The sequence below is a fragment of the Panicum virgatum genome, chromosome 2K, assembly GCF_016808335.1.
Source record: "Panicum virgatum strain AP13 chromosome 2K, P.virgatum_v5, whole genome shotgun sequence".
In the NCBI taxonomy this organism is placed as follows: domain Eukaryota; kingdom Viridiplantae; phylum Streptophyta; class Magnoliopsida; order Poales; family Poaceae; genus Panicum; species Panicum virgatum.
This window is the reverse complement of record NC_053137.1, coordinates 1,018,686-1,131,007: the sequence shown is the minus strand read 5'-3', so window position 1 is coordinate 1,131,007 and position 112,322 is coordinate 1,018,686. Positions and strand designations below refer to the sequence as shown.

At 45.8% G+C, this 112,322-nt stretch overlaps 14 protein-coding genes across 16 annotated transcripts; 6 read left to right on the top strand and 8 right to left on the bottom strand.

The window, feature by feature from the left end:
* Nucleotides 1-2,256: 2,256 nt before the first annotated feature.
* Nucleotides 2,257-9,964, bottom strand: LOC120660401 (putative F-box/FBD/LRR-repeat protein At4g00315). Of its 2 annotated transcripts, XM_039938934.1 has the most exons (5): nt 9,305-9,964; nt 7,768-8,186; nt 6,760-6,939; nt 5,765-6,083; nt 2,257-2,485 (listed from the first exon to the last, which is right to left on the bottom strand). In XM_039938934.1, exons 1-2 carry the CDS (start codon nt 9,893-9,895, stop codon nt 7,827-7,829), a joined length of 951 nt encoding a protein of 316 aa, XP_039794868.1. In that variant the 5' UTR covers nt 9,896-9,964; the 3' UTR covers nt 2,257-2,485; nt 5,765-6,083; nt 6,760-6,939; nt 7,768-7,826. The 2 variants fall into 2 exon arrangements, with proteins under 2 accessions (XP_039794868.1, XP_039794860.1); XM_039938926.1 differs by lacking the exon at nt 2,257-2,485 and having other exon boundaries at nt 5,541-6,083.
* An 8,030-nt stretch (nt 9,965-17,994) lies between these two features.
* On the top strand, nt 17,995-32,485 carry LOC120660395 (U3 small nucleolar RNA-associated protein 25-like). Its single transcript, XM_039938914.1, has 28 exons — nt 17,995-18,165; nt 18,875-18,948; nt 19,032-19,286; nt 19,394-19,451; nt 19,553-20,465; nt 20,596-21,927; nt 22,047-22,136; nt 22,230-22,422; nt 22,870-23,011; nt 23,631-23,736; nt 25,705-25,805; nt 25,892-26,014; nt 27,048-27,128; nt 27,359-27,504; nt 28,318-28,390; nt 28,895-28,954; nt 29,252-29,290; nt 29,371-29,459; nt 29,623-29,687; nt 29,908-29,954; nt 30,065-30,124; nt 30,349-30,420; nt 30,859-30,888; nt 31,080-31,174; nt 31,283-31,388; nt 31,486-31,548; nt 31,642-31,713; nt 32,143-32,485. Exons 6-28 carry the CDS (start codon nt 21,888-21,890, stop codon nt 32,215-32,217), a joined length of 1,968 nt encoding a protein of 655 aa, XP_039794848.1. The 5' UTR covers nt 17,995-18,165; nt 18,875-18,948; nt 19,032-19,286; nt 19,394-19,451; nt 19,553-20,465; nt 20,596-21,887; the 3' UTR covers nt 32,218-32,485.
* A 641-nt stretch (nt 32,486-33,126) lies between these two features.
* On the bottom strand, nt 33,127-37,644 carry LOC120660389 (disease resistance protein RGA4-like). Its single transcript, XM_039938906.1, has 2 exons — nt 36,808-37,644; nt 33,127-35,890 (listed from the first exon to the last, which is right to left on the bottom strand). The coding sequence occupies exons 1-2, from the start codon at nt 37,632-37,634 to the stop codon at nt 33,397-33,399; spliced, it is 3,321 nt and encodes a 1,106-aa protein (XP_039794840.1). The 5' UTR covers nt 37,635-37,644; the 3' UTR covers nt 33,127-33,396.
* Nucleotides 37,645-40,654: 3,010 nt separating this feature from the next.
* Nucleotides 40,655-43,958, top strand: LOC120659241 (disease resistance protein RGA5-like). Its single transcript, XM_039937318.1, has 3 exons — nt 40,655-41,443; nt 42,016-43,722; nt 43,946-43,958. The coding sequence occupies exons 1-3, from the start codon at nt 40,686-40,688 to the stop codon at nt 43,956-43,958; spliced, it is 2,478 nt and encodes an 825-aa protein (XP_039793252.1). The 5' UTR covers nt 40,655-40,685.
* Nucleotides 43,959-44,669: 711 nt separating this feature from the next.
* Nucleotides 44,670-45,003, top strand: LOC120695824 (putative glutaredoxin-C14). Its single transcript, XM_039979057.1, has one exon. The coding sequence runs from the start codon at nt 44,680-44,682 to the stop codon at nt 45,001-45,003; it is 324 nt and encodes a 107-aa protein (XP_039834991.1). The 5' UTR covers nt 44,670-44,679.
* Nucleotides 45,004-47,254: 2,251 nt separating this feature from the next.
* LOC120660380 lies at nt 47,255-51,616 on the bottom strand. Its single transcript, XM_039938895.1, has 7 exons — nt 51,308-51,616; nt 51,083-51,178; nt 50,300-50,340; nt 49,119-49,230; nt 48,627-48,707; nt 47,794-47,998; nt 47,255-47,583 (listed from the first exon to the last, which is right to left on the bottom strand). Exons 1-6 carry the CDS (start codon nt 51,521-51,523, stop codon nt 47,933-47,935), a joined length of 612 nt encoding a protein of 203 aa, XP_039794829.1. The 5' UTR covers nt 51,524-51,616; the 3' UTR covers nt 47,255-47,583; nt 47,794-47,932.
* A 688-nt stretch (nt 51,617-52,304) lies between these two features.
* LOC120660372 lies at nt 52,305-54,381 on the bottom strand. Its single transcript, XM_039938886.1, has 2 exons — nt 53,265-54,381; nt 52,305-52,668 (listed from the first exon to the last, which is right to left on the bottom strand). Exons 1-2 carry the CDS (start codon nt 53,965-53,967, stop codon nt 52,640-52,642), a joined length of 732 nt encoding a protein of 243 aa, XP_039794820.1. The 5' UTR covers nt 53,968-54,381; the 3' UTR covers nt 52,305-52,639.
* Nucleotides 54,382-57,199: 2,818 nt separating this feature from the next.
* On the top strand, nt 57,200-61,705 carry LOC120660366 (T-complex protein 1 subunit epsilon). The gene is made up of 10 exons (XM_039938875.1): nt 57,200-57,491; nt 57,983-58,301; nt 58,733-59,081; nt 59,381-59,513; nt 59,601-59,653; nt 60,070-60,172; nt 60,648-60,814; nt 60,893-61,006; nt 61,253-61,426; nt 61,458-61,705. The coding sequence occupies exons 1-9, from the start codon at nt 57,293-57,295 to the stop codon at nt 61,421-61,423; spliced, it is 1,608 nt and encodes a 535-aa protein (XP_039794809.1). The 5' UTR covers nt 57,200-57,292; the 3' UTR covers nt 61,424-61,426; nt 61,458-61,705.
* A 2,196-nt stretch (nt 61,706-63,901) lies between these two features.
* Nucleotides 63,902-65,137, top strand: LOC120659237. Its single transcript, XM_039937307.1, has 2 exons — nt 63,902-64,307; nt 64,424-65,137. Exons 1-2 carry the CDS (start codon nt 63,939-63,941, stop codon nt 65,135-65,137), a joined length of 1,083 nt encoding a protein of 360 aa, XP_039793241.1. The 5' UTR covers nt 63,902-63,938.
* Nucleotides 65,138-67,894: 2,757 nt separating this feature from the next.
* Nucleotides 67,895-70,466, top strand: LOC120660359 (pentatricopeptide repeat-containing protein At3g06430, chloroplastic-like). The gene is made up of 2 exons (XM_039938862.1): nt 67,895-68,754; nt 68,904-70,466. Exons 1-2 carry the CDS (start codon nt 68,188-68,190, stop codon nt 70,011-70,013), a joined length of 1,677 nt encoding a protein of 558 aa, XP_039794796.1. The 5' UTR covers nt 67,895-68,187; the 3' UTR covers nt 70,014-70,466.
* A 755-nt stretch (nt 70,467-71,221) lies between these two features.
* Nucleotides 71,222-71,962, bottom strand: LOC120659231 (polyubiquitin-like). The gene is made up of 2 exons (XM_039937293.1): nt 71,582-71,962; nt 71,222-71,275 (listed from the first exon to the last, which is right to left on the bottom strand). The coding sequence occupies exons 1-2, from the start codon at nt 71,960-71,962 to the stop codon at nt 71,222-71,224; spliced, it is 435 nt and encodes a 144-aa protein (XP_039793227.1).
* Nucleotides 71,963-77,362: 5,400 nt separating this feature from the next.
* Nucleotides 77,363-91,627, bottom strand: LOC120660346 (putative disease resistance protein RGA3). 2 transcript variants are annotated; one of them, XM_039938859.1, is made up of 2 exons: nt 90,040-91,627; nt 77,363-77,478 (listed from the first exon to the last, which is right to left on the bottom strand). In XM_039938859.1, exons 1-2 carry the CDS (start codon nt 91,472-91,474, stop codon nt 77,471-77,473), a joined length of 1,443 nt encoding a protein of 480 aa, XP_039794793.1. In that variant the 5' UTR covers nt 91,475-91,627; the 3' UTR covers nt 77,363-77,470. The 2 variants fall into 2 exon arrangements, 1 of the variants encoding a protein (XP_039794793.1); XR_005669545.1 differs by having other exon boundaries at nt 77,445-77,571; nt 89,946-91,626.
* An 827-nt stretch (nt 91,628-92,454) lies between these two features.
* Nucleotides 92,455-96,365, bottom strand: LOC120659223. The gene is made up of 3 exons (XM_039937284.1): nt 96,125-96,365; nt 92,710-93,549; nt 92,455-92,510 (listed from the first exon to the last, which is right to left on the bottom strand). Exons 1-3 carry the CDS (start codon nt 96,363-96,365, stop codon nt 92,455-92,457), a joined length of 1,137 nt encoding a protein of 378 aa, XP_039793218.1.
* An 8,317-nt stretch (nt 96,366-104,682) lies between these two features.
* On the bottom strand, nt 104,683-106,540 carry LOC120660339 (putative disease resistance protein RGA3). The gene has a single exon (XM_039938847.1). The coding sequence runs from the start codon at nt 106,472-106,474 to the stop codon at nt 104,987-104,989; it is 1,488 nt and encodes a 495-aa protein (XP_039794781.1). The 5' UTR covers nt 106,475-106,540; the 3' UTR covers nt 104,683-104,986.
* Nucleotides 106,541-112,322: the final 5,782 nt, after the last annotated feature.

Here is a 112,322-nt window from a genome sequence, read left to right as displayed (position 1 = left end):
GCGGCGGCTCCCCACCCCGGCGGCGCCCGCAGCCCGCGGCGGCGGCGGGGACGGCGGTAGATCCGCGGCCGGCATGGCCGGATCTGGGGCCGGCGGGCCGGATCCGGCGAACAGCGGCACGGCGGTGGCGGACGGCAGATGCGGTAGCAGCAGACGGCGGTGAGCTCGTGATGGGCTCGGCAGGCCCAGATGGGCTTGGCTGGCTTTTATTTTTTTTACTCGATTAACCGAGGCGGGCGGTTAATGCCCCATTAACCGTAACTGTACCTTCAAGGCGTTTGCAAAAACCGCCTCGGTTAATGCATTTGCCCGCCTTGGAAAATATTTTTTGTAGTAGTGACTGTAGCCAATCATTAATTAATTACCGTCATTAGATTCATCGCAAAAAGTTATACCCATCTTTTAAAAAAAATTCACAAATAGACTTCATTTAGTACTCCATGTATACGAGCTTTTTTTTTTGAAAATGTGCGTGCTAATTTTTAGTAGGAACCAAACAGGGCCATTACCCCTGCTCGAAGAGAGAGAGTGGAGCTAGTAGACATGGCGCCAGTCACGCGCCGGCTGAGCATGAGTACCAACAACTAATCTCTCTTCTTTTTTATTTTTCATCTGTACGTATCCGAAGGAGTCACGTTCAACACTTTGGAGGTAGCAACACACTAGCTAGTTTAAGTTAATCGTCACATGATTCCCAAAACATAATGCTAATAATATATTTGCCGGTTTATTTGAAGGTATGACATGCCTCCATCCTATTCTATGTTTCTCGACCACCACCGAATTAACTAAACCCATCTCCTGCTTTGCAATGTAGCACCATCATACTATTACTAATTGGAGCCTCCTTTGAATATGGAGCCACCTAGATTCTGGGCGGGCAATCTAAAAAATAGAGAAATACTAGAAATTATCATAAAAAATGAAAACATCTGATCATTAGTCCAGCAACTCTAACCATAATAGCCATTTTATCTGTTATCTTTCCTAATAAATATCTACCTCTATCATTATAAAAATAAACTAAAGTAACCCCCTAAATATGTATCTAACTTACCCACCTCTATCATTATAAAAATAAACTAAAGTAACCCCTTAAATCTAAATCTAAATTACCCCCTCACCTCTGGCATTATAAAAAAACCAAAGTAACACCTTAACCTTCGTATAAATTACCCATCTATATCATTATAAAAATAATGCAAATAACCATCTGAATTTGCATATAAATTATCCAATTATAACATTAAAATTAAAGTATTATCTAAATCTGAATATAAATTATATAGGTATAACAAATATTAAAATGCACCGATATAAAATTAATTGTTATTTCTATAATTATTAATATATTAGTTATATTATTGTTTATATAAAAATACTACTCGTGATACGTGTCACCATGTATTCATGTATGGTGAAAGAGATAAGAATATTGATTCACAAATAAAATTTTCAATTAAATATATATAAAATACACACGGACATGTGATGCAAAATAAAATCTATTGTTGTAACTAGATAATGAGAAATATATATTTTAGAGTGTATTATAATATTTAATAGATGAAAGATGATGTGAGATAGATAATTATAATTATTAGCTATAAATTTTATTTTTATATTAATTCTAATTAGTTCATGCTTGAAGCACGAGTTAATAGACTAGTGGCTACCTAATCCGACCTCCGTAATAAAATCACCGCCTGTAGACTCCCATGCCGATGGGATGTTTTTTTTTTTGTTCTTTGTTGGTGGCAACCTTTTCTCTCCCACTCCAAGCTGGTTGCTCAAGGGACTCCTATAGTCCACTGGTCGTTGGTTTGTGTTCACGCGAAGAGGGAGGCGATGCCGACATCTTTTGACAGCCAATCTTTCAAAAAAAAAAAGACCATTTGCAAAACTGCTCTTATTTTGAAGTCTAACTACAGGTTTGCCCCTGTTTTTTGTCTTTCAGTTGTATAATTGACCCTGTTTTATTGCAAAACAGGCCCCATTTTACCCTGTTTTATTGCAAAACAGGCCCCATTTTGAGGTCGAATTGTACATTTTAGGGGCAACCATGCAACTGGAAGACTAAAAGTAGGGGCAAACATTCAAAGTTAAAAATAAACTGGGGCTAACATGTAGTTGGGTTTCGAAACAAGGGCAATCAAGAAAGTAAAATGACAGTATTTGCCTATATTTATTGCTCATATTTGGCACTAATTGATTTTTAAATGCAATTGCACTTTCTAAATAGGGTAAGACAATTTATTTTTTGGAACAAATTTTGAATCTAAAATGACTTGTTTTTTGGAACGGGAGTACTTCAATAGTACTCCATTGTCTTTACATTCAGTACAAAGAATTTGGCAAAGTTAACATGGGACTTGTTCCCTCGATAGTTTGACAACACAGCTTTCTTCATGATGCGAATGTCAAGGGTCCTGACAAGATCCTGGTATTCACGGCTCCACCCATTTTTGCAACCCACCAATGTTGTCTGGAGAAAAGGAAAATTAACATAAAAATGGTTAGAAGCTAGCTTTAGCACAAAGTATAGATCCAATAGCTACCAAAGTGGCATAAGAATTAACACCCAACTAGAACATTCGGCACGCGTTGAGCGCCCTATCAAGAATAACATAAATATGACTGCCGATAGAATTACACTGGGAATCTCAAACTTGAAGCCAACTTATATTCGTTCAGATAAGATCTCTAACAAACCCAAATACTACACATAAGTATGTTGTAGCTTATCAATATGATCAACATGTATGACATGATACTTTGAAGCAGAAATTTCTGAGTATATGATGCTGATATCCAGTATTCAATGGAATATGTACAAATAGAAACACACCAATATGAGTTTCTTTCCACTGGGCAATTTCTTGGATCAAGCATGAAGGTATCTGTAAAAGAGATGAGCGTGCAAGTTCATTAGTCCCTTCTTTGTAGATTGGTCTCCCCTCTGAATGAGGGCATATTTGTTTCGTACATAGAAAACAGTGAAATAGAGTGAAATAGTGAAACAACGGCATGACGGGAATACCAGAAACTCTGCAATAAGAAGAATTGTGCATACCAATGAAGTAGCTGTGTGTGCATCGGGAGTAGTGGAGTTGATAACAGTGGTTATCTCATATGTTCACGCAACTTTTAACTGATGGAAAAGTTATATTAATATTCTTGTAAACGACTGCAGTAGAAACCAAATATGAAATAACCCATCCACTACATGCCATCACGCAGATAAATTTTTTGAACCCAACTGGCAATCATATATCTGTATCTATAGATTTTTAGTCATGGCATATATCTTCGTTGACATGTATAGATTTCTGAAGAGACAACTATTTCATAACCATGAATGCCATGAAATAGCCCTGGCGTGTTTCAACTTAAGCAATAGAGTAGATTAAAATTTTTTGGCCCTCGTTGTCTTCCGAATATATTACCCATGCTCTTTATAAAATGCTGGATGAACTAAAATGTTGGATGCTCTTTATAAAATGTTGGATTAACTAAAGGCAGAACAATATGACAATAACAATGCATATGTTTGGAACCAATTTGATCATAGGTATGAATGGCAAAACTGCTGGAGGCAAAACACGAACTGTATGCAACCCATGTGGTTCATCAACAATTAGGCACCAACTGGATGTAGGAACTCTAATAAAGAACAGAAATAATAAAATAAGCACTCAGCTTGAGCTTGCCGAGGTGCCAACTGCTAAAATGGTTGCAAGAATGGTTTACTTAAATTTAGAAAAAAATTAGATCAGCAATAACCTAAACCAAATAGGAAATGCTGTATATGGTAGCTAAACATTTCATCAAACATTTAAGAGGCACCAAAGTAAATAGAGAAGAACATTACGTACCAATTAGCTTGCTTTGGTTGTTTCATCGTCAGCCAGCACAGCAGCCATCAGTGGAACACTCGTGGGAGCAGCAAGCTGCGCCTCGCGCTGCCCCTCGATTGGCGAGAGGGAAAAGAGATTGGAGGAGGTCAATTAGTTTGCCACTCTGGTAAATGTGCATGAGCTTGAAGCCACGCTGGTGCTTGAGCTCACGGCTGCTTGCGCCGCCAAGCTAGAGCTCGCAGTAGCAACGTCGCTGGCTTGCCCAAGCCGCCGAGCTCGTGTTGCTTACCGTTCTTCAGCAATGACGGAGCCTATGCCATCATCAAGGTGGTGAGCCGGGTAGCGCGTGCGGTCAAGTTGGGACAGGGAGGGTGGCGGCGGGGAGAAGAGATGGAATGAGGGGGAGGGGGAGCTAGACGACGGGGATCTAGTGCCGAGGCTGCTCGCTGCTTGCTGAGGAGGTGAGAGGGAGGGTCGACGGAGAGATGGTGGCGGTGGCCACGACGACGGCGAGCGAGCGGCAGCAGCATGAGGAGGAGCAGCATCCGCGTAGCGAAGACCACGGGCCCCGCGCCATCCCCGGCGGCTGCAGATGAACCACTCGACGCCCCCTGGCGGCGGTGGCAGAGGAGCCGCACGGTAGCCAGCCATGGTTAGAAACTTAGAATGGGAGGCCGGCCAGTCGGTCCGTGGAGGCGAGGGGTCGCCGGCTGTACCGGCACCGGCGGCGCCATCACTTTCTTTCGCGGATCTGAGAGCAAGCGGAGAGAGACGGAGGGGTTGGAGAGAGAGAGAGCGACGGAAGGTGGGAAGATAAGGTCAGGCGGGTCCCACACATGTGGAGGGCTCTCGCCGCTCGCCGCTCGGTGCTCCGCTGTCCGACACGCGTCCAGATTCGCCGACGAAACACGGAGAGAAGAGCAAACGGGGGCAGGTTTTAATCAACCTGATTGCGAGGTAGGTTTAATCAGCTAGTCACCTTAATGTACAACTTCTCCAAGCAGAGAAAGCATTTCAGAAAGTTAATAACCACATACAAACTAATTATTTAGTAACCACATACAAGCATTTAAGTATCTGGTGGACCCCACCAGCAAATAAGTACAATAAGCACATCCTCATGGTGCTTATGGGGTGCTTAAAATAAACCCTGGTGTTTGGAAGCCAAAATGCTGATTTGGAGCTTGGGGGTGTGGGTGTGGGTGTGGTTGTGGTTGTGGTTGTGAGTGGGTGGGTGGGGGGGGGCTTATTATAAGCACCCTTTGGACCAAACATGGTCTTATAGTTTTCGGAGACAAACTAGAAATAAGTTCTTACTCTTTTCCTAGAATCAACCATCTTCAAAGGCTCCCAGCTGGTGGCCATCCAAGCAATGACACTGATGGAAAAGCTTCAACACAGCTTAAATACACTAGGGTTTGTAGCTAGCTATCATGTTCAGCCACAGGTTGCAGCCATCATCTATTCATCTTTACTACTAGCAATTTGCAAAAAACTCCCTAACACCTCAGTATGAATTTGCGTGGCTACAGAACTCAATTTCGCTGAATGAGGTAGTTTCATGAAAGCAGGTGTGTATCTGCCTTTTACTGGAATATTTTGTTGCCCTTCAACATATCTTGTAAATGTACAAGTTCCAAGTAAACATATGGAGTGGCAAACATACATGGTGGATAAGCTATTAAAAAATGAATTTCCCTCCATTGGGATCATGTAAACTTCCAGCTTCGGGAAATATTCCATAATTAAGCTGTAATAAATCAAACGTACAGCAATTGAAAACATAAGATGATGGAACATAACATTTTTGAAGGACCCACTTGCATTCTGATGTTCTCATGAGTTGCATTGTGTACCAACAAGAAAACAAAAAAGACTCTGCAGTGACTAAAGTTACAACCAGGTACCTTATCCTTGGGGTGCATACAGCACCTTAACGAAGTCCCAGTACATGTGGAATTCGAAGCATATTTCTGGACGAGAGTAGCCTTGAAACATCTGGCTCAATTCCTTCACCATGCTTTCAGTGACAAAAATATCAAATGTTACTGTCATCTTTTTCAGCACTGTAGCCCAGTTGAGTAGCCGCTTCACAAAAGATACTTCATGCTCAGATCCTCTAAATTCAAGAATTTCTACTGCTTCGAGGTGATTCAACAAGAGTTCTTCGGTTTTCCAGTTTGATGGTTGATCACAAATACAACCTGTTGAGCATGCAGTTTGCGCCTGAAATGAGGAGCATGTCTTAGTAAATTTGTGACTGATATTACACCATAACATAAAAAGAGAGGAACCTCCAAATTAATCAGATAAAATTGTGACTGATATTACACCATAACAAAAAAAGAGAGGAACCTCCAAATTAATCAGATTGCCTGAATACTTCAAGATATGCCATCAAAATCTAACAAATGGAGAGCTATGATTGTTCTGTGTAACATGATTTTCTTAGAAAAATAAAGTAAAATTACAGAGTTCTCAAGGTCTGCCTGTGTTGTTTCAAGTTTCAACATAGGGGCTCCGAAGCCTAGGTAGGGGATGGTAAATCTTAGCTGCTCTTATGGAGATGAAAAGAATTATCATGCATTTACGAAGATTTTTCAATTGACTTTAAAGAGCCAAACTTATTACAATCAGGACTCATCAAGATCGAGCCTTCCATGCAACTACTCAACTAGTCAATATGCTGTCCATTGACATCAATTTTAGAAGGTAAGAAAATACAATATTTACAACCCAAGTAGTATACCACTCAATCTAAACTATAGACCAAAGTCTTGAAATTAGAGATACCAGAAGCCATATGTTTACCCCAGATGAACTAGATCAATAGCAGATCAGGCGTTGGTGTGCCAGGATATGTAAAATGTTAACTTATGTCAGATAAGAAAGATAGCTTTACCTCCGAGCCAGTATGTCCAGGTAATTGCAGCAGTAACCTTCTTATACCAGTACACAATCTAAGAACATTGAACGAGCTGCCCCCAAAGTCATGTCCTTCTGCCATTACAACCAAGTGCAGATTCATAATGTCAGGGAGCATTGTCAAGTCTTCCATCAAGTATTGATATCCATCAATGTCCTGCATGTTCGTGAGAAGTAACCATTAAAACAGATCATATATGACAGTATGGAAAGAGACAGAAACACCTCAGTTTTAAGTGTTGATTACAAGCTAACAAGCCTAACTTGGATTTCCTATACAAAAACCAGTCAGTTGCAATATCCAAAAAAGATGTTCTAGAGTTCTCTATGAAATACTTTGGATCTCATGTCTTGCAAGGATATATTAGAAAAGAGTGAACATTGAGTGCTCACTGCTCAAAATGTTGCAGAGACATGAGTAAAATCAGAGTAAGTGAGAATTTTCAGACATTACAATCATCTAGAGAATTAGTTATGCACATCGCCTCATAATGCATTTGACAAACAATACAAATTGTTGGCCCAAATGAAATTCTATTTCTCTCAACCCACTAAGCCCAAAGGGCAGTTTACATATATATAGACTCCAACTGCATATTCTAGGGAATATGCTACTATAAGGCCATAGGAGGCCAGTAAAACCGTGTGATCCCATTAGCTCTTGAGATCACCCCGAGGAGGCTATACCTAGCCTTATCTGGTAATATAGATAGATACATAGACGCACATACTTGAGACTTATCTAACACAAACGGCACATTAATCCTTTACTGACTATGGCACTTGTTTCAATATTAAAGCAAAGCTGTTTTGTTCTAAACAAATCTTATATCATTATGCCTGTAGTAGTTTCATGTCAGTTATTTAATTTCCTTAGCTCTGTCAAATGTCAAATATCAGGACAATGTTTGTGCCCAATTCTCAAATATGTTCCCAGTTGACTTAATATGATGGCGAAATTTCAAATAAGAGGAGGTGAACTTACCTGCAGATAGGCCAGTCTGAGACAGAGAGTTTGGATGACCTTAAAGTGGCGCAAGAGCCTTAGGCAAGCACGATTGTACGTAAAGCGGAATTCATCGTCACCATAGTACCATACACGAATACAAAGAATGTGTCAAGCGATTGGAGATGTTCCAACTTGCCAAGCTGGACGGTGTTTGCATCGAATGCATCCAACCATTTCAGAGACACAAGCTGAGAGGCCGAGATGTTGGCAACCGGTTGGTTCTGATCAATATGGAAGCAGTACACCACAAAGAACTCCTTGAGTGCCGGCGCCACCACGGTGAGCTGCAGCAGGCCACTCAGTTGCTTAAGCACCACTTTAAGGAGAGACTCAGAACGGATGGTGAGATTGTCCAGGCCCCGGGCGTCGTGGACGGCGAGACTCAGCAAGCACGGTGTCGTGGGATTTCTGGGGTACCCACAGCCGGGTGGCGGAACGCACCCGCCTATTCCCAGAGAGGGAGAACTCAGGGAAGTACTAGGCAGTTAGGCTAATCTAACACTGAAGTAGGCACGCAAGAACACGCGATCTAGAGTGGTTCGGGCCGCCGGAGCGTAATACCCTACGTCCACTGGGAGAAGTATTGTTCTTGATTGTGTATGAATCTATCCTCTGCCGGGTCTTAGGTTTCACCCAGCCTGAGTTTCCTTCTAGCGGACGCCCCCCTTTTATAGACCAAGGGGGGCGGATACATAGGACGTTGATGCCCCGACAGGTGGGCCCAACGTGACTGTGCAGCTCACTGCTCAGAGTAATTAAAAGGCTACAGTGGTTGCGAATCCTTGCTCCGATATGCTTCCATGCCCTGCTCACTCTCTGACGAAGGGAGGTCTTCTCTGGTTGCGTCAGCAAGGTGCCCGTTGGGGGAACGTAGCTTGCGGCGTGACCTGTGGAGGCTATTATGTAGGCGTCATAATGGGTGAAGTCGAGCCGTCGTATCCATCTGTTATGGCAGACTGCCAGGCGCGGCGTGGGCGGCGCCAGCAGCTCCACTATCTCGGTAACACGCGATCAATAGTGCCCCCTGGTCAAAGAATCACCTCGGCTTCTGCTACATCAATGCGGGCGTCCACCTACCATAATGAATGCAATGGTGGGTGAGGCTTAGTATGGAGACCAGACGGTCTTGTACTCGTGTCCGTGTTTGTAGACACGTGTCGGCTCCGGACCACCCCGAGGCAGGGCGTCGACTTCTTCCCTTAGCGAGGGGTCCGGTTACCATACAAGGGGTCCCGGACCCCATGGGGGGTCCGGGATCCGGGATTCCTTAGGGGTCCGGACCTCTATGGGAGGCCCGGAGCTTCCGGCCGTTCGGGGTGAGCGCCAGCTTTTCCCGGAACACGTGGTGCTCCCGGACCTTTCCCAGCCAGGGGACGGGTCCGGGACCGCTGCCGGGTGAGCAGGGCTCCGGACTGCAGGGGTCCGGTTGCTGGTTGTAGTTATGGATAACTACAAGGCTCTTGCCTAGTCACAGCAAGAGGGGGTACCCCAGTCCTGGGGTACCGACACACGGGCACCTCGGCGAGGACACGGCGTCGCCGAGGCCGCATGGCCCGCGGAACCGGACGCGAGCCAGGGTCAGCTCGGTGAGCCGGGCGAAGACGCCGGCAAGCGGCATGGCGGCGCCGAGAAGGCCTAGGTCGAGGTAGACCGTGGCGGCGCGCTCGAAGCACGGCAGCTCGAGAACGTTCCGTCGCGCGGCCGCCTCCTCCCAATCTTCGTCCCTCCCCGCGAGGTTCAGGAAGACGAAGCGGCCGCAGAGGCGGCGCGCGGCGGCGGGGAGCCAGGCCGCCACGGACTCGGGGGTGGCGTCCATGACCCCCACGTGGAGGTAGCGGAGGTCCGCCTGGTGGGCGGCGATGGCGGGGCCGACGCTGCAGGGCATGGGGCCGGCGAAGGCGACGCGGAACTCTGGGAGGAGGGCCCAGACGCGGCGCCAGCGGAGGGAGAGGACGGCCGTCTGGGCGGCCTCGGCGGTGTGGAGGCGGAGGAGGATGAGGACGAGGACGTCGTCGGGCAGCGCGCTGAGGCGGTCCTCGCCGGCGCCGGGGGAAAGCTTGGCGCGCTTGACGGCGCCCCCGCCATCGCTCTGCTCCATCTCCATGGGCGGCGGAGGTGGGTGGGGATCGGAGCGGACTGAATTGGAAACATTTGCTTGGAGGCTTATGGAGAAAACCACTGCAAACAAAGGGTGTGTTTAGTTCCCTTGAAATTCACTGTAGCGCCCGGGAAAAAACACTGCAGCGCTATGTAGCACTTTTTGTTTGTTTGTGATAGATATTATCCTACCATGACCTAACTAGGCTCAAAAGATTCGTCTCGCAACGTACATCAAAACTATGCAATTATTTTTTTTATTTACCTACATTTAGTACTCCATGCATGAGTCATTTGCTACATTTAATGTTTCGATGTGATAGAGATGTGATGGAGATGTGATGGAAAGTGATGTTTTTGTGGGGGTTTTTGGTGTATCTAAACACAGCCAAAGGGTTTTTAGGCTATCCGTATAACCACCGCAAACAAAGGGTTTTTAGGCTATCCGTATGGTAGACCTGGGCATCCTCCGGGCCGGGTCGGGTTCGGGTCGGGCCAAAAAAAGCCCGGTGTTTTTTCTAACGGCCCGTGCCCGACCCGACCCGGTGACCGGGCCGTAAAATTGAGCCCGCACCCGACCCGACAGCCAGTTGGGTCGGGTCGGGTCGGGCCGGGCCTATGTAAAATGTCGGATTCCTTCGGGTTTTTCGGGTTTCGGGTCAAAATTTTTAGCCCGTGCCCGGCCCGTCAGTCATACCGGGTCAAAAATTTTGACCCGAGCCTGCCCATCAAACTCTTCGGGTCGGGTCGGGTCGGGTATTTTTGGGCGGGTTGGGTCGGGTCCGTCGGGTCGGGCAGCCCATGCCCAGGTCTACCGTATGGTACTCCAAATCGACTTTCTAAATAGAATATTTTTATCTAGTCATTAAAATTCTCTTCTTTATATTCAGTTTCGCTGCATCTGTTCATCCTCTGTATCCCCACTCTATACCAACTACCACCGAGTGGGGCCCATCTGTCAATTTTTTCTCTTCTCTTTCCCCCTTACCGTCATTCACACATGGCACCACCCCCACACCTCCCCCCTCCATCGGCCTCGCCGCCGGCAAGCCTGCTCGAGCTCCGTCGCTGGCTAGCATGCTCGAGCTTCGCTGCCACTGGCGGGCCTCCCCTGGATCTGGGCGGCGTAGGTCCGGACCTCCCTACTCGCCGGCCCTCCTCCGGCCACGGCGCACACCGGTGAACACGAGGCAGGGCGGCGGCGGCGGCTCCCTGGCGCGGGGCGGGCGGAGCTCAGCCGCGGCCCCCTGTGGCGCTGCGGGCAGAGCTCGGCGCGGCCCCCGCTGGCCGCCGCGTCCCCGGCCGCCGGCGCCGGCCTCGGGGCGGGACGGCGTGAGGTCAGCCATGGCGGCGCGAGCGGGCTGCCTCACCGCCGATACGGGGGTCCGCCCCGGACACGTCGCGCTGGCCGCCGCTCCCAAGCTCGGCCTCCTCCTTCCCCGCTCCTCCCAAATCCCGGCGGCGGAGCTCTCCTTCCCCACTTCTGGAGGTCGAGCTCGGACGGCGCCCTCCTATGGCAGCGGCGGAGCTCTCCTTCCCAGCTCCCTCCGCCGGCGAGGGAGGTCGTGGCGAGGCGGCTGGTCCTCCCTCCCTCGTCCTCGAGCTCCGCCGCCCCCTGCTCAAGCTCCACGTGCCCCTGCTCCGAGCCCCGGGGCGGCGAGCGCGCGCGGCCTGGTGGAGGGCGCGCGGCGGCCATCCCCACGCGTCGGCCTCCTCCCTCGCCGGTGGCGGCGCCGTCCACGTTGTGTCCCAGCTTCGGCCCTCCTATGGCGGCCGGAAGGGAAGGGAGACAAGGGCGGCGCGCACAAGAGGCCGCTGCGCGACGTCGTGGGGCTGGGGAACACCTCGAGGCTAGCCGCAGCGGGATGGCGTGCACGCTCCCTACGGCGGGCGGCGGGCGGCGGGCGGGCGTGCTCCGGCGGAGCGCCCTCGGGTCGCCGGCGGCGGGCGGGCGGGCTCCGGCGGAGCGCCCTCGGGTCGCCGGCGGCGCGCGGAGGTGGCGACGGTGGCGGCGGCGGCCGGATCCGCGCGGCCTCCTTCGCTCCCCGGCCGGCCCCTCCTTTTGCCGGCGTGCGCGCGGATCTGGGAGGACGAGGTCGCGGCTGTGGCGGCTCGAGGTCGGGCCATGGAGGTTCGGCGACTCGAGCACAGGGCCATGGAGGTCGGCGGCGGCTCTCTCTCTCCCCCGCTCGCCGGTCGGGGGTTAGGATGGCGCGCGGGTGCGCAGGCCCCGCGCCACTTCGAGTGTTTCGTTCCTCCTTTGCCCGCGCTGTATTTGGCGTCTGCATGTCAAAACTGAAAGATACAGATGGTTTTACCGTCCCCCGCTATAGCAAAAAAAAATCTCTATCCGATGCGCTATTTCGTTTAGCGGTGGTTTTACCGGTATCACTGCGGACAGCCTTATATCTTTACCATTATATCGAGTGGCACTCGTCCATTTAGCACCTTTAAAATAACGCCTATATATTTACCACTCTTGTCTTGCGGTTTCTTTAGTTTTACCATATTTGTCTACGTGGCATGCCACTAAGACACGACACGCTGACGCACAGTCAGGAGGGACACACCAAATGTCCTCTCTATCCTTGGCCATTGGACAGCTCCTCTCTTCACCCTCTCCGACAGCTGGTCCCACATATCCTCTCATTGCTGGGTGGGGCCCACTAATCAGATTCATCATCTACCTCCAGCACAGCACAGCATTTGCCATTCGATGCTATCCCCGGACGCATCGGGGGCAGGAGCTGCGTGCCTCGCGGGTTGGAGCGGCGGCGCTTGTTCCCGGACGCCCCCGCGCTGGACGCTAAGGGCGAGGTGGCGGCGTTGGAGAGGGAGCTCCCGGCGCGGCGGGTGGCCGTGCTCTGCTGCTGCCGCACCACCTGCCATGCGTCGATGCCGGAGAGGAGGGCGCGGACCTGGCCGAGCTCGCCGGCGAGGCCTTCCCGGAGCGCACGGGCCTCGCGGTGGCCTAGGGACCTCCGGACCTGTGCTGGAGGCTGGAGCTCGGGCTCCTGTTTGCCGCTGGCTTTATGTTTCCTTCCTCTTGGATCGTGGGCGGGTCCGAGCCCAAAAGCCTGCCCCGTTGATTGATCCGCACCCACAATTGCATACGTGCTTTTCTCATCTTTTTTTTTTCTTCGAGAGCACGCCCGCGCTTCCCTTTCCTTCATTCCCTGCGATCCAAGCATTAATCCTCCAGTGCTCCGCTCCGCTCCCGATGCCTCCGCTGCCCCTGCTCAGCCGCGCCGCAACTCCCTGCCTTGCCAGCGGCGCGGGTCCTGCAGCAGCGACGTAGGCGGGGGGCCAGGGCCCAGCGGCGCGCGGAGCGGAGAGGAGAGGGAGGGGAGGAGATCGGCGACCGGCCGGTGCCGGAGATAGAAGATGAATCTGATTAGTGGGCCCCACCTGGCAATGGGAGGATATGTGGGACTTAGCTGTCAGAGAGGGAGAAGAGAGGAGCTGGCAAGGGCAGGGAGGATATTTCGCGTGTCTCTGCTGACTGTGTGCTAAATGGACTACCGCCATTCGTTATAATGGTAAAAATATAAAAATCTTTTGAAAACAATTGGAAACAATGTTAACTATATCCAACTATGATTTTTTTCCAAAAGATAAATAAAAATAAAAACACTCATATACCGGGAACCGATTTCACACAAATGTATAAGATCTTGGTAATCATATGGACTCAGTTCTCAAGAAGTCGGAGGCGCGGACAGAGCATGGCGAGGAAGATGAAAGGCCGCGGGAGAGCGAGGTAGGGAAGATGGGGACACGTCATATTGGATTTGTTCTAACCTATAAACTTGACAAATTTTAACAAATATATAGAAAAAATAAAATATTTATAATATCTAATTTATTTTATTGAATTCACCATAAAGTATATATTGATAGTGTACATGTTGGTTGGTTGCTATAGCTGTTGCTATATTTTTTTATAGATTTAATCAAAGTTAGTTGAATTTAACTTAGAACAAATCTAATATCACATTTAAATAAAAATGGATGGAATAGTTCATCAGTTTTCCAATTTGGTGGCTTGTCACAAACACAACCTGATGAGCATGCAGTATGTGTCCGGACAAGGACCGTGTTTTTTTTAAAAAAAAGATATTGCTCCAACACATGAAGAGTTAGGGCACTCTAAACATTATCAGATTGCTTGAATACTTCAAGATATGACATTGAAATCTGTCAAATTGCAGGATTATGGCGGTTTTGTTCTAACAGGATCCTTTTTAAGAAAAAAGAAATTAGTAAAGTAAAATCACAGAATCCGCTTCCTACCTAAGGATGGCAACGGGTCGGGTTCGATTCGGATGGAGTGCCTGGGCACCCAAAACCGAAACCCGAACTTGAAACCCGAACCCGCCCCGAACTCCAATTCGGGTCAGAATTCATCTCAAAACTAAAACTCGCGGATAACCCAAAACCTGTTTTTTTTTACAAACAAATTCTAGCAACAAGCCAACAAGGATAACAGGGCGGGGAGCGCGCTGTCTCTGGGCTCGGGCCCTCCGCCATGCAGGGCAAGTGGCACCCGACGCCTGCCAGCCCGCGCGCGGGGGCGAGCGGGTAGAGCCCGCGCGAGCTGGCGGCAAGCCGGCGACGCGCGCTAGCCAGCGAGCGGGCGCCGGGCAAGTCGGTGTGGGGCGGGCGCCGGGCAGGCTGCGAGGGGGTGGCGGCAGGCTGCGAGGGGGGTGGCGGCTGAGAGTCAACGGGTGAGAGAGAGGCAAGAGGATTAAGGGTGGGTGAAGGGGATTTTTAGATTATATACCTAGGGTTTCTAGTGGGTTTTTATTGGGCTGATTGTTTTAGAGGCCCGATGGAGCTCCGCGTGTTAGATTTTGAATCCGCCCTAGACCCAAAAATTTTCGGGTATCCGAACCCGCAAATCCGCGGGCGAACATCAGAACCCAAACCCGAAACCCGCAAACCCGCAAACTGCGGATATGCGCCCCAAACCCGATCCGCGGCCATCCATATTCCTACCCTAGGTGAAGGATGAGGGTAAATCTTAGCCATACTTATCGATATGAAAATTAAAGTATTATCAGGTACAATTCTACCAACAAACCATATTCAAGATGTTTCAGTTGACCTTAGAGACTTGGTCATTATATCCTGACTCATCAAGATTGAGCCTGCCATGCAACAGCTTATTCAACTTGCACTCCATTGACATAATAAATTTTAAAAGGACTAGTGAATTCAGAAAAGACACCTAATTGCAACCCCAATAACATACCATTCAGTCATGACTACAGATAGACTACAGAACAAGACACCGCTATGAATTAAAACACCTAAAAGCACCAACCAGATCAGGCTCTGGTGTGCCAAGAAATACAAATGTATATTGCTTTCCATTACTCCCTGGTAAATTAAGATTGTACATAAAAGGTAATTGAAGCAGTAGATTTCTTAGAGCATCTCTAAGAGTTCCCAATCTCACTTCTCCATCCTTATTTTTTTAGGAAAAAATGAAAAAAAGACTTCTCCAATAATTTCATATCCTAATTCTCTATCTCCTAACAATTGGCATATTGCACATCTTCATACGTAAAGATACTTACGATTCGGTGACTCCCGAATTCCCGATCTACCCTCCGCGCGGCCGATTTTTCGTCGCGCCGTTGGCCATGGGCAGCCAGCTGCGGCACGAGGCATGGGTGGCCTGCTGCGATCTACTTGCAGCGTTGGTCATTGGGCGGCTTGCTGCGTGGCTGGCTGTGACTACGCTAGGGATCAAGCGTTGGAGCTAGGCATCAAGCCGAGTCTGACCACGGCGTGTGGAGCTAGGGAGTTACGCCTGCCGTCACTTTTTCCCGCTAGGATTCGAGCTGCTACAGTGATCACCGATGCAAATAAAACAGAATCCTCCCATCGTCCTCTTTCTTTTCCCCCAATTTTCAAGCCCTCTCGTGCCCTAAATCATCAGCAATCTGACTTGCAAGAAGCTACTGTCCACCAGCCATGTCCGCCCGCCATGGAAGTTTTCCGTGTTGTGTGGCCACAAATTCTCATTTTTAGAAGTAAAAATAGTAAATTATTGGAGATAAACTCTTTTTTGCCTCCTCATACCTATTTGGGGAGTTGTCAAATAACAAATTTTGGGGAGAAAATATTAGGAACTCTTGGAGATGCACTTATACCATTACACATTCTAAGGGATTACTGCCATATCCGAAGGATGTTCCTGTACAAGAAAAAAAAATAGAGAGAACCATGGAATAAGACTCAAATATCTATTTAATCTCATGTATGGCCAAGATGTATTAGAAAATACTGGAGATTAAATGTGCTTACTGATCACTGCTCACAGTGTTGCAGAGACACAGACAAGGTCAAAATAAATGAGAATTTTTCATGCTATTCTCAGATAGCAGCATCACCCAGAAAATTATGTTGCTAACAATTAATGTTACCTTCTAACTAATAATTGTGTTAGCAAGATCTGGCCTGACAATAATACAAAAATATCACATATTTGCAGCCCAAATACTAATATACTCAGTCAAAACTCAAAACAATTGAGCAAAGTGTTGCTGTTACGAAATACATATATCATATACTGAATATCAGTAGATAAACGTTGCAACCAATGACTACGACCACAAGCGGATCAGACTTCAGGCCTCGCTGTGACAAGAAATGCACAATAGATAAGAATGTACTCCCTCCATACTCAAAAAAGGAAGTCATTTTAGACAAAGTTTGAGTCAAACATCGAAAATATAAATCATAAATAATTTTTAAGTTGTTGAGTTTCAAAATACAAAAAAACTATATGAATAAATTTGTCTTAAAAAATACTTTCATAAAAATATAAATATATCAATTTGTGATAAATAATTTTATAAAAATAAGAAGCCAAAGTTAAACTTTGGAGATCGTATCGCTATCCAAAATGATTTTTTTTCCAATGTTAAAATTTATGATATATTAATTAGGCTCGTTAGATTCATCTCGCGACTTACAATCCATCCATACAAAAAGTTTTGTAAATAAATTTTATTTAATACTCTAAAATAGCAAAATTCTCTTGCAATTTTTTGTTGCCAAATCATCTAAACACGGCTTGATGATCAGTACTCAAGGGAAACACTTATCCAGTTTCTCCCTCCGCCAATACTATTTTTACAGAAATATTGACTAGGCCCTGGAGTTTTCAAAGATAAATCCAAACCTAAGGCAAGCACCAAGCAGGCAGGGTTCGGATATAATCGTGTTTGCTTAGATTAGATTATGGCCTGATGATCACTCAGATAAGTCCTATCAGGGAAACTAAATTCGTGTTCTCCATAAGGTAGGGATATGATGGAGCACCTGAACTGAACCTCATTGTTAAAAGCCATCGAGCCTCGATGGATTATGGCGTAATAATAATCTTGTCTTGCTTTTTGAAACTCGATCGAGGCCTCGTTTGGTTCCTTTGCGCTACTCGCGCTACAAAAAGAATCTTGCATGCATGAAATACTAAAAGAAATTTATTTGCAAATTTTTTTCACAAACGGGTGCAATTTTGTGCGACGAATCTAACAACGATAATTAATCTATAATCAGCTACGGTAATGCTACAGTAAACATCCTCTAATCGTAAGGTCAAAGACCTCATTAAATTCGTCTCGCGAGGTAGCACAAAATTTGTGTAGTTAGTTTTGCAAACTGTCTTTATTTAATACCTCTAATTAATAGTCAAAATTACTACAGTTCCTAGTATAACACAAATCAAATAGGTCTGAATCTGAATTGGAAGTTAATTTTCAAACTTATTGTAACGCTTTTGAACCTTGGAGCAATCAAAGACGTGGGCATCCATCCAAGCAGTAGCAGGCACAGGCACTGATTGGAGGGGGAGCTTGAAGACTTCAAGTGCAGTTACTGCAATTACGATGTCAGCCATTCCATATTGGGCCTTGTATCCATATCGTGGGCTATGGCCCATGGGTTGTACGCAACAGCCCATGGCCCATGCTCGCCGCTCGCCGCTCGCCGCTCGCCGCCGTGTCTCCTCTCTCAGCGACCACACAAAATCAGAGAGGAGAGGAGATAGAGATAGTTCTTGCCTGCTCCCCTTGCCTTTTCAGTTGTGCTGATGAAAAGATGGGGTGGTAAAACTGAAATCTTCGCCGCTCCATTATACTCTTCTTCCCCAGCAATCCACAGCTCGGAGCCCCGGTTCTCTGCACAGCTTCCTGCCCGTGTCCGTCCAGCCGCTGTGGATGACGCTCGCAGTCGCAGCGACCGCACTCCCACTCCCCTCCAAAGGTGCGTTTTGTCATCCATCTTCCCGTGTACTTGGTCCCACTAATTTTCTACCTACATCCGATAGCTTAGGTCGTGCGAGATTTCATTCTCCACGGCCTATGGCCTTGGTGTGAAAATACCTAGATTTTTCCTTTGCCATTTTGGAGATTGGATTATATCCGTTGGTGATGTCAGCCCATTCATTTTGTTGCCCTCTAACGAAATGTTAGATGATGCTTTGAATTCATCAGTCACCCACTTGTTCTTGGGACGATGTTTCCATTTCTTCAACCACAGCAGTTGTTGGTTTCGCTACAAAAAGAAACACACACACACACATACACACACACACAACAGTTATTGCCTTATTGTTGGAAAGGGAGACCCACCAATGAAAAAGAACATGTTAATTGAAACCTAAGGGACTAAAATCTTAAAAAGTTACTGCAGAAACTGGAGGAATCATTACTGCAAGGGCCTTACTTTAAAATTGATCTCGATGGAATCAAAATGACATCTTTGGTACAACTGCAATAGTACAGACAATTTATATTCATGTCTGAGTTAAGGACGATGAACGTAGTCACATAGAGTCTTTACTTTTTTCTGTGTCTATAGATATTCTTGGCATGTGTTTTACTGTATGTCTTGGCATGTGCAAATGTCTTTACACATCATTCTTTTTTTAGAAACTATTGCTTATATCATTCTGGTATCCTTACATGGCCAGATGATACTTGATTAGGTTGGAAATGGCAAAGCCCGGTTTCCACATGGAAACATAAGTGTTCTGGCCGACACAATGTAAGTACTGTTCTGCAACGTGACTGACTCTTAGTACCTCTCGATGTATGCATATGACATACAGACGTTATTTCATATTGAAGGCGGTCATAACATTTGCGACAAAGAGTATTAAGAGGGAAAGGAGAAAGTTTCAGAAGAAGTCAAAAGATTCACTGTTGACAAGTGAGGAAGCTTCTTCAGGCGGTGGTGGAAGCGCCAGCACAAGCCTCGAGGTCAATAGCGAGGATGTTGCTGCTACTGATGATCAAATTTCAGGTGCCCCAAGGAGTGCTGTTCTTCAGGCATGCACTCTCACATCAGGCTTGCTGCTTGCTGGAGGGCTTCTGCTTCGCCAGGTAAACACTGTAGTTTTGCAGTATCCTGAACTCTTTAGGAATCCAGATTCCTTACTTTTTTTTTGCCTGAATTTCATATGATAAAAATGACCGATTGTCTACTGCAGGCATCACACCTTGCATCTTTAAATGGATGGCCAATTTCTGATCCTACAGATGTTTCATGTGAGTTTTTTTTTTCATCTTTGCGAATAAAGGAGATTAATGTAATATTGCTGACTTGGCGAAATGCCTTGTAGTGTAGTAACTAACTTGCTTTTCTGCAGTCAAGTTTGAAACATGGCATCTCGAGTTGGTAGCAGGGCTTGTAATTGTAATCTCCTCTAGCAGATACATTCTGCTACAAACATGGTCAGATTTCAGAGATTCCAGTGAAGCCGCAAATACACAAGTATGTAACTGTGTACATCCTTTGAAGTTTGAAGATAGTTGTCTCATTTGTTGGAGTTAATGGTTTCACATTTTGACTTGCTGAATGCCAATAAGGAACATAGTTCTAATATCTCATAGAGGTTCATCATAATGAGAAGCATTCTGTTAAACACTGAAAGATGTAGTTGTTTCACAAATTCTATGTTCTAATCTGTTATCCTAATGAAACAAAGAATGTTTTTGACTGCCTGCACCAGAAGAACCCATTATATATATTTGTCCGACGAAAAGAACTCAGCATAGCATGCAGTCTTTCATCAACTTATTCTTCACTCCCATCAATTTTGCATATTTGCAGCTACCAATCCAGACATGCAGGTGTAGGATTCTAGGTTCTCTTTTCATTCTACAACAATTAGAGTGCGATGTCTTCTACTGATGTCATTTTTGGACTGCAACCCTGCCAAGCTTACTCTACATCTTTTAGATACTGCAAATATCTTTATTGAAATACACACAATTATTTTCTTTTCTCCCATTAGATCCTTACTTTGCTAGAGCCTTTGGACTACATTGTTGTTGCTTGTCTCCCTGGGATAAGTGAGGTGAGCACATCGATTCAAAAATATTTCTTAAGAACACTGGTTTGATGAATAAAAAACTTTACATATACTTATAACAGGAGTTGCTCTTTCGAGGGGCACTGATGCCTATCTTGGGATCGAACTGGATTAGTGCCCTTATAATCGGAACCATTTTTGGTGTTCTTCACTTGGGAAATGGCAGGAAATATTCATTTGCAATCTGGTATGTACTTTTCTGCAGTATTTTCACATATGTGTGATGGGAAAATTTAATTTATCATTTCCTGCTATCCACATAAATAACATGGTGACAAGCTTCAGATATGTTCTTACACATATTTTTATGTTTCCAGGGCAACATTTGTTGGCTTCGCCTATGGTATAGGAACCATAGCTTCGTCGAGCATTATAGTTCCAATGGCTTCTCACTCCATAAACAATATTATCGGAGGTTTACTTTGGCGCTTTACCAAGAACTCACAAAAATAAATAAATATATAATACCCTTAATAGTCATCCCTGTAAGATTACTTACATGTGAAAAGCTGTTGTGTGCTCGTTTGTGTAATGAAGGAGATGACGAGAAAGCAAGATATGAAGAATGCTTATATGTATATATAGGCCTGGTAGGATTAGTTTATTGCATTGCATTACAGCACGGTGCTAGCTAACTGTGTGAGTTGTCTTGAAACAACACTGTAGCTTATGGCCAGTGTATGATCCAATTTTCAACTATCCAAGCACCCAGCTTATAAAAGGATATGAGAGGGCTTCCCCAGCAACTACAGCTTACAATGAGCTGGGAGGGTCCAAACTGGGCTTAAGTTGTTCAAAATTATGTGTATTATAGGCTTATAGCATGCTACTAGCTAGCTGAGTGTTGTCCTAAGCTGTATGTAGGTTGCACTTACACCTGCAATTAAAATTCATAATTTGTTGTTACATTTTGAGCTTTCCTCTACCTATCCCTGGGATGTTGGTGAAATCTGAAGAAGCTTGTAGAATGCAATAGTCCCAAAGTAGCTGTACTTCTAATTTGGGTGTGAGATTAATAAAAGCAGATAATGCCTCCTTTCCCAAAAAAAAAAATGTTCTTATAAAAATACTAAAGTTTCATTCCAAAATAGTAAATTCCAATAGTTTAGAAATTTAAAATATAGTCTCCAAAGTTTTGACCCTTATACGACTTACTATTATTACGAAGTTTTGCAGAAAAAGGATAATTCTTATGCTACTTTCAGATTTTTTTTTTTGAGGGGGTTCAAGATAGTTTTCAGAACAAGCAGGCTGGCCCAAAAGCAGAAAGCACTTAGACCACCAACCTAAAAGGCCCAAATCCCCTATCGGCCTAAGGGCTTCGCAATGGGCCCATAACTTGAAGACAACAGCCCACGGCCCACCCCTCCTTCACGCTCCTCTACCCTGTCCCCTCTCCCTCCATTATCATTCATCAGCGCTCGCCGCCGCCGCCGCCGCCGCTCGCCTCGCCTGCTCCAATCCAAGGCACCCCATCCCGAACACGAACCCTTCCGCCTCTGCCGTGTGCCGCCCGCCCCCCGGCCTCGAAAGCTCGAACCTTGGAGGAGCCAGGGAGGCTGCAACCCTCTCCTCCACCCTTTGCCGCCGCCGCCATACTCACGGCAGGATGGGGAAGCGCAAGCCCATGCCTTCCGCCGCCGCTCGAGGTACGGAAACCCTGCCCCCAACCAATGCGGCGCCAGCTGCTTCTATCTATCTATCCGAGTTGTCTTAACGTGCTCTCCGTCCTCCTTGTTTGCTGCTGCTGCTGCTGCTGCAATCGCAGGAGCCAAGAGCCGGCCAAAGAGGCCAAGGTCCGCGAAGCAGGGAGCCGAGTTACGGGAGGGGAATCCCCAACTGCCGGAGCACGATGACGGTCTGTTCTTCTCGAATTGGATTCTTTTCCTTTGCTTCCTGCTACAAAGTAGTGCTTGCGCTCGTTCCTACTGAAAACGGGCACCGTGTGCAGCTGAAACTGTAGATACTGAACCCAGAGCGGCGGAGACTGTTCAGCATGAGAAAAAATCCAATGGAGGCTTTCAAGGCCTAGCGCAGAGTGATGAAGATGACACAGAAGATGAGCTAGGCGCTCCTAGTGGTGACGATCCAGGTGATACGGTAAACAAGGGAAACGATTGTTTCGATGAAACAGAGACTTCATGGTTAGTGATGCACATATAAGGCTTTTTGCATTTAATTTGTTCAGTATCTATCACCTTTATGGAGTATTATGGTTCCATGTTTGCATTCAGAATGTTAACTTAATAATGTCACCTGTTTACTTCATTTCTCTTTTTTCGTAGTATACAATCTGTATAGTTTTTTTGTATTGTCCTTATATCAGTAGTAACAAGATGATCAGCAGCACTTCATTTTATAGCCATTTTGATCTGAGGACTTATCTTTTTAGACTGATCAGAGGAGGTTACCCCTCGTAATTTTTATTGTCAGGATACAGCTACATTGCAATTTTCCTTTGCAATTCCATATATGATTATCAGTATGGAGATGTGACAGAAGTTTCATATCCTTTCTGTTTGTTGGCGATTTCCTGTTCTTGCATCCATTGTCACTTCATTCACCATTGTCCCCCTTTATCTATTTTGCAGTTCATTTCATCGTCATGTAAGCCGTGTCATAACAGATGAAGAAGTCAAGGCATTGACAAAGCAGAACTCTAAATTTAAATGGGAAATGCCTGCTGTGGACATTCCAAGATCCAAATGGGTTGGAACAGGTGAAAAAATGCAGGTAGATTTTTGGTTGGTCCTTATCCTTATGTCTTGTATTTTGGATTTCATATGCTAGTCATCTGAATATTTTTAGATGATGGTGTATTTTCCAGTCTTGAGGTATGCTATAGTATGTTCCAAGGACCAATACTATATCTCCCTGGAGTAATAGCTATGCCTAATGCTGTATGAGAAAAACAACTATGCCTAATGGCAGTGCCTGTTATAAAGCCTATAGGGCCACCTACTAATGTTTTTTCAGAAGGGAGTTACTTTGATAATGCCTTTACATTTTGTGCACTTTTTATACACTTCCTCTACTATCTATCACTCATCTTACAAGCTGGAGCTGAGGAACTGGAAATAAATGTTTTGGGGAGGAAACATCGATCATTGTTTGTGTATCAAGCTACACTGATTTCTGTGATTCCTTAATATTTTTATGGTACATGTATTGTGAAGTCATGCAAATTTTGTTAAGCACGAGACCAGCTAAAATATTGCTCTTGTTCATTTTGGTTTGTCTAATAAATGCTAAATCATTCGAATAGCTTTGTGATTGGTTATCTTACCTATTGTATACGACAAGTTCTGGGATGATTAATTTTACGGGCAACCTCGATGCTTTGTTCTTTTAGGAAGGTTGTGATGATCATCTTCATGATGTCAAAGGAAAGTTGAGAGACTATTGGCAACATACGCTTTCCAATCATCTAAATTCTCGAATGAGCTTCTTCTCTCTTTGTAAGTTATTTTTATTGCAGTAAACAGCGTCTCTTTCTTGTCTGCCTTGATCACAGCTGCGAAGTTCATGGTTCTTTCTTATTTTTCATACTTATTAGGGCCTGTTTGGGAGAGCACCAACTCCTATAATATCCCAGAATACAGAGTTGTAGGTTAAAATGAAGTGTTTTAAGCTTCTGCGCTTAGTCTTAAATGAGAACAATATAGCTCACTGAAACACCAACCCTCAGTCTACCCTCAGCTCCTGCTCCAAGAATTGGTTGAGCTGGAGTTCTCCCAAACAGCCAACACTCTCACGGTGCAACTGGTCAGCCGAACACGCCAAAGAAGCGGTTTGCTGAGCCAGCCCAGGTTCGAGTCACGCAAAGCTTCTTAAGATGAAAATCAGGGGGACGTCTCGCCCCCCCCCCCCCTTTTTTTTTTTTGAGTTCTCCCAAACAGGCCTTAATGACTGCTGAGTTTGGCATTGGTAGCAGTTTGCCCTATCCATTTCTGGACAATATATTATTAATAACACTATAACAGTTATCTTAGCCTAGCGAATAAAGGTTTCAATTATCAGATTTTGTGATAGGGCACAGCAATATTAGAATAATAAATGTGTGCCTCAGTTCCCTTTATTGCAATAAACAGCAACTCTGCCTGATTGTAGCTGTGAAGGTCCTCGTTCTTTTCTAGAATGATACTTATGGTCTGTTTGGGAGAGCAGAGAGCTCCGACTCACATAGCCTACGTAGTAGTCTAAAATGAGACAATGCGGATCACTGGGACACCCACCCTCAGTCCATCCCACTGACCCAGCTCCACAAATTCTTGGAGCTGGACCTCTCCCAAACAAACCCTTATGGCTGCTTCAGATTGGTGGCTTTAAAGCACTTTACCTTCATAATTTCTGCATTGTATGTTATTTAATAACAGATAATATTGACTAGATCGAATGAAGGTTCCTATTATAAGATTTTTTGGTAGGTCCTGGCAATACTAATTGTACATGTAGTTGCATCATAACTTCATATATCCAGTGCACACGGTTAAAAATTTTCTTTTACATGATTAATATGTCTCATCAACTAATCCATTGAACATTAGAACATAAAATATGTGTGCCTATGTAGAAACATAGATATCACATAAAAGGTTTCAAAACAAGTGGTATTAAGAATATCTCTTGTTTTAGGGGATAAATGATCAGATTTCACAAGACCACGAAGGACCTCAGGCCCTGCCAAAATACCATCATTTTAACAATCGACCTAGGCTGAAATTTTACAATATCTTTCTTTGGTTTTCGTCCTCCCTTCACAGCAAATGATTGATTCAGATATGCTGTGTTTGAGATAGCAGTCACCATATGCTACTGTAGTCACCCAAAAATCCCTATGTGGAACAAACCACAAGTTATATGCTTGGCCACATGGCGAATTCAATTCTGCTAATTTATTAGTTAGATGTGTTGAGCTTAAGTCGCCTGAGTCCAGTCTTAATTGGTCATACATCCTTGTCAACCTTACTGATTCAATGCAGCTATTCGCCGATCTCAGCAACCATACAAATTATCTCTTTGATATAACGCCTCTGGTTGGTTTGTCTAGAACCTAGCATGAATCAGCTGTTGCTTGGTGACTTCTTTATACTGTTATTCAAATATTCTTCTTACCCTGGGGCATTTGTGTTAATTTTTGTATATGGAACAATAAAGCACTTCTAGTTATTCTAAATCCTAAAGAGTGAAGTTTATTCATAGTGTATGCCTATTCAATCCTTATCCTAATCATATTCAATGAAAATAAGGGTTATTGATACAGTTTTAGGATTTTCAGTTAATTCACAACCTAACATTCTCGTAGACAGTAATGAAACAGCCAAGTAAGGGCTGTATCTTGCCAAATTTTCACTCCAGTATGATGTATGGTATACTTTCCATTTTCGCTGTGTTAGATATAATTTGTTCTTAATGAATTACTGCAGGTAATAGTTATCGTGACATAATGCATTGTAATAAGAAGCCATTTTATCTGAAACGTAATGGTGTGGATTCCAGTACTATGGATGCATATATTATGCATGCTGTAAGTTTTACTCTCTTTTTTATCACGTTATTATTCTTGAATCTCTTATGGTGCTGGCTAATCTGCAAAGCTTACTACTTCTGCAGTTGAATCATGTTCATAGGACACGAGATGTTGTCATTAGAAATGACGCTAAGCTTAGGAATGATGCCAACAGAGACATTTCGGATGATAATACATACCTTGATCAGGGTTTTACGCGCCCAAAGGTATATCACATCAAGAATGTTGAAATATTGAGCATCTGCTAGGTTGAGACATCAACTGAGACTCCATTACTAGATTCTTTTAGTTGTTTTTTAGTGTGCTATGCTGCAGTTATTTTACAACATTTTCTTTGTGATTTGTGTTGGCACATCTAAGTGAATAGTATTAATCGGGCACTGCACGTTATAGAAATTTATTGTCCATAAATAATTGTGGGGGTGCAATTGCACTCCATATAAAATAACAATCGTTTTGGATATGCAGATTTTGATTACTAATTACATTTTCTGTTTTGAGTCCAGTATTTGAAAATTGATACAGGTATATTTGTGTCAAATGTTTGACAGCAACAAACGTTTGCTATGCTCATAAATATATTTGCAAATATTAGTAGTCAAATTTGTGTTTTGGAGGTCATGTCTTTGCCAAAAATGGCACTTATTAATTTATTATGACTCGATGTATGTACACCTAGCTGGCATGCTATCCGATGGGGGTCATATAGTGTTGGAATATAAGTGAATTGCCCACCAATTCAACCCAAAAGCTTAAGTTGATGGGGAGAGGTGGGCAATTCACTTATATTCCAACACTCCCCCTCACGTGGAGGCTCCCTCAAGCCTCAGACGTGGAATAGGAGCGAGCAACAATTATTTTATTTAAATTGCGCTAACCAGGATTCGAACTCGAGACCTCTGGCTTTGATACCATATTGAAGCTGATGGGGAGAGGTGGGCAATTCACTTATATCTCATATGGTATCAAAGCTAGAGGTCTCGAGTTCGAATCCTGGTTAGCGCAATTTAAATAAAATAATTGTTGCTCGCTCCTATTCCACGTCTGAGGCCTGAGGGAGCCTCCACGTGAGGGGGAGTGTTGGAATATAAGTGAATTGCCCACCTCTCCCCATCAGCTTAAGCTTTTGGGTTGAATTGGTCGGTGCATGCAACTCAATATATAGCATTCATTCCTGTACCATAAATCCAGTCTTAAGCTACCCTCATATTTATTCTCATTTCTTTTGTCTAAATATAGGTTCTTTTCTTGTTACCGTTCAAAAAATTTGCACGACGCATTGTGAAGAGATTGATCCAGCTTTCCCCGTTGCAACAAAAGGTAGAATTTCATTATTCTTATATTTATATATGCAATGATTTGGGTTCTGTTTTCTTTGAGATACGAAACAAATTTGTAAAATGAATTCTAAACTGCCCTTTACAGACATTTGATCCTGCATAATATTGTATACTATATTGCTATCTGCTGATACTGTTATATACATCTATAGCCTGCTCTTATATGTTTTTGTTTCTGGAACTAAGTGAATATCTTTCTCTCTTCTGCAGAATGCCATGGGACCATTTAAAAAGGAGTTTGGTGAATCAGATGATGAAATGGATGTGCCTGAACATAGCACAAAACCTGCAGACTTTGACCTTCTTTTTTCTGGAGATATTGATGATCACTTTCTTTTTGGCATAAAATTAACGAAGTAAGTATGGTATATAATAATTAAGATTAATTAATTTTCTTATAATAAAATTGCAGATTCAGAATTCAGTTTGTCTCACCACTTTCCACATATAGTTAAACTGGTTTTTCGTCCTTTTACTATCACATGACTGCAAGTGAAAGTTTGGATTTCAATGGATATTGAGTTGTGTATATATAACTCTATATTTCACTATGTTCCCACTTAAAGTTTCAATCAGCAGAAGCTTTTATCTTAGTCCTCTGTTGGAAATCTGCTCATTTCATAATCTTATTTTCATCATTACAATGTTCGATAGTCATTCATTTGCCTGGACTTCGCTGAATCTATACCTTCTACGAAACAAGCATACTTTTTCTCTTGCAATGTTATGATAATTTGATCTCTATTTTGAGAACTTTGCATGTAAACAGATTAATACTCTGTTTCTTGGTACACGGCTACACACACATTTTGAGATCAAAATTTGTGAACTTTGATCAACAAATTAATGTAACGTTATGTAGGTATTATTTATTTAAAAAATCATCATATTTGTAGTGTGTCCTTATGAACATGAAATTATCACTATCAGTAAATATATTATAAGAGAAATTTATGCTCAAAATTTAGTTTGTTGGCTGCCATGTGTCATACCATGCTTTATATTTTGAAATAGAGAGAATATAACTAGATGCCATTTTAAATAACCAAAATGTTGTTTCAGAAACAGATAAAGTAGTGTTCCTGAGAACATAAGATCAAATTAATTGTTCCTAGCACATTGATTAAGAAGAACGTCTTAATAGTTAATGTCGAATTATTCTTTTGCAGGAAATCTATCAAGCTGTACAGTAACTTCTATTCTTCTGATATCATTGTTGCATCTCCTTTAGCACTTAAACGTGTAAGTATTTTTTTTAAACGACAGTTCTTCATAAGACTTTGTTTCCTGTACTTATGTCCAGCAGCTGTACATTACTCTTATTCTGGGATGACCTATTACCCTTGTGGTCAAGAACTTTATGTACTCTTGAAAAGTATAAGGAAATTGCTAGGATACTGAGGTTATGACCCTGCAAATGAGATGATCCAGCAAAAAAAAAAATGATGTCAGCTTATTAGGAAACTTCCTCTCAATGGACCATCTTCCTTATTTGCCAAATTGCTCACGCTAGTCGAAGGAAACAAAAAGGAAAGGCCTAATTGATAGGTCAGAAAATTTGTTTGGGATTCAAATAGCCAGAGAAGTCCATCTGAAATCTTCCGTATACCACAACATATAATTTAGCTGTATAGCAGTCAAAAATTGATCAGTGCTGTCTTTTGTTTTGTTGTTAAATGCCAATTTTACATGTAGGACATGTAGTTATAGTTCTATTATTTATACTTTATGCTTTTCTGTTGTCAGAAAATTGATGGAGGAGAACATGGCAAGGAGAAGGATTTTGATTTCCTATCATCAATTGAAGTAAGTTCCTTTGAACATATGATCTATTCGACACTCATTACTAGATACTAGTATTTTTGTTGAACCATAAATATATGTCCACAATCAGATTCACGTGAAAAAAAAAACAATATCGCATCCTTCATCAGAAGTACTCAGAGTATTGTACCTTGCAGGTTGCTAATGTATTAGATCAGAACTATTGCAAAAAATAGTATTTCAACATAGACTTATATATAGGAACGGAATACTGTATTTTGTCCTGGTATTTCTCCTTTATCCTTGTTTATTTATTTCTAAACAATTGTTTGTATGCAGATAGTGGTTGTTGATCATGCAGATGTGATATCTATGCAGGTAAACTTCAAGGTTTATATATTTTTCTACTTATTTGGTGATAACTTTTGGTACAAATGACAGTTTATGCATGAATGTAGAACTGGGCGCATCTGGAGGCTGTCTTTGAGCAACTTAATCATTTGCCATCAAAAGAACATGGAACCAATGTGATGCGAATTAGGCCATGGTAGCTCTGTTTCCTTGAATACTTTTATGTTCAGTTGTTCACGATATGATAACATCAACTCTGTATTATGGACAGTCAGTTGTCATGGCAATTTATTATTTATTATCTGTATATGCTCTCAAACTATGTCCATATTAGTTAAGCTTGTACATTGATGTTCAAGGTACTTGGATCAGCATGCACAGTACTATCGGCAGACAATACTGTTAAGCTCATATCTTACACCAGGTATGGATTGAGCTCCCCCCTCTTTTTTTTCAGTAATGTAGAGAGAACAGAGATGCTCAAAGCGACTAATTATGCATGGGAATTGCATTGATTAGTTAATAGGTTAATAATTTAATGGTGCTATGCAGACGTTCCCTTTACATCTGTTGCATAGTTGTCCACTTGTTTATTAATAGACCTATGTACATTTCAAATTTCAATTGTTTGCCATGTTATGCAGAGATTAATGCTTTATTTAATGGATTATGCTTCAATTATGAAGGAAAGGTATATGCCATTCTTGAATCACTGAGTCAAACTGTTTCCTTTGTTTTTCCCTCTAGGGTGTATAGGTGACTCCTATATTGTTGAGCTCATAGTTTTACAATTTTTCCCAGATTAAAATGGTGACCGAATATGCAGGTGTTCTTCCCAAAATACAACTTGAAGCGCGGCAGGTGAGCTGAATGCTCTTATCTGTCTTGATTATGTCATGATGTTGCATATGTAGTGAATGAAACATTTTACACAGATATTTTTATATAAACAAGGTTTTAACGCCATGGATTCAGAATCCTCCCAAGTTGTAGTATACTAAAGTTCATGCATAATTTCGTATCTTATTTACCAAATTATTCTGCTTTACTAATCAAGTCTTTTTCCATGCGCAAATTCTAAACAGGTGTATGAACGGTTCGATGCATCTTCTATTGCCGAAGCTGATGATGCCCGCTTTGATTATTTCTGCAACAAGGTCTGTTCTTTATGCTTGTATAGGATATCTGCCATTGTACTGGCATTAGTTCAAATAGTACATTTCTTATAATGAAAGGATTTACTAGTTACAGAATAATCTGAGCAACTTTGTGCAGTTCGAAGCGAACTGAGGTTTGTTCAAATTCTACAAACATCCTATCAAATCGATCTATCTTGATAATTAAGCCAGCTAACTTATCAACTTGACTGACTTAATTTCTAAGTAGCAAGCAGTTAGACTAGCATACTCAGCTGGGCTAGCTGAGCTATGCTTCTTGGTGTGCTGGCTGTAGGTGTGGCCCGCCTTGAAAGTCTTTGGGTTACTGTAGAAAATTATAATTTTCATTTCACCACTTTTTGTAGTCTATTTCATATAATGTGATTTATATATTGTTAATATGTATGTTCTTTATATATATTGTATTATGTGCTACAGGTATATCCAAAGATTCAGGACTTGGATGAGGTATTGCTTCGGTATTTGCAAAGTTGCCACAGTTAGTTGTGTTTGATACTTCTGAAAAATGTTGTAGGAGACTTGGAGCATTACTTCTTTTAATGCTCCGCATGCACCATTCTCCTGTAAAATTTGATAATGTCCATGCTCCTATAATGACTATCTCTTCCAAAGTTCGCTGATTGTCTAGTGTAATGCAGGGAGGATTGCTGCTCTTCGTTAGTTCGTACTTTGAATATATTCGAATAAGCAATTTCTTAAAATCTAAGGAAGCGTCTTTTTGTCGAATTGGAGAGTGAGTAGATCTTCCTTCTTTTTATAGATTATTTTATTAGTTCAATTTAAAATACCTGCTCTTATTCTTAAGACAAGTGGTAACTGTCTCAATCTACACCCAAATCAGGGCTACATCACAACAAGACATATCTCGGTCAAGACTCTGGTTTTTTGAGGGCAAGAAAAAGATCTTGCTTTATAGTGAGAGATCTCACTTCTACCACCGATATAAGGTAAAAAATGCCTGGAGCATTACTTGTTATCCTGCACAGTTCCTGTTATTTTTGTGTTAATTTTCTAGGATATTCATCATTATTTCTTAACATGCAGATCAGGGGTACAAATCATTTGCTAATTTATTCATTGCCAGGGAGAAAAGAATTTTATCCAGAGGTATTGATTAATTGCCATTCGATATGCGTCGTCTCAAGTTTTATGGTGAAGGTTTGAAATTTAATGCCTTTCGGGTTTGTACCTTCCTTTCAGCTTGTAAATATGCTAGGCGAATCAGAAAACCGGAAGTGCAATGTCCTTTTTTCTCGTCTGGACCTTCTTAAGGTGAGTTGCAGTTTCACATAGTTTGGTTCCATCACGGAAACTGTAATCTTGTTGCTATTAATTTCATACTCTGCAGAAACATTCATCTCATGCACTTTGTGTTCCATCGCACCATGCAGTTCAGTTATTCAATTAGCAGAATGAACAAATTTAATTTAATGCTGTACTCACAGTATCTCAGTCTGAATTCAAGAGGAAAATCATCACAAGGTTTTGGTTTTTGAGCCAATGTTTGAAAATCTGTCTTACCTAATTTTAGTTAGTACTCAACGGCGTTCTACTTGTTCTGCGTGCAGTTCTCTCATAATAGATTGGTAGCTCTTGTATATATCCAATTTCTTAAGTTTTACATTTTGGAAGTCCATATGCAAGAGTTCCACGAGCATGGTAGTTATCCTTGGAGTGAACTGATTTGTTGCTAACTTGCAGTTAGAGCGGATTGTCGGGACATCTTCTGCACGAAGGTTGATTTCCTCTGACAAGAGCATGTTTGTCTTCTGCTGATGTAGACATGTAGTTGCCTAATAGGTTTGTGGCCATCAGAGCAATTAAGTTTTGTTAGCACTACATGCTCTTATGGCTATTTTTCCTAGCTCGCCGCAGTGGCAATTCATCTGCGAAGTTGCTGTAAACTCACCACTCCAGAAATATTCGCTTGCTAGTAACAGTAATTCATCATGCCTTGGAATTGATTGTTGATTCGATATTGTCTACTCTACATATTTATACATGAGAAAGGAAGGGCTACAGCAGATGGCTGTTGACACTTTGAGGATCGCCATGAGTTTTAAGGTTGTGGATGAGATTGTCACTCTGTTCCTTCGATCAAATTCATGTTTCAGATCAAAAGATTGAATCAATTCTTCAGAAACCCATTCAGATGCACTGTTGGGTCATGCCTTGCCTTGAATCATGATCAATTATTGCTACCTCAAACTTGTCATGTCACTGCTTGGTTGGATACCAAATTATGGGCATGCCAAAAAAAATTTTACCAAAATCTTAGCAAGTTTAGAATAGCATTTGGCTAGATTGGCTACTTTTTTGGCCTTCAACCAAATGAGTGCCAAAATTTGTGACATTGTCCATATTTTGGCATGCCAACATTTTGGAAGCAAACCAATTAGGCCTTATAATTTATCTCCAAACAATTGGCAAAGGGATAGGCAGGCACTCCTTGCTTTTCTACATCGAATCTGACAAGAACACGGATTCAGTAGGAAAGCTGTTGGCAACACAGTAATCCCTCCCTAAATTACCGTAGTGAGATTGAACTGGACTAGGGTATGTTTGCATACTTTGCAGAGATAAAGTGTAGAAAAAGGAAGATCAACTAGGGTCCTACAGTAGTGTAAGAAAGTAAAGATTAGTAGATAGATTAATAAGAAAGAAGGTAATGTTTCAACATTCAACTTAAACGACGAACAGTAGAAGCGTGGACTTGTATTGCCTTGAAGTCACAATGATAAAAGATAAACATAAGTAGAGTAATTTAATAATAATCAAGATGACTTCTCTTGAATGCCATTTAGTTAGGTGGATAGATGTCAATGTATTTGAACAATTGGATTTGGATCTTCACTCCAAGCTTCATCCCAGCCCCCGATGATCGACGGAGACCCCATCAGCGATGGCTGACGGCTCATCGCCTCACCCCGCCGGGCATGCCGCCGCCACCGTTATTCATTCCGGGGCTCCTGGCACTGAGCTTGGTGGTGAAGCGATAGTGTTGGCTAACGGGCCTAACTTCAAAGCCAATTCTCTCTCTTGCCACTCATATGCATTCTCAGGAATCTCATCCACCTTACGCTTCCCCATCTGACGACAGTTATCTACAGCTCTAATCGCAGTGTTTGTCACAGTATTCTTAGAGATGTCTAGAGCTGTTTCCTTGATCACAACCCCTGCCTTCTGATATCCTGAAAATCTTTTATGTCTCTGATGAAAGTTTTTGTCTTCCCCATCATCTTTGTCGCCAATCTGATGATTGGGTTCTTTAATCTTCCCATGAACACCAGCACTTTGCAATCGCTTTCCATGTTTCAGACCACAAACATTAGAGTTTTTAGAATTCGGACAGACCTCAACTCTGTTCTCTTGGGCAGCAGGTAACTCCTGATCATTCATCATCTCCTGCATGACGGAACATTCTGTCTCATGTTCAGGTTCCCTGGCAGCAACATATTTCACCATGGAACCCATTCCCTGCGGATCAACCCTTTTGAGGTACAAAACCCTTGGCCTCCTTGGGTGCTTCTTAGCTGCATCTTCCCAAACCCTTTTTGCTTCCTTGTTCATCTTAGAATCAAGAGCAACTTCCTGGAGGTGTTCATGCCTTCCGGTTTCGATGCCACATACGTCACCTAGATCTTCACTGAGAAGCTGAAGTGAGATGAGATTCCGTAAGGATCCTTCTTCAGTTGTAGGGAGGGCTGGACTCTGCACGAGGCATAGGCGTAGCAGTCTTGGGAAATCCTGTCTTCTGATGATAAAGCCTCCAAGGCTGACTCTCACCAGTTTCAGGTACTCCAAGTGGATCAACTTGCGCAGGTTTAGTATCTCAGTGCTCATCAGACTATTAGTCGATGAAAGGCACAACTCGGTGAGACCACATAGCGATGTAGCAAACTGAGTCAGCCCTCTCAGTGCCCCATGTAGTTTCAGGGAGCTGAGGTAGCCAAACGAATTCTCCAGAGAATACAGGATGTTCACCGAGGAATTCCCGAGATGTAGGGATAGAAAGCGGGCACCGATACTTGTGTCCAATTCATCCTCAACAAACTTCTTGATACCTGTCGAAAGTTCAGCTAGAGCTAGACTATTACTATCATCTTCATGGCACCAGATCTTAACATTTCTCAACTTCTTCATACGAACCATTAGCATGGGAAAACCAGGGTTGTTGTCTATCACAAATCCTGCTAGAGTCTGCAAGTTGCTCTCTTTCAGCAAGAACTTGCATGATTCGCTCATTTTCCAGTCCCTCTTCCCAAGCTTGAACTTTCCCAATATGTGAGCTAGGTAGGGCAGCTTTAAGACTTCCACAGGCAATATTATTTCTACCATGGCATTCCTCATATCAAGTGTCTCCAAGCAATGCAGTTTCTCAATTTTTCTTGGAAGGCGGCTAATGGCGGCCCCGAGACTTAGATACTTCAGATGCCACAGATTGTGTATGCCGTCCAAATGATCGTCCTTCAAATCCTTGCACTCTTCCAGATCCAAGACTCGAAGCAGCTCACAACAGTTGGCAAAATCCACAACAGCTTCTCCTGCACTCCCACAGATCGTCAGAGAATGAGCGCGCAGTTTCTCATCGTCAGGCTTCCCTCTCCCTCCATGTGTAGTGCTTGTGTGACGATGATTCACGTTTGATACCCTGCCACTGGAAGTTGCAGGGCGTCCATCCATAAAGAGGTGACGGTAATTGCTTCTCTGTGGATCACCAAGAGATGTGATGAACTTTGCAGACATGGACATGTGCAGCATGAACTCGTGCATGATGCCATGAGCTCGGCACGTTTTCAGTTTTGCGTTCTTGCTTGGGTCGATTGGCTTCATGATGTTCCGGTCTACTAGTTCATCCAAGCTTCTATCTGCAACCAGAAGAGCTTTGCCTGGGTCCGCATCCTTTATGTATCCTTCGGCTAACCATCTCCTCATCAGAGTGCTCTTCCTGATGGGATGGCCATTTGGGAACACACAGACATACAGTAAACAGGTCTTGAGATCGACAGGATGGCCAGGCAAGCTTCTGTAGTTATTCAGAAGAACTTGTTGTAGATTTCTGAAGGCATACTCCTTCGCCATGTGAGAACCTAGATCACTCCAAAAGTTTTTGCAGTCGGTTTCTGTGAACTTACTTTTCTTCTGCAAATAATTGGCCACGCTAAAAAGAGCGAGTGGGTGGCCATCACATTTATTCACGATCAGTGTCGAACTCTGCTCATACCCAGGTAAATCTCTCCTCAGTACAGCTTGCAGCAGCTCCTTTGAATGCTTCTCATCAAGAGATCTCATGCTGTAGACATAGCCATTGCTACCATGGTTGCAGCAGGCTTCAGCTAGTGCTTGAATTCTTGTGGTCACTATTATTCTGCTATCTGTCCTTTCCGGGAGGGTTGATTTTATACAGTCCCACTGTTCCTCCTCAATATCATCTAATACAATGAGGTACCTAGCAGATGGATATTGATAAACTGAATTGTTAATACCATTATCATCATTCACTTGAAGGAGGAATTGGGTATGTTTGCGAGCAAGAAATAATTAAGCTAGATTGGGAATCGAAGAAATAGCAGCATTCAATCCATTGCAGTACTTTGAGTTTTGAAGCTATAAAATCTTGGTTGGATGCACATGCTTGCGCGCATTAAGGTATTGTAACTTTAATTTGTGAAATAATAACAATATATTTAAGAATTTCATCAAAAAAATATTTTTGAAATTATTAACACTGGCTACATTACTCCCCTCAACTATAGCCAAAGTCTGCATAACCCCCTAAACTATAACTTTTCAATTTACCCTCCAAACTACGCCAGTTAGTTCAATTTGTCCTTTTCATTTCTCTACACGTAGATGAAGTTTTAAGTTGAATTTTTACAAGATGATAGTACACATCATAACACATGGTAAAAAATAAATTATAATTTTTTATCATTATTTTGATAAGTTAGGATATTTAATAATAAATTAATGATTGGAGTTCAATATATATGAAAAACAATGATGAAAAATTACATAAAACTTTGTTAATATGCATTGTGATGTCCACTACTCCCCTGCAAAATTTGAAGTTCAAATTCAACTTGTGTAAGGAGAAATGAAAAAGACAAATTGTATTAAGGGGTGAAATAAACTCATTGGCATACTTTAGGGGATAAATTGAACCAAGTTTCTTCTTTCAAAAAAATTGAACCAAGCTATAGTTTAAGGGGTTATACAGACTTTGGCTATAGTTCAAGAGAGTAATTTAGACTTTTTTCTATTTTGAACTGATGAGTGATGACTTCACATTCAATTTTTTTTAAAAAAAACAGAAAGTTAAAGATGATTATCTGAAAAATAGGAAGAATGACTAATCATCGTCACCTCTTAGTATTGAGGTGGTTTGTGATGGCGTCCTGGAGCTGCTGGACATCGCCGCCACTGGCTGGGTCTCCCGGACGAAGCTTCTCCAGCAGTGCCGCGAGGAACCCCTTGCTGCTACTGCTGTGTTCAGATGCCACAACCCAGGCTCGGCAGGGGAATTGGCGGACGACGTCGGGGCATCCAAACAGTGCCGCCGCGAGCGTGGTCTTCCCGGAGCCGCTGAAGCCGACGATGGAGATCACGGTGAGTTGCTCCGGCCGCCGGCCCTCGACGCCGCGGAGCAGCAGCTCGAGGAGCTCCCTCTTGGGCTCGTCGATGCCCACGGGTCCGACGACCCGAGTAGTAATCGTGGTGGCGGCGACCAGTTGCTGGCAGCCGCCGTCGTCGTCGTCGACGTTGTAGTCGGCCTTCCGTTGATGCGCGGCCCTCAGCCGCTCCTTGAGTCGCTTGACCTCGGTCGCAAGTGCAGGGCCGCCGCCGCCGCCGGCGACCGCCCAGAGGAGCGGCGACGACGATCCTTGGGCAGCGTGGCGCAGGACCCGATCGAGGCAGTCCTCGATGTCGCGCGCCAGGTCGCGCATCTCCTCCATGGAAACGCGCTTCACGGCGCTGATCGTGGTGTCGCCGCCCTTCCCAGCGGACCGGTGGTGATCCTCCTCGGCTCCGGCGATCATGAGCATCTCCCTCCTGATGAAGTCGATGTCGCTGGGGAAACCGCGCCACAGCTCGCATCTCCTGTCGACGAGCTTGGCCACCCGCTCCGCCACGTTCTGCGTCGCGGCGCTCAGCACGGCGCCCACCGCGGCGCCCACGACGGCAGGCACCATCCCCTCCCGGCCAACTCCTCCCTAGCTAGCTTTGGCCGTGCCAATTGGTGTCAGATTCAGACGACGATTTAGCTGGCGTCTTGGGGTTAGCAAAGACTCCTCCTCGAGACCTTCGCCTGCGCCCTGATCCTTTACGACGCAGACGGTGAAAGCGCCGGCCGTCCATGCATCTTTCCTTGTCCGATCCCACGGCCGGGCTCCGATCGCCCGCGTTCTGAGCAACAAGTGGTGACTGCGTGCCGACACAGCGCTCTCCTCCATATTCCCCTTGGCAGCTTTGTCCTGCCCCGACGGAGAAATCCTGCTCCACTCCGGAGTCTGGATATCTTCTTCCATCTTAAGCCAATTTGAATGGAAGTGTTACTATTATTAATTGGAGGCTTCTTTCAAGCCTTCACGTGAAGTCATCTAAGATCACAAGTGGATACTCTACAAAAATAGAGAAATTTTCAAAAAATTCAGAAACATCCGGTCATCAATCTGACAACTCTAATTATAATAGCCATTAGATTTAGGAGGCATCTACACGGAGAGGGGTCTCCGGATAAGAATCCGTCGAGACCCCCTCCGCCTCATACAGCAACATCGCCTTCCTCCATCCCTATCGTCTCTCCGCCCGACCTTGCTACTGGCTTCCTCCGCCCCCATCCCGCCGCCGACCTCCCCCTCGCCGGCGTCGCCTCCGACGCCGGCGAGGACCGCCTCCCCTACCCTGCCCTCCTTCATGCCGCCGCCGCTGACCTCCCCTACCCCGCTGCCAAGTTCCCCCGCCGCTGGCCCCGCCCAACCGCCGTCCTCCACCGCCCGGCCGGCGGCCATTCCTCTATACCCGCCGGCAATGGAACCTCACCCCCAACCCGGAAACCCAAATCCCTAACCCCGCCGGCCTCCACCGCCGCCCATGGCCGGCGGTGACCCGCCGCCGACCGCTCCGCCCACCTCCCGCCCGCCATTGCCGGAGTTCAAGAGGTCTTCGGATTTGGTTGATTTGTTACTTTCTTCTTCCTCTTTGTTACCTCTCCCTTCCCCTTTGTTGTTTCGTGCTGTAATGGGGAGGGGCTCTCGATTTAGCTTGAATCGAGAGGCCTCTCGATGTAGGATACAGATTGGATTTATTATCTTTTCTAATAAATTATCCACATCTGCTATTATAAATAAAATCTAAAGTAACCCCCTAATCTTCGTATAAATTACCCTCCTATGCCATTACAAAATAATGCAAATAGCCCCCAAAATTTGCATATAAATTATCCAATTATGTCATTATTAAAGTTAAAGTAACCTCAAAATCTGGATCTAAAATATATAGTTATAATAAAATATTAAGTACACCAGTATAAAATTCTAAATTACTATTTCTATCATTATTAATATATTATTTATATTATTATTTATACAAAATACTACCCACGATACGTATCATCATATATTCATATATGATAGAAGAGATAATAAGAATATTAGTTCACAAATAAATGGTTCAATTAAATATATATCAAACATACATGGAGGTGTGATGTAAAATAAAATCTTTTGCAATTAGATAATGATAAATGAGAAATGTCACAATGATTGAAAAAAATGAGAGCCATCCATTTGATAGAATCATACGGTGGTCAAGATAGAAAGTACCTAGACTAAAGCACCTGGTAGTACAAAAATGTGGGACTAAGTACCAAAAAGAGTGGGACCGAATATTGATTTAATTTATTTTTTCATATATCAACGATCAGGAAAAGTTCTAAAGGAAAAGTACCTGAAAGTACCCTCTAGTTGTAATAGAGCTCATGATAAATATGTATTTTAGAGCATGTGTTTGAATATTTAATAGATGGAAGAGGGCGTGAGATAGATAATCATAACACTACTACAAAATAGGCCTTTTGTCCCGGTTCCAAACTGCCTTTTGTCCCGGTTTTGGAACCGGGACAAGGCTTCCGGGACAAAAGCCTCGAGGCTTTTGTCCCGGGTGGCAGAACCGGGACAAAAGGTGCCTGCCGTTAAAAAAATTTTTGCACACCACGGGATTCGATCCCAAGACCTCTTGCCTAGCACATGGTTTCCTTACCAACTCACCTAAGTAGTACACGTGACTCAGTATAGAATAATTTCCTTTTGAACTATCACGTGGAGGGGTCTTTTGTCCGGGTTGGTAACACCAACCGGGACAAAAAGGGTCTTTTGTCCCGGGTGGCAACACCAACCGGGACAAAAGGGTCACCCTTTTGTCCCGGTTGGTGTTACCACCCGGGATAAAAGGGTTGGGCCTTTTTGTCCCGGGTGGAGCCACCAACCGGGACAAAAGGGGGGCCTTTTGTCCGGGTTGGTGGCTCCACCCGGGACAAAAAGCCCCTGTCCCCCGTGTTGGCCCGGCTAGCCGTTGGACCCGGGATAAAAGCCACTTTTTGTCCCGGGCCCAAAGGTAACCGGGACAAATGGCCTAGAAGAAAAGCCTATTTTGTAGTAGTGTAATTATTAGCTATAAGTCTTATTTCTTATATTAATTCTAATTAGCCCGTGCGGAGCACGGGTTGATAGGCTAGTGCGCATTAAATTTGCTGATATGGTAGAGTTATTGTGAAGAGAGAGAAGAGAGAGTATCATGAGATGTTAGAGGACTGTTATTACCTAATTCACCTTAATTAGTAATTGTGCGATGACACTCCCCATTAAAACTGACATCAGAGGTGACCATAATATATGCACCTACTGTAAGAAACTAAGCTGCTGAACATTGTCCCCGCGGGCACGCCAGCCAGCAGGCGACATGCAAAATCATTTTCCCTTTGGCCTTTGCTCTTGTCCACAAAATTTTCTGGTGCACTTGTCCTTTGTCCATTGTTTTCTTTTTACATCATACAGAAATGTTTCTGTCCTTGTCAATAGGTTTCTGGTTTTTCAGATTCACAACAAGATTTTATCCTTATATATAGATGATAATATATGAGATGAAAAAGTTCAGTGTATATATATATGTGCCTGTGCCCTCTTCTTTCATTACAGAGAGAAGAGATAAAAATGCAAGTTCTGAATTGCGCATCGACAGGTGCCATGGGCTCCATCCTTCGGAAGCTCAACGAGCTCCTGCTGCGTGCTGATGAAGACGAGGCACAGACCATCCGGCAGCTCAGGGACGGTGTTGCCACCATAGGCACCAAGCTGGCGGAGCTATCAGAGGTACACGACCCTCCACTCACTGTGACTTACTGGATGAGAGACGCCCGAGAGTTGTCCTACGACATGGAGGACTGTGTCGACCTGTTCGTCGTCCATGCCAATTCAGACGCCAGGAAGAAGACGGCATGGGTCGACGAGGTCTCAGGATTCAGGACTCGTGTGGAGGAGGTGATGGAACGGTACCACAGGTTCAATCTTGAACACGTCCTGATCACAAGTCGTCCTCAATTAGCTGCAACAAAAACTGCTGCAAGCCACCGTCTTCGGCAGCAAATGGCCTCTGATGAGGACCATAATACTGTCGCCCCTGTCGGCATGGAAGGCCCAAGAGCTGAGATTGTCACGTGGCTGAAGCCAAAGGGTGACGATGAAAAAGAGCTGCAGCTCAAGGTTGTGTCCATTCTTGGTGTCGAAGGAGTCGGCAAGAGCACGCTTGCCCAAGAACTATGGCGTACTTTGGGGGAAGATCATCAGTTCGAATGCCGCGCGTTCGTGAAGGCATCGAAAAAGCCTAATATGAGGATGATTCTCAGAAGCATACTCCTACAAGTCCGCCCAAACCAACAACTGCCGGAAGCTTGCCGAGTGCCAGACCTCATTCACGATATCACCAAGCATCTCCAAGATAAGAGGTTTTTTTTATTATTCTCAGCTTGGCCCTATATATCACCTTACTAAATTTTGCAGTATCTGTTGTTTCATAAGTTGACGCTTCCGTACGTGACCGCAAGTTATTTTCTGTGCAAGCTCTTCCTTCATTGGTTGGATTATGGAAAATTAATAGACTCAAGTTTCATTAATTGATCTTACAAATTGACATCCATGTTTCGGTTTTGATAAACATAATGGAGTAGTTGTTCATTTTCAATTGTTGGAAATAGGATTCGTTCTTCTTACAGACTGGTTTGTAATAATATTCATGAGCTGAAAATATTTTAGACATTTCTTACTTTTATCGCTGTCAAAAGGTATTTATTGAAGATAAAAAGTCACATGTATATACATTCAATATCTTATAATTCAACAGTTCCCTGTAGCTGTTCTAATTGTGGAGACCACACAATCAACATATGACCTCTCGCCCACTTCACTCTTTATACTAGAAAAAGCCTTTTATTTATTATTGTAGAAACTCTCTGGTATTAACTGATTTTATTCTATTTCTGGTTGCAAAAACATGTTAATGTGTAAGGAAATATGTCAGGTACTTCATTATAATCGATGACTTATGGGCTGTATCGGTATGGGATACAGTTAGCCGTGCTTTTCCGGAGGGTAATTGTTGCAGCAGAATAGTCACAACAACAACACTTAAGGAAGTAGCCCTGGCATGTTGCAGTTATGACCCTGAGAATATTTTCAAGATGAAATCGCTCAGTCATGGTCACTCTACAGAGTTATTTGTTACAACAGTTTTTGGCTCTGGAAAAGAATGTCCACAAAAGTTTCATGATGTTTCAGATGAGATCACAGAAAAATGTGGTGGTTTACCCCTAGCCATTATCTGCATAGCTACACTTGTATCAAGCAAACCGGAAGCAGGACATCAATGGGAATACATACAGAACTTTCTGCTTGAAAATTTGAGAACAAATCCAACTTCAGTGGAAATTCTGAAGCAAGTACTGAATCTCTGCTACAGTAGTCTCCCTCATTGTTTGAAGACATGTCTTCTGTATCTTAGTGTATACCCTGAGAACTACTTTATTCTGAAGGAAGATTTAGTGAAGCAGTGGATAGCCGAAGATTTTATCTGTGCAAAGGAAGAGGATGACATTGTAGAAGTTGCCAGCAGCTATTTCGATGAGCTCGTAAGTTTGGGCCTGATCCAACGGATGGATATCAACCGTAACAAAAAGGGGTTGCACTATGTAGTGCACCCTACGGTATTTGAGTTTATAACATGCAAGTCCATGGAAGATAATTTCATCACTGTCATCGATTATTCTCAGTCGACAGTAGCACTCACTGAAAAGATTCGCCGGCTGTCACTCCACTTCGGCAGTGCAACATATGCAACTATACCGGAAAGTATGGCAAGATCTGAAATTCGATCACTCAGTTTTATGGGACTATTGAACTGCATGCCTTCACTTGCGAATTTTAAGCTTGTTCGTGTTATGATCTTACATGTCCTGGTTGATAATGGAGAGAAAAGTTTCCCCCTCACGGGAATAGGTGGACTGCTGTTCTTGAGATACTTGCAGGTCAGATGCAACGTCACTGTACAATTGCCGGAGGAGATCGGATGCCTGAAACACTTGGAAACACTGGAAATACAAAGGGTAGCAGCTGTTCCATCAGAAATTGTCTGTCTTGCAAGCTTCAAGATGAAAAGGTTTGATCGAGTTGATGGAGAATATGATCCTTTAAAGAAGAACTGGATCCATGAGATGAGGCTTTCAAATGAGCGAGATGATGTCGTGAAGATACTACATGCAGTCAGCAAGGAAGACTTGTCAAATGATCAACCTGCAGGAGTTGTAGGAAAAATGCTAGGGGATGATGACTTGTCAAATGATCAACGTGGAGGAGTTCTAGGAAAAATGCCATGGGAAGATGACTTGCCAAATGATCAACCTGCAGGAGCTCTAGGAAATATGCCAGGGGATGATGCCTTGTCAAATGGTCAACCTGGAGGAGTTGTAGGAAAAATGCCAGGGGATGATGACTTGTCAAATGATCAACGTGGAGGAGTTCTAGGAAAAATGCCATGTGAAGATGACTTATCAAATGATCAACCTCGAGGAGTTCTAGGAAAAATGATATCGGAAGATGACTTGCCAAATGACCAATCTGCAGGAGTTCTAGGGAAAATGCCATGGGAAGATGACATATCAAATGGTCAACCTGGAGGAGTTCTAGGAAACATGGAGGGGGAACATATGAATAAATATGATGCATATACCAGGTATGTACTCAATGGCTCTCCTCGCGCTGATCTTTGGCAAAATTTGTGCCACTTCCCATTTTCTGATACCTTCTATTCCATGCCCTTAAGTTTTTCTAAAGCCCCATGCATACCCTGCGTTAATTGTGAATTTTTATGATCACCACAAACCTTTTTCTGATATCCTCTATTATTCCATATCCCTGATTGGTTTTCAAAGCCTCATACCCCTGTTGTATTGTAGGTGTGCTTTGTGAAAGAAACAATATGGGTTAATTAATATCTGATGCATCTGAGTATTGTCAGCTTTTACTCATCACAAACCTGAGATTACGTGCCGTTAGTTCAAACTGGATTCTTGTGCAACATACTCCCTCCGCCCTAAAATATACGGCATTTTGCTTTGTCTAAGTCAAAGTAGTCTAAATCTTACTATTTCTAATTGGAGGCTCCTTTGGCTCCTTTTAAGCCTCCACGTGAAGCCACAAAAAATCATAGGTGGACACTTAAAAAAATAGAAAAATTCTAGAAATTCTAGAAAAATACTTAAAAAAGTATATCAAACACATATGGAGGTCTAATAATAAAATCTATCGCAACTAAATAATGATAAATTTGTATTTGGAGTATGTGTTAGAATATTTAATAGATGAAAGAGGACGTGAGATAGATAATTCTAATTATTATTTATAACCTTTATTTTCATATTAATTCTAATCACATGGGTTGATAGGCTAGTTTGATCACATTTATAGAGAAGAATATTATTAATATCTAACACATCAAATAAGTAAATTATGAAAATATATTTCAGGATCTAATTATTCTTATTTGATATTCAAAATATTATTACTCTTTTCTATGAATTTGATCAAATTTAGAATAATTTGACTTAGAACAAATTAAAATGGCTTATATTTCAGGATGGAGAAAATATATAGAACTCTTTATGTGTCAGTAAATTTTTCTTCTCTGCTTATGATTCTATCTAGGGTGATGAAGCTGGCGTCGAAGCGTGCGGTGGTGGTGTTCACGCTGAGTTCCTGCACCATGTCCCACACGGTGACGCAGCTGATGGCTGACCTGGGCGTGAACCCGCTGGTGCACGAACTGGACAGCGACCCCAGTGGAAAGGAGTTGGAGCGCGCGCTGCTCAAGATGCTCGGCGGGAGAAGGTTGTCCGCCGTCCCTGCCGTCTTCATCGGCGGCAAGCTCATCGGCGGCTCCGACAGGGTCATGTCGCTCCACCTCGCTGGCCAGCTCATGCCCCTGCTCAGGACAGCTGCCGCGCTCTGGGTATAGATGTGCTGGAAGAGGTAGTAGCTCAAAAATTTAAGCCCCGTTTGGCATAGTTTCTGCCAAAACGACTTCACCGGTGAAGCAAAACAAAAAAAAAAAAAACTGATTTCGTCCGGCTTCTAGTTTATTTTAGCACGGGCTTATAAAACGACTTCACGCTACGGTATCTCGGTTTGCATGAAACAACAAGTGAAGGTGAAGCTAAATAAATTATGCCAAACTTAGTTGGAGCTCAAAATTTGCCGCCGGCTCGAGGTGCGAGTACAACGGCTGCCCCCATGACGGGCGGCACCACCGACGGCGCTGCGTGAGCTCGTAGATGGGCTTCTCAAACCTGGGGATGCCGCCCGGCCTGGCGACGCAGTGGCAGAACCGTTGCCTCGCCCAAAACCTGCTCGGTGAAATGCCCTCAGCGCTAGATGCACACGTGAAGGCCAGTGCATTTTACTCGCCGTTGAGTGAAGGGATACAAAAACCTGGGAAAAAAATGCATGCCTCCCAGATATGCAGAGAGCAGTTGCAACCAAATTTCTACTCGGCGCAACTTAGCTTGGCAACGGGATGTTACTTGGTCGCGCGATCCTGAATTATTTGGTAGCGTTGGACGCCACATTAATTCACACCCGCCAATTAAGCCACACTACCATAGACAAACATTTCATGTATGTAAGACGACGTCGACTAAAGCAATGGAGCTTCCTATGGAAAAATAGAAGGCATGGAGCATTACAATTTTTTGATTGATCAGAAATGCAGCCCGAGTGGCATGTGGATTGTGCATGGAAGGAAGAGGCGAAGAGCATGATAAGATTAGTATGTATTTTCAACAACTCTTCACCATCCAATCCAATTGGCTTTTCCTATGGTAGCTAATTACAAAACATACCACTCAAAGATTTATGATACCACCCTAAGCGTCCATTGTTTGGTTATACTTCAGAATTATTGGTATGTATTGTTTGGGACAAAGCTTTTGTTATTGGCATGTATTGTTCGGGTCAATGCTTTTTCAAAAAGGTGCTTTTATTTGGCTTTTGACTATGGAGAGGGGGGGGGGGGTAGTGAGTGAGGGGGGGGGAGAGACCAAAATTATCCTTTGGTTCAAATTACCTCTAATACAATTTGTCTTTTTCATATCTCCATGCATATGTGGAGTTTTAAACTAAAATTTTACAAGATGCTAACACACATCGTAACACATCTTAGAAAAATACATCATAATTTTTATAATTATTTTAATAGGTTAGGATATTTAATAATAAATTAATCATGGGAGTTCAAAATAATATGAAAATAACGACGAAAAGATTATAACATTTTTTTTAATATGCATTGTGATGTCCACTACTACCCTGCAAAATTTGAAATTAAAATTCAACTTTTGTGTGGAGAAACAAAAAAGACAAATTGTATTATGGGGTAAAATAAACTAAATTTCATTGTGGGGGACGGGGAGGGGGGGTAAATTGAACTAAGTTATAGTCTAGAGGGTAATTAGACTTTGACTATACTTGAATACTTGAAGGGAGTGAATCAAACTTTTTTCTTTTCTAAAAAGCTACTTATGTGAAAGTTGTGGGTTTTGATAATAACTTTATTACTTTTGAATGTCGTGGCTAATGGCTTTTGAGTTGAACGCTGCAATGTCTGTAATGCCCCTAGCTATTCATAGTGAATATATCTATTTTCATAAACTAGTTTAATGCGGCTGTTGCTATTTGGAGAAAAAAAACATATTTATATATATGTATCTGGTTTTCCAAAAAAATACATAGCAGTAACAGTCTTTCACCCACATTCCACAGGCCAAAAAAACCACTGACTTGCTACATATTTACTCCCTCCATTTCAAAATGTAGTTCGTTTTAACTTTCCTAGATTCATATATTTTGCTATGTACCTATACATATATTATATCTAGATACATAGCAAACGCTATAAATATAAAAAAACCAAAACGACTTACAATTTGAAACGGAGGAAGTATTTGCTAGCAATCAAACACTTTGTCGGACTTGTAGGAATAAAGCATTGTCACCACGGTGAGGGAATTGGGTCCAGAGTGGATGATTGTTCTTCTAAGAAAATGTGATAGTTTTTTTCTAAATGACTTGTGTCAGCCTCGTCGATCCCACACACTGCACAGTCAAACTTGATTGAACTCTCACTTATAGGTTGCAAAAAAGTTCGATGCTTCTGCACAGAGATTATGTTATAAAAATCATATATAGGGGCACAACACGGAAAAATCATATGCAAGAAATCGTAATCATAATCATGACTTCACTAGGAAAGGATGAGGTACTACAATTCATCTGTGAAAAGAGGACGCTGCTTGAACTCATGGTTCGTGAACAAAAACCCTACACAAAATTCAGGGGAACTATTCAGGAACATACACGACAAGCTTACACGAGGTCAGCATGGTACATCACACACATGCCATACAAGACGTCAGCATGGTACATCACACACATGCCGCAGTCTTTACTGAAACATCATACTACACCCAGGCAATGAATCAACGCAATGCTTTGAAACCAGAAACCCACAATTCAGCTGAAAACAAGAGGAAAACCGTACCTGTCCGTTAAAAGCATGATGTTAGCAAAAAAAAAAACCATAGTTCCGTATCAGTAATTAAAAAAAGTAGAATCTGATGCAATATAACTATAATGCCCAATGTAAAATGGGAGGCACATGCAACTGCAAAGCTATATCAATACATAGCATGAAGATATTAAGTTTAGAATATGTGAACTTGGTTAGCAAATAGCAAGGATTCACACTTACAGAGGAACTAATGAAGACACACTTCAATAAAAATGACTTCTGGATGAACCATTGATGGCCGTCACCAAGCAGTATACTATCATCAGAAAAGACAGTTATCTACAACGGAAGAGAGACGTTAGATCATTGTGGTCAGCCTTCAGACCAGCTCGGACCGCTCAGCAATTAACAGCGCCTCAAGTTCTTCTCTTCGTCTCTCCAGCTCCTGAAACACCATGCACAAATTGAGGGAATGAGGAATGATCAACGGGTAGTTTTGGAGTGCATGATAAAAATTATTGCCTGTACCATTTTCACTCTACCCTTTAACTATGAAGCTATGACGAGCAATTTTTGCAGTACACTACTCAATACACAATTGCCTGGCTCTGATCAACAAAAAACAATGGTTTTGCAGCCTCCTTTTCAGGTAGTGTATACCCTCTTTTATAGAAACAAATGCCTTCTCTTGTGAATGTATTTTATTATAAGTTTGCATTCTAACTTTAGCAAAAGAAATTTTGCGAAACAGGTTGACGGCAGTTTTGAGCTGCAAAAGGGGGCGCCTATTTTCAGGTTTCTGTATTTCTTAATATGCTACACTTGATTTTCAGCTACAGCTATAGATTCTCTTAAACTGTCCACAAAAGCAAAATAAGCAGGAAAAGAAGAATCTTATGGCACATTTATCAACTGGAGTAACTGAAGATCAAACTAAGGCACACAGGGACAGTTTAGGCACGAGCAACAGAAAGGGTGTCTTGCGAACTGGGAAGACCATGGATCAAAACACAGAAATGTCCAGTCTCAGGATTCCATGCTGCCACAGGTAAAATTATGAACCAAGTACTTACCTGCAGATCCTTGACTGCTTGCTCCCTTGATGTCGCTTTCTGCTGCCTAGAACGTTTTAGCACACCGATGCACAATATCCCCTACATATTTTAAGTTTCTTAGTTAAAGATATCTCGGACGATGCAATAAAAGAAGGCAATGTTGACCATTTGTTCACTGCACATCATAAGACCGCATTTTTCTATACTAGACACAGCAGGTAGGGAAAACTTCATGAATAATCATGATACTATTGAGAAAGGTGTTTGTATGAGAAATTTCAGGCTGTACTACAAACATTCAACTGGTTTATAATGCTATGCAACTGCACGAATACGGTTTGGTTAGTTACTGTAATAAATTCCCAAACAGAAGATGACTGAATATAAATGCATAAATGTCCTACAAGATTTTCATGTTCAGCCATTTTACAGTGACGTATCCAAAATTTCAGAATTATTAAGTCAGTTACACAGTCTCGCAACACATATGAACATCCAAAATTCTCTTACCGAGATAACATAGACAGCTCCACATGCAAGAAGCATATAGCTGGCAATCTCCTGGAGCAAAATCAGATCATTCCTTTCAATACTTGGGTATGCCTTTGTCATGACAGCAACACTGCCAGGAACCAAAAGCAAGATGACATCAAGAGAGGAATAGGCATGTAATACAATTCAGCATGTGCAAGAACAATTGATAGGATTCTTCCAACATGTCCCTGTGTCTGTGACACTGCTTGCAGGCAAGAATTTCAAAAGATGGTCATGATATCAGCACTTATATTGCAGCTGCATGTAACTGACACAAATTCTTGCTGCATGTAACTGTAATGCGAAAGTAAATAGATCAATCTGCTCAATACCAGCTGGATAACAAAAGTATTACTCTGAATTCATGGTAAGAACTCTGAATTGCCAAAAAAATTCATCCCACCATTCTTAAACATTGAATCAAGCATATACATGTAACATTATTCTTTCATTTTTAATCGCCCTGGTTGAAACTATGTTATATTTTAGAAAACCAAGAATAATAGGAGAGACATTTCAGGCAAAGCGAAGATGGCATTCCACCCTTGGTTACCCAGAAAGATATTCTTGCAACAGTGCATGCTAACATAGACAAGAGAAGCCTGAACATTATCCGACAGAAGAATAAAACTCTATGTAACTGACATTGATACAACACATATATGCATAAAAGAATATCAAAGTAATGTATAAGGTTTAGAATTGTGCTCATAGCCGACCTTAACACAACACTTATATGGCAGAAGAGAATATCAAAGTAATGTATGAGGATTAGAGTTGCTCATAGCTGACCTTAATACAACACTATGACCTCAACATCAAAGTAATATGATGATTAGAGTTGTTCATCAAATCTTTGTCCAGATTTGTAGAGAAAGCAAGTTTTTCAGCTTAGCATTGTAAACCTTTTGTTTCATGAAACAAAACAATCAACTGAACAATACAAATCAATGCCTCACATTCACGTTTACAATTTTGTCTGATCTCTTTTTTGTTGTGTTAGTTGCAAGAAAGAATAAACAAACAATCCTACCATGTCTAAGGTAATATCTAGATGAGCACCAAGCATAAGCAGTTCACTAGTTATACATTCAACAAATTGAGCTTTGAGTTTTGGAAACATAATTTGGAGGAATATGCTCATCCAGAATACTTACAAGATCTGTAGCATTCCCCGTGCAGGCCAGTATTCAAATATCTGACCACATTAAAAGTAAAAGAACATCACTAAATCAGAAGTAGTAAACCACCGCCTACCCTCACTAAACTGCAGAATCAAGGATCACATTGCACAATATTCCAAAGCAAACAGCAATCTAATAAATTATACTGACTGAAACATTAAAGGCCATTATGAAAAATTGGAAATAACATCAGAACAGAACAAATTATGACCTAAACTTACAAAACTATCTTTACTGCTAAACACAGCGAATGCCTAAAATGCAGTGAAACATTGTGCGTCCATATGCGACGAGTCCACAAGTGCCCCATGATACCAAACAAATAACCGTGCAGTTGAAACACCATAAGTGTGACTTGGAAACTGACCCAGAATCGATCATATGGTGCACGACGCTCTGCCCATACAAATCAGACATGTCCATCAAATCAGATGCTTCAAATATTAAATTACTAACAGATATGTAAATTAACCAGTAAGGCAACTACACGAACAGAAATGCTCATATCAAAAGCAGTACCGAGACAACCAGACTGGTAGACTACACGAAAGCCCACTACAGTGGCGCAGTCTACTAATAAGTGCCCCCCAATTGTTTAAACTGGATGATATTATATATCACATGACATTCCATAACCAACCGGATAGCGACCAAATTAGGCTCTAATTTAACAACCCCATCCATTCGAAAACGACAGAGCAACCAATTCGCAATCCCCAACATTCTAAATCGAGAAATGGGCGGAAGAAAGCGGACCTTCCAGAACTTGATGATGAATCCCCACTCGGTCTCGAGAACGCCGACGAAGAGCGAGAACACCACCGCGTAGCACCGGAATATGCCCCCGAATATCTGGGAAACACAGACAGCAGCGCACACGCACTCCTCAGGTTCAGCTCGTCGTCGTCACCGCGCGCGCATCGCGAAACAGGCGCTCGGGAAAGGCGGGGAGAGGGGGTGGAGGGTGACAGAGAGGCTTACGTTGGAGCCGGCGCGGAATGCCTGGACGGCGGAGAGGACGTTGACGGCGACGCAGAGGAGCGCGGTTGCGGCCGTGACGACGCTGAAGCAGCCGCAGACGATGAGGAGCGGGTCGGAGCCGGCGCGCGGGGGCCGGCGCTGCCGCGGCGCGTCCCCGCCGCTGGCCTGCGGGGAGGACGAGGAGGAGGGCCCGGCCGCCGCCGACGCGTTCGCCATGTCTAGGGTTCGGGCTCGCGGAGCTTCCACCCTCGGGCGGCGAGGTGAGGTGGGGTGGGGAGCGAGGGGAAGGAAGGAATCGGAAGCGGGAGGAGCGAGGCGGAGCGTGTATAGCGGAGGAGGAGCACGAAAAGGGCCCGTGGGCCGCGCCCACGGGCACTGGTGGGCCCGGGATTGCGGGAGTCCGCGGCGTTGGTGGGCCTAGTGCAGGAGAGTAGCGAAGGCCCCGAGATGGGGGTGTCAGACCGTGGGGCCAGACGTTATTCGACACGTGGGCACGTGACTGAGCTCGTGGTGCTTGGTCAACGCCCAATGGTGTGGTGGTCATACTGTTTAGCCAATTTTTTTTACTAGCAGAGCACGCACATGTTTTAAAAGTAATTTTTAGCAGAGATACATGTATGATACGCGCGTGTTTTTAAAAATTTAAATAATAATAATTTTATATTTATAGCAATGATTGACATACGATAATAATTATATAAAGAAACCAGGAAACAAGATATTTGTCAACAATTTGGCATAATCATAATTCATACTGTAATTATTGATGTATCTCTCGGTGGATATGTATGTCTATCAAATCAAAGACGAGGCATAGTAGAGTTACAGTTCACCAAATGTTATTTGATGCGCCGGCTGCTAGCAACTGAAACTTGGACTGAAATTTGCTCTAATAACCTTTCCATGTATATAGCCATATATATATAGTCACTAATGTTATTTTTGCTATACTCAAAGTACTAGTCAAGTAAGAACACCATGGAAAAAAGACAGGAAATTTTAAGCGAGCGTGCAGGTCCATGTGTAGTTTATTGTCCTGTCACTTGCCGATCAATCAGCCTAAAGAGTTCTTTCAAGTTCCATTGGAACTTGCAAATTGCAACTACAAGAGAAAAGAGCAAAAAAAAAAAGTAGAAGCCTTTTATCTTCTGTCTCCTCCTGCATTTCTCGAGGACATATCCAGATCTTTTGTACATCTGAAACACCCAAGCCTAGTAAATCCTAATTGAGAAATATACTGTCACTCCTCTTTCTGACATACCGCCTCAAGCAGTCAAGGCACTCACTGTTGGTCTGCCATCTGTGGGGGAAGCTCGAGACACCTCATCTCGGTCACGCATCTGTAGAAGCTGCCCGCAATGCTACATAAATATGCATGGAAAATTGAATATACAATCAGATGGTTTAGGAATTAAATTTCTACTACTCTGAATAATGAGCTTTTGATTTTCATCAGTCACAGGTATAAATACCTTCATCACTAACTCTATGTTGCTAAATGACATGACATAACATAAGCACGCATAGCTAAGAAACGTGTCAACGCACAACTGTATGAACTCATGTACTCCACTCAAAGGATGAGAAATCGAGCTTCTATAAATTGCATGCCATTCGCTTCAATTCAGGTGGTACTTATTAGGAATTTAACTCACTGAAATCAGGAGACATTGAAACATAAGCAGATCCAAATTCACCACATGAACTGAGTGTTAAAGTCCTCGTTTAAATTTTCCCGACATTTTAGATCGGTCATGAAGAGTCAAGACACCATCATCCATCCAGGACAGGTAAACATAATAATAAGAAAAAAAAAAGATAACCCCTGGCTAATGCTTTCTCAAAACATTCTTCTTACATGGACTTCTACGGAATTGGTATGCAGTGTTAATTGTTGAGCACAAATGAGCGAATTCGTACTAGGAAAATATTTACTGACAGGATGCCTAAACGGTACCTGGAGTGCAGAAGCTCATGTAGGGAACAACGCAGCTGATGATCGGGCCCTCATATACCTTGATCACCTTGCAAGATTGTAGATCAATAGTGAAGACCCCATCCCCAACCCTGACGAAAATTACACCGACCCCTTCCGCGAAGCCAACCAAAAAAGTAGTGTCGGCCAACGAGGCATCAAAGGGTAGCATCTTGTCGAGCTCAATGGCTATGCTTGACACCCATCCCACATCTCCATGGTCCCTTGACCATAGGCAAAGCTTCGACTCCTCCAACCTTGCGAACCCCAGCCGCCCCTCCTTGGTCGTCATGAGCTCAATAAAAGCTTCAGATATTAGGTTGGTTCCCACATAACGAGGCAGTTCCATCAGAGACATTCCCCGAGTTCTCAAATCATACTTGAGGATCCTGTCGTTCTTCTCGAACATGAAGTGGAGCGCGTTCTCGACGAGGGTGCTGCGGTTCCAGCTGATACAGTCACCGGGGTGCTCGGCGGTGGTCACCTCGCTCCACTTGTAAGTCTCCGACGAGAAGACGTAGGAAAACATCCCCTTGGTGTCGGTGCCGACGAGGACCACGATGAAGGGGCCGTCGTGGCAGTCGAGGTGGTCGCACGCGCCGGTGCCGGTGGCGGCGGCGGCGCAGAGCACCGCGGTGGTCCAGCTGTCCGGACGGTCCGGCGGCATCTTGGGCAGCGCCGCCATCCGGGGGCCGGTGATGGGCGTCCAGACGTAGGGACGATGGGAGTAGTGGCTGTGGCCCTTGTGGAGGAGCACGCGGCCGTGGCGAGCGTCCCACGCCAGCAGCTGAAAGGGGTGTACAGGGGCGCGCGCGGGCGGAAGGAGGAGGCGGGGACGTAGACGCCCTCCTCGTAGTCGTCTTCGTCGCCGGGATCGCAGAGGAAGCCCAGCAAGGGGGGCGTGCGGCGGAACTCGCGGAACCGGCGGGGGAAGGCGGCGCCGGAGACGAGGCGACGCCAGAGCCTGCAGACAAGCGCGGCGCGGACGAGGCTCGCGGGATCACCCGGCGGGAGGCGGAGGAGGACCTCCTCGACGAGCTCCTCCAGCAGCTCCGGCGGCATCGCGGCGAGGGTTTTTGTTTGCCGAAGGCGGCGGCGAGTCGTGCGAGCCTGGTTTGGCTTTCAACCAGGTAAGGTAATATATTAAAGGCAAAAGTCTATTTTACCTCCTCCAACTATTACCAAAGTTTGGTTTTCCTCCTACAACTATAAAACCGGGTATTTCACCTCCCTCAACTTTTCAAACCGTCCATTTTACCTCCCTCGAGCGGTTTTGAAGACTGTTTGCTACAGTATCCGTAGTTTTGTCTTTTTCTTTTTTAAAAATTTCAGTTGAATCTTTGAAAAATCATAGTAAATCACAAAAAAATCATAAAATAGAAAATTCAATTTTTTTGGACTCCACACGAGTAGACATACGCAGTGAATATATTATATGATATACTTTAGTATAATTTTTTTACTGTAACTTTAGATATATATTTTTCTATAATTAATTTATAGCTACAGTTTTCGTCGTCCCATTATGGTGAAATTTTTATGGTGGCCTAATCATTATATGATTGAGCTATAGTAAAAATTTTATGATTATTAGATCATGTATGACTGAGTTATAGATTTATCTATAGATTCGTCTAGATTTTTCTATAGATTTATCTAGTTTATATAGATAAATCTATAGATCAGTCAAACATGATCTAATAATCATAAAATTTTTACTATAGCTCAATCATATATTGATTAGCTCACCATAAAAATTTCACCATAATGGGACGACGAAAATTTTAGCTATAAATTAATTATAGAAAAGTATATATCTAAAGTTACAGTAAAAAAATTATACTAAAGTATACCATATAATATATTCACTGCGTATATCTACTCGTGTGGAGTCCAACAAAATTGGATTTTCTATTTTATGATTTTTTGTGATTTACTATGATTTTTCAAAGATTCAACTGAAATTTTTTTAAAAAAGAAAAAGACAAAACTACGGTTACTGTAGCAAACAGTCTTCAAAACCGCTCGAGGGAGGTAAAATGGACGGTTTGAAAAGTTGAGGGAGGTGAAATATCCGGTTTTATAGTTGTAGGAGGAAAACCAAACTTGGTGATAGTTGGAGGAGGTAAAATAGACTTTTGACTATATTAAATGAGGTGTGTCTCTGCCAGGTGGGACTAGGGAATCACTTTGGGCCCGCTGTAGCCAGGCCTGTCAGATGCAGTAGGCATTTGTTTGGTTGGCGTTCGTTTGCAGCCTGTCCAGCGGAAGAATTTGTTTGGTTGCCCGTCCCATCAGCCTTATCAGGCTTGCTCCAACGGCGCACCCTAAACCGCCCCCCACCCTATGTAGGGGGGCTTTGGGGGAGCGAGGGCTCCAACGGCTCCCCACAGCTCCCCCTATATGTGGGGGAGTTGAAACTCCCCCCACATATAGAGTGAGTTCCAACTCTCCTTATATTTTTAATCACACCATTTCTTCGCGATATTAATTCTGTTTGAGCCCCGCAACATGATGATAATGTGTATTTTGACAGTACAAATACTGTATGATTTTTTAAATTCAAAAACGTTAAATAAATAGTTAGTTAATGAGTGATAGTATATAGAGGGAATAGATATGGGGGGAATGGTTGGAGAGAAGGAGTTATAGGGGGAGGAATCTTTTAGAAGGAGGTAGTAAAATATAGTAAATAGTACGTTTGGGGAGAGTTGGATGGAGGGAATGGTTGGAGATAGCCTCACGTTGTGCGATTGTCCCTGTGTGCTCATTTCTGCGTCGCATGAGCCTGGCCGGCTGGAAACGCATAGCTGCACCTGCAAATTGCTGCACGGCCCTCTTCAACCCGGGTGCAACAAAGCCTTCTTCTCCTTCTCCTGGAAAAGCACCATCAACATTGGTTTTCCAAGTACCAGGCTATGGGGCAATCCATCGACGACAGGGCACTAGAAATGTCTGACTTCTTCCTTATCTCTCCTCCATCATCCAACGCTATGATCACTGACCTGGCAGCTGGGACTGAGAATGATACCAGCTACCGGTCTCCGTTGCTCACCTGCGTTGGTTTTATTCCGGGCATTCCACCATCACCAGAGCACAACCTCCTGCAGCCCCAAAACATACTCAGACCCGGCTTGTTTTTAGAGATTTCTTTTTAGTTTCTGTCATATCAAAAAGAATTTTATCATTTAGAAGTATCAAAAAAAATTATTTATAAAACTTTTTGCACAGAAGGGTGCTAATTCGCGAGTCGAATCTAATGAACCAAATTAATCCATAATTTGCTACAATAATGCTATAATAACCATCCACTAATCATGAATTAATATACATCATTAGATTCGTCTCGCAGTTTAGCCCCAGAGTTAGTTTTATAATTAATATTTATTTAATACTTTAAAATATCAAGATTCTCTTTGATGTGACATGGTCTAAAGATTAGCCTCTGGATTCAAACAACCCCTCAGATACCTGGCCTGTTCACATAAGCTGATCCTGACATCTTTCAGGTTCAAAGCTCTCTAGCACAGCACTCCTTGACATATATGCATTTGAGGAAGCAATGCTCCTCACCATCTTCATCCAATCTCCAGCACAGGGCATCTGGTATCAATATCCATCCCACGCCTGCTGATATTTTTTTCTCAGAGGCAAGCTGTTGTGTGTGACATAAACTTTTTCTATTTTTTTTATTAAGATTAATAAACTTTTTTATGGGTGTGTGACATAAACTTGGTTTCATAGGATTTGAGCCCAAAACCAATATGATTCCCAAGAAAGGAGAGAAAAGGCAGGAGGTCCGGACGGAGCATTTGAGCCCAGAATGGAGGGCCGGGCCGGGCCTGTCACCACCAAAGTCCATCCATGTGAGGCCCACAAATAGCGAGGACCTAGGCCCAATAGAGAATTTCCCCCCTACCTCTAGAAACTCCACCACACTCGGCTCCTCCTTCCCCGCCCGCACTCCACCCCCCGCCGCCGCCGCCCCTCCGATCCACCGGGCGCCGGCCATGGCGCTCGCCTTCGACGAGTTCGGGCGCCCCTTCATCATCCTCCGGGAGCAGGAGAAGAAGACGCGCCTGCGCGGCCTCGACGCGCAGAAGGCCAACATCGCCGCCGGCAAGGCCGTCGCGCGGATCCTCCGCACCTCGCTCGGACCCAAGGGCATGGACAAGATGCTCCAGTCCCCCGACGGCGACGTCACCATAAGTATGCATCTGCTTCGCTGCCCTTTTTCTTCTTCTTCTTCTTCTCCCCCAGTACGTGTAGGGTAGCTCCTAGTTCAGCTTGGGTCGCGTTTTGGGGGGCTAGGGTTTTAGTGGCGCGTGCTGGGCTTGGATCTAGGTTTCGCAGGACCTTTGCTCGTGCTGGGGCTCTTGATCCTGTCAAGGCGGCGTCAAGTTTGTTGGCGACTTGCCGTTTCCTGTAGTTGTTCAGAATCTCATTTTAGTACCAACCTAGTTTTGCAAGCTGCTGCCCCAAGTTAGATGCCTCCATGCAAGTGAGGCGCCCCTACAGTTTAGGATCTGTGCCATGGCTCAGTTAGCACAGGAGTTGTTGATGTCGAGCTCTAGTTTTTTTTTTTTTTTACTGAAGGGGGAGGTGCCATCTCGGTGTTCACTGGCTTTCAGTTACATAAATAAGCTATCTCAATCTTCCTTTACTCTGTTCACTGAAAATTCTCCCTTGTGAATTGCCAGCAAATGATGGGGCAACCATCCTGGAGCAGATGGATGTTGACAACCAGATTGCAAAGCTGATGGTGGAGCTGTCCCGCAGTCAAGACTATGAAATCGGGGATGGTACCACCGGGGTTGTTGTCATGGCAGGGGCTCTCCTGGAGCAGGCTGAGAAGCTTCTGGAACGTGGTATTCACCCAATTAGGGTGGCTGAAGGCTATGAGATGGCGTCAAGGATAGCTTTTGAACACCTAGAGCGCATCTCCCACAAGTTTGAGTTCAGTGCAGACAATATCGAGCCACTGGTTCAGACCTGCATGACAACTCTATCGTCCAAGATGTAAGTCAAACTTATTAATTTCATTTGCCCTTATGGTTATTGTTTAGTAATCCCTACATATGTTATCAGAGTATCATAGAGGAAAATTTTCTTTTGCCCATTTCTGTGCCACTTGTTTTTTTTGTACAACAGAAAAAATCACTGTTAAGCCTGAAACTTTTGAGGCTTTTCCCGAGCCAGCGTAATAGAACTTAGGTTAGAAGATTTCATTTGTCCTCCCATGTAATCAGTGATTCATATCTGAACTTTCTTTCCCCTTGCTTTAGTATTTAGAACATTATCAACTAATATATAGTTCTGCACCTAGTGTGAATTTTTTGCACCCGCCGTTTTTTTTACCATAAAACATGTTTTCTACTGCTTCACAATCATTCCAGTAGATTCACATACGAAACAGTATATATGATGTCTCCATTGTTCTTATTCTGCAGTGTTAACCGTTGCAAGCGGGCACTAGCAGAGATTGCTGTGAAAGCAGTCCTTGCGGTTGCCGATTTGGAGAGGAAGGATGTTAACTTGGATTTAATTAAAGTAGAGGGCAAGGTTGGTGGTAAGCTGGAGGACACTGAACTGATATATGGAATTGTTGTTGACAAAGATATGAGCCACCCGCAAATGCCAAAGAGAATTGAGGATGCTAAGATTGCCATTCTGACATGCCCATTCGAGCCCCCGAAGCCGAAGACAAAGCATAAGGTCGACATTGACACTGTAGAGAAATTCCAGACGCTGCGTGAGCAAGAGCAGAAATACTTTGATGAAATGGTTCAGAAGTGCAAGGTAAACTCTAAACTGTTTTAATAACATAGATATGCTATTGATACCTAACCTGAGTGATAATGTTTTGTACAGATGAACATGCATATCTGTCATGTTGATCTGGATGTGTGATCTGTAATCAAAATATTTATGTAATTATGTTGTTATTTTTCTTACATTCCATTTTCATTTATCTCCCATGGTTTAATAGTAATTGCAGTGATACATTTTGAAATACATCCTATTCCAGTTATTGTTTGTTATTATGAACAAATGGCGTATTTTTTTGCTAAAATGCCATTCAATTCTTTTTTTTGTAGGATGTTGGTGCGACCCTGGTTATTTGTCAATGGGGTTTCGATGATGAAGCCAATCATTTGTTGATGCACAGAAATCTGCCAGCTGTCAGATGGGTTGGTGGTGTTGAATTGGAATTGATTGCCATTGCTACAGGTCAACATACTCCTATATCTCACTGTTTAATTTGGTTTGTGACTATTAGTGGCTCGTGAAGGCAGTACCTAACATAACTGACTGCAGGAGGACGTATTGTTCCGAGATTCCAAGAGTTGAGTCCTGAAAAGCTTGGGAAGGTATCACTCTTTATTGTTACACACTTACACTAGATATCATTTTGTGCCCACAGTGCTTGCCTTTCTAGTTATCTGTATTTTAAAATAAATGCTTTATTGTCTCTGACTCTGTATAATGAGCAAATTATTGTTGAGCTGCTATTGTATATACACTTGACTTTTTACTGGTTTTTGTGAAGTTTGTGAAGGTGATTAGACTTTTAGCTGGCAATTAACTGAATACTAACCTTTATTAAGATCTATCATGCCATTATTGGTACCTTAGATGTTGGGTGTAGCTTTGGTTTCTGACACCACACCAGTTGAAATACCTGTATAATTTTATTTTTACCGTACGTAGAAAATAGCCTGCTGTCATCTTTATTTTATTGCAAGTGACAACCTGTTACATATTTTCCCTTTCCATTTTTCAATAGGCTGGATTAGTCCGAGAGAAGTCCTTCGGAACTACAAAGGACCGGATGCTTTACATTGAGCAGTGTGCCAATTCCAGAGCTGTAACTATTTTCATTCGTGGTGGTATGTCCTCATGTTTCCTTCTTTCATATCAACATCAGTTTTTAATCTGATTTGGAGATACTTCATAATTCATAACAGATAAAGTGAAAATGCTTGTAAATCTTCTATAAAATTTGATGCTATAGTCAGTAGGGGAAACCACTTTCTGTTTATATACTTTGACATTATATATTCAATAGGTGAAATTCTCCTGTTTCAATTTTTTTTATGCTATGTGGTGATTTCACTGCCCAATCAAGAATTTTGCCTCAAACAACTTTTAGTATTTACCCTGCATCAGGAACCCAGATTATACACAAATATGTGCAGTGGTACTTAGATAATCATTTGATGGAGGATAACAAACATTTTAAAACTATGCTGGCTGTTACAGTTTTACTCAGATTATATCTTAAATAGTTAATTCCATTTATCGCCTATGCTTAAGGATAATTCCTGATTTGAGTTTATGATAAAACCAACTGCTGCTATGCAGGAAACAAAATGATGATTGAGGAGACTAAGCGCAGTCTTCATGATGCTCTTTGTGTGGCAAGGAATTTGATCCGCAATAACTCAATTGTGTATGGTGGCGGTTCAGCAGAGATATCTTGCTCAATTGCTGTTGAAGCTGCTGCAGATCGGCACCCTGGAGTTGAGCAGGTATGTGTTGACTTTGGAGCTTCTCTTTGAATAAGGATGCAATTTGTACCTTCTGATTGTGTGTGTGTTTTTTCACAGTATGCTATCAGGTCATTTGCTGATGCATTAGATGCTGTTCCACTAGCCTTGGCTGAAAATAGTGGTTTGCCACCAATTGATACCTTAACTGCAGTAAAAGCTCAGCAAGTTAAGGTATGGGACTTGTACACCCTTTTCTTTGAATCTGTTTTCTTAGCTGCTGTGGCCCTGATACTACCAATAAGGAATAAGTGCATTCATTCATAGTATGGCTACACGATACCTGATGCTGTTGCTGGTACCCTTGGTTATTGTTATCTTAATCTATTTGTACTGTAGCTTTTGGCTCTTGCTGTTTCATTCCTTCTGAATTGTTGTTTGGAAACTCTGATGACATCCGATTGCTGCACACCTTTGCAGGAGAGCAACCCCCACTGTGGGATAGACTGCAACGACGTGGGCACCAACGACATGAAAGAACAGAACGTGTTTGAGACGCTGATCGGCAAGCAGCAGCAGATCTTGCTCGCCACCCAGGTGGTGAAGATGATACTCAAGATTGATGATGTCATCTCACCGTCCGAGTACTGATGACCCCCCCCCCCCCCCCCCCCCCCCCCCCCCCCCCCCCCGGAAGAAGGAACGGATATGGCTATGCTGGATGGCAGATAGGCCGTCAGTTTATTAGGCTGCAATGCTGAGGTGGTGATTGGTGTACTCTGTGTTCTGGCTTGCTCAGGCTGCTTGTTGTGTTCAATGAGCTAGCTAGCTGCCTACTTGTTTTTGTGTGATGCTTGCCGAAATCGTTTGTATTGCACGATGGCACCAAGGGTACGTTTGAAATTAGTAGTCTAGACGCTTGATTTAGAAGTCTCTCTGTGCTGTATCTCTCTATTCAGATGGTTGCAGTGTTGTTTGCAATCGGGTTTTTTAAAACCTGCTAGCCAAAGGATGTCGGACCAGTTGGTCCACGGCAGTCCGGCGGCACCCCGCAGGTTGTGGGTTCGATCCCTGGTCGGGACGAATTTCTGCCTGCGGGTAAAAAAAACCCTCGCCTGCCTCATGTCCAAAGCACTGTGGAGCCCGGTCTAATTCACAAGGCGACGGGCCCCCGTGTACGGGTGGGGCAGGGGTTCGGGGGTTTTCTTGGTCTGCTGTGAGAAGGTCATTCTACTTCTCAAACAATGCCGTGGGGGCGATCTTACCCCGCAGGTAGTTTTTTTTAAAAAAAAAAACGTGCTAGCTCCTGCTCCCACGGCCGCAATTCACGGAGGTGCTCATAGCTCATACCTTTAGGGATCGCCACGTTGATAAAAAAAGCTGGTGTGAACACAGCACCCATGAGAAGAGCAGGTAGTATGCAGTGGCCCCCATATCTCTTCACCTTCCGTGTGCCTTTCTCTCACTAGAACATTAAGCACGCTTTGCGCGCCCTAGCATGACTACCATGAATTTTAATAATATAAATGAGTTAAAGAGCATCTACTTGGAATTTTCTTGAAAAAATGTAAAAAAATTATATTAGGTATCCCTAATATATTGTGCTTTGCTTAGCCTATGCTTCTCTTTTCTTATTCTCAATAGTCAATTTATTATAAATATTTTAAATAGCATCTGGTAAAAACTTTGACCGAGTTATGATGATGAATAGAAGCTTAAATGATCAGCTATTAATTCTACAAAATAAAGTTGCATGTTCCCAATTAACATCTACACTATATTAGTGATTAGTGATAAGAACGTAATAAATCTTGTTATTTTCTATTTATTTTCTTCTTTTATTTATTTATATTGTTTTTTCTTCTCTTTCCTATTTCTTTCCTTCTATTTCTATTTCCCTTATTTTTCAACAATTTATATTATTTAGGTATACCAATATTTGTAATGAAATTTGTTCTAGCTTCGCCACCAAATTGTTCTAATTAAAAAAATCATCCGAATATATTTAAATGCGGATCTTATTTTAAGACCTAATCATTTGAAATATAATAATATAAATTATATTATATTTGAAATTATTGTTTATGAAATACACTTCTTTTACCAAGTGTTTTTGCTAATCTTAATTAACACGTCCATACGCGTTTCCACTATACATGGGTTGTGTATGTAGCAGTGGTGGGAGTTGTGCTCTGCGATAACATAGCAACAAGTTGGACACGCTGAGAATAGAAGTCCCCTTCCTTCACGGCGTCGCATCGTGGTTCCCCATCCCAGTCTACGCTGCCGCTACCAGCACGAGGTAGCTGCGAGGAATGGACTATGGAGGGAGGCATCAGACGAGGTCGAGCGCAAATAAGAAGCTCGTGTGGAGACACGCAGAGAAGAAGGTAGAGGAGGCACAGTGGTGTGCAATGTTAATACCCAGTCAGTAATCCAATACCTCATCCACAATATGAGATAACTAAAAATAGTACCCTTCTCACAACACAAGTTGACTTGTCTTTGACGTTTATTTTTGCAGGCGAGGTGCACGTACTTGAAGAGCACCAAGAGGAAGTCAAATATATTATTCTAAGTTATTATGGCCGAGGTATTTCCAACCATGTGTCACACTATTGTGGAAGTTGTAATCTGAGTGCTTTTGGTTGTGCTTTTATTTATTTTTGTTATATATCGACCTGAATAATGTTATCTCTATGTGAACTATTGTCGCTGCCACTGCCAACAGTTTTAAATTAGCTCGATCTATTAACTTTTTTTTTGACCATCCATGTATTATTACACGTCTTCAGTTAATCGGCGGAATTATGTGCAAATTGTTAGGTTGATCTTTCCTTATTTATCATTTACATTACTATTAAAAATTGAATCTATATGCATTTGATTATTCTTCTACTAAAGATAGCCAAAACATTAATACCGGAACGGGGCGCGCCGAATGTTCTAGTGCTGATGAAAAGCCCCGGCGCCATGGACACCAAATTGGCAAGAAGCCCCGTTTACACCGCGCTTGGGCGTCAACTCGCAGTCGAGTCGTGAGTCGTGAGGCCCCACCTGCCAGTCGACGACAGCCTGGTTGGGCCGAAAGCAGCTGGGCCGTTGGGGCTAGGGTTCAGTCCTTTTTCCTCTCCACCGACGAAACCCCCAACCAGATCCAGCCAACATGCCGCCGCCGCCGCCGCTGGAGGAGCTCCAGGAGGAGGTCCTCCTCCGCTTCCCGCGGCACGAGCCCGCGCTCCTCGTCCGCGCCGCCCTCGTCTGCAAGCCCTGGCTCCGCCTCATCTGCGGCCCCGGGTTCCGGCGCAGGTTCCGCGAGCCCCACCGCACGCCGCCCATGCTGGGGTTCGTCGGCAACATCGTGCCCAGTTTGAGTGGGATTCTAACCGACGCCGACAGACCATATTCCTGCTTCGTGCCCACCACGGCCGCCGCCTTCCGCTCGCCGGGCGCCGACCTCCTCCTCTGCCGCGCGCTCGACGCCCGCCACGGCCGTGTCCTCCTCAACTGCCATAGAAGGGGGGGGGGGGGGGGGGTGTCTATTCATCGCGCGCGCGAGGCGCGACCAACGCGTCGCAGAAGAGGAAGCGCAGCCATAGAGTTTCAAAGTTCCTCATGGTCTGGGACCCCATCACCAACCACAAGCACCAGGTGCCCCTTCCCCGTCTGCAAGGGCAAGGCTACATAGTCTGGATTGCGGCGGTTCTCTGCGGCCGCTGCCATCACCTCGATTGCCACCGTGGACCTTTCCTAGTGGTTTACATGGCCTATCGTGCTCCTGGGGAGCTGATCATCTGCACCTATTCATCCGATGCTGGTACATGGAGCGACCCAATTTCCACAGAGCAGCCCACTAGACATGTCGATATGACGCCCAGCGTGCTTGTGGGGAATGCACTCTACTTCGGGTGTCTGGCCAGCAAATCACTTGTAAAGTATGACTTGGAATCGCACGAAATGTCTGTAGATCCACTGCCATTTACATACCGCTCGTGGCGGCCTGTCGTGCTCGACAATGGGCTAGGATTAGCCACCGTACATGAATCCAAGCTCTGCATGTGGAAGAAGGCTGGTCCTGAAGTGGATGCTGGGTGGACAGAGAACAGGGTCATTGAGCTTGAGGCGCTGCTCCCTAGTTATGCCTTCTTGACCCCACCTGATGTGGTTGGCTTCGCAGATGGCATCGATGTGATTTTCTTGATGGCGGACAGTGTGCTCTATACAATTGATACAAAGACCTATGAGGTGAAGAAGGTTTTTGAGGGCAAACGCATCAACTGTGTTATTCCTTACATGAGCTTCTTCATTCCAGGTACAGCTTTGCATGGATTTTGGTTTTATAACAATGTTATAAACGAGCAATAATTTAGTTACAAGCATGAAATTTGGACAAAAGGCTCAATAATAACGAATTCATGAAAGTGCAACATTGCAATCTGATATCAAACCGAGCTGATTACCTAAATGTCTCAGATGGTAGGGTTCCTACAACTTAGCCTAGGCTAGCAAGGTATGCCGTAGGAGAGATATTAAAAAAGTAATAACTCTGATGAGCCTCCACACTCCAGATGTGCTATCCCTATCTTCAATCATGCTAATGTATTAGATCTCATCTGTATGTTTCTTACACCATCCAAATGGATGGTAATATTGCTGCTAAACTCAAGGGCATATAATTTACTGCTGTTTGGTTGGTGAGAATTCAGAGGCAAGCATTCACCAATGATCCTCTGCTGATGCAGTCAACCAAGAAATATATTGCGTACCATACATGTTCCAGACAAATGATTTAATCCTGATGATTGTTCTAAAGTTAGCTAAGCCAAGGTAGTATACGGCAAGAGAAACGTAAAAGGTCATTGCCTACTTAAGCTTCTGCACTCCAGATATTTGTCTGGCAGTGTTACTTTAACAGATCAGAAATGTGAATGATGTTATGTATGACAAATGAAGAAAGAGATCATGCCCATTCATGTATGTGAGTGGTGTTATCTATGCTAAATGAAGAAAGAAATCATGTCCATTAGTGTTTTGCATATGTGGTTATTTTCTTGCGGAGCTGTTGATAATAAACTAGAGTTGTTTAGTTAGCCATTTAAGGTTGCATATTGTGGTTGCTGACAAAAATTAGTTGTGGCAACTTGATTTCTCAGTTTGCTGAATATATGTGTTTTTTTTGCAGCACTGGGGGCTGTCTCTACGGGTGTGGGACTAGGAGTTGCTGCTTCGAGTACATGAAAATTCCGATGCAAGGTCTTCTAAAATCAAGAAAGAAGTGTCTACTGGAGATAGTAGATGGCATAATTATGTTGTGTGGTGGAATATGTTAGACTTAATCTTGTTGTTTATCCTTTTGAGTCATTAGTCGTGTTATGTTAGTGTGTTAGCAAGTGCATGCGTGAGTTAGTTTGATTAGAGAGGTCACGACCTTCATGTTAATGACTCCATGCACCAGCATGGTGGCTTGGAGGTACGGCCTAAATCAACTAGCTAACGGTGGTCTGCATGTGTTAGTAGTGATCCGCATGCAAGTAATGGCTTGCATGTAGGAACTTCAGATTGTGGTGAAGCCACGGAGTGCCTGGCCAGAGTCGTGCGGCCGGACGTGGTGCGTGTATGTTTATAAGTCCTGTAATCAGTGGTGTATGAAGAGCACTTGATTAGTGAAATACAAGCGTTCGTGTTGTGTGCGCTGGTGTGCGGTGCAGAAATTTCCTTGCGTGTTGTTCATCTTCTTCCTCCGTCAGTCTTCTTCTCTTTGTATGTGTTCCATTGAGTGAGAAAGAGAGAGTTGTGTGCGCGACTGAGGGGGAGGCTGATCAGTTTGATCAGTGCCAACAACAGGATAGCTCTTTGAATCTTTGGTGTAAGGAGTAGTTAGGAGTCGCCGCTGATAGCTCTGAAGTTAGTAACTTCCTTCCTAGTCGGTTTAGGAGTCGCTGACAGCTCTGAAGTTAGTAACTTCCTTCCTAGTCAGTGTGAAGCTTACTTGAGCTTTGCGCTCTCTCTGTTTCAGAACTTGAGCTTGCAATCAGAGATCAAAATGAATATACTTCTTTATGTGAAAGTATTGTTTCCCAGGAATCTTAGCATATGAAAATAGAAGTCTGCAAACATTGCATGTCCACCATGTTACTTTATGGCTTGAAACTGATTGGATAGAACTTATACTGAACCCACATTTTTTTTTTGCAGAAAACTTATTAATTTTTTTGGTACTCCAGAATGAAATATTTGCCACATTGATTGTGCAAGGAAAATAGGTTTAGGAAGACAATCAGCTAACTGCACTCATGCATAGTTATTACCACAATTGCTTGGTTTTTAATATATATATATATATATATATATATATATATATATATATATATATATATATATATATATACTAACTTCTATACAGCGTGGAGAAGGGCGCCTGGGAGCACTCCGTTGCTCACCGAGCGACACGTGTGCCTGTTCCGCGGAGAGGGACAGGGATGCCCGACGCGGCCCCTGGAGTTGCGGCGCGGAGCTCCCGCGGATGCGCCGCCTCGGGCCCCCGGGGCCTGCCGCGCCGCCTCGCACCATCACACAGGTAGTGGTCCAGCCCAGAGACAATGTCACAGCCCAGAGACAATGCTGCAGCCCATTTCGAGCTGGGCGCGGCGTAGCGCGCTGCTGTCCTAGTTTCTTACAGATGCCCTGTGGTTTCTAGTTTTAGGTGCATGATACAGACACACTTTAGGTATGCCTGTAACAGTATGGTGGTGAGCAGAAGCTATAAGCTGGTAACTGTAAACCTGTGTCTCGTCCTGTGCTTTTAGCATGGCAGAAAAGCATGATCGACAATGAATATTTTGACTGCAGAAACTTGTTGGGTCAAACTTTTTCACGCTCTTGGAGAACAAGCTCTGAATTCTGATTTCTGAACATTTGTGAAAAGTGAAAAGTTTAGTTTACGGTATTTGGATTGCATTAGTTCCGTGGCATATGATTCACCAAACCTTCTGGATAATACATGTGGTTCGAGCTGCAACTCAATGACAAGTGGGCCATAATCCTATAGATTTTTTTTCATAGCTAAAAGAACACTGACCTGTGGGCCCACAACGTCAGAGGGGGCAGTCCTACCTATCTTCTCTTTGACGGTTTGACCCTTATCCCCTCTGCATCTCCCTCTGTTCATCCCCGCTTCGCCGGCCATCTCCCTCGGCGAGCTCGGCGTGTGGATTCGAGAGCGGCCGGCGCTGCGGCGGAGGTGCAAGCTTGAATTCGCTCTCATCCCTCCCCGCTCCTAGCTTCGTAAACCTGTCAATGGCGCGCTCGGTGCGGCGGCGAGCACCCGTCCGTGGACGGCGCCGGCGCGCGGCCTGCTAAGCAACCATTTTTCTCCGCCCGTCCTTCTCTCTCTTCAATCTAGTACACGCCTCGCAATGGGTTCGCCGGCCTACACCGCTTCCCTTTCTCCCGGCTCTGCTCTCTTCTCCAACTCTCGAGTGCCGCCGCCGCGTCTTCTCCGGCCGGGGCTCGGGGTGCCGGGGAGAGGGGAGGTGGGGGTGTCTTCGGCAGCTGGAAGGTACGGCGGCGGCCGCCTCACCCCGCCGCAGGAGAAGCGCCGGCCCTCGGAGTCAGCCCAACTCACGGAACGGAAGCGGCATTGGAAAGCGGGGGAGTTCCCGGCGGGGTCCGCCACCGGCAGGGACGGCGGCCGCGCCGCCCCGCCGCAAGAGAAGCGGCACTGGAAGGCGGGGGAGTTCCCGGCGGGGGCCGCCGCCGGCAGGGACGGCGGCCGCCCCGGCCCACCGCAGGAGAAGCGGCACTGGAAGGCGGGGGAGTTCCCGGGCACCGCCGCGCCCCCGGACTCGAAGGCGTCGAGGACGCCCCTGAAGAACGTCAAGAAGCGGCTGGACGCCCGCGCGGACGCCAAGGCGTGGGCGTGCACCGTCACCGAGGCCCTCGCCGACAGCATCAACTCCAAGAACTGGCGAGAAGCGCTGCAGGTGAACGCCACCCCGTTACATTTGGTTTCCCTTGCTTGAATTGCTCGCATCATCTCCAACAACCCTTCTGTAGTTAGTATCAATTTCTTGTTTGAGGAAAGGAATTCGCAATGCTGATGCTGACGCCGATGGTAAATTGGTACTTGAAGGTCTTCGAGATGCTCAAGGAGCAGCCTTTCTACCATCCGAAAGAGGGCACCTACATGAAGCTCATCGTGCTGCTTGGCAGATCGGGCCAGGCCGCCCAAGCGCGCCAGCTATTCGACGAGATGCTGCAACAAGGATGCCAACCCACCCCTGAGCTCTACACCGCCTTGATTGGGGCCTACTGCCGCTGTGGCTTACTGGATGAGTCACTCCAGCTCCTCACAGACATGAAGGCCTCTCCACTGTGCCAGCCTGACGTCTACACCTACAGCACCATCATCAAGGCCTGTGTCGATGCCACCAGATTTGACCTTGTTGAAGCCATGTACAAAGACATGGCTGAGCGCTTGATATCACCCAACACGGTCACGCAGAACATTGTCCTCAGTGGGTATGGAAAGGCTGGACGGTTAGATGACATGGAAAGAGTGCTCTCTGACATGCTCGACAGCACGACCTGCAAGCCGGATGTCTGGACAATGAACATTATCCTAAGCCTGTTTGGAAACAGGGGGCAGGTGGAAGCGATGGAGAAATGGTATGAGAAATTCCGAAGCTATGGCATTGAACCGGAAACTCGCACGCTGAACATTCTCATTGGCGCCTATGGGAAGAAACGGATGTACGATAAGATGTCTGCAGTCATGGAGTACATGCGCAAACTAGCATTTCCATGGACCACTGCCACATACAACAACGTGATTGAAGCATTTGCTGAGGCGGGTGATGCCAAAAACATGGAACACACATTTAACCAGATGCGCTCTGAGGGGATGAAGCCAGATACAAAGACCTTCTGTTGTCTAATAAATGGATTCAGCAAAGCAGGTTTTTTTCATAAGGTTGTGGGCATGGTTAAGCTTGCTGAGAGACTTGGTGTGCCCACAGATACGTCTTTCCACAATGCTATTCTTGGTGCATGTGCAAAAGCAGATGATCTTATGGAGATGGAGAGGGTCTTCATGCACATGAAGCATAAGCAGTGTGATCCGGATGCCATGACATACTCTATCTTGGTGGAAGCTTATCGGAAGGAAGGAATGACCGACAAGATTTATGCTTTGCATCAGGAGAACCCAACTTTGGTTCCAACTGATCTTGTCATGGTGTAACTGACTCGCTGACTGAATAATGGTTCAGGTATATTTAAGCCTGGCTGCATTGGTGGAAAACTTCCCTGCTGTCCAAGTTTGGAGTTGATAATGTAACCAAGTAGAGTGGCAGCCATTCTCCAACTCCATTTTGTCTGTTGGCCTGCAAAAGTTAGTATCTATATCTCCTGGCAACTGTATTTCTGTGAACTCTGGGGGCTTCGCTGTATCAATTGAAATGTGACAGTAATGTGTGTAGGTCTGAGGCCATACGGCTTGAAACCTCCCCAGCAAGATGTGGCAACTTGAGATGCTTTGAGTTTAGGCTGTTTAGCACAGAATTGATAAATGATAACAAAATTGTGTCTCTCCAGTATATGGTTTCAGTATTGCTGTTGATCCTTTTTTTTTGGCAAGAACTATACATAAGTTTGGAAGAATAAAGAATTCTTAGTTTCTGATAGTAAAATTTTCGATTACCCTGTCTGTACTTTAATTTACATCCGATGGCTTCATATTAACAGTTGGTATTTAATGGTCTTTTCACAAAACTATTGCTATTATTTCTTGCAAATTGCACCCTTAATGTGTAGCTTAGCTATTATGTGTATCCAACAATGTGGTAAGGCAGGATATAAGATTTATTTTCCAGATTTGAAAAAAATGCATTTCTGCATAAAAAGGTAGGTTCGATTGGAGTCAACAGAAAGGTAGAGAGGCTAGGATTGTTTTTTAATGAATATATTATTTTCAGAACAATGCCATTTTCTGTTAAGAGTATACCTTAACCAGGGTGATTTGCATAGTCTGGTCCCATGATTTGTAGGGCAATAAAGATGCACAACCAATCTTTCTAAATTTTCAGGGGATCTTGAACCTTCTTTGTTGGGCATTAGTTACCTTCACAGTATAGTCTGTTTGCATGCTTGTTTCTAAACCTTCAACAGACATCACCTATAAAAGATATATATCTTGACTCTTTCGCAAAAAAAAAAGGATATATCTTGACTGTAACATGTTACACATAGGAATGGAGTAGAATTGCATTATGGAGTAGATAATCAATTGGAGGGAGCCTACTAGTATGGCTAGAATTGCATTATGGTGAGCACACATGGGAAACACCCATATTTGTAAAAATGGAGGGAGCACATTTTCTTGGAATTCCAAGGACAACTCCAGCCTATATGCCTTGAGAGTTAGAACAGAAAAAAGGTTCAAGAACAGTTTTACAGCATCAATAATGTGCTTGGCAAGCTCTCCTGGCACACAGACCTCTCAGGCTGTAAAAAGCACAACAATGGGGACACTTAGAGGGAGAGAAAAAAAACTTTAAGACAAATATATCTTTAAGCTTATTTAAGCACCCATTTGCAAAGGAAGGGTTAACTTTTTTGCAGGTGCTTAAAAGATGCCATAACATTCTCTCACTTCAAAGACCCATGTTTAAGCATCTTGCATTAAATTATTGTCTTATACCCTAGCTAGGGCCAATAAACCGGCCGCCATGCACACATACGCAAGTAATCTAAATAAGACAAATAGTCGGGTCCATCAATATATCCTCCCAACAAATAGCACCAGACTACCAGGTGCATGCTGGATCCCTTATGGATGGCGTAGTAGGCTAGGGTTCTCTCGTCTGTGAGCTGCCTGCCCATGGAGAAGAGGCGCTGCTCCCTGATTGGTATTCCGTCCGTGTCCTGGATCTTTCTCTTCACATCTAAAACTGTGTCAGATAGCTCAACCTCCAGCATCAAGGTAGTGTCTGCCAAAGTCTTGACATGGATCATGCCTCTCCCCAGCCTGAGCTCCATGTGAAGAGTAGACTCCTTCTGAATGTTATAGTCAGGAACAGCGAGGCCATCCTCGCGCTGCTTCCGAGCAAACCTAAGAAACTGGATGAGACGCAGCCGGTCGCGCTGCTGCGGCGACAAAGCGACCTCCTTGTTTTGATCCATAGACTCCATGATCCAATGAACTGAAGGCAATAGCCCTTAATGCTACAGAAATCAGGGTAATTTTTGCAGTACCAAATTATTAATAACATACAGAAGCAGTTAGTAGAGACATGATTCAGTAGAATATAACACACGGAAATAGCTAGTAAATCAAGGATATAAACATTGTCTGGTTAACGATACCTGCCCAAAATCGAGATATATATTGATCATGAATTCATGATCACCCCTTTTCAATTTTCTGAGCGTTCTTGGCCTTTTGGCAGCTCTTAAGGCTGGAAACACAGATCTAAATAAGCCAACCAATACATAAACTACTAGTCGACTCTAAATGATCCGTTTTTTTTTTTTGAAACGAACCATGCAAGGATCCGATTTTTTTATGTTAGGGTAAAAAAACTAATTAAGCACGAAGCAAATAGAACTAACAACTGATCGAACAACAAGTCAAATTAAGCAACAATCTAATAGCATAAGTGCAAAACCCTAGATGAGCGAGGCATCATCATCACGTAGGCCTACCAGTGTGATGAAACCAAATCACATTTGACTGTATCGAGAGGAAGAGTACGTAGTAGGAATCGAGAGGTCATCCCGTACATACCTTGGTATATATCGGAGATGAACCCGAGAGCGTCTCTTTGCTTTTGCAATTTTGGGGAGATGAAAAGGATCGGAGAAGACGAGACGACCTAAAGACGGCGTGGTGGATGATCTAGTCAGTTACGGTTCAGCCCGGATCAAAGGGGACAGGCTCCTGTATATATTGTGCAATTGTGCAAGATAGATAAGCCTTTCATCTTCAAAACCCACTTTAGTCAAATAGCTGCTAAAAATATTGATAGGATTAACTTAATATTTTTCTTAAACAGGTTCAACATTTGATTTTAAAATGTTGATACTTTTGATTTTTTTAAATATTGATGCTGTAAAGACGAAATGTTAAAAAAACTCGATCGGGCGGGGGAAAGACCACCCCCCGCGGCATTCAATTAAGAAGATGCCAAGTTGACCCCAGGACCCCAGCCGAGAAACCCCATGAACCCTAGCTCTTGAGCTTGGGTCTGGTGCCACGTTCCTGGGACCGTTACCCAATGGGTCGGGCCCAAGCTGACAACTCAGCCCACTGGGTCTGGTGCCACGTTCTTGGGACCGTTACCTACCGGACCGGGCCCAGGCTGACTACACAGCCCAAGTCATCAAGAGCACAGCGAGGGTTTTTTTTCTCCACAGGCAGGGGAAATCCGCCCTGGTGGGGGTTCGAACCCCCACCTGCAGGTGCCGCTAGCTGCGACCAGACCGACTGAACTAACAACCTTAGGCTGTAAAGATGAAATGTTGAATTGAAAGCACGAAATTTTGAAAATACCAAAATAAAAAATGTTGAACAGGGCACTTCTTCTCCTGCGAGTTCGGCGCCTTCTTCTCCGGCGAGTTGGACGCGCAGTGGCGCAGTGAGGCGGTGGGCGATGGCGGCGTAGCACGCAGCGGCAGTGGGTGGAGCGCAAGCGGCAGCGGCATAGGCGGCGGGAGGGAGGGAGAGAGTGTGTGAGTTTTGGATGTGGATCCAATAGCTGCGGTTGTTTGCACGAATCGATTTATATAATTCGACACCTATGTATCGTGTGCAAGATAGCTAGCATGCATATCATTAATCCATTAACAACCTATAGTGTGCACCGGTAGCCCGTAAACTACGAGCCACGTAGTCTTCACAGTTTTTTGTTCTTCTTCCGTCCGCGGCCCGTCCGATTGGTTTGCTACAAGAAAGTTAAAATATGATCCATTTAGAACAATCATACAAATTCAGATACAAATCCTCCCTAACCTCACAACACAGGCAGTCAGGCGCACATAAATTTGGTGTATAGTAGGGTCCTGTTTGGATCTTTAGCCCTTAGGCTAATTTGAATACTAAAGTTTAGATCTTTAATTAGTCCTATAAAATTTAGCCTCTAGAGTTGTTTGGATCCATAGACTAATTTGAAGACTAAATATATATATATCCCAATCATTGGCTATGCGTGGGGGTGAGAAGAAAAATAACTTTTCAGTGGGGTCCATGCAGAAATAGCCCCAATAAGCACTCCTTGGAAGACTAATTTTTTAGGGGGTGCTAATTCACTTTAGCCCCAAATATTTTTATCTGTTTGGATCTATTGGAGCTAAAAGGGGCTAAAAGGAGAGATAATAATTTTAGAACCTGGATGGCCTAGGTACATTATCATACACTTGCAGGGACCTCTAAACATGTAAAATCCTAAACCATATGCATACAATCCACGAATAAGAATGACGTAGGGAAAAATAACGTGATTACAGATACGTCATATTAACAAATACTGCAGTCAAGATCATCCAACAAGGATTTTCTGTATAAAATCAATGCTTCGAAAAAGAAAGAGGGCATTTGTCCAGCGCACGATAGCTGGAGAACAACCACGTGCACTGCCCTATGCCGTGGGCACCACTGGAGCATTTTTTTTCATTTGTTTTTTCCATGCTCCTGATGTGCTGTTGGTGATTTTTAGTTTTCCTTTTTTTTGTCAACAATAGAAAACGAGTAAATGTTGAGCTAGCATATACTGTTCCAACATTCCAAAATACAGGATTCAACAATACTCCAAATTTGGTTCAACATTTAATGTACTCATATTGAAATAGTATATATCTAAAATGTGGAGCTAATACATCTAAAATGCTGAAATTTTAAAAAAAGCAAAACATATAATCATAAGGGAACTCAAATTGTTAGAAAAATTCCCAAAGACATGATGGTTCAGACAGAATCCAAATTGAATGCACGGATAGAGAGAAAAAACAGTTTAAAGTTTGAATGAAATTTGTTGGAAATTCAACGAGTCGGTCAGTTTTCAACAAGTTCCGCCTACCACTCACAGTTCCTGGGGCAATGAGTACCAACTTCAACTAGATCATTTGGTCGGCCTGGGCACCCAAAAATGTAAATTCTTCGGTTGGCTAGCAGTAACAAGATAGAATTTTGACGGCGGACAGATTGAGCGCAAGGGGTTGGCCGTGTAACCCCCCAAAATGCATGTATCTTCAACGGTACAGAAGCACCTTCGTTTACAGTGGCATAGAAGATTAAGGGAGAGGCTTCGGCTTGGATTGAGCCGGGGCGAAGCACTTGGTGTGCCTAATTAGTGGAGCTTGCGTTTGCTCTAGAGAGCTCGAATGTGGACTCTCTATGTAAAATATAATTTTTTTTGTTTGCTCTTTTTTTAATACAATAGGCAACTCTCCTCCCGGTTCCGTTTCAAAAAACAAGTTTGAAAATCAAGTCTCTCATGAGCCAACAATGGTGTGCCACTTGTGTCCGTCCCCTCTACTCACGTTTTTGCTAGGTCCCAGCGCACGCTACCCTTTAGAGTAAATTCTCTTAGTGTCACGGATATTCTGATTCCTTCTCTCACAGTGCCATAAAAATTTTCGAATTGCCCTCGGTGCCTCAGAAGTTCTAACTTTGGCCCTCAATGCCATTTCCGTCCATGAAGTGTTAAAGGGGTGTTAGCAACAGAAAAGACCAAATTACCCCCATCTCCTCTCCCTTCCATGTAATTACAGAATGATTACTATAATATCACTGTAGCCAATCATCGATTAATTACCGTCATTAGATTCATCGCGAAAAGTTACATCCATCCCTAAAGAAGTTTTACAAATAGATTTCATTTAGTACTTTATGTCTAGAATTGAGTATTCTGGAATGTCTAGAATGCATCTAAATGGGGCCATACTATAGCTTTTAACACGCACACGTATGTTAAAAGTGGAATATGCGGAAGAAATTTTGTTCAGGAAGATGCATAGGAATTGACCTCGAGTCAGGCCCAGCCTGTGCCTGACAAACCTACTGGGCCGGGCCAAGTTACCCACCAGGAAAGTATGTATAAACTAGTTGTCTGCAGTATCTCATCGAAAATATTTGCAAAAGGGCCTATAGACTAAGTTATTAGAAGAGGTCTCGGTAGCACCTGAGGTCCAAGATTCGACTTCTCGTGGGAGCGAATCTACATTCAGTGGTAGATGACATTCCCGTCGATAGCGAGACGTCTGTGGTGACTTCGTCAATATCAAGAATTTACCGACTCAGTTTTATTTTAGATGTTTTTAGTTAGGAGAAGAATTGATGTCTACGTCTACACAATATAATAATATAGCTGAATTTGGCTAATTACATTAGCAGCATGATGATAAGCAAACACCAAACTTCAACAACACGGCACCCCCACAGTTTAGACTTTAGATCATTGTCGATCGTTGACTCCATAATACAGTAGTAATAAATTTCTAGGGATATATCGGCTTGATTTTAAGAACAAACCCCTGTTAAGAAAAAGAACAGTAACACTATTTATATGACAATCACGATGCATACAAACACTACTGTTTTTAACTCATTATTCTTCTGCACAAATGCCATCATACTTGAAGATAAATGATATATTACCCACTCAGTACCTGTCTTTGCATATAACACAATTTGGCTAATTGAAATCTTTCTTTTTACTTGAAACAACAGAGGAGGCTCTACTGAGATTTATTACATTTGCAAAAAATAAAATAATACTGCATACCTCCCTCCTTAAATATATGACATCATTGACTCTTTCCGTTCATGTGACCTTTCATCTTTTCTATAAATATTTATACAAATACATAAACTAGAAGTCAAACTTACAGTACATTTGATGACTAATCTAGTGGTGCTTATTTTACTTTCGTGAACTAATTAATTGAGGGGAATATATCAGGTGCAAACCAACCTCTCCGTGCAAATCAATGGTGTCATATATTTTAGACCGAAGGGAGTATATAATTTTAAATGAAGATGAAAAAATCACAATGTTTTCCTTCAAGTACTCAGTCAGCGAAAGAATTGTTGGCATGGTCCAAAAACAGTGTTTAGTAAACACGTGTTTTACTTTGGAATGAGTAGGAAAGACGCATGTCCAAGTTCCGAGCACTTGATATTCATATCATTTTCATGGGACAACTTTTAACACTTCCATGCATATTAGTGGTTCCAAAATTAAAGAAAAATTCTAAAGTTTGACGGGCACGCACCCCTAAAAGTCTTATTAGTACTAGACAAGTACTGGGTCAAACATTGTTTGCATGGGCCATTATTGGATCTTATTTTTACCCTTGAGCTCTGTTTATATTCTTGCTTTCCATGGAGTCTTGAGAAGAAACATAGAACATAGAGAGAAGAATAAAAAAAACTTGCAGTATATTGTCTTGCCTATCTTCTGCGTTCTCTTCCTGAGAGAGAGAGAGAGAGGGGGGAGGGACAGAGACCCAAATGGACCTTTTCCTTCCTGCAGTACTGGGTGATCTAGCTTCTAGATCCATTTTATATTATGATGCTTGTATCGATGCTTATGATGCTTGACAAGTAATGTTCAACGTTGAAATGGAAATCTTATGATGCTTGTATTGATTACAACATTGACTCATCCCATGAACATTTATGCTTCAACGTCATCATCGTTATCATCGTTCTGTAGACAAATTAACATTTACATTAAATGTTTTACATATGAAAATGTAGTGATAGCAATTTTTGACAATGTTGTCGCATCTGAGATCCAGATCTGTCAGTGTCCTGACCCGGCGGTCCAGACCCAACTAGTAATGCTGCTGCGTGTTTCCTCGTCCCAGATGTTGATGCAAGAGGCAACACAGTAACGCACGGGTTTATTCTGGTTCCGGCCGCGGGGCCGTACGTCCAGCAAGGGAGTGTGCGAGGGCACTGTATTATCTTGCACCGGAGGTGCCTATAGTAGGGGTACAGGTGAGGCGAGAGAGGGAGGGAAGCTCCCAAGTCTCTGCTAGAGAAGGAGTTGATTGAGGCGTGTGCCAATATCGGAGGCTCAGTGGTGCTGAGTGTTGCGTTCTATCGAATGGGTCCGACCGCGACCCCCTTAAAGGAAGCCTGCCTCCTCCTTTTATAGACACAAGGAGGGACGGTGTACATGCGCAGGGGATCGTGGAAGTCGTCGTCTTTTCCCTGAATCGCGGGGGTGCAGTGGTCGAGCACTGTGGGAAGTACACTGTGGGGCATGGCGTCGGGCGTGGCAGTCGTCCTGGGCATCGTCCTCGGCCTTGCGGAGATCGCGCCGGCGTCCTGACAGCCCCAGCTGGCGGCGTGGTCGTCGCTGTAGGGTGTACTGTCTTCCAGGTGTGGCGTGGCGGCGTTCCGTGGGCCCTGCAGGCCAGGGTCTTGCATATATATATGTGCGCAAGCGGTCGTGGGGCACGTGGCGGTCCCGGCCCCCCCCTTGGGTGGACTGCTAGTGCGTGCGCTAAGGGGGTCTTGGAATCACGTGGAGGTCCCGGACCCCTCGAGGGGGGAGGTTCGGGCCTCCGGCTGCTAGTGCTGAGCATCCCTCCTTGGGGGATACGTGGCGATGCCGGATCCCTTCCCGAGCAGGGGACGGGTCCGGGGTCGTTGGTGTGGTGAGGTGGAGTCCGGACAGCAGGAGTTGGTAGAATAGTAACGGGAGTTGTGCCGAGCACGTCTCGTACCGCATCGCAGGTTCCCACAGTGTTGCCACAACGTCCGGGATAGCGGAGCAGTGACCGGAGTTGGCGGACGGGACTCCGGTCACAGCCACTGTGGGGAATGGCGGCCTGACGCCGTCTGACCTGGGCGTTGTGGAGGAGTGGTTGGCATTTAATGCATCCGTACGACAGGCGGGTGAGCGGAAGAGCCGTTTGTCCTTTTCGTCGAGGGGTGGCCTCGAGCGAGACGGAGACGATTCACCCCGCTCGAGGGTAGGTTCACTACCCTCGAGCGAGGCGGAGACGATTCGCCTCCCCGAGGGTAGGCTCGCTACCCTCGAGTGAGGCAGAGACGAGGGGGGCGGTCGAGGGTCTCAATGGGAGCCCTCGAGCGAGACGGAGATCACCCCGCGGGTCCGAGGGGGGTGCGGATGGGCCGCGTGCTGGGTTTTTTTGAGTCCTTTCCTTTCTTCCAGATTGGAAGGAGGCCGTAGGCCTTCGTGGGCTCAGTTGCCTAATATGTGTTTGCGTTTTTAGGGTGATTTTAGTACCCCGATTAGGGTGCCCCTAATCGTGGTCCCCGACAGTAGCCCCCGAGGCTTTGGTCGAGTCAGGGGATTCGGCCAAAGGGTATTTCGGCGATTTTACCCCTTGACGTGATCGATCGGTGTTGCGCTCCCGCCAGGCGCACCCGGGTGCCGGCCCGGCGGATGTGACAACTCGTCGGTTGGGGCAGTGCGCCTGCGGAGAGAGTACTCCAAGGCGCGCACCCCTTTTTGTTTTGTTCCGGGGAAGAGACGCGTCAGCATACTGAGCGGGCCAGGGCCACGATGGCGCCTGCTGTTCTGCAGCCGGTGCTTTTGCCGCGCTGTCCCGCGCTCAGGGTCTCGGCCCCGCTTTTCCTGGTCGCCTTGCGACGCGCCGTTCGAGGGCAGTCGGCCAGCGCCGATGCTGCGCCGCTCAACATCCAAGGGCTCAGCTTTGCTTTGTCCCGTCATGTCTCAGCACAGTAACCGAGGGTATCTTTCGCCTGTGGGGAGCCGCGCTGTCACGGGCGGTCCAAGCCTTCGCCCTTCGATAGGCTTGAAGCTTGGCGCCCGACGCAACTATAAATAGGGGTCGTGAGACTCTCTTTCCTCTCCAACTTCCCTGTTCTTACTTCTAGCATTGCCTAAGTCTCGTAATGTTTTCCTTTGCCTTTCACGACCGGCCCCCAGATGGGGTGGCCTGACTTTTTTAGGCTTTGATGCTAGAAGAATGCTTGCGAGCGGCGGGGGAAAGCTGGAGAGGGCGTGCGCACCATTCCTTAGCTTCAGTGAGATTAGCAGAATAGCATTGGGCCCGTGGGGTCCTGCTTCTGCGATGTCCCTTTGCCTGAAGGGGGGTTGAGACGCCTGACCATGGCATTGGTGCCAGGTTTGGTGGTCGTTCTTCGCATCGTCCCTCCTGGCGACAATGTCGCTCTCGGGGAGATGGTGTGGAGGGTGCTGTCCGCCAGCTTGACCCCCCGCAGGGTCTTCGGTGAAGGAGATGCTAGAAGAAAGCTTGCGAGGAGGGCATCCCGCTGGACCCGTGTGGTCTGGGGGCTGCTCCTCGCAATCCCGAGCAGCCTGGCCATCGCGTCGGCCAAGGCCTCGGTGCTCTTCGTCGGCGCTCACTCCTCCCCAAGACAGGGAAAATTGCCACGCAGGTGGCAATGCGTTTGTACTTTTCGACGGCTTTAAGCCGGTAACCCTTTGTAATCTTTGTTCGCAAAGATCAATGAAGTCTCCTTCTCCTTCGCGGAGAGGACGACCGAAAGTGTATGGGTGGGCACCACCCCTGCAGGGGATTTTGGTCCTCGAATGTGTGAAGTTTCCTCCGTGGGGGCGCGTCAGCGCACCCGCGGGTGTAGCCCCCGAGGCCTTGGAGGAGTGTTTGCACTCGTCCAAGGGCTATAAACGTCGTCCTGCTTGGTTGCTTCACTGAGGTGGCCGTCCAGCGTCTTTTTCAGCCGGCATCGGCACTCCTTTTAGCCGGCCTCGGCGTTTTTCGTGCTGGCACAGCGACCCAGTGTCCGGCTGAACCATCTGGCAGGCGCGCATCAAGAGTGGGGGTTTTGGTTAAGCACATGGAACTTCATAATTGACGGTCGTCGATCCATTCGAGGGTGCGACCTGAGCCGCGGTGTGCGAGGAGCCCCCGAGCCCCGGCCTGCGTAAAGGCGTTCGGGGAACCCTTGACTTTTATTACGGCCCTCGTCGCCCTTCCGCAGGGAGGAGGGGTGAAAGCGCACCATGCTACCCATGCCCGGGCCGCGAGCTATGGCTGCTTCAGTGAGCTGTTATCGGGTAGTTCAAGTGGACGTCCGTGCCCCGTTCGATAAGGGTCGGCTCGTGGTCCGTGGACACATCACATAAAGCGCTCACAAAGGTTCGCTAGGCAGGGCTCGAACTCATTCGATAGGGTCCGAGGGCTCGATGCTCTTCATCGATGGGATCCCCCTGCTAGGCACCCTCGACTGGCCTTGAACACTGCGTAGGATGTCTCGAACTCCGCGTTCGAGGGTAGTTTGTACGGCACATCCATGCAGTCCCTGACTCTGGCGATCTGGGGCGCCTGTCGAACCCATGACGGGCTAGGCTTCGAACCCCTGATCAGTAAGGCCTCGGAATAAGGTTCCCTCGAGGGTGAAGAGCCCCCGAAAGGAATATTCCGTCACGATTCGCAAGCGGCGCGGAGTCGCTGGTCGTGTGCGTGTGTCTTCCGCTGGTCGTGGGCGACGTGGCCCGGTACGTGCGGTGCAGTGTGGGCGCGTCTTTTCAGGCGATTACCTCGGGTAGACGAAGCGGCGTGGGCGGCGGCTGACGGATGGAACAGTGCAACAGTCGCGCCGCGCCCATCGGTTACCGCGCCGTAGTTATTGCCGAGTGCGCGCGTGGGAGACTCCGCGGACATGGGGTCCATCCGTCAGCAACAGCAAAATCTACCACATTCAATGCGGGGGATTCGTGCCGTGGCGGCGAATCCGTCCGTCGTGGTGCATAAAAGCGAGAAAGGGGGGATTGTTTGGGCTCACCTGGCCATTTGCCTTCATCTCCCTTGCCTTCTCCACCTCCCCTGCATCCTGAGCCCACAGCCGAGAGCGAGAGGAGGAAGAAGGAGAGAGCGAGAGCGCACCTTAGGCACCCAGAGCTTGCCTTCCCTCACCCCCCCCATAATTCGAAGCAATGTCGGACGTCCGGGAGCCGTTGCCGTGGGGGAATTTCCACCGCCACAGAGGCAGTTCTGGAGCAGCTGGTCGCTGACCGGCTGCTGCCGATGAACACCAGCTTGGAGCAGCCGGCGTGGATTCCCCCGCGGCCGGAGGAGACCGAGCCGAATCCCCCCGAGGGCTACATCGTGAGCCTCGTGCGTCTCCACGAGCGGGGATTTGGCGTCCCCGTCAGTAGATTCATGCGGGCGTTGTGCGAATACTACGGGGCGGAGCTGCACAACTTCGGCCCCAACTCCATCTCGCATGCGGCGGTCTTCGTCACTGTCTGCGAGGGATACCTGGGGATTGAAGCACATTGGGATCTGTGGATCCACTTGTTCCGCGGCGAGCTCTTTGTCGAGAACGTGCGGGGCCAGCCGAAGAGGTTCGCGCGCGCCGGCGGCCTGATGCTCCATTTGCGCCCAAGCCGGAAGAACCTGTACATCCCCACCAAGATGACGACGAACAACGCCGGGTGGACTCGAGGGTGGTTCTAGCTGCGCAACTTCAGCAACAGGCTCCCGGCGTTCACAACAGGGTGCTCCGGGAGAGACCAGCGAAGTGGGACTGGGGGGTATCACCCCCAGCGCATCAAGCCAGGCTCGAGGTCGTCATCGCGAACTTTCACCGGCAGAGGGTGATTCCTCTCACGGAGAGGAGCCTGCCGATCTTCGGCCTCACCCCCGGGGTCCCGGCCTCGGGCTCGAGGACGTCATGGTGCTGCTTCTCCGAGGCATCGCTACCCGGAGGGCGAGGAACGCGGTGGCGGCGTTCCCCGACAACGCAAACGATCTCTGGGAGATCAAGATGCGCCCCGAGCCGGGGTACCTTTCAGTGTTGAGTCTCGATTTCGATTCGTTGCCGACTTGTGCTATTCCTTTCCCCGCTCCCTGACTCTGATTTGACTGCGTTTTGCAGGGGGTGAGCCGCAGGTGCCACCCCTCGAGGCCTCCGATCCCGGAGGAACGCGAAGTCAACCGCCTGCACGCAGAGGCGGTGAAGAAGCGGAAAGACGCAGCGGAGGCGGCTGCCGACAGGAAGAGGAAGAGGAAAGAAAAGCACGACAAGGCGTGCAAAATCGCACACATGGAGGGGAAGCCGCGGCCCGCTACGCCCGAGTCCACGGATGAGAAGGAGGACTCCTCGGATGCCGAGGTCAACCTCCCGGGTGATGACGAGGCGGCGACAGGCGCGGATTCTCCGCTGGTCTATCAAGGGGTTGGTGACGAAGACGCGCCAGTGACGCTGCGTGAGGCGAGGCCCACACCAGGGTTGTTGGTGGACCCGCCCCTCGCGGGGGCGAAGCGGAGGTCGCCCACGCCAGCGGCGGGATGAAGGTCGCCCACGCTGGCGGCGGGCGGAAGATCGTCTACGCCCGTGACAGAGCGGAGGTCGCCCCTGCCGGCGACGGGTGAGGGGATACCCGTGCCCGCGATGTCGACGGACGGAGACGGGTCCGCGGCGAGCGCGGAGACGCCCGCGCAGACGGCCTCGAGGCTCCAGGCCGATCCGAGTACGACACCCTCGGATCAGTCATCGAGGGGCATCAGTGTGCCGCGGGCCCGAAGGAGTGGCACGGGCAAACGCAGTATGAGCGCCCGGTCCGGGTAAGTGGTTTTAGTTTTATTCTTTGCGTTCATTTAATCGATCCCCCAATCCAGCTAACCTCAGCCTTTCTTCCCCGATTTCCAGCTCCGGGGCCGTCGCCAAGGATGCAGCCCCACTCGCGCCGGCCAAAGCCCTCAAGACCGGGGCACGCGCCACGCGGCACACAGTGTCGCAGCCCCCGCCCGTCGTAGTTATTGTGGCGGAGGCCGCGAAGCTGCGCGAGGCGATGACTCGAGGGGCCCAAGCGGCCCAACAGGCTCGAGCGCCGGGGAATGGGGGCGATGCCGGCCAGAGTGGCGTTGGAGCAGCCGCTCAGGCTGATGCCGTGGGGGAGGCCGGCCGGGGCGGCGCAGATGACGCCACCCGACCGGATGTCGAAGTCAAGGCCGGTCGGAGCTACGCGGATAGCGCCGCCCGGCCGGTCGCAGAAGAAGGAGCTGGTGGGGACGCGCAGGAGCGCCCCGCCAGCCAAACGGAGATGGAGACCCTCGTCCCCGAGCCCCCGAGGGCTGGGGTCGAGGGCGTCGTATAGGAGGAGGAGTCGGCGCCAAGGGCGCCGGTGGCGGTGGAAACCCGGGTCTCGGTGCCTGCAGAGGCCCGGGACGAGGGTGTCGTTGCGGCAACAACGTCGCAGGCGGCGCCGGAAAGCATGGTGCCGGTGGTGCAGCTGCCGGATAGCAGCGAGGAGTTCGGGGACTCGAGGGACCTCGACCCCGCTGCTGCAGCAAGCGTCGCCGACCGGATCGCCGAGTTTACGTCGGCCTGCGAGGAGGTGCTCAACGCGGGGACGTCCGAGGGGCCCCATCAAGGGGCAATCATCCAGTCCGGGGTCCCCCCGGAGTTTCTCCGCGACGAGCAGGAGGAGGAGGCCAACTGGCAGGCGCAGATCAAGGCCGGCTCTCAGATTCTGAACCACCTCGATCGCGCCCTGGAGCTCCATAGGGCGACGGATTACCAAATCAGTCAGGTAAGCGGCTCCCTCCCGAGAATCGTTCGTATTTGGCCTTGATTTCGTGTGTTTTACCCACGCCTTTCCACTTGCAGCGGCTGAGGGACATCTTGCGCAAAAAGAGCGCCGAGATGACCCGGCTGTACTCCCAGGTGCGCTGGCTTGGGAAGCACAATGCTGGCTTGGTGCTCCAGAATATCGACGCCAACACCAAGATGACGGATCTGGTGGCACGTCAGCAGGCACTAGAGGAGGAGCTGGCGCGGACCGCCGGCGAGCGTGACGTCCAGAGGGCCGCAGCGGAGCAGAAGGCTCAGGAAGCTGAGGCGCAAACCGCCAATCTACAGCGCACTAGGACGGCGCTCGAGCAGAAGGAAGCCGAGCTCCAGTGCAAGGAGGCCCGGCTCCAAGGCAAGGAGGCCGAGCTCCAACACGAGAAGGCGACCGTCGCCACGCTCACCGGGACCTTCGAGGAGAAGGGCAAAGCCCTCGAGGAAAAGGAGGTGGCCATCCGGAATGCGGAGGCCGCCCTCAAGGAGAAGGAGAACTCCTTGTCTTCGCTCGAGGAGGCCGCCCGAGTCCAGCAGGAGGAGGCGCAAAAGAATATCGCGGGTGTGTGCTCGAAATTTCGCTGTTGTTGGATTCTAATTTTTCGCAGCTTATCTTGGTTCCTTTGATCAGAGCTGAGGCAGAGAGTGGCAGACGAGGCTGCGGCGAAGGAGGCGGTCAACACCGCCCTCATGGCGGCGCAGGCGGAGTACACTGACCTGGAGCGGACCGCTGTGAGCGTGTGCCAGGAGCTCGAGGGGGAGGGCGCCGTGTCTGGTAGCTCGGTGATCAGCCGCCTGCGAGCGCTAGGTGGCCGGATCGCCGAGCACGCCAAGAGCACCTTCCGCCTCGGTGTCCTGCGAGCCCTCGCCGTTTCCTCGACGCACTATATCATGGACCTCCAGAGGGTGTCGTCGGGGTATGTTGTTCCCAACGACGCCGATGCGGACGCCGCGTCGGCCATCATGGACAACGCCGACGCAGCCGCCGAGGAGTTCGCCACAGTCCTGGCCAGGAAGCTCGAAGCTGACATCCCCCCGATAGCCGAATTCGATGCTGCTGAAGACCCGCAAAGGGGGGATGATAACCTGTAGGGAGACTGGGCCTCGGAGCCCATGTAATGAATTAGTACTTGTCGTAATTGTACTTGTGAATTAAGAAATTCGTTATCGTAAATCGACAGTGTGGCCCATCGAGGCCTTGTGCATTCGAGCCCTCGTTTTCTTTACTCTACTTCCGTGTTCTCGTATGCGATTTTGGTAAACTTCTGCGAGGAATTTCGCGTTCATAAGCGACTTAGGCGTGGGGTGGTGAGGGGGGTGCCGTATCCCGGAGGCGTAGGCGGCCCTACGACTCGGCCGGGCCCGTACCGTAGTTGCTTATGCCTCGCTTCCGTTTTTTCCAAGTGTACGAGAAACTTAGAGATGGAAATTTTTCGAAAAAATGTTGGCGATTTTTGGGGACGTTCGGGGGTTCCCCCCGTAGTAGCCCCAGAGGGAGGCTTGGCTTTGCCGAGGGTAAAGACAGGCATACCTCAGTGTTCGTGCGCATCCGAGCCCCCAAGGGTCCGGAAGGTTCCCAAAAACTAAACAAGCAAAGCATACTCCTTTATTGTTTCGGAAAATCGAAAATGCGAGTACAAACGATGTACAAATAGCTCGGAACTCTAAGGATAGAAGCGACATAGCTACTGTATGTTCCAAGCATTGGTGAAGACTTCGCCGTTTTCGTTCGCCAGCTTGTACGTGCCGGGCTTGAGCACCTCGGCGATGATGTATGGGCCTTCCCACGGTGGTGAGAGCTTGTGGCGGCCCCTGTTGTCCTGTCGAAGCCTCAGCACCAAGTCCCCTTTGTTGAGGTCTCGGCGCCGAACTCTCTGCGCTTGATATCTTCGCAAAGACTGCTGGTAGAGCACAGAGTGTAGGAGCGCAACATCTCGAGCCTCGTCCACTTGATCCAGCGAGTCTTCGCGGGCTCGTTGGTTCTGCTGCTCTTGATAGGCCTTAAGCCATGGTGACCCGTATTCCAGGTTCGTGGGGAATATGGCCTCGGCGCCATCGACGAGGAAGAACGGGGTAAAGCCCGTGGTTCTGCTTGGGGTCGTCCTCAGGCTCCAAATAACCGAGGGTAGCTCTGTGAGCCACCTCCGGCCAAACTTGTTCAGCTTGTTGAAGATCCTTGGTTTCAGTCTTTGGAGGATCATGCCATTAGCACGCTTCACTTGCCCGTTTGTCTGTGGGTGCGCCACAGCCGACCAGTCCACACGTATGTGGTAGCTGTCGCAGAATGCCAAGAACTTCTTGCCTGTGAACTGGGTGCCGTTGTCGGTGATGATTGAGTTCGGGACCCCGAACCTGAAGACAATGCCAGTAAAGAACAGAACGGCTTGCTCAGATTTAATCTTGCCGATGGGTCGAGCCTCGATCCACTTGGAGAATTTGTCGATTGCTACCAACAAGTGGGTGAAGCTCCCGGGCACCTTCTGCAGCAGGCCGACGAGGTTCAGCCCCCACACGGCAAACGACCACGTGATGGGGATGGTCTGCAGAGCGTGGGCCGGGAGGTGCGTCTTTCGAGCGTAGAACTGGCAACCCTCGCAGGTCCGCACGACGTCGGTGGCGTCGGCGACCGCGGTGGGCCAGTAACTCGGGGGCTCCGGTGACTCGCCCCTGTCGTGCTCGGGGTCGAAGCGTCCACCCCGTCGAGGGGTGTACTTCCTGCCATTGACGATGTAGCGGGCGTCGCCGTCGCCGGCAAGCCCGCGTGTGTCATGGAGTCGCTCCCTTGCGGGAGCCTTTTCGATGCGGTCGTGCACCGAGGGTGCCTTCGCATCATGCGCTGCGGCTGCCTTTCCCTTCCCTCCTGGTGGAGTGTGCACCGAAACCTCGTGGTCCTGCCGTGCAGTCCCACCGGGCTGCTTCGGGACTATCGAGCGCATGCGAGACGCAGAGCTCTCGGCCTGCTGCACAGCAGCTTGCTCGATGAGCGCCTGTGCCTCGCGGCGCAGGTTGCGACCCGAAGTCGTCAACGGCTCGGGCATCGCTTGGAGTAGGTAGGCCGCAGCGACGAGTTTTTCGCCGGCCGTTTTCAGTTCCGGAGGTTTGTCGACATTGTCATCGGCTAGGATGCGCTCCCGGGCAACGCGTGCCGCCGCCTGGGCATGTACATCACGCGCGGTGCGCTGTTGCTCGAGTGCGGTGCGCAGCTCCTGTGTCTGCCGACGCTGCTCGTCGAGCTTGGCTTGAAGCTTCTTGAGCTGCGCCAGCTGTGCCTGCCGTGCCGCCGAGCTTGACGAAGAAGAAGGGGCCGCAACCGGCACCACCGGTTGGTTTGCCTGCACGTCTGCCCCGCCGTTCCCGTCATCACCCGGAGCGTTGTCCTCTTGTCCGTCCGCGAGCTGGACCATGAAACAATCCCGAGTGGGATCATAATCCCCCTCGCTGAAGTCCTCGGAGCAGGTGAGGCAGTAAGCCGCCGCGAGCTGGAACGAGCGGAAAGCGTCGGGGTCACGGACCCCGGAGTAGTCCTCGGCCTCCTCGGCCGTGAAGTTGTCCATGAAGAAGCTGATGTCGTCGGCGATTGAGCTCGCCGTCTCGGGGTAGGAGTCATTAGGAGACGATGCGATTAGATTGCAGATCGACAGGAGGTGATGACCCGACAGATCCTCATACTCGGCGAAGTTGGTGCTGGACGAAGAGGCGTAGGAGGCAGCATTGCGCATCCCGAAGGGGAAGGGCAGCGCCGCAGTCGCCCCCCCTGGGAGGCACTAGTGCTGCAGTCGATGATGGTGCCGGCGTAGCTGACGCCGAAGCACGTGATGACGAAGCGGTGGCCCCGTCGACCGCGACGCTGAGCTGTGACAAGGCAACCTCAACCCACGTGGGGGAGCTGAGGCGTGCCGCCCGGCGCCGCTCCACGCGCGCTTGTCTCGAGTGCTGGCCCGAGCGCCTGTTGCGCCGGGCTGGTGAAGTCGGAGTGTCAGGGTTGCGTCTGGGCAAGAGGAGCTCCATGAGGTAACCGTTGCCGGTTGCTCTGAACTCAAGACTCCCGAACCAGATCACGTATCCTGCTGGGAGCGGATCCAAGACGCCCATGGGGAATGGGTTAGATCTGCTCGCCATCCCTGGAGATCAAATGTGAACAAAAGAGAAAATGTCACGCAACGGCCCCTACCTGGCGCGCCAACTGTCGGTGTCCTGACCCGGCGGTCCGGACCCAACTAGTAATGCTATTGCGTGTTTCCTCGTCCCAGATGTTGATGTAAGAGGCAACACAGTAACGTACGGGTTTATCCTGGTTCCGGCCGCGGGGCCGTACGTCCATCAAGGGGGTGTGCGAGGGCACTGTATTATCTTGCACCAGAGGTGCCTATAGTAGGGGTACATGCGAGGCGAGAGAGGGAGGGAAGCTCCCGAGTCTCTGCTAGAGAAGGAGTTGATTGAGGCGTGTGCCAATATCGGAGGCTCAGTGGTGCTGAGTGTTGCATTCTATCGAATGGGTCCGACCGCGACCCCCTTAAAGGAAGCCCGCCTCCTCCTTTTATAGACACAAGGAGGGACGGTGTACATGCGCAGGGGATCGTGGAAGTCGTTGTCTTTTCCCCGAATCGCGGGGGTGCAGTGGTCGAGCACTGTGAGAAGTACAATGTGGGCATGGCGTCGGGCGTGGCAGTCGTCCTGGGCATCGTCCTCGGCCTTGCAGAGATCGCGCCGGCGTCCTGACAGCCCCAGCTGGCGGCGTGGTCGTTGCTGTAGGGTGTACCATCTTCCAGGTGCAGCGTGGCGGCGTTTTGTGGGCCCTGCAGGCCAGGGTCTTGCATATATATATGTGCGCCAGCGGTCGTGGGGCACGTGGCGGTCCCGGGCCCCCCTTGGGTGGAGTGCTAGCGCGTGCGCTAAGGGAGTCTGGGAGTCACGTGAAGGTCCCGGACCCCTCGAGGGGGAGGTTCGGGCCTCCGGCTGCTAGTGCTGAGCATCCCTCCTTGGGGGACACGTGGCGATGCCGGATCCCTTCCCGAGCAGGGGACGGGTCCGGGGCCGTTGGTGTGGTGAGGTGGAGTCCGGACAGCAAGAGTTGGTAGAATAGTAACGGGAGCTGTGCCGAGCACATCTCGTACCGCGTCGCAGGTTCCCACAGTGTTGCCACAACGTCCGGAATAGCGGAGCAGTGACCGGAGTTGGCGGACGGGACTCCGGTCACAGCCACTGTGGGGAATGGCGGCCTGACGCCGTCTGACCTGGGCACTGTGGTTGGCATTTAATGCCTCCATACGCGGACGGGTGAGCGGAAGGGCCGTTTGTCCCTTTCGTCGATGGGTGGCCTCGAGCAAGACGGAGACGATTCGCCCCGCTCGAGGGTAGGTTCGCTACCCTCGAGCGAGGCGGAGACGCGGGGCGCGGTCGAGGGTCTTGATGGGAGCTCTCGAGCGAGGCGGAGATCACCCCGCGGATCCGAGAGGGGTGCGGATGGACCGCGTGCTGGGCTTCTTTGAGTCCTTTCCTTTCTTCCACATTGGAAGGAGGCCATAGAACTTCGTGGTCTCAGTTGCCTAATATGTGTTTGCGTTTTTAGGGTGATTTTAGTACCCCGATTAGGGTGCCCCTAATCGTGGTCCCCGACAAGATCCTTATTCATTTTGACTATGCTGTAATTTGTGGCCTACCAAAAGTAAAAACATAAAATATATTCCTACATATGCCAGACAATGATGAAACTAACCAACTGTTACTTCATCTTTCATAGAACGCTTCCTCTTGGCAGCTTTAGTTCTTGGCTCTCTAATCTCACAAGTAGCGATGTAGCTATAGTATGGCGGTATCTGAGATCTCCATGATAGGACATTAAATTCACCATGAGGCTTAACACTTGAATACATCACATCTTGGAGTCTTATCTTTGGAACCTCCTCTTGTGAAGAGCATTGATACTGATGAGAAACAACAAATTCTTGAGAAGGTGTAACCATTCTCCCAAATTGTGTAGGTCTATTTTGGCCCAGAGAATAAACTGGATGCTCACCGAATTTGGAGACATGCTTCTGGACGAACCCTCTCAAGAAGCTCAGAACCTTGGACCAAAAATGAATGTCAAAGTTGCCCCTTAACAAACACGAAGTGATGTGTGCGCCATCAAAGGAACCATTCTGCATTCTGGCTATCTCCATGGCCAGTTGCATGAGCCTCGGATGCATCTCCGGATCCATGCTTCCAAATGTAAGCGTCTTGAAGAAATACCAATACGCCTCATCGGGCAGATACTCCAGAGTTATAGGCCGCGTTGTCCCTAATTTTACAACCTTGTCTGACCGACTGGTGACTATGATTTTACTTCCGCTGGGAACACACCGTTTAATAGCATGATACAACCTACTCCATGCATCTTCATTAGGATCCCCAGGTAACTCAACAACAACTAGCAATATCTTCTCATTGTTCGATTTTGGCACGGTATTCTGATCTTTCATTGTACATCCTTCTCTAAAAGCTAGCTTGTCATCTGTAACCTCATGGCTGTGCAGGAAAAAGATTTCTGAGAAATGATCACGGACTCGTTCGTCCTTGCAAACATGAGCAACAAGGGTGCTCTTCCCGATTCTGGCTGGACCGGCAATTGGCAGGACCTCCAATTCTTCAGAACCATGGGATTGTTCGTGCAACAGGAAATTAATGACAAGTTCTACTTCCATCTGGCGGCCAAACATGCAGTTACCCAACAGGATATGCATGCTGTAAGGTTGGCGATACAGACGAGGGTAGCTCCTCAAGAAAATGACCAACTCATTCACATCAACAATCATGGAGGTCAATCTGTCAAGTGCCTCTCGTAGTGGTCCCAAGATCTTTGCACTTGGACTAGAGAAACAGGGGCTCCTAGCAGAGTTCACCTTGGATGGGGACATAGAGTGACTCACAGCTTGATCTTTGCTGCCCTCAGCATACTGAGACTGGTACCTGAAGGTATCGAGTGTATAATAGCCTCGATGCATGGCATCTCTCAGCAAGCCCAACTGCTGGAGCATGGCTTGATTTGTGATGTGCCGTCCCACAGCCTCCTCAGAGATGACCTGTGCCCGGAGGAGAGCCCTTTGTAGGCTGTCCTCCACAGCCAGCGTGGAGAGAGCCGGTGTGGTCATCAGATTAATGGACAAAGACATGTCAGTGGGATCGTGGCTAAAAATATTGCATCTGGCGACCAACACGGCAACTTCTTTCCTTCAAATCGGAAGCCACAACTTCAGCTACATGTGTCTGTGGGTTTTGGTGGCCGGAGCGAGGTATGGCGAGCGCCATACCTCGCCATACCGGGCCCTCCGCCCCTGGCCGGACACTCAAGCCGCAACCCACAGTTCAACCCAGGCACCAACAATGTCCCTTCCGCTCTACATCTGCATCTACTCGCCGCGGAAAAGGGTATGTAAAATGGTCTTTGGATTATACATGGGGTCCTTTCTCCTCAGATCTGTAGTATCGATTACTGCCGACGTACACTCACCCCTATAAATAAACTGTATTTATTCATGCAGATTTATGTGCTCCAAAAAAGTCCAAATTAAATAGTTTCTCGACTGCTCCTTATCAAATGACTCACTGATGAATCTCTGAAAGCATTATTCAGCTATCCATGATTAAGATGGGAAAAAAGGGGGCATCGTCAATACTTCCCTAGCTTCTTCTTCGGTTGTCATGCTCATTTTCTAGGGGAGTAATACAGCACATACAGAATTGGAATTGCGGTGTTCTAATTTCAGATGCTCATTTTTTTTCCGAACAAATAGATGCTCATTTTCTTGAGCACATATATATGCTTTTATATGAGGGGGCCGGGGCCATATTCAAACATCATATAGTTTCATTGCAAGCCACACATAGAGGTTTATCAAGCAGAGAAGCCCAAGCAAGCATTAATTTACAGCAGCTAGCGGTTATCAAGATAACAAACAACATAAGAGACGTCATCCCTCGCACAAAACACAGCCCCTCCTGAAGGCCAACAATCTAAGACCATGCGTGGCTAATAACCTCACTCATGCTATAGTGTTGTTCCACCATAAATGCTTATTACATTATTAACCACTACCATGATCCAGCTCAGCCTTGTTGACCGACAAACCTGCAGCTGAGAATCTTACGTTTATCAGATGTTTGAAGTGCCTGTTGCTGGTCCCACAATTGTAGAGGCTGCTTCCAATGCTGCAGAAAGGCAAGGTTTTGAAAGTAACATCAACTGACTGATTTCCCATCAGTGAACATTTGTTACAAACCAGCCAAAAGACCAAACAGATATACAATGCAAATTTAATTATTAACAGATGGATTCAAACTCAGAAAAAAAACACCACTCATTGTTACAGAAAATAAACAGGATGAATGAATGGGTATCTTATTGTACCTGGAGTGCAGAAGCCCACGTAGGGGAAATTGCCGTAGTACCAACCTTCTCCGCAAACTCTTGTGACACGGTAGGACTCGAGATCAATAGTGAAAAGGCCCCCATCTGTCCGCACAAAGATGACCGAAGCGCCGTCCGCAAAGCCAGCTACATCAAGTGAGTCCGCTGAGAGGGCCTCATCAGGAAGTAATGTCCTAAGCTCAATGACTTTTCTCTCTGCCCATTCCACATTCTCTTCATCGTCAGGACACTCCACCATTGACCACAGGTACAATCTCAAGTTCTCCATGTAGGCGAGTCCCAGCTCACCGTCGTCTCTAGTCATAAGGACAACGCGTCGAAAGGAGCACTCTACAGGCACTGGGATCACAGTCATTTCATGTGTGCCCAAATCATACTTCAAGATACTTTCGCTGTACCAAAACATGAAGTAGAGTGCATTCCCTACAAGGGCACTCGGCATCAAAATGATTTCATGACCTGGGTAGTGTGCAGAGGTCCGCTCACTCCACGCAGCAGCCTCCGATGAGTAGACGCAGGCAAACATCCCCTCCTGGTCAGTGCCCACAAGGACCACCAGGAAGGGTCCATGGCGGCAGTCGAGGTGGTTGCAGGCACCGGTCGAGGCGCAGAGCACGGCGGCGTTCCAGCTATAAGGGTTGGAGGACCATGGCAGCAGGGGCAGCTCCCTCCGCTCACCGGCGATGGGGTCCCACACCACGAAGGGATTCTTCAGGGGGTTTTCCCCTAGCTTCCAGGACACGCTGTGGAGGAGGACGCGGCCATGGCGAGCGTCGATTGTGGGGAAGTTGCGGCGAGTGGCATGTGTGTAACACCTGCCTTGCCGACAGTCCGCGAGGGGTCAGCGGACGGTCCGCCAGGCAGTGCCCAGATATTTATCTGGATGGTCGTGGGACCCACCTGTCATTCCTCTCTTCCTCCTCTTTCTTCCAGAGCCGAGCGGAGCTCGTGCCCTCACCCCGACGGCGCCCCCTCCCGGTCGATCTCCCTCCTCCGGCCACCAAACCTCGTTCCCTCGCGCGGGAACCTTCCTTGGCACCTCCTCCACCTTCTCCGACCCCTAGCCCCGCACCTCCCCGGCCGAAATCGTCTCAACCACCACCGGACGCCATTGGATGTGCTTGAAGCTTGGTTCCACCGCTGATCCGCCTCTCCGGTCGTCCTCCGCTCGAACCGACCGCGGGAATGGGTTCGTGGTGAGTTCCTCGTGCTTCCCGGTCTTTTTCCCTTCCGTTGAGTGCCGCCGGCGTCGGTGAGCGACCGCCGCCGCCGTCGCCGCGCTCGCTGCGGCCTGGTGTGCAGTGTCAAGATAGAAGTCGCGGACGGTCCGCCCAGGGGGGCCGGACAGTCCGCAGGCCAAGTTAGGTTTTGTCCAGAGACGATGTTGCCTCTGGTAGTTTAGGAAAATTTACTGCGGACAGTCCGCTATAGGGGAGCGGACGGTCCACCGTTGAAGCTTGAATTTGTCCCAGAGACGATGTCTCTGGTAGTGTTCGCAGAATTGAACTGCGGACGGTCCGCCACTTGGGCGCGGACGGTCCGCCACTTGGGCGCGGATAGTCCGCAGTAGTGTCTAGGACTTTGTCCAGAGACGTTGCCGTCACTGGTGGATTGGCCACGTGAACTACGGACGGTCCGCCAAGGGGGGCCGGACAGTCCGCAGGTAGAATTAGAAGTTGTTCCAGAGACGTTGTTGTCTCTGGAGGGTCGGTCGAATAGTACGGCGGACGGTCCGCCACTTGGGCGCGGACAGTCCGCAGGGTTTTCCAGTTAAAGTAAATTAATTACATCATAGAGCTGCACCCATTTATTTCATATGCATACGTGTAGCATCCGCAGCAGAGGGCGCCGTCTTTGAGGTGATCGCGGCACCACAAGAGCAGACGACGCAAGCCCAGGAGGAGAGGTGTGAGCACCCGGCCCAAGGCCCGGTTGATCCTAGTGTTGAGCAACAGGCGCAAGGCAAGCCCCGGTGCACATCCTATTAATTTTAAATTATGACCCTTAGTTATGTATTTATTTATTGTGCATTATGTTTAGGAGTTGCTTGAAACCCTAGTTGCATGAACCCTAGATTCCCCTGAGTCATTCTAGTATGTATAGGACGATAGAAATGCTATGCTAGATAGGGTTCGGTAGAAGTCGAGTAATTCTGGGTTACTCGCGAGATATAGGATGGATTACGTTTCCAGATATGAGTTACTAAAGATGAATGATAGTCTTGGGATGGAAGAAAGAATAGAATCTGAGACAGGGCGGGAGAGGTGTAGTTCCGCCTGTGTCGGTTAAGGACCGAGCCATTGTTGGCCCTGCTGATCATGTTTGAACTGTACTAACCGCATGCCGGGAGTAGGAGGCAGTCGAAATCGGTAAGCCGAGTACTGCCTTGCTTCGAAAATACAGGAACCCGCACCCAACTCCTGGGGCGAGTCGAGTAGTCGCAGAGAATTGTGATGCATATGTTTACTTTTGGTGGTCTCACGTTGAGCTCGGCTGACCATATGTCGTTGGGCTGGTTCCTGTAGTTCGAGGCGGGGAGGGGAATGGTTGGCTCGTATAGTCCGACGGGGCATATGCGTGCCGTTTTGGTTAGGTCCACCTTGCAAGGTTAAATCGAATCGATTCGCCGTCAGTCGCTCTCGGATATGAGCACCTTGGTCACTGCGTCGTAGTGTTGTTTTGGAGAAAAAAAAATGGTTATACTCATATTGATGAACTTTGATATATCATTTGTTGTTACATTATGTTTGCTCTAGATTTGGTTATGCAAATATTAGACTATGTTAAATTATATAAAAATTGGAGCTAAAATAATGAAAGTAAGGAATAACTTTAGTCGCAGTTTTCTGCAAAATAACCACCAGCCAAAAGCCTTGCATGTCTAGCTATGTGGGCTAAGTTATACCCACTGGTCGGGTAAGCCTTGCTGAGTATTAGTATACTCAGAGTTTGTTGCCACAATTATTTCAGGACACGCAGACGTAGACTTCTGTTCCTGCTGCGCCAAGTTCATCCGCCGGGATGCAGAGGGATGGGAGGTTGTGGAGCCAGACGTTTAGATAGGGATCTCCCTAGGACACACTTTTGTTAGATGTAGGCCCTCTTTCCTCGAGTTGAACCCGGATTTCAGAAAGGCAAAGTTTGTAAATTATGTATTTATTCACACTTGGTTTGTAAAACTTAAGGTAAGTATTATGTATATTTGTCGTATTAGCAAATGCATGTCGTGCTTGTACCATCTGCGCCCACCTTCGCGTGGGACTATCGGTGATGTTTCGATCGGGACGTGGGTTGAGAAAGGATCGCCAAATTAAGCGTTAAGCTAATGAGCCCGATGTGTTCAAATGACGCTCATTACACTTAATTAGAGTTTTAAATTTGGCGGTTCCGTCACAGCGTGGCGGGCGGAAGGAGGAGGTGGGCACGAAGGAGGACACTGTTCCTTGGTTCCGGAGGAAGCCAAGCATGGCGGGCCTAGGGTGGAGCTCACGGAATCGGTGGCGGAAGCCGGGGTTAGAGATGATGCGGCACCAACGCTTGCAGACAAGGGCGGCGCGGACGAGGCCTGCCAGGTCGTCCGACGAGATGCGGAGGAGGATCGCCTCCATGAGTTCATCCATCAGCGCTGCCGCCATACTTCTTACCACAGATTGGATTTGGCCGGAGTAGAGTAGGTGTGTTGTAGGGAGTGAGGCGAAAGAGGAATGGGCCACGACGCCACCTAGTGATCGAGTGGGGATCCTCAGACTCGATGCACGGCAGCTCTGCCATGCCTTTTAATAACGCATGAGATGATGACATCCCAAAATTATATTAGCACGCCACAAATTCGGTGTGTTCTACATAGTTTAGGCTATTGTTTGCTTTGCGATCATATCCAACCTTGCTTTGGCGTCACGCGCCTACATAGGCATGTACATTCCTTCCTAGTGCTTTGCAGTTGTATTTCTTACCAAAAAAAAAGTTTCACATTGTACTTGTTCTCAAACCATATGTCATAAGGCATTATTTCTACTTAAAAGGACATGTTTGGATGGCAAAGGCTGGCCGCCACATCACAAGCTTCGAACACCACGCCACAAGTTCAGCTTCGAACACGCCACGTCATGAGTTCCTAGTGGCGTATCCAAGAATTAAAATAGAGAGAGGGGGGGGGGGGGGGGCTTTATTTCTCCTTTCTACTCTCTCCATCTATGGCTGAAAATTCTAGGGGAGGGGCTGGGATCCGCACCCATGCGAGTTCGGTGTGCTGTGCACTGTTTAGGCCAATGTTTACTTGTGGCCGAACTATTGGCGTGTCGTACTTTTTGTCATCTTCTTAGTATGTTGCGATTGTATTTCTCACCAAAAGTTTGTCACACGTTTCATATGCCTCACTTTCGGCGCAACTAGAATTGCAGACGGGCGGTGAGGTTAGGAAGCGAGCCAAATATGGCATGGCATGGTACGGTGATTGACGATACATAGCGCGCTTCCTCTTGGCATCTCCAGTGTTTACATCTTGAGGCTTTGTTTGGCTCCAGGACTTTTTTCAAAAGTCTCTATCACATCAAAAGGAATCTTACTATTTTATAGTATTAAATAAAATCTGTTTATAAATGTTTTTTGACAGCTGAGTGCTTTTTCGCGAGACGAATCTAATGAGCCTAATTAATTCATAATTTGCTACAGTGATGCTACAATAACCATTCGCTAATCATAGATTAAGATACCTCATTAGATTCGTCTCGCAGTTTAGCCCCAGGGTTCTGCAATTAGTTTTATAATTAATATTTATTTAATACTTCTAAATACTAAAAAGTCCCTAGGACTTTTTTGAAGTCCCTGTTTCTAAACACCCCCTGAATGTGGCAAGTATATAGAGGATATAGTTATAGTACGGTGGTATATGAGAACTCCATACTAATCTCAATTCTTCCATCTGGCTTAACGCCTCCATGAATCACGTCATGGGACGTTGTGTTCAGAACTGCCTCCTGCCAAGACTGTTCATAAGGATCATAGACCACGAGGCTTTTTTTAAGCTCCCGCGGTCCTGGCTCGCACGGTGCAAGATTTGCATAGCTAATGATATATTAGTACAATGATTAATACGTATTAAATGATATTAACATATTTTAAATTTGTTAAGCTATAATAGGATAAATAAAGACTACTATAGTATATAAGTACGTAAAATAAATATCATGGTGATGATTATTTATTTATTTTATCTCGTGCGATATATCTTCATGCAGGCAACCAAACAATGTCTTCACAGCCAGACTTAGTAGATACAATCAACCAAACATAATGCATTGCATGCACTCAGCCTGGATGAGCTGAGCGTGTCTCACATATATAAGCCAGGCTAGACAGGAAACCAACGGGAAAAAAGTCCCTTTTACCTTCTTCAACTTTGGACAAAATCCGTTTTGCCCCCTGAACAACAAAACCATCCGATCGGACTCCCTGAACTCCCGAAACCGGGCACATGACCTCCCTGAGCGGTTTGAGGCTGATGTGACAGCAATTTTTCTTTTTTTCTTTTATGTTTATTTTGACTGAATTTTTGAAAAAATCACAGTAAATCATAAAAAATCATAAAATGGGAAGTTCAATTTTTTTAGACTCCACATGAGTAGATCTATGCAGTAAAAATACTATACGATATACTTTAGTATATTTTTTGTTATAGCTTTAGATATATATTTTTTAATTAATTTATAGCTACAATTTCTGTCGTCCAATTATAGTAAAATTTTTATGGTGGGCTAATCATTATATGATTGAGTTGTAGTAAAAATTTTATGATTATTGGATCATGTATGATTGAGCTATATATTTATCTATATAAACCGAGATAAATCTATATATCAATCTAGACGAATCTATAGATAAACCTAGATAAATCTATAACTCAGTCATACATGATCCAATAATCATAAATTTTTTTTATTACAACTCAATCATATAATGATTAGCCCACCATAAAAATTTTATCATAATTGGATGATAAAAACTGTAGCTATAAATTAATTGCAAAAAGGTATACATCCAAAGCTACAACAAAATAATTGTAGTAAAGTATACCATATAATATGTTCACTGCACAGATCTACTCATGTGGAGTCCAATAAAATTGAATTTCTTATTTTATAATTTTTATGATTTACTATAGTTTTTCATAGATTTAGTCAAAATAAATATAAAAAAAACGCTGTCACGCCAGCCTCAAAACTACTCAGGGGGGTCACGTGTCCGGTTTCAGGAGTTCAGGAGTCCGGAGGTCACGTGTCTGGTTTCAGGAGTTCAAGGTCGGATGGTTTTGTTGTTCAAGGGGAAAATAGATGCCAAGGGAGGAAAAGAGACTTTTTTCCAAACCAGCCAAACTCGCTAGTACAGCTGTGATAATTTGACCCAATTTTTTTTACTACTTTCAAATTTTGGCCCAACAAATCCAATTCAAGCCCATGAGGCCCAGCCACGACCGCTGTGCCTCTCCGTGGGGCTGCAACACCACCACCTCCCCGCCGCGGCTTTTTTATTTTTATATTTTTTAAAAATATTTTTTTTACAAAAATATATTTTTGGTTTCACATTTTACAGTTTTATACCCCTACCGCCCGGCAAGGAGGCGGCAGGGGGCCTACCGCCCGGTAGGGGGGCGGCAAGGACATACATGTAAATAAATATTTTTTTTTGCGTGGAGGCCCCTGGCGGGAGCCTGCCGCTCGGTGGAGGGGCGGCAGGCAGCCCGCCCGCCCGGCAGGGGGGCGGCAGGCTCCCCCCAAATATAAAAGCTGAGCCCCTTCCCTCGCACTCTCATTTCCTGCCCACGAGATCTAGAGAGGGGAGAGGGAGAGAGGAGGTGTGAGGGAGGTAATTCCACCGGCGAAGCCCTGCCGGATTTTGGATCCGAACCGCAGGTAACCAATATTTCTCAACTTTCTCATTGAATTTTTTTTTGTATGTTTAATTCTATGATTAGTATTTTTATTATTGCAAGCACTTAGGGTTCGGATTAGTGGTTATAATTGAAGCCATACCATGTTTCTAGATATTGGATTAATTAAAATAAAGTCTTTGGATGGCCAATATGAGGCCTGCCGCCCCGTCACAATTTCCTTTACAATCTAAACTGGTCAACACCATAATACCATATGATACACATCATGTCATTTCTTGGAGGTCATAGTTCGGGGGGCATGAAGTCATCTAGGTCGTCATCCCAGTTAACATAATTTGGTGCTGGAGGTGGTGCAGTTTGACTTGATGAACCTCTTGACTTTCCCTTTTTCTCTTTTATGGTTCTACTTTCATGTACAGGGGGAGGAACATCAGGTCTTGGAGGCCATGGTTTTGGGGGCATGAAGTCATCTAGGTCGTCATCCCAGTTAACAGAACTTGGTGCTGGAGGTGGTATTGATTTGTTAATCACCTCCGTGTCCTCGGGGCAAGAAATGAGGGTGCGAGGGAAGGTGTTCAGCTTTTATATTTGGAGGGGGGGCCTGCCGCCCCCCTGCCGGGCGGGCGGGCTGCCTGCCGCCCCTCCACCGGGTAAAAAAATATATTTATTTACATATAGATCCCTGCCGCCCCCGGCCGGGCGGTAGGGGTATAAAACTGTAAAATGTGAAACTGAAAATATTTTTCTATAAAAAACATTTTAAAAAAATATAAAAATAAAAAAGCTGCCTCCCCCGCCCCCCACGCCGTTGCCTGCCCATCGACTCCGGCGGAGTGGTGGACTCTTGCTGGGAGCTAGCCTGCTCGGGGTGGCCTCGCACCCCCTGCCGGGACCCCGCGCAGCAGCCCCACCTCTCGCGCGCACCGTGAGCAGCAGGGGCACGGGCACCAGCTGCAGCAAGCAACCAGCCATTCCGGGTTCCTGCATTATCTACCATCCCCAATTCTCCATTCTCCAATGCCCAATTGCAATCCCCTTACTTGTCACAGCCCAAATTTTTGAGCACTGGTCAGACCGGTGAGTCTGGCTGGTCCGACCGGGCGCGCATCGCGGCGTGCTGCATGTCGGCTTCGCCGGCGTTCATCCTCGTACCACGCGTCGGCCATCCTCGTTCCATGCGCGCGCGTCCTTATCCGCAGCCGTCGTCGCCGGCCCTAATCCCCTCGAGCTGCTCCGTTCCCTATTCCCTCCTCTTCTTCCTCGAGCTCGGAACGAGCAGAGCTCGCCCCCCGCCGGCGCCCCGGCCAACTCCGACCGCCGTCCTCCGATTCCGCGCGCCCATGGCCTCCTCACCTCACCCTCCACCTACTCTGAGGCTCCCCGAGTCGGTTTCCGTGTTCTTCCGGCCGGAATCGACCCTGCACCGGTCGGCCGCCATTGGAGTCCGCCAAAAGCTCCGCCGCCGTCGCCATCGATTCGTCGTCTCCGGTGAGCCGTGGCTCGATTCCTCGCGTGGGGAGCATCTCCTACCTTTCCTCGACTGATTCCGCCTCTAATCCGGTCTCCTCGTCCGTTGCGCAGGGCCCCCGGCGGAGCTCTCCCGCCTGGCGCCGCCCGCGCCATCGCGCCACCGTTCTCCGCCTGCGCCGCCGCCAGTGAGCCTTGCTGACTCTAGGACCACGTGGTGCTCGCCTCCCCATCCCCTTTCCGGCCCTTCCTCGCCGCACCGCCTTGCACCCTCCGCCGCAGCCGTCGCTGCGCGCGCCACGCCACGCGCGTGCCGTGGCCGCGCCCACGCCGTGGTCAAGGCCCCGGCCTTGCCTTGACCCGGCCTGGGTGGGGCGCCTGCCCATGGGCCCGCCTGTTGGCCTCTGGTCTAGCCGGGGTGGTGTGGACCTAGCATTTTGCTAGGGTTTTAGGATGTTTATATATCTGCAAACTCGTAAAATGCGTAGAAAATCATATAGACCTCGGAAAAATACGAAACTTATTTTGTTGGGTTCCTATTGCTCAGATCTACCTAGAAAAAATATTGTTTTGCATGTTCCTGTCCTGTAATTTTATCTTTGAGTTAATGTTTCAATTGAGTTAATTGTTTAGTTATTTCTTTACTGCTCTAAAATGCCAAATCAAGTTTTGCTAGACTCCTTGCGAGATGTTCTTTCCAGTGGTGCAACTTCTTTCATAAATCTTGCATGTTGTGTCATTCAATGTTCATGCCTTTTCACTCTTGCATAATCCGTGGCATCTCGCTAATGCATGCATCACATTCATGCATTATAGTGATCAAACCGTCGGAGGTCGAACCCGTGAAGCCCGCCGAGTCTGTTGAGCCAGAGCCCGAAGTTAACCAAGGCAAGCAGCTAAGCATGATTCCGTGTTCCTATTTAATCTGAGTTAGTTAGTTATCTCACCGGGTAATGTTGGGTTACATATATATTATGTATGTATTGCATTCTTGTACTTAGTTTCCTGCATTACCTTCCTTGAATTGTTATCCATGTTCTTGGCACTTGTTAGCCAGTTAATAATTCATCGTGACTAGATGCTTAGCTCTGCTTAGATTACTTATATCGCTTGCTAGGAAGGAATGTCTTGGGGTATCACACTTACCGATAATCCTTGATTGCACTGGTTTGGTTGGGTGGTGTTGGTTTGGTAGTATCGAGATTCGAGCGGAATGGTAGGGCCTAGAGAAGAAGTCACATGGGCATAGTCCGCTTGGATCATTTAAGGACCATCCGTGGATGCCATGAGCTTTGAGCACCTTTCCGTGCTACCACATATCCAAATAATGGTGTGGATGAGCCAATTACCTTCTCTGATTTGATCGTTGAGGCCCGGTCCTGGATGCGTGGCCAAGGGGCTATGTAGAGAGGCTTAGGGGTGTCCCCGGTGGACCTAGGTTACTCTCCGCGCAAGCTGGACGTACCCTCAATGGTTAAGCCTCGTTGAGAACGGTTGACACGAGTACCCCTTATCCAACTTGGCCGGTTGGGTGAGCTGCATGGTCCTTGTGTCATGTTGATAAAGTAGTACACCTTTGTAAGATTTTAATCAATTCGAATTGCCGCGCTCTCGGTTATGAGCAAGCTCTTGGTTCGTCGAATTCCTCGTAGAGAGTTTCGGTTTTGTTGGCTTTGGTTCATGTCACATCTGCAATCAACTATATTTCATATTATGCTTTTAACCAACTAAAAATTATCTGTGGTTGGACAATAATAATTAATTCTGCTAGGTGTTAGGTTAGAGAGCTTATGGCTATGCAATAATTATTTAACCTTAAAGCCTCATTTGTTGAGCCTGTGCATGATACTTGTTTAATTATTCGCGTAAGACTTGCGAGTACCTTTGTACTCAGGTTGCTTTCTAAACCTAGTTGCAGGTGAGCCGGAAGTAGTGTTCGGCCACTTCTACCCCGCTGATCCAAATGCAGGAGAGGAGTAGGTCGTTGTGGCTGTGATGGTGTCCTTGAGCAAGTCACCATTATCTTAGTATATTTTTACCGTAACCGAACTCCGTGAGAGTATGTAAATATAGTAAATTCTAAATTTCTATTTAATATGGCTTTCGTGAGCCCAAGGCTTATAATGGAAGTAGTTTGAACCCTCCTATATCGAACCTGTATTGAGCTCTGGTAATGTAAAACTGCTTTTGAGGTTCATCAGCACTGTGTATGCGATTGTATAACGGTACGTGTGCTTAATTCTGGGCATGTGGCAAACACGTACCGGGACTACCGGATTTGTGATCGTTTTAGGTGAATGTGTTGATTAAGTACCTCTAAGATGTGGATTAACACGTGGCATGTCGAGAGACAGACACGTATTAACTCTCATCTTAATGGATTAATCAATAATTTTCACCTAAACCGAATGCAAATTGGGCGGTTCTCACATTACTGGAGTGCACTGACTTTCTCTCTCAATCCATTCCATCTCAACCTCACTTCTAAGTTCAGTCATTAAGTGATTAATTGAATAATTAGTGCATCCATTTGTATTGCTGCCATGTGTTATCATGATATTTAGCCATCAAGAATGGAAACGTTGCCGAATTATGCATATTATGGGACCTTTGTAGCTATATTATTGTAATTTTGATTATTATATGTTATACTGTTATCAAATTGCTATTACATTATATTGTACCGTGCTTTAAAATTTTTGGCCGGGACTACCCTAATCTCAAATCCTGGATCCGCCACTTATCATAAGGTGGGCATCATGAGGAACAGGAAGTAATGTCTCAAGCTCAACGACTCTGCATTGCGCCCATCCTTCATCCCCATCTGGAGCCATCGGCACCATGTGGGCGAATGCCGTCCTCTGTAGCCATAGGCACAATGCCATCCTCTGTAACCTGTTTCTTTGTCAACCAAAGCTTTTTCCCCCCTGAAAATTATGTGAACACTTCCCTTATCTATTTGGCATCCTCCAGCTTAATTGGGATTTTTTCCTGTACTATTTTCACGTATACATTATCACAAACCTGATCTCAGCGTGCCCAACTACGAGGTTAATCATTTTTTTAGTACCCATCAGCAATTGTGCAAACAAATTTATAAAAATGAAAATTCAGTGGAGAAGTCAAACAATTTGCACACTCCAGCGGACTCAACCCAATCATTCTCCCTTATGAAAATTCTTCAGCGGAGTTTGTAACATTCTTCAGAAAATTGCACCATACGTACTTATATTAGTAAATTAGCATATTTAGGGCATGTTTGGTTGGATGCCAAAATGTTTCCATGCCAAAATGTGGGCAAGCCCACAAATTTTGGCACTTGTTTTGGTTGAAGGCCAAATGTTATTATGAACTTGCCAAGGTTTTGGTAAAAACAATTGGCATGCTCATGATCGTGCATGCCAACATTTTGGCGTCCAACCAAGCAGGCTCCTAATCCTAGCATCATGCAGCAGATACCATTGAGAAAAGTTGTGTGATTTGGAACCTGTTCACTTATGAGAGCAAAATTAGTCATCCAACCCTGTCCAAGCATTTTGCCAAGCATATACATGAAGATGGCAAATGTTACAGAATCAGACTACTGAACTATTACATGAACTTAAAAGACAACAAGATTGAGTACAGGTATAGCTACAATCATTTGAAATCATTCGGTACAATTTACTGAAGTGTTCTCTGAATTCAAGCATGCTTCTGTGCAAGCAGCCTGACAACGACAGAACTAAGAAAATGCTATCTCATTCTGTCAAAAACTTTATACATGCCAAGGTAGTAGTACAGTTTGGCAATTTTGTAACCTGTAAGATCCAGCCATGACAGTGTTGTGACTTGTGACACCCCATCAAAACATAATCACTACATGTCATCATACATAACCATAGTATAACAGAAAAATTACTAAAGCGCAACTCTGTTTTTCATACAACGCTTCCTCTTTGTACCCATAGTTTTGAGCTCTCGGATCTCACATACATTTACATAGCTATGGTAGGGTGGTATTCGAGACCTCCATCCTAGGGCCTCAAATTTCCCTTGAGCCTTAACACTTCCATAAATCACATCTTGGACTCTTATCTTCGGTACATCTTCTTGTGAAGAGCGTTGATATTCCGAATGAAGCACAAAATCTTCAGAAGGTGTAAACATTCTCCCAAGATGTGCAGGCTTTTTCTCAATTATAAGATCAACTGGATGCCCACCGAATTTAGAGACATGCTGCTTGATGGTACCTCTCAAGAAGGCCAAAACCTTGCACCAAAAGTGGAAATCAATGTTGTCCCTCAGCAAACAACCCATCATGTTTGCACTAATGAAACACCCGTTCATCATCCCGGCTATCTCCATGGCCATGCGAGCAAGCTTCGGATGCATCTCAGGATCCATGCTTCCAAATGTGACCATCTTAAAGAAATACCAATATGCTTCATGGGACAAATACTTCAGACTTAGTGCCCGGGTTGTTCCAAACTTTATGATTTCGTCGGACTGGCTTGTGACAATTATTTTACTACCGCTTGGTACATGTCGCATATAAGCAGAACACAACCTATTCCATACATCTTCGGTGAGAGTGCCAACTAACTCAACAACAATAAGTAATCTTCTTCCCTCTTTGTTTGAATTTGATCCATGATTTCGATGTTCTGTTACATATCGTTCTTTGAGCGCAGCAAGGTCAACACCTGTGAGGTCATGGCCGTGCAAGAAAAGTATTTCTGAGAAATGGTCACGGACCCTTGCATCTTCACAAACATGAGCAACAAGGGTGGTCTTGCCAACTTTACCGGGACCAACGATTGGCAGGACCTCTAGTTCTTTAGGAGCATGAGGTTGTGTGTGCAATAGGAAGCTGATGACAAGTTCAGTTTCCATCTGGCGCCCAAACATGCAATTTCCCACCAGGAGATGCATGCTATAAGGTTGGCGGTATATGCGTGGATAGCTCATCAAGAACACGACTATCTCCTCCATATCATTGATCACGGAGCTTAAATCATCAAGCGACTTTTGCAGCTGTTCAAAAATCTGTGTGCTTCTACTGGACGAATACAAGCCTTGTAGAGAATTTACTACTTTCAAAAGAGATAAAGACTTGCTCAGGACCTGACCTTTGGCCTCCTCTTCGCTGTGAGATTGGTATCTGAAGGTGTCGATGATGTAATAGCCGTGGTGCATGGCGTCTCTGAGCATGTCCAGCTGCTGGAGAATACCTCGGTTTGTGATCTGCCGTCCCATGGCCTCATCGACGATGACCTGTGCCCGGAGCAGGATCCTGCGGAGGCGATCGTCCACGTCCGGTGCTGTTGGCTTGACGCTATTTTTGATGAGGAAATTTATGGATCTTGTTGTCAGCTCGCCCAGAACAGCAGAAAGGAGAATATTCATTTGGGAGACTCTCTGCTTTGGAAGAGAAAATACAGGAGGGGGATGTGAGAATGAACGACAGTGCTTGTTCAATGGAGAGAGAGAGAGAGAGAGAGAGAGAGAGAGAGAGAGAGAGAGATTACCTGTAGAATTCTAGTCATACAAAAGGTCAGGCTGTCCAATGCCCATGTTTGACGTTTTAAATTCCTTTTGGCCTTGCCTAATTGTTCCATGGCATTTCCTCTCCCACGTTGTCAAGAAATAAATACCACCAGTACCGGAAACGGTTTTCTGTAAAGTACCGGAGAGGACTCTCACCCACTGACATGCAGGCCCGACCGCACTGAGGTCCTTTGCTGTACTGCAAAGGAGATTCGTCACCAGTACCACCTAAGAATAGGTACAACACATGACCCCCTAGAGGCCTTCTTTAGTGAGCCAAAGTCAGCGCCACCATTAATTCCTTAATTTCTTCCCCTGTTTCTGATATTGACCAAATTAAGGAGATTTGATCAAACACGACTTCAGTTTACACATAATGAAAAGCACGGGTTCCTCCTCCCTTCTCCGTTGCACACCTACTTGTGTGGAGTCAAGACTAAAATATGGAGATGCCACTGCCAGTTCTTGAGGAGAAATTAGCACAAGGACCATTACCTTCATTATCGGTAAGGATGGATTCGGATGTCTATTCGAATGTCAGATTTTTGGTCATTTTTCTTCGATTATGAACAAATAAGATGTAGAATTTACTATGTAAATTCATAGCCTTGTACTTAACATTGATCTTGTAAAGATTCAAAAAAACTAAACCTCAAATTTATCATATATATTCTCAAATAATAGATATAAAAATTCGAATACGGATCGGATACGGATACGAATCTTTTTTCACCTTTTTAATTGTAGGGAGCAAATAATACATAAAAAAATTTATACAAAATTTTATTCTTATGTGTAATAATATGCTTGATATTATAAAAAAGATTAGCATAAAATTTTAAGCATATCTATTTTAAAATATCAAATTTGTTCTAAGAATTCGGATGTTTAGATCCATCCCTAATTATCGGTAGTAAGTAGGCAACAACTGTTACTTTTTAATTCTTACTTCTGTCTTACCTTTCCGGCATTCAAAGAAACTAACAAAACAGAACGTTAAGCTGTGCCACTCGTCGTGGTAGTTTTTGTTAGAAATTTAGGCAATTTCGAGCACAATTTAATTCCAAAATTAAATGTATAAACTAGCAATATTTCTATGACTTTAAGGAGTAAAATAAAACATGTGAACATGTTTATACTTATCACACAGATAAGCATAAACAATATAAATAACCAAAATTTCAGGGAGTACCCTGAAGCGAGGCCGTTGCCGGAGGCATTGGCTGCGCTGTTACCAACTGGAGTAGACATCTACTCGGTTGGCCTCAGTCGAAGTAGTCGAACTAAATCGGTGCAGGAAGAAGTTCGCAATGCAGTCCCGCGAACGGTCACCAAGATGTAGTCGACGTAGTCGTTCGGCCACCAGAATGTAGTCGACGTAGTCGTTCGGCTCGTCCACTAGGAAGTAGTCGTTCAATTTTGAGCAGTCACGCTAAAGCGTTACCCAAAAACCTGATTGCCCGCCTATCCCGTGCAGGATCTCAAGGCGAGCAAGGTTTCGGAGGCCTGCTCACACTAATTCTGTGCGCGCAGAAATTAGCGTTGGGGAACTTAGTTGTTGCAACTGGAGAGGGAGAAGAGAGGAGCCGAGTTGCCTCAGTGCTCTGGTGCAGAATGGATGAGGGGAATGGCACTTCTTATATAGTGACTCAGGTGCTCAGGATCGTTGAACCTGGACACCATCATAGTCATTTAGGTGATGCGGTTATGGCCATTAATTACAGATTTAATTGCACGTTTAATCGCACGATTAATTGCTGTCAACGGCAAAATAGCCATCACATCGCACCGCACCGCACCGCACCGGCACCTGCACCTGCACCTGCACCTGCACGTCACGTCCGGCCGCGCCGCGCCTCGTCTCGGCCACGGCCCGGCCCGGCCCGGCGAGCGCGAGGCGAGCGAGCGCGCGCGCGTGTGGTTCACCATCCTCCTCTTACCGGCTTCACAAGTGGTGTACACGAAGTCCACCTTTTAAGTCGGTTGAGATCCTCCTCAATTCCCGGTACGGAATTAAGCATTGATTCCCTAGCATTAATAGTGGGCTTTAAATTCTTTTAATGCTTTAGAAGTAATGGGCCAAGCCCATTACTCCAACAATCCCCACCAAGAAATTCAAGCCACACTAGAAATACCCTCATTCCCTCATTGATATACCAGTATTCGACAGAGACTGTTAAGTTGAACTTCCATCTAGGACAAAGGCTACACTTATTCACAACTGTGCAATGAACTATGCCTTGAATTGCCAGTTTTGTGCAAACAAGTTTGACCAGAGCCCTACACTGGTACTAGGCTGCAAAAGCATCCCCGCGGTTTGGAGCTTATAAGTCATACTCCAGGCCCTTTATGAATTTCTAGAGAATACCCAATTCTCATAGACCATGACCAGTGGTCAAACTCATATAGGTGTGTTCCTTTCAGATGTTCTGTAGGACAACATCTTTGTTTCAAGAAAACAACTCATTTGTTTAAAAGAAACCACCTGGCACACATTAAGGTATAGACCAACCTGCCATACAGATTAGAAGAGAAATGCACCTTATACACGGAATGAGCCCTTTTCACAAAGGTTCTCTTCTCACAGTCAGACTTTAGTTTGTTTCACCATCCTAATTCACGGGATCTCCGATCACATAGGACAGGTTTCCACTATAGAATGACTCACGTGGGTCTCAAGCCCAATTCCATAGATGCATTGTCTATCACATTTCGTGAAAGACCCTTTGTAAACTGATCTGCCAGATTCTTAGCCGTCTGAACATAGTCCAGGGCTATAACTCCGGAGTTTCTCAATTTTCTTACAGATTTCAACCGCCTTTTCACATGTCTAGATGACTTCATGTTATCCTTTGAACTATTCACCTTGACAATTACCATTTGATTGTCACAGTTCATTAGGATTGCCGGTAACGGTTTTTCAACTATCGGCAAGTCCATAAGGAGCTCACGAAGCCACTCAGCCTCAACAGTGGCGGTATCTAATGCTGTGAGTTCTGCTTTCATAGTTGACCTCGTTAAGATGGTCTGCTTGCAAGACTTCCAGGAAACAGCTCCACCACCAAGTGTAAACACATATCCACTTGTGGCCTTTATCTCATCAGCATCAGAAATCCAATTTGAATCACTATACCCTTCTAGTACCCTTGGGTACCCGGTGTAGTGAATTCCATAGTTCATTGTCCCCTTCAGATAGCGCATTACTCTTTCAAGAGCCTTCCAATGATCATCTCCCGGGTTTGAAACAAACCGGCTCAGTTTGCTTACAGCAAACGAGATGTCAGGTCTTGTAGCGCTCGCTAAATACATTAATGAACCAATGATCTGAGAATATCTCAGCTGATCTCGCATTATCCTTTTGTTCTTTCTAAGAATTAAACTGGCATCATATGGTGTTGAGACAGGTTTATAGTCGCTATAACCAAAGCGACTTAACACCTTCTCCACATAGTGAGACTGTGTAAGAATCACCCCACCATTGATCTCTTTTACCAGTTTTATATTAAGGATAACATCAGCTTCTCCCAGATCCTTCATCTCAAAATTTTGAGATAAAAACTCTTTGACTTCCTTAATCACATTAAAGCTAGTGCCAAAGATCAGTATGTCATCCACATACAAGCACAAAATCACTCCTTCAGCCCCACCATAGCGATAGTACACACATCTATCAGCTTCGTTCACAACAAAGCCGGCAGAGGTCAAAGTTCTATCAAACTTTTCATGCCACTGCTTAGGCACTTGCTTGAGACCATATAAAGATTTTAACAACTTACAAACCATTCCTTCTTGACCCTTTGATACAAACCCATCCGGCTGATCCATATAGATCTCCTCTTCTAACTCTCCATTGAGGAAAGCCGTCTTAACGTCCATCTGATGAACGAGAAGACCATAAGAGGCTGCCAGGGAAAGTAACACTCGAATTGTGGTCAATCGGGCAACTGGTGAATGAGTGTCAAAGAAATCTTCTCCTTCTTTTTGGGTATAACCCTTGGCCACAAGCCTAGCCTTGTACTTTTCAATAGTACCATCTGGCCTAAGCTTTTTCTTGAAGACTCACTTGCATCCAACCGGTTTACATCCATAAGGAGGTTCCATTAGACATAATAGAATCCATCTCACTCCTTACTGCTTCCTTCCAATAGTCAGCATCAGGAGATGAATATGCCTCTTCAATGGTTCTGGGTGTATCATCTATGAGGTATACAATGAAATCATCACCAAAAGACTTTACAATCCTTTGTCTCTTGCTCTTTCTCGGAGCATCATTGTTATCCTCCTCAGGATTTTCTACAAGTGTATGTTCATTGTGTTCTATCGGCTCAGCAGAGTCATCATCCTCGATGAACTCTTGCCTAGATGAACTTGTTTCATCTCTCATGGGAAAAATGTTTTCAAAAAATATAGCATCTCTGGACTCCATTATAGTACCAACATGCATGTCAGGTACTCCAGATTTCACTATTAAAAATCTATATCCAACACTGTGAATAGCATAACCTAAAAAGATACAATCCACAGTTTTAGGTCCAAGCTTACGTTTCTTGGTTATTGGCACACTCACTTTTGCCAAATAACCCCATGTACGTAAGTATGACAGTGTTGGCCTTTTCTTCTCTCATTCCTCGAATGTAGTTATCTCTTTATTCTTTGTAGGAACACAGTTTAGGACATGACATGCAGTCAATATAGCCTCACCCCACCATTCCTTGGAAAGTCCCGCTGTATCTAACATGGCGTTAACCAAATCCGTTAGAGTGCGGTTCTTTCTTTCGGCAATCCCATTTGACTGAGGTGAATAGGGAGGCGTCCTTTCATGAATAATACCATGTTCCTCGCAGAATAAAATAAATAAATTTGAGAAATACTCGCCACCACGATCTGACCTAACTCTTTTGATCTTTCTCTCATGTTGGTTTTCTACTTCAGCTTTATAGATTTTAAAGTAGTGTAAAGCTTCATCTTTTGACTTCAACAAATAGATGTAACAAAATCTAGTACTATCATCAATCAAAGTCATGAAATATTTTTTACCACCTTTTGTCAACACTCCATTCATTTCGCACAAATCGGAATGAATTAATTCTAAGGGTGCCAAGCTCCTTGCCTCCGCGGTCTTATGAGCCTTACGAGTTTGTTTTGATTCAACACATACATGACACTTAGAATTTTTGACAAAAGTGAACTTTGGAATTAAGCTCAAATTAGCTAAGCGCATCATACAACCAAAATTAACGTGACAAAGCCTCGAATGCCAAACATTTGTTTCATCACCGTTAATAACATTGTATGCAATTTTATTACAAACATCTGACAAAGAAAGACGGAACAAGCCTCCGCTTTCATAACCTTTTCCAACAAAAGTACCAAACTTAGACAAGATACATTTATTGGACTCAAAGACTAATTTGAAACCATCTCTACACAGTAGAGAGCCGCTGACTAAATTCTTCTTGATGGTGGGGACATGCTGCACGTTCTTCAGCTGCACGGTCTTCCCCGAAGTAAACTTCAGATTTACCGTACCAACACTAAGAACACGCGCATGTGATCCGTTCCCCATCAGCAAGGAGGAAGTCCCGCCGGTCTGATAAGAAGAGAACAAAGAAGCATCAGCACAAACATGAATATTAGCACCAGTGTCAACCCACCACTCGGGTGAACCAAAGACTGAAAGAACAGTAGGTAATAAATTACCGTACCC

What these genes read in the sequence shown, in the direction of transcription:
- LOC120660401 (XM_039938934.1), bottom strand. Translation starts at nt 9,895, where the DNA reads ATGGAGATGGAGCAGAGCGATGGCGGGGGCGCCGTCAAGCGCGCCAAG. An exon ending in CCGTGTCCTCGCCGAGGTGC is followed by an intron (nt 8,187 to 9,304) that starts CCGTGTGTCGGT and finishes AATCCCACGACA; the next exon opens with CCGTGCTTGCTGAGTCTCGC.
- LOC120660395 (XM_039938914.1), top strand. Translation starts at nt 21,888, where the DNA reads ATGGGGAAGCGCAAGCCCATGCCTTCCGCCGCCGCTCGAG. An exon ending in GAACAGGTGAAAAAATGCAG is followed by an intron (nt 23,012 to 23,630) that starts GTAGATTTTTGG and finishes TTGTTCTTTTAG; the next exon opens with GAAGGTTGTGATGATCATCT. An exon ending in CTCCTTTAGCACTTAAACGT is followed by an intron (nt 28,391 to 28,894) that starts GTAAGTATTTTT and finishes TTCTGTTGTCAG; the next exon opens with AAAATTGATGGAGGAGAACA.
- LOC120660389 (XM_039938906.1), bottom strand. Translation starts at nt 37,634, where the DNA reads ATGGTGCCTGCCGTCGTGGGCGCCGCGGTGGGCGCCGTGCTGAGCGCC. An exon ending in AACCACCTCAATACTAAGAG is followed by an intron (nt 35,891 to 36,807) that starts GTGACGATGATT and finishes TCCATCTGCTAG; the next exon opens with GTACCTCATTGTATTAGATG.
- LOC120659241 (XM_039937318.1), top strand. Translation starts at nt 40,686, where the DNA reads ATGGGCTCCATCCTTCGGAAGCTCAACGAGCTCCTGCTGCGTGCTGAT. An exon ending in AAGCATCTCCAAGATAAGAG is followed by an intron (nt 41,444 to 42,015) that starts GTTTTTTTTATT and finishes GAAATATGTCAG; the next exon opens with GTACTTCATTATAATCGATG.
- LOC120695824 (XM_039979057.1), top strand. Translation starts at nt 44,680, where the DNA reads ATGATTCTATCTAGGGTGATGAAGCTGGCGTCGAAGCGTGCGGTGGTG.
- LOC120660380 (XM_039938895.1), bottom strand. Translation starts at nt 51,523, where the DNA reads ATGGCGAACGCGTCGGCGGCGGCCGGGCCCTCCTCCTCGTCCTCCCCG. An exon ending in TCATCATCAAGTTCTGGAAG is followed by an intron (nt 50,341 to 51,082) that starts GTCCGCTTTCTT and finishes TAATGTGGTCAG; the next exon opens with ATATTTGAATACTGGCCTGC. An exon ending in GAGCTGTCTATGTTATCTCG is followed by an intron (nt 48,708 to 49,118) that starts GTAAGAGAATTT and finishes TAAAATATGTAG; the next exon opens with GGGATATTGTGCATCGGTGT.
- LOC120660372 (XM_039938886.1), bottom strand. Translation starts at nt 53,967, where the DNA reads ATGGCGGCGCTGCCCAAGATGCCGCCGGACCGTCCGGACAGCTGGACC. An exon ending in CATGAGCTTCTGCACTCCAG is followed by an intron (nt 52,669 to 53,264) that starts GTACCGTTTAGG and finishes ATATTTATGTAG; the next exon opens with CATTGCGGGCAGCTTCTACA.
- LOC120660366 (XM_039938875.1), top strand. Translation starts at nt 57,293, where the DNA reads ATGGCGCTCGCCTTCGACGAGTTCGGGCGCCCCTTCATCATCCTCCGG. An exon ending in AACTATTTTCATTCGTGGTG is followed by an intron (nt 60,173 to 60,647) that starts GTATGTCCTCAT and finishes GCTGCTATGCAG; the next exon opens with GAAACAAAATGATGATTGAG. An exon ending in GGCACCCTGGAGTTGAGCAG is followed by an intron (nt 60,815 to 60,892) that starts GTATGTGTTGAC and finishes GTTTTTTCACAG; the next exon opens with TATGCTATCAGGTCATTTGC.
- LOC120659237 (XM_039937307.1), top strand. Translation starts at nt 63,939, where the DNA reads ATGCCGCCGCCGCCGCCGCTGGAGGAGCTCCAGGAGGAGGTCCTCCTC. An exon ending in GAAGGGGGGGGGGGGGGGGG is followed by an intron (nt 64,308 to 64,423) that starts GTGTCTATTCAT and finishes CACAAGCACCAG; the next exon opens with GTGCCCCTTCCCCGTCTGCA.
- LOC120660359 (XM_039938862.1), top strand. Translation starts at nt 68,188, where the DNA reads ATGGGTTCGCCGGCCTACACCGCTTCCCTTTCTCCCGGCTCTGCTCTC. An exon ending in ACTGGCGAGAAGCGCTGCAG is followed by an intron (nt 68,755 to 68,903) that starts GTGAACGCCACC and finishes TGGTACTTGAAG; the next exon opens with GTCTTCGAGATGCTCAAGGA.
- LOC120659231 (XM_039937293.1), bottom strand. Translation starts at nt 71,962, where the DNA reads ATGGAGTCTATGGATCAAAACAAGGAGGTCGCTTTGTCGCCGCAGCAG. An exon ending in AGGGATCCAGCATGCACCTG is followed by an intron (nt 71,276 to 71,581) that starts GTAGTCTGGTGC and finishes TGCTTTTTACAG; the next exon opens with CCTGAGAGGTCTGTGTGCCA.
- LOC120660346 (XM_039938859.1), bottom strand. Translation starts at nt 91,474, where the DNA reads ATGTCTTTGTCCATTAATCTGATGACCACACCGGCTCTCTCCACGCTG.
- LOC120659223 (XM_039937284.1), bottom strand. Translation starts at nt 96,365, where the DNA reads ATGGCGGCAGCGCTGATGGATGAACTCATGGAGGCGATCCTCCTCCGC. An exon ending in CTCCTTCCGCCCGCCACGCT is followed by an intron (nt 93,550 to 96,124) that starts GTGACGGAACCG and finishes ACTGTCGGCAAG; the next exon opens with GCAGGTGTTACACACATGCC. An exon ending in CGTGGGCTTCTGCACTCCAG is followed by an intron (nt 92,511 to 92,709) that starts GTACAATAAGAT and finishes GCCTTTCTGCAG; the next exon opens with CATTGGAAGCAGCCTCTACA.
- LOC120660339 (XM_039938847.1), bottom strand. Translation starts at nt 106,474, where the DNA reads ATGAATATTCTCCTTTCTGCTGTTCTGGGCGAGCTGACAACAAGATCC.